The sequence below is a fragment of the Glycine soja genome, chromosome 1, assembly GCF_004193775.1.
Source record: "Glycine soja cultivar W05 chromosome 1, ASM419377v2, whole genome shotgun sequence".
NCBI lineage: Eukaryota > Viridiplantae > Streptophyta > Magnoliopsida > Fabales > Fabaceae > Glycine > Glycine soja.
Window position 1 is genome coordinate 49,742,100 of NC_041002.1, and position 144,179 is coordinate 49,886,278.

A 144,179-nucleotide genomic window follows, 5' to 3' on the forward strand; every position below is an offset into this window, starting at 1 on the left:
AAGAATGAATATGGTGGATGTCACTAGAGAGCTAAGCAAAATCAGAAGAGCCTTTCTTCCTGGTAAGATAAACGTAAAATGACTTAACTCTCCACATATTACAAAAGAACAAATGTAGATGCGTCAAACTGTTTCTTCTGCCAAATTTTAATAGCAGTTCTATTTACAATAATATTCTCTTGTACTTGTTTTTTGTTTTTATTTTTTAAATTGTTTCACACATATCAGTATTCCTTTTCAAACCTTGCAATATTATAAAATTGAGATTTCTATATTCTTAATTACACTTGCTGCTGGCTTTGGCTCTTACCAGATTAATTGTTTATATAGATACAATTTCATTTCTCTTTTTCTGCCATTTTGCTATGTATTCTAAAATTCTAAAACTACGAAGGTAACCTGCTTCTTCTCGAATTTAAGGTATTGACGCTTGAATAATCAAAGCTGAGGTAAAAGCCACAGCCATTTCAAAAATTGTTTGTTTGGAGTATTGTGTACTGTTTAATTATATTTTACCCCAGTTATCTACTCATCTTACTTAATGTATCTAACAATCCATCTAAGTAATGGACTTTATTATACTCTAGTTTTATTTCCCAAGATTTGTCATTGATTTCAGAGAATACTTTGTACCTGTAACATGATTATAGTAACAACAAAGCCTTATTCACCGTACCAAATTTTTAATTTATCATATCGGGATCCATAAACTTGTCTTTAATAATAAGAGGTTACATAGTAGAGAATTCTTTCTAGCATTTGGTATATCAGACACAAAATTCTTGGTAAAAAAACACTTCCACATATGAAATATACAAATTAATGAGTATAAACTCAAAGTGGTCAAAATAATAAGTGGACTTCAATAAGTTGACGTACGCAGTGCCAGTGACTGCATATGCTTTACAGATACTTACATTCAATCTTTCTATTTAAGGAATTTCACATTTCTGAGTAAAATCATGTTATATATAGATTCAATGTTTAAATATTAAGATAACAGCAAAAAATATACCAACCATCTATGCTGAGACTTTTCAATCTATCCAAAGGATAGTACTTGTAGCTTGTAGCACTACTACAAAATGCGATTTCGACATCGGTCGAAAACGTCATTCTACATCGGTGCTCGACCGATGTAGAATATGATATCGTTAAAAATTAAATGTTTCGACATCGGTCGTCAATCCATAGATGTAAAAAACACGTTGTTTTCTACATCGGTCCTAAGTAGACCACCGTCTTTGAAAAATCATTATTTACTACGTTGCTGACGTCATAAACGATGTAACAAATGCGTGTTTTCACATCGGTGCTGACGTAAGCACCGATGTAAAAATTACATGTTTCCACATTATTGCTGACATAAGCATCGATGTAAAAATATGTAATTTCTACATCAGAGCTTACGTCAGCACTGATGTTAAATGTTAAATAACCTGTAATTAAATTTTAGGTTAATTAATAATCAATAATTATATTTACAATATTATCAATATTGCTAATAATCAATAAATATTATTATATAATATTAAAATCAATATTTATAATTATAATATTATATATATTACTAATAATCAATAAATATAATTACATAATATGAAAAGCTGTATTTATAATTACAATATTATCTATTATAAATTATGAAAATTCTAGCAGAATTGCCAAAGTTGAAAATTCTGTAAGTTTGAAATCTTTCTAATGAATTTCAACTTTATAATTTTTCTTGCTACTCCTAATCACTCAGGCAACATATATTTCACTATCTTTGCAGCAATGTGATAGGGAACAAGCTTCCCGGTCAAATTCCTAAGGCTATCAAGGAAAAGGCAGATTTACAATTAAGAAAATTAAACAATACTTAAGCATAAGGAAATTAAATAATAATTACTAATTAACTACCAATATCAATTATAGATCTTAGAGACGAAAAAAACACACAGCTAGAACTAGCAACATTAAATGAATTCATTATCTCACAGGAACATGTCAATCAACTTTGCCAAAAAGTAAATTATTACTTTTATGAAGCCTATTATACAATACAAGTACTTGAATGTTAATCAAATCCCCACTTACAGAAAAGCGTAAGTAAATTTTACTCTAAAACTTTTGCTTCAACTTTTTCATGATGACCGGTCATAAAACAGAAACACTTGTGTACATGAAATAATTGTATCTGTTATTCTGCATAGTATTCCAACATTTTTTTACTGCTGCCAAAATTTTCAATCAAGAATCTTCTTCATCAGACTCAAACTCCACCTGTAAGTAGACTAAAGAAATTAGTGGTTATATTTAATATCACAATAAGAAGGTATCTTTAATACAAGAAAATAAAAAAGCTAAAAATGAGGTCTTAAAACTTCAATTAAGCAAATGCTGATCTTCAGTATCTCAGTTAGACTTTGAATCCAAAGAAGCACAAATAGACATCAATTGCTATTGTTGTTTAATCATCTGTGTTTATAAAAGAAATATTCACAATTTCATCCTGATACCATTTTCCCAGTATAATCATGCTTTCAACCTGCATGGATAAACTTGAGTTCTCTTTGTCTACTTTCCTGAAAATCCATATAATGCAGCTAGTGTAAGGCCAACTTGTCAGTTTCAACTTTCCACTACCAATAGTAGTATAGTAATTACTTTTTAGTATTATAGTAATTACTTTTTAGTAGTATAGTAATCTACTTTTGGTTTGATAATCCCAAAATTTTATGTCAATGAAGCAATCACTAAAATTAACATAATGTATCTAAGAAATTGCTTTCTACATATATTCTACATTTTGGCCCAAAAACACCAAGATAAATAATAGTATGTATACATATCACAGTCACACTGATTGATACTGTAGCCGGAGACTATATTTGGATTTCATCATGTCACCTATACTCAGGCAAAAATAAAGAAAGAATATTCCCTGTAATTATATTTTGAAATATCAAAGAATTTTCAGTTTACCCTTGGCCACAGAATCCTTAACAAGCTCCATATGGCATGAAGCTTTCTGCGCTCCAGTCAAACCAGAACAGGTGCCACTAGCCCCTAAAGTGACAGCAAAGTAAAGATAAATAGTGCAGAGGAGAGTTAGCAGAACAAGAGTAGATAAGAGGAAGCGATGCCTATGGAAAAGTGTGGACCAACTACCCAGTTCATCCTTTTTAAACTGCCTCCTGAAAGATGGAGAGTTGAGACGAGGAGATGTCAGAATGGAGTCAATAACCATGGCTTCAAATTTCAATGTCAACCTTTATCAAACCCCTGAAGTTGTACATCATGCAAAAACAACAGTCAAGTTGTGATTCTATATATATGATATGTAAGGCTTAAATTATGGCATATCAATATTGTAATAGCAACCTCATTCTTCCCAATTCTTCACTAAGTCTACACAATCAAGCACACATAATAGCACATATTTTTTGGCTTTCAGAAAATATAACAAGGGTTTTAATATCAATTAGCAAAATCTCCTGAAATCATGGCCAAATATCACTTCAGAATCTATAAGGGAAGTCTTCATCTTTGCCTTTGGTCTTCCCTCAAACAAAATCTAGTCTCTCACGCCTAATAATCCTTCAAAAGGAATAGGCAAATGCCACACACAGACGGTAACTCACAAAATCAGCCATGAGTGGGAATTCAGAGATGCCAAATGCAAAACCTTCAAGGTCATAAAAAATTGTTCACAACCATGATTTTGGCATGTCAAGGTCTTTGGATTCTCTACAACCAAATCACTAATTGTGGTTGCAATGGCCACATTTGTCAGCAATTTTCCACAATGTTAAGGATTGCAACAACCACGACACGATTTAACTTAAAACCTTGAAAACCCTCAACAACATATTAAACTCACAAAAAACAAGGCACGCTCAAGATTTCACTATGACTACAGAGACAATCAAAACTCTACACTAAAACAGTAAGACTCCCAAATCAACAAGATCGGCCCTTTAACATCAGGATGAACCTAAAATTTCTTATCAATCCATAACAGTTTTGTCTCCAGTATCCTAAAATTTTTTGTAAGTTCTATAGAAAGGAGTGATACTATATTCTTACCAGGAATTTGAGGAGAAGACGTTGCTCTGCTTGACCCTGGCCTTCTTTGGCTTTTTTACTCCTCCGGTACCAGGAATTTTATGTGTGTTCACTGATAAAGGTCTTCTAGAGCATAACTAGGAAGCCATAGTCACAGGCTTAGTTTGCAAATACTCCTCTGGTACCCACCGTAGGGCATAGACCTCGAGGTGCAACAGAGATAGTGAAGTTTGACAAAATGTAAGTCGAGCTCGATGACTCACAGAGAAAAAGCCGTCGTTGCCGCTGGATGACTCGCGACGACTGTTTTAGCGGCTGTGGACCGACGATGACGAGATCGAGCTCTTGCAAGGGTTCCTCGACTACACATCACAGTGAGGATCCTCGCACCACAACGACACCGCTTTGTTCTACGACCAAATCAAGTCGAAGCTCCAACTCGATTTCAACAAGAATCAGCTCGTGGAGAAGATCTGAAGGCTGAAGAAGAAGTACTGGAACGTCCTTAACAAGATTTGCTCCGGCAAGGAATTCTCCTTCAAGAGCGCTCACGATCAAGCCACCTTCGAAATCTCGCACAACCCTAAGCCCTGTAATTCTTAAGAATGAAACGATTTTCAGGAATTCCACGGAGAAGAAAACACCGAAATGCTCTCGGCCTCGATCGACGGTTAAAATCGAGCCAAATGAATTGAGTGAGATAATGTGGGCTAGGGTAGAGTGCGAGTATGAGGGAAAAAGATGAAAATTTAGGCGAGATTCAAAGACGGTGTTTATAAAACCCACCGTCTTTGTATAATGTTGTTCAACAACGGTGTTTCAAAAACGATGTTGTATCGCGCAGATGACGTCATTTTTTGCAAAAACGTTGTTAAAATAAATCTTTTATTTACTAAAATACCACCGCCACTAAAATAACATCATTTTTGGAACCACCGATGTTGAATGCGCGACGTAGAATACTATTATTTTAGTAGTGTAGAAACGGTAAATGAATCAAGTAACAACTCTTCTAGGATTCATACAAAGAGCAAACAATTTAATCAAGTGATTCTATGTCAGTGTGAGACAACAAGTCAGCATGGCAAAAAATGTACAAGTATACGAACATTGCAGAGATCAAATTTCACTTTCTACTTGTCCCTCACTTTTGAAATCTATTGCTTATTTTATTTGTTTACTTTTCTCTTTAATTTTAGCTTTTAAACTACAGACTGTGATACAACACATGCATTAATTTCACCCTAAGTCCATATAAATCAAACATTATGCTCTCATATTAGCAAGTGTTTCAATTTACTTCAAATTTAGTTGTGTTTTAGTCTAACTGTTTAAAAGAACTAAACATAAATTTAGTTAACTGTCATGTACTCATGTCAAAACGCCTTACCTTTGTAACCTTGCAAGCCCCATCATATTATGCAACATGGTCAGTTGGAACTAGGAACTGTTAAACTCAGAAAAGGTTAGGCCAAAAACTACTTGCTCCTCATGGAGATTTCTCATATAAATACACTTTAATTACAACCTGTCAAGCTGATTTTCAGCCCAACAAATAGCTAAACTTCCATATATACAATTACAGCTAATTATCCTAATTAAGAGAGTAATTGTTACAGATAATTTGTGCAATCCCATACAATTTGTTGTGGCCTTTAATTCCGTTGACATCCCCCCTCAAATTGATGCCCGAAAATCGACCAACATCAATTTGCCAAGTAGAAAATTGTGTCGCTGACGTGTCAATGTTTTAGTGAAAATGTCAGCTATTTGAATGGAAGTTGAGATGTGTGGTAGACTGATGACTCTTCAATCATAGGCATCGCGAATAGAGTGACAGTCAACCTCAATATGTTTAGTCCGTTCATGGTAAACTGGATTTGCTGCAATCTGTATGGCACTGGTGTTGTCAGCATGCAGCGGAGTTGGTTGTGCTTGAGAGAATCCAAGCTCTGTGAGGAGACCACGCAGCCATATTATTTCGGAACAAGCGGCAGACATCGCGCGATATTCTGCTTAGTGGAGGACTTTGAGACTGAATCTTGTTTCTTACATTTCCATGAAATAGGAACATTCCCTAGGAACATACACCAGCCAATAGTAGATTTTCTTGTGTCTGGACAACCAGCCCAATCAGCATCACTGTATGCTTAGAGTTGTACGGAGGAATCAGCAGGAAAAAATAGACCATGCTTTGGGGTGCCAAGGAGGTATCTAATGATCCGTTTTACTGCTGAAAGATGCAAATGCCTCGGAGATTGCATGAACTTACTCACGGTGTGGACAACAAAAGAAATATCTGAGCGAGTGATAGTTAGATAGATGAGACTTCCCACGAGCTTGTGATAGTGAGTGGGATCATCAAGAAGTTCACCTTCATCTCTCTAATATTTAACATTAACTTCCATGGAAGTGTCAACAGGGGTGGCATTTGGGAGTCCAGCTAGTTGGACCGAGTCTTGAATATACTTGTGTTGACATAGAGAAATGCCTTAGTGATGACAATGCACCTCTAAACCCAAGAAATAAGTGAGATGGCCTAAGTCTTTCATCTGAAAGGTTGAATGCAATTGATTTTTGATTCTAGAAACAGCATCTTGATCTGAACCAGTGACCACAATGTCATCCACATAAACAAGAAGCAACACGATGCCTTTAGGAGTCCTTTGTAGGAAAAGAGAGGGATCATACTGACTTTGAGTGAATTCAAAAACAAGTAGTGTCGAGCGAAACTTTTCAAACCATACTTTTGGTGCCTGTTTTAATCCATATAAAGAGCGTTTCAATTTGCAAACAGTATTAGGTGAAGGGGTAGGCATACCATTAGGAAGCTTAATGTAAAGTTCCTCCTTAAGGTCACCGTGAAGGAATGCATTTTTGACATCCATTTGATGTAGTGGCCAAGATTGTGAGGCAGCAAGAGCAAGAATAGTGCGCACAATTGTCATCTTGGTGACCGGTGCAAAAGTCTCATCATAGTCCAGTCCATATTATTGCTTATTTCCAAGCACAACTAAACGAGCTTTGTAACGATCTATGGATCCATTCGAACGCAGCTTTATAGAGAACACAAACTTGCTACTTAAAGGCTTAACAGATGTGGGACACGGGACTATATCCCATGTTTGATTTTCTTCCAATGCTAGAAGTTCAGTTTCAATAGCTTTATGCCAACAAGCATTCTTTATGGCCTGGCTATAAGAGGAAGGGATAGGAATAGAGGATAATGAGGCTGTCATGGAATGGATATACCTGTCTGGGGGCTTAATAATGCGTGAGTTGCATCTTGGAGGAGCTGGTTCTGGTTCTTCTACTGGATCAGCAGCCAAGGAATTATCTCTAGGGGGCCCTTGAGGTTCTGTCTATTGATTTTGATTTGCAGTGCTACATCTTTTGTAGGTCAAGAGAGGTTTAGGAGATGGTTCTCCTGCATGAGAGTTAGAAAACAATGACAAAACAAAAATTGAAGGAGAGGTAAGGTCAGGATGTGATGCAAAAAAGTATACATTTTCTTGGAAAATGACATTTCTAGATATTCGATTCCTACGTATGGTAGGATCATAACATAGAAAGCCCTTTTGATGAGGAAAATATCCAAGAAAGGAACATTCAACAGATTGTGCAATGAGCTTGGTGCGTTCTCTTGGAGGAAGATGGACATAACACACACAACCAAAGATACGAAGATTGGAGTAATTGGGTGGGTGACCATATAACCGATTGAAAGGGGATTCATTACCTATTGATGGAGATGGCAATCGGTTGATAAGATGAACTGTAGTGGAAAGGGCTTCACACAAAAAACATGATGGCACATGAGACTCCAGCAAAAGGGTGTGGACAACATCAAGCAAATGGCGATTTTTTCTTTCCGCTACCCCATTTTGTTGTGGAGTTGAGGGGCATGACCTTCGGGATACAATGCCATTGGATTGCAAGAAGTCCTGAAATGAGTGTGACATGTATTCTGTGGAAGCAAAGCTTCATGATGAATCAACAATGATTCAAAGGTGTTTTGATGATAACAATGATGACAACAAAAGATGATGACAAAGGTGATGAACAAAAAGCTCAAAAGATCAAAGAACAACTCAAGTGAATCAAAGAACATCTCAAGTAAATCAAGAACAAGTCAAGAGTTCAAGAATCAAGGAGAATTCAAGACTCAAGAAGAAAGCCAAGAATCAAGAATCAAGACTCAAGATTCAAGAATGAAGAAAAGACTCAATCAAGATAAGTATTAAAAAGTTTTTTCAAAACTTTGAATAGCACATGAGTTTTTAACAAAACCTTTACCAAAGAGTTTTTACTCTCTCGTAATCGATTACCATATTGTTGTAATCGATTACCAGTAGCAAAATGAGTTTGAAAAAGTTTTCAAACTGAATTTACAACGTTCCAAATATTTTCAAAAGGCTGTAATCGATTACAATATTTTGGTAATCGATTACCAGTGCCCTTGAACATTGAAATTCAAATTTAAATGTGAAGAGTCACATCCTTTCACTCAAAAGCTTTGTGTAATCGATTACACTTATTTGGTAATCGATTACTAGTGACTGTTTCTGAAAAATCAAAAGATGTAACTCTTCAAAAAGGTTTTGACTTTTTCAAATGGGTTTTAAGTTTTTCTAAAAGTTATAACTCCTCTGAATGGCCTTCTTGACCAGACATGAAGAGTCTATAAAAGCAAGGCTTTGTTTTGCATTTTCAATCAATCTTTCTAACAACAATCTTGAACACTTATTTCATACAATCCTTTACAAGCCTTGAATCTCTTTGAACTTCTTCTTCTTCTTTGTACCAAAAGCTTTCTGAAGTTTTCTGGTTTTCCAAACCTTGAAAACTTGTGCTATTCATCTTTTCATTCTCTTCTCCCTTTGCCAAAAAGAATTCGCCAAGGACTAACCGCCTGAATTCTTTTTATGTCTCTCTTCTCTCTTTTCCAAAAGAACAAGGGACTAACCGCTTGAATTCTTTTATGTCTCTCTTCTCCCTTGTCAAAGAATTCAAAACGACACAGTCTGAGAATTCTTTTGATTCTTCTCATTCCCTAATACAAAAGAGTTCAAAGGTTTAACTGCCTGAGAATTCTTTTGTATCCCCATTCACAAAGTATCAAAGGTTTAACAGCCTGAGATCTTTGTCTTAACACATTGGAGGGTACATCCTTTGTGGTACAAGTAGAGAGTATATCTAATTGGGTTTGACTGAGAACAAGAGAGGGTACATCTCTTGTGGATCAGTTCTAGTGGAGGGTACAACCACTAGGGTTTCAAAGAGAACAAGAGAAGGTACATCCCTTGTGGATCTTTGCTTGTAAAAGGATTTTTACAAGGTTGAAAGAAATCTCAAGGACCGCAGGTCGCTTGGGGACTGGAGGTAGGCACGGGTTGTTGCCGAACCAATATAAAAACTCTTGTGTGTTTGTTTCCTTCTTCCCTACTCTTTTACTTTCCGCTGTGCATTTAATTTTCGCTTTTACTTTCTGTTAAGTTTCTCTTCTACTCCATATTCTCTTAACAACAAAAGTAAAAGCCTTAAAAGAGTAATTTTTTAATTAGTAAAGGTTTAGGAATAATTAATTCAACCCCCCTTTCTTAATTATTCTTAGGCCACTCGATCCAACAATTGGTATCAGAGCAGGTTTCTTGTAGGATGGCCTCCTCAAATCCCTTGTTTCCTGAAGGAAATTCTATTCACAGACCACCCATTTTCAATGGTGAGGGTTATCATTATTGGAAAACCCGCATGCAGATATTTATTGAAGCTATAGATCTAAATATATGGGAAGCAATAGAATTAGGACCACATATACCCACTATAGTAGATGTAAGCACAAGCACTACAACTCAAAAACCGAGAGATCAATGGACAGAAGAAGATAGGAGAAAAATCCAGTATGATCTCAAAGCCAAAAATATCATCACCTCAGCCCTAGGGATAGACGAGTACTTTAGAGTGTCAAATTGTACTAATGCCAAGGATATGTGGGATACTCTCTAGTTAACCCATGAAGGAACCACAGATGTAAAAAGGTCTAGAATAAATACCCTTACCCATGAATATGAGTTATTTAGGATGAATCCAAATGAAAACATTCAGAGTTTACAAAAAAGGTTTACACATATTGTAAACCATCTTGCATCATTAGTAAAAGTTTTTCCTAATGAGGATTTAATTAATAAAGTCTTAAGATGTTTAAGTAGGGAATGGCAGCCCAAGGTAACTGTTATTTCTGAAAGCAAAGATCTCTCTTCCATGTCTCTTGCCACTTTATTTGGTAAATTGCAGGAACACGAGATGGAACTTCAACACCTCAATCAGAATGAAGAAAATGACAAAAAGAAGAGAAGCATAGCCCTTAAAGCCTCATCTTCAATACAAGAAGAAAATGAAGATGAAGATTTAGATGATGAAGATTTTTCCTTCTTTGTTAAGAAATTTCAGAAATACATCAAGAAAAGAAGAATTGATTGGCGTCAGAATTTCAATAATGGAAGAAAATCACAAGAGGATTCTCAAGTCCTTAGGTGTTACAAATGCAACCAAATTGGTCACATCAAGGCCAACTGTCCGTCAAATGAAGAATGGTCGGAGAAAAGTGAAAAGAAAAGATTTGACGAAAGAAGAACTAAGAAAGCATACATTGCATGGGATGACAATGATTCATCCGATGGTTCAGAAAATGAGATTAATCTTTTAACCAAAGATTATGAAAGTGATGAGAACATCTCTCAAGGATGAAAAACAAGGAGAAAAAGAATGATCCTCATCTTTGAAGATCTAGACACTTCAATCCTGAAAAAGGTAATATCAAAACCATTATCTTATTAAAATTTCTCTTAAAGTTGAAATTTTTATTCAAACAATTTGACTATGATGACTAACAATTCTTTATTTGTTTGTCTTTTGATTGTTTGAAATCATGAGTATATTTGCTTGATTGATTTCATTCTATTTGCATGAAATATTCATTCATTTATTTAAGTAAAATCAATATTCTTCATACTTGTGTTGTGATTGTTCTTGATAAAATTGATTATCTTCATGTTTTAAATATTTTTGCATGACATGATATGTAAATTACATGATTGAAAATTAGTCATAAAGTATTTTCAAATATAGTATTTTCAAAAATAGTTTTCAAAACTTCTTCTCTCCTAGAAAGCCTTCTATTTTTGTTTCCTGGCTAAAATAACCACTGGTAATCGATTACCATAATAGTGTAATCGATTACAAGCAGTTATTTCTGGCAAAGTTGCTCTCTAGTAATCGATTACCATATTTGTGTAATCGATTACGACGCGTCCCTGCACCTATATATTCAAATTTCAAATTCTGAAACCTGCAACCTTTCATTCTCTCGAAAACCCTCGCCCCCAATTTTTCTTCCAGCCATATCTCACTCAATTCTTTTCCAAATCACTCCCCACAAAGCCCAAACTTCATCTTTTTTCAATCTCTTTCATTTGAATCGATTGAAATCCCAAAAAAAACTCTTCAAATGGCGGAACCATCGAAAAAGCAGAAAGGAACTTCGAGTCGGAGTTAGCGACATTCCGGGTCACAGGAAGCACCAATTCCTCCCTCCATTTCCTCTGGATCATTATTCTCATCAGAGGAACAGCGTATACATTACACAAACCTCTTTTCCTCTCGTTCCATTGTAGACCCAAAATTCATAGATATGGAGTTCTTCTCAAATGAGAATTTTGAATGCTTCCAAGCATTTGAAAACTCCAATCTTATTCCATTCATGTCTCTGAAATTACCTGTCTATTCTGAATTAGTCAAAGCCTTCTATTCTAATTTAGAAATTCATGAAGGTGTTCTAATGTCTGAAATCTATGGGATTAAGATGGTCATTGACCAATCCCTATTTTTTGACTTAACCAAATTGCCTAGTGAAGGTGTGCCTTTTGAGGGTGCACTGATTGATGAATGGAAATTCAATTTCTCTGTGCATGATGCCCGCCGGTTGGTTTGCACCAACCAAGCGGATATGACCGGAAGACTTCTTGCCGGTTCATTGGCTTTTGAAAGTCGCATCCTCCATTACCTTATAGTTCGCATTTTGCTTCCTAGATCTTCAAACCATGCCCAGGTTTCTGAAGAAGATCTCATTGTCATGTGGGCCTTTCATAAAGGTTTACAAATTGATTGGGCACATCTTGTTAGATATCGCATGCATAAGGCATTGTGATTGAATGCCCCATTGCCTTATCCTCACCTTGTTACCCTCTTCCTTCAACATTTCAACATCCCTCTTGATTCTGAACCTTATGTTCCAATCAAGAGATCATTCCTTATAGGCGCTTCAGTCATAGCATCCTTTGGTTATATTAAGGAGCATGATGGATCATGGGTAAAGAAGGGTGCTAGAAATATTGGTGAAGAAGGACATGAGGGAGAAGATTCATCTCTTCTTTCGAAGATTTTGGAAAGTTTTGATGGTCTTCAAACCTTTGTTGGTGAAAGGTTTGATACTTTAGAATTGCAAGTGGATATGCGCTTCAATGAAATGGAGTCAAGGATGACAAAGGTTGAAGAAGATGTATCTTACATCCGGTCAAGCTTTGATCTTCCACCACCGCCGCCTCCATCATCTTAGAATTATATTTTAATATTATTACTACTTTGATTTTCAGCCTTGTATTTTGGCTATATTACTATGGTATTTGAACAATTTATTATTTCCTTATTTGCATGGTTTGGTTGAACAAGTATGTTATTTGACTATGTGGATTTTATAAGTTAATCTGTTTATGATTGTTACTTCATGTTGTGGTTAATATTTTTATGAATGTTGTATGAATGTTTAAGATATATTTGCATACTTTAACTTTGATACACACTTTGGCTTTTTGTTGATGCCAAAGGGGGAGAGAAATAGGGATAAATCAAGAACTCACATTTAATTTTAAGATAAGCATAAATTTAAAAACAAAGGGGGAGCATTTATAAGAGTGATCGACTAGGAAAAAGTGTGTGTATGTGTTTCTTGATTTCAAAAGTTGTAATCATCAAAAAGGGGGAGATTGTGGAAGCAAAGCTTCATGATGAATCAACAATGATTCAAAGGTGTTTTGATTATAACAATGATGACAACAAAAGATGATGACAAAGGTGATGAACAAAAAGCTCAAAAGATCAAAGAACAACTCAAGTGAATCAAAGAACATCTCAAGTAGATCAAGAACAAGTCAAGAGTTCAAGAATCAAGGAGAATTCAAGACTCAAGAAGAAAGCCTAGAATCAAGAATCAAGACTCAAGATCTCAAGAATCAAGATCAAGACTCAAGACTCAAGATTCAAGAATGAAGAAAAGACTCAATCAAGATAAGTATTAAAAAGTTTTTTCAAAACTTTGAATAGCACATGAGTTTTTGACAAAACCTTTATCAAAGAGTTTTTACTCTCTCGTAATCGATTACCATATTGTTGTAATCGATTACCAGTAGCAAAATGAGTTTGAAAAAGTTTTCAAACTGAATTTACAACGTTCCAAATATTTTCAAAAGGCTGTAATCGATTACAATGTTTTGGTAATCGATTACCAGTGTCCTTGAATGTTGAAATTCAAATTTGAATGTGAAGAGTCACATCCTTTCACTCAAAAGTTTTGTGTAATCGATTACACTTATTTGGTGATCGATTACTAGTGACTGTTTCTGAAAAATCAAAAGATGTAACTCTTCAAAAAGGTTTTGACTTTTTCAAATGGGTTTTAAGTTTTTCTAAAAGTTATAACTCTTCTGAATGGCCTTCTTGACCAGACATGAAGAGTCTATAAAAGCAAGGCTTTGTTTTGCATTTTCAATCAATCTTTCTAACAACAATCTTGAACACTTATTTCATACAATCCTATACAAGCCTTGAATCTCTTTGAACTTCTTCTTCTTCTTTGTACCAAAAGCTTTCTGAAGTTTTCTGGTTTTCCAAACCTTGAAAACTTGTGCTATTCATCTTTTCATTCTCTTCTCCCTTTGCCAAAAAGAATTCGCCAAGGACTAACCGCCTGAATTCTTTTTGTGTCTCTCTTCTCTCTTTTCCAAAAGTACAAGGGACTAACCGCCTGAATTCTTTTGTGTCTCCCTTCTCCCTTGTTAAAGAATTCAAAACGACACAGTCTGAGAATTCTTTTGATTCTTCTCATTCCCTAATACAAAAGCGTTCAAAGGTTTAACCGCCTGAGAATTCTTTTGTATCTCCATTCACAAAGTATCAAAGGTTTAACAGCCTGAGATCTTTGTCTTAACACATTGGAGGGTACATCCTTTGTGGTACAAGTAGAGAGTATATCTACTTGGGTTTGACTGAGAACAAGAGAGGGTACATCTCTTGTGGATCAGTTCTAGTGGAGGGTACATCCACTAGGGTTTCAAAGAGAACAAGGGAAGGTACATCCCTTGTGGATCTTTGCTTGTAAAAGGATTTTTACAAGGTTGAAAGAAATCTCAAGGATCGCAGGTCGCTTGGGGACTGGAGGTAGGCACGGGTTGTTACCGAACCAGTATAAAAACTATTGTGGGTTTGTTTCCTTCTTCCCTACTCTTTTACTTTCCGCTGTGCATTTAATTTTCGCTTTTACTTTCTGTTAAGTTTCTATTCTACTCCATATTCTCTTAACAACAAAAGTAAAAGCCTTAAAAGAGTAATTTTTTAATTAGTAAAGGTTTAGGAATAATTAATTCAACTCTCCCTTCTTAATTATTCTGAGGCCACTCGATCCAACATATTCTCCCCCATTATCAGAGCAAAATATTTTTATTTTTGACGAAAATTGGGTCTGAACAAAAGCATGGAAAAATTTGAAAGTGGAAAAGACTTCATCTTTTGATCGCAGAAAATAGACCCAAGTGAAGCGACTATAATCATCAATAAAAGTTACGAAATATTTATAATGAGCATGAGATATAACCGGTGCCACCCCCCAAACATCACTGTGGATGATTTCAAAAGGTTGTGTTACATTAGACTGATGTGTTGGAAAAGGCAGAATTTTACTTTTACCAAGTTTACAAGGAATACAATCAAAGTGATCAACATTAAGAGATGAATTGTGTTTATTTCCAAGATAATTAGATTTGAGCAAGTCATGAAGTACATTTGCGTATGGATGTCCAAGACGCTTATGCCACACTTGGTAATCAACAATAGCAGAATTACAAGAAACTAAAGGCAAAGAAAGATTGGAAGGCAATGAGAAATGGATTGGGAAAAGACGTCCAACTTTAGGCCCCTTCGCGATTATCTTCCCTGAGTATTGATCCTGCACAAGAAAACCAGACTGTGAGAATTGTACTTGACAATCATTGTCAACTAATTGACCAACTAAAATGAGATTACTAGTGAGACCAGGAGAAACAAAAACATTGGTTAGAGATGGAGAAATATCACCAGTGGTTGTGATAGGCAAAGGATTTCCATCAGCGGTGTGTATCTTGAGGTCTCCAAGATATTTTTTGATATTAGTAAGAAATTGAGCATTGTTGATCATGTGGTTGGAAGCCCCCGAATCAAAATACCAAGGGGAAGAGGATTTACCTGAGAATCCTAAAGCAGAGAATGCTGAAATGATCATTTGTTGAACCATTTCAGGGGTCATAGTCGGAGTAGGATCAGGAGCTTGTTGCTAAACATGTGCTGGATTGGCTGAATTATTAGGAACAAATGAATCAACTGAGGCTGTAAAAGCTGTGACATTTCGCTTGGGTGGCCTTATGGGGCATTCTTTAATAATATGTCCATCCTTTTTGCAGTAGTTGCAGAATTTGTTCGGATAGTTAGAAGCATAATGTCCAAATTGCTTGCAACAGAAACATTGAACAGTACACATGTCATGGCTTTTTGGTTTTCCTCGGGCCATATATGCCACTGGAACAATAGCGGATTTGTGATCTTCAATGATGGACTGTGTAAGGAGGCGCTGTTCTTCATGCAACAGAGCATTGAAACATGCATCCAGTGATGGTACAGGATTTCTATGCATGAGGTTGGACCGAATACCTTCAAAATCAGATCTCAATTTCATAAGAAATTGATCGCGTTTAGTAGTTTCATGAACTGTTTGGACTAAACTGAGGCCTTCAGAAGGCAAGTCTGCATAAACTATATCAGTGTATTCAGCCCAAAGATTCATGAATTGAGAGTAAAAATCAGAGATGGAGAGACTATCATGTCTAAAGGTAGCGATGTCGTGTTCAAGCTGGAACCTTCGAGCTTCATTGTTCTGACTGTAGACTTTCTTCAAGTAATTCCACATTGTGGCTGCTGTCTTGTAAGGCCGAAGATTCAGGACAATGTTGGGATCGACAGAGCCTAGGATCCAGGCCATGACTTGAGCATCTTTGACTTTCTATTTGGCGTGTTCAACCTTAGTTGTGTCTTTGTCAGGGACGAGAGAGCTGCCGTCAACATGACCCCATAAGTCTTTTCCTATGACAAAGATCTGGAATTGGAATGCCCAAGCTGAGTAGTTTTTGCCATTAAAGCGAACCAAGAGAACATCATACTTTTCGGTAGACATAGAACAAGGGATGGTAATCTGGACTAGGAAAGAAATGACCAAGAAATAGAAAAAAAACAAGGACTTGGAGAGAACTGAAACTTGGACGAGGCTGAAAGAACAACGAAAGAAGTGCAGACTAGGGTCTTGGATCGAAACCTAGGCTGATACCATGTTAAACTCAGAAAAGGTTAGGCCAAAAACTGTTTGCTCCTCATAGAGATTTCTCATATAAATACACTTTAATATTACAACCTGTCAAGCTAATTTTCAGCCCAATAAATAGTTAAACTGCCATATATACAATTACAACTAAGTATCCTAATTAAGAGAGTAATTGTTACAAATAAATGTGCAATCCCATACAATTTGTTGTGGCATTTAATTCCGTTGACAGGAACAACACTTCTTCTCTTCTAGTTCTTCTGTTAAAGTCAGTTGATGAATACTTGTCACCTACATCCATAGATTCTGTTGTAATCGTGGAATGAGATTCAAAGAATGTGAAATATGCAAGTGCAAGCCATATTAATTCAGTAGACTGTTTGAAGGCTGATCAAGTGATTTTGGTGACTAATTCAAGTGTGCTGTGTTATATTTGACACAAGTTCAGCTCTACAAGAGCAATCGTTTAGTTATCCTAGCTGTTTTCACACTCATGCATGGTTATCTGAAATCTGAATACTGAACTAAGTATAGTCTAATTTTAAAGTGATTGATGACTTGAAAAATATGAACATCACGGATTGTAACATAGAACAACCCTCACATCCTATACCTCAAATAAGTTACTGAATTGACTTCAGAGGATGCAAGCTACTCAATGACTTCAAAAAAATGACTGCTATGCTATTTCTCAGGAGTTAAAACAAATTGAACCAAACGGAACAACCTAAGCTTAAGCTTGGCTTGCATTAAAAATAGAGGAATGTTATCTTTTCATACTATCCTATGTATAAAAAAAGTAGTAAATAAAAAATAATAGAAAATTTTAGAATTATTTTAAAATTATGATATTCTCATTTATTTAAACAGGTCAAATTCAAAGTTTGGATTTGGCTTGTTAAAAAGCATAATACTTACATTTGACTTGTTTATCTTATTTATAACTTTATTTTTATATTTATCAAATACATTCTTAATTTTAAGTTTATTAATATAATATTTAATAGATGTTTTCATTTAAAAGATGATATGAAAGAAAGAGAATAACAGAATGTTTAAAAATTAAAAAAAATATATATAAGTAACTTTTTATGACAAAATTGTAATTTATTTATTAGAAGAAACCAACTTCATCAAGCATTTAATAACCCAAAATTAATACACTGACAAAGAGTTCATTTCATTTACATCCGAAATAAACTAATAATGACCATTTTAAGTAAAACGTTAATTAGTATTTGGTTTGTAGATTGGTGCAGCCGTTTCTAATTTTCCATTACGTCTGGTATTAGCTTTGAGTGCAAAGCAACTGCATTCTTCTAAGGGAACGAACGCGGAATATTGAAACTGCCTTTGGTTTGGGCAATTATATCAAGGGTTGTACTCCATACATCAATATACATTATGAGTCATTATGAGTTGAATGATAATGTGTTTTTATATTATAATCTAATTATAAATTATCATTAATATAATATGTAATATAATTTTATAAAAAATTAATAAATTTATCATGAGAAATTATAATTGGATTGTAATTTGAATGAAAGTATAAAAAAACTAAAAAATAATCTCTTGTTCACGCATTACTAGTATTATATTCATATTAATATGCATATACACAGAATAATGCAATTCAGGACAATTTTTTCTTGAGGGTGCCATTGAAAAAAATATACAATCCGATTTACAACAAATTCGATTTTTTTTTATAATGAAGAGGTGTAATAGTTTTGGAGTAAATGATACTTTAGTTGTCACTTCATGCATGTTCAAGTTGAAGATCAAATTCTAAAGTTAAACTTTAGTTAACAAACTTAAGTGTCAAACCACTTGTATCAACAAACAACTTTATTAAAAATAATATTATTCAATATAAATTGGTTAAGTCAAAATTAAAATATATTATATTAAAAATATGTTATTATTTATTTAATACTAGCCAATATATGTATAATTTTGAGATAATCACATATTGACGTTATATGTAATCTATTTTATATATAATTGTGTATACTAAATAAGTTTAATTAATAGCTAACTATCTCAGGTTAATTATGAAGTAAAAGGCTGAGTCCAAATTGACTGGCACTTGAAGAAAAAATTTAGAAATTAATCTAATTGGAATAATTGAAATTTAATAAATTAAAACCGTATAATCAAAATATTTAAAAGATTGAAAATGTAATTAAATTTAGATTTTATTGTATTTTAAGTTTTAACAAAGTATATTGTCTTTAAAATATTAGTCTTATAATTATATTGTTATTTTTAAATTTAAATACAATTAAGCATGGTGGCAACCGCCGGATCCGTGCCATTGACCACCGTACGTCCCGGTCTCATACGGTACAACTAGATTACTGTGTTAATTTGTATATAGCTCTGGGGACAAAAGAAAACAGAGAATGACTGTGTAAACTATAAACACTCACGTGTTACTAAGCAATAAAATATCAGAGAGTCAAATCTTAAGAGGTTGGTGGAGTTGAAAAAGATAGGAATTCGTATTTGGAAAATGATTATTGGATAGCTCTTAAGTGTTGAGAGAGATAGGAAGAGAAGAGAATTAAATGTTGATTAGTGATATAATACGAAAAGAAATTACAAGTCATGATGAGATATTTGTAATATGTGAACATCTAAATATCATCACCTTTCTTATTTAATTAGAGGTAGGTTTTAACTCTTTCTTTTTGAGATAAAGTATATGTAACATACATGTTTGGATACTTTGCTGAATCGATTCTAGCTCCAAAATTTATGGTGGATAATTGAAAAGTTAAAAACAATAAAGAGTTATTTCATTGTAAATGTGAAAAAAATAATTGATTTAGTATCAACGCACCGCATATTCAAACATATGTTATGAAGTATTTTTATTTATTTCTATCTTATATTATTTGTATCAAATATCTATTAATTTTATTAATAAATAATTTCTATCAAAAATTAAATTAATCACCTTTTGATATAATATTTTCTTTTAATCATATTTTTTCATTCACAATATTTAAACTCAAGATCTTATTTAAAATAATTCAACTTTAGTATTACTCAAACTAATTATATTTTTTTATGTTTCTTTTTCCTTCGCCTACAAGCTACTACCTTTGCTGTGTAGGTTAAACACTAATCATCTTTCTGATACAGTGGTTCTAAGCAGACTCCGTGAACCTACAAATTGGGTGTATAACGTGATTTTGTAAAACAAAAAAAAATGTTTAAATGTCATAGATATTTTAATTGAGTGCAAGTAATTAAAAAAACATTTTTTATATTAATTTTAAATCATATGCCAACTAAATTTAATTACTAATTTGCTTAGAATAAAATTTGAAACATAAATTTTCAAACTCATTATAAATTTATTTGAAAACATAACTGCATCAGATTCAAAGTGTACAATTTCATGCTTAAAAATACTAACCTAAACACACCTTAAATCTTATTCCCTCAAAATTCAAGAAAAAAAAGTTACTTTATATTTTATACTCATATATAAATAAATCTAATTAATTTTATCAGGGGAAAAGAGATAAAGTGTCTCTCTAAATTTTTTTAATAATAAAAAAATAAAAGTTAAATACAGTTAATAAAAATATGATAGAATAAAAAAAACTAATAATATAAAAGTAATGGAAAGTTAATGTAAGTTAAAAGAAAAATTTTAAATTTAAGAAATAGTTTAAAGATAAAATTATCTAATAAAAGTAGAGAGTGGTTAATAGGTAGTTATCTAATTTTAGTTAGTGTCAGTTTTAATATGCATAAATAAATATGATTAAATATTGTCATTACTTTGATACTATTAAGAATAAGAATAAAATGGTCTAAAAAATATTTAGACAAAAAATAGTTGCACAAATTTGTATCCTATGTTGGTGTAAATTTAATAATATCATTCCTAAAATACTTTTCATTTAATCAAAATTCTATTTTATTCATAATATCAAATTTGAATGAAAAATATTTTTGGAATAACCTTATATTTCATGTGAGATTTGTAAAGTTAAATGATTTCAACTTATTTTCTTAAACAATATAAAAATAATTATTTTTACTGAGCCACGAAAACCTTTGAGAAGTAAACTCAAAAAATAAAAAATAAAAAATAAAAACTGAGCCATAGTATATATAAATGAAAAAAAAAACTCAAAAACAAATGTACCATTTCATTTCTAATGAAATAAAAACATGTACGTATGACTTGTTACAATATTTCATTTCATTTCTAACTAACTTGAGTAGCTTAATTGTAGCAGATAAAACTCAAAAACAAATGTAACGGTAATAATGAAAAATACAAATAATTTATTCAGCTGTTCCTTCATGATTCACCCATACATGAAGGATGATTACTTTGTTTAGCTGGCATAGACTTGCATGTAATTACTAATTACACCTCATCAATTAATTCTGAGAAGCAATAATGGTGCTATACATTACATTACAGGACACATGTATAATGGACAGAAGCGTGGAAGACAAGCCCCACACACGAACCATCATGTCTCAGCTTCACGACAACGACACTTTCCTCAGCTCACTCTCCTTCACAAACAGCCCATGGAACCCGTACGGCACCCGCCGCGGAAGCCTCACCGCCGCCACAACATCTAGCTCCGGCGACTTCGCGTCCATCACCAAAAACCTCGACTCCCCCTTCCTCTCATCGTGCACGTAACTCACCAAGTACCCATCATCTTCCTCGCCCCCTTCTTCCCTCGCCACGAAGAACGGTTCTCCGCCGTAGCAACCCTCGCCGTACATCCTGCACCCCACCGTGCAGTCCCTCCGCTCCTCCCCCTTCGACACGTCGAGTTTCACCACCCCCGAGATCTTCGGCATTGGGTCCCCCACCGCCGCGTAAACGAACCTGTTCTTCTTCCCCACGAACGCAGGGTTTATAACTGCGAAATCGAGATTCCGCGCCGACACCGGTTGCCGCGTGATTATCCCCGTGTCCAGCTCGATCCGAACCTTCTCCACCATCGCGTGAACTAGCTCCATTCTCTCCAGCGCGTGCTCCATCGAAAGAATATTCGGCGCCACCAGCACCACCGTTCTTCCCTCGTCCTCCTCCCACGCGTTTATCGCGTGAATGATGTTGAACCCCGGCACCTCAAACCACTTCATCATCGACTCATCCTTAGCATCACTGAAACCAAATTTTGAAATAAATTTAGCAACCAAACAATAATTACATGTAACATTTTTAAATTATTATTATTAAAATTAACTTAGCCGAACTTTTTTTTATTTTTTGGCATGAACCAAAGTATCTCTCCACCAAAAGTCAAAAACTAATTCTCAAAATATCCAGGTTCATTTAAAATGATTGATCTTTTCTAACAAAATATTTTTTCATAGATAAGAGTCATAGATTACATATTTAAGAAACAAGATCAGCTGCTAATTATGTTATAAGTTTAGATGTAAGTTTTTAGTGCTTTAATGTTGTTTTCCAGTTTAATCTCCACAATTTGTATGCAAAGGTTTGATTAGGTGAGTTATTAAGACTTATATTAAAGTATTAAATATTGATTGTGGTCGCCTTTGTTAATATTACAGGAAATCACACACAACTGCAATTGAGACAGTTTCAACTATGATTGCATTTCATATGTGGAAAGTTAAAAAATCTGGATATTGTAGTTCAAATCAGGTCATGCTGGCCATTTTCAAAACCTTTAGACGCAACTCAAATTCTGGTTGAAAAATCACTTTACCAAATTGTTTTTGTAAGTTTTATAGGATTGTGATCTAAAATAATTTTTGTTACTAATAATTTTACTTTTTAAGAAAAAAAAAAAGTTGTGTAGTGCATACCGAGGGAGGATTCCGATCCTTGGGACCTTGGAGGCGACGGAGCCGACGGGGGAGCCACCGGAGATCATGTCAAGAGGGTTCAATCCGAGCTGAATATCACAGAAGATCGCGTATTTCTTCGTAATGGCGAAATCGTGGAGGAACGAAGGTGTTAGCATGGAGAAAATAGGAACGTCCTCGTGTTTTTTGCCGTTACCGTCGAAACGGAAGTAGGTGAGGAACGGTGGCACGGGGCCGTAACGGAAGGCGAAGCACTCCGCTGTGTCGGGGTCTATCTTAGGGTGCGCCGTCATGCTGAACGTGAGTTTTCCGTCAAAGTCGTGACGGCCGAGGGTTTCGATGTCGCCGTCAGGGGTTACGTTAACGACGTAAGGGAGGTCGGATTCGCCAAGCGCGAAGAGACGATTCCCGAAGAAGGCTAAGCTGGTGTTGGCCAGGCCAATGCCGTTAGCGGGGTTAAACTGCCCCGTTAAGAAACGTGCAGCGGAGAGGGAGCCACGTGCCGCGGAGGCCACGAGGGAGTTGAAGCCGGAGAACACGTTGGGGATGAGAGGGAAACCGGCGTCGTTTTCCATGGTGTATTTGTAGGTTTTAACGTAGCGGCTGCAGAGCGTGGGTTTTTTGCCATGGGAGATGCGAAGCGCGTGGAGCATGCCGTCGCCGTCGAAGAGGTGGTAGGGCCCACGCGGGAGGAACTGGGGGTTGGGGCCGTTTCGGATGTAGGCGCCGTCGAGGGACGGTGGGAGAGAGCCTTCAATGACTTCACACTCCGTCGGAGGAAGCTCGTGGACGGGGGCGAAGTTTTGTGACAACACGTGGCGAGGGTCTATGGAGGGTTTGAGTGGAGGGTCTATGAAGTTGTTGATGATGTCGTCGAATGCGTTTAGCATTAGTGCGGGGACCCATGAGTTTGTTTTTCTCTTTAGCTCCACGCGCTGCTGCGGCGTCGTTTTGGTGGTGGATGATGATGGGCTTGGTTTGGTTATAGCTTTTTGAGTGGTGGTGGTGGGGGTTTTTAGGGTTTGTGTTTGGGGTTTTTCTTCTGTTTTGAGGGGTGAAACTGCGTTGAGCGGTGGAGAGGGTGCAGAAGTTGCCGGCGGTGGTGTTGTGACTAAGATTGGTTTTGGGACCATTTTTGTGGTAGGACAGAGACTAGAGAAGAACCCAATGCTATTATGGCTTGTAATGAAACTGAGGGAGTAAAGAGGTCGCTTATTGAATGATACTTATCGTGTGCTGCACTTGTCATCTATCAAAGGAAAAAATAAAAAGAAAAATTAGTAAAATGCCAATCGATATTCCAAACATATTGGTTAAATAATTAAAAAGTATTAGTTAATAAAACCGAAAATAACTTGCTCTCATACGTAAATGCCACGGCACATAACTTCTTTTTTGCTACAGGCAAAAGACATTCATGATTATTTGAAACATTTTCATAATTGAAAATAAATAAATAAATAACCAGATATTGTTTAAGAGAGTGGATCTTGATGTTCTCTCCTCTCATAATCAAGTTAGCAAAATGTTAACATATACCCCCAATATACGGGTAGAAGGAAAAAGAAAGATACTGAGAAAAATAAAATAAAACAGGAAAATAGATAATTAAATGTCACAAAGAATGTAATAAAAAAATGAAAAGTAAAAAAGAATGATGAAAATAAGATGAAAAGAGGAGTTGGATGTATGAATATAATAACCTACCAAGTCAATACTTACGATATTTCAAATAAAAATTACTTGCATAAGAGTAATAGAACCCTAACCAGAATAATACATACATACATATATATATATATATATATATATATATATATATATATATATATATATATATATATAATTCAAGTATGATTTTTGAAAGTAATTATTATAAAAATTATGACACTTATCATATATAATTATTTATTATTAGATGGTTTTACTTACTCGGTATTTTAATCAAATTTTATAATATTATATAATTATTTTCTTTTTTATTATTTATACACACATCTTGAAAATATAATTTAAGTGTGAGAACATTTTTTATTTATAAAAGGACTATAAGAAATATAAATAAATATTTTTGGCGAAAAAATCAGTTAACATTAATGTAAGATAACTAAACAATATAAAAATAATTATTTTCCAATTAGAAAAGGAGCACCGAAACAACATGTGATAAAATAAAGCTGATACCCCCTTTGTCCTTTTCACTTTTCAGCGTAAGAGACTAAAAGAGGCATTTACATTGTGTAATACGACACTAATGTCTCCTTGGTCTTGGAGTAATCTTAGGCCATAAACTATTTAATTATATTCTTTAATTGGATAATAATTTAAATAACATTTCGAATGGGGTATATATAGTAATAACACAATCTAATGCCACAGAATCTAGCCAATTAACCATTCTTTCAGAGATTACATGTATATGTCTCTATCATTCTGTCCATTTTTCATGTGCGCAAATATTAGACGTCATGACGATATTTACAATCTAGCTATACACTGTCCTGTAAATTTAGCAAGTTCAGTCTAATTTCAAGTTTCACTTTCACTGGCTGTAGATTTAATCCGTTGCCTATGATAATTGATCAGCTGCTAATTAAAATAAATAGCAATCTTTACGTATGCATGAATATGACGTAATAATGGAGACATGAAATTATCACACCTTAGATCAAGACCACTGAGTAAGAGCATGTTTGAATGTCGATTCAAAATATGATGCATGAATTTTAACATAAATTTAATGATTCACAAATTCTATTTTATATATAAAAAAAAGAGTAAGCATGTTTTTATAAATCTCATTTCCACTCCTACAAAATAAATTTTTAACATCAATCATCAAAAACTTTTAACATCATTGTTATTAATCTATTTTTAAATTATTGACAATAAAAATATTAATATAAATATCGATTTTAGAAAACTAATGTTAAACTAAATTATATAATATCAGTTTCTAAAAAATTGATGTCATAGTGTGTAATGTCTTTTTTTTAATACCAATAAATTTTGGTCTCAAATCAAAACTCGTATATAATTTGTTAGCCAAGTGCCTAATCATTTAATCAACACTTAAAAGATTTTTTTTTACATTGTAATATAATCAGAAACCATTAGCTATAGTAAGTTTATTTAACTTTTATAATAACTAGTTACCTTAACATCACATACGAAACAATTTTTTATTATTTGATCACGTAAAAATTTTAAGTCCACAATATGTACTTATTAAACTTATAAATTTTAATAACCAATAATAATAAAAAGCGTATGAGAAAAAATTGTGTTATTAAACTTATAAATTTTAATAATAAATAATAATAAAAAAGTGTGTTATTAAACTTATAAATACTTATAAGAAAATAAAATTTTAAAAAAATATTCTAAAAGAGGACATCATTTACATATTAGTTAATCATTAACTAATAGAAAATTAATTTTAACTTACAAAAAAATTTATTTATTTACATATTAGTTATTCAACCAATCAATTATTTTCCATTCAAGGCTTAGAAGGCATCAAACAGGGGATAGCCCGCCACAATCCCTCACAAGGGAAGGAACCATCATCTAACCAATTGATGCAAAAATTCAAAAAAACAAAAAAAAAAAATACATTTGTAATGGTGTACAATTTTTTATTGGAAAATGCAATTAGAAAATAAGAAACACTCTCGTAGATAGTAATTCATGATGGGAAATCCTTGTGTGTATTGATTATCAAAGACACAAATATATACAAGATTATAGCTACCTAATTTATGCTGATTTGGATAATTTATAGCTAATTAAATAATTAGAATATATCTTCTACAAATCTCCTATTACTTCTATATAGTTTCCTGATTTCCTTAAATATCCTAATACACTGAAGTGAAAATGAAAAAACAGTGCCTGCAAAATTATAATACACTCAATGAATCAAAAGAGTTCAGTTCAACAAAAATAACTTAAAATAATTCATTTTTTCTACTAAAATGCCAAGAATGTTTACAGTTTCTCCATGGCTTAGGCCAGTAACATGGCAATGGACTAACAGGCTAATTCAATATAGTTACTCTTCACAAATAAATATCTGAACTTTCCCATACCCAAAATGAGAACCTTATAGTATTTAATATTTCCAATAACCCTCCTTAAAGTGTCATAAAGGAATTCCCAATGCCAAAGTTGGAAAAATGAATCAGTAGCACACTAGCACATACTCACCATTACAAATGTGTTTCATTTTGGTGTACAAATTTTGTACTATAACACTACTTAGAGTCCAACCATTGCAAATTGAATTCACCCTAGCACCAACACCATGTACAAGTTAACACAACAACAACTCAAAATAAAAATAAAAACCCTAAAAATAAAAACCCTAAAAAAGCTGAGAACCTGCAAGAGAAAACAACATTGAACACATCTACCCAATTCACAAGAGAATGGGTCAAAATATTAAGGTTCACGACAATAGGGGTGGAAATGAGTCGAGCAGCTTGTCGAGGGCCTTCGGCTCGGTCTATGTAAGGCTCGGCTCAGCTTGGCTTGGCTTGTTTACTATAAAGGTCAAGCTCAAGCTTTTTAAAAAGTCTTTTTAGATAAAAAGGCCAAACTCAAACCATAAAAAAAGCTTGTTACGCTTGACAAGCCGGCTTGTTTAACTAATAATAATAATAATAATAATAATAATAACTTTATTTTATCAAATCTTATCTTATCCAGATTTTATTCTATCTAGATTTTATTTTATTCAGATTTTATTTTATCTAGATTTTATTTTGTCCAGATTTTATTTCATCCCATCTTATCTTATCTTATCCAGATTTTATTTTATTTCGTTTATGGGCTTGGACTTAAAATAGATTTGTAAGCTTTGGGGCTGAGGACCTATATAACAGCACCAAGGTTTTAGTTTAGGGAGTTTTTTTCGGAGGAGAGAATAATTTTAGGATTTTAGAATTCCAGTTTTTATTACTGTTTATACACACTGTTCACGTAAAATAAAATTCATTTTCTGCAAATCATCTCTAATCCATACATTTTTTAATATTATGCTCTTTTTATTTTCTTTTGATATACTTTGTGTTTTAACGACTTGAATTCAATATGATTTTGTTTATCAATTATTTTTGGATTTGTACATTACTTATACGAAATTTTATAAGTTTCTTTTTTTAGTTAGTATTTCACTAGGTTTTAAAATAATTAATTAATCAAAGACGAATTTAAGCAGGCTTTTAAATAGGCTCGTGGGCCAAGTCAAACTTTTATATAAGCCGAGCCGAACCTTAAAAAAAAACCTATGACAAGTAATGAGCCAAGCTCAAGCCTTACGTATTCAACTCAGGTCGAGCTCAAGCCTAGTAAAGCTTGACTTGGCTTAGCTCATTTCCACCCCTACACGACAACCTCACGCAATGTTTTCTCCCTCACGCCGTCCACCACATGGCGATGGCGCCACGGCATCTCTACCAACTCTAAACAACACCACCCAAAGCACAGGACAAAGCATTTATGTTGCCACCCAGAGCACAATGCAAAGCAACATCACACAACAAGTTTGTTCATTTAAGTTGTCAAAGGTAAGAGAAAGACATATCTCGTCGCTGAGACCGACACCAATAGCTAGTGCGAGTAGGAGACTGAGAACAAGTGGGAGTGAGTAATATATCGAGTGCGAGCGAGAGTGAGTTTGCTGAGGGGAGGAGTTGCAACACTGTGGAGGAAGTGAGAGCATCAATGTGAGAGTGAGGAGAGTGACAATGGGCGCGAGAAAAACAATTATATACATACGAAAAATAACATTATTTTTTTATAAAAACCGATGTTAACATTATCATGTTAACATTAGTTTTCCAAAAATCGATGTTAACGAAATGAAATTAACATCGATTTTTGAAAAAATCGATCTTAACGAAGTTATGTTAATATCAATTTTTGAAAAATCGATATTAATGAACTCATTTTATTTACAATTATACCACCATTTTTTTATTAACATTAATTTTTGTCAAAATCGATGTTAACTAAGCGATGATAAATACTATTTTTGTAGTAGTGTTTATAGCAAAAATCCGTCTGCAACAATAAAATAAACATAAAACAACTTTTTATCTTACTTTTTGCTGGTAATGCTAACGTTAAAGAGGAATGTTAGTTTTACTTCAAATCTTTATAGTATTTTTTACAATAAAAAGAGAAACGCTGAAGTAAAAAGAAAAGAGTGGCAAGTGTAAGAAATAATTACTTTGATTTGGAATATGAACACAAAAATAAAAATTAAAACCAAAATCCAAAAACAGTGATTCAGATTTTTAAAGAAATGAAAATCAAACAATTTTTTATACATGAATCAAAACCAAAATTAATTTGCTCATGTAAAAAAAAATAGATATTTCAATTTGAAAGATAAACCAAAAAATAAAAATTTAAAAAACAAATTAAAATTCGCTTCATTTATAGTGATTAAAAAAATAAACAAAAAAGCTTTAAAATATTTTTATAAAAAATATCAATCTGGATTGACATGACTTGGAGGATATACTCTAAATTTATCCTCAAAATGTGATAAACTTAATTTTGAAAATCTATATCCATAAAAATTCATTTGAAAGTAAATCAACACCTGGAATCGAAGTGTGTGGTGAAAACGAAGCTTACAGTAGAATGATGAATCTATGATATTTCTATTTGGAATCCATAATAAATGCGCTAAGGGTCCACCTTTCTTTCAGCCACCGAAATAAACGGGCCTCAATCAGTTTTCCAAACCACATTTTGGTCGATATTAATTTTGATTTAGGCAGAGACCACACTTATTTTCCTTATTTTTCTTTCACAAGTTGAGTGGTTCTCAAAATGGAACAGAAATCGGATCGATTCTCTTTGGATAAATACCATGGAACTATATATACAAAAAAAATAAAAAAATATCAAGAAATTGTTTCATTTCTGCGTCTCGTGGAAAACAAAGCAGCTCCAATACGTGGATATTTTGTTTGGAGATTTCAGCCTAAAATAACTTGTAAAGCCTTTTTCAGATCGAAAAAAGGTTGTTTATAAGAGTGGAAAGGCTTTGGTTTTGCCGCGTAAGGGAAACTTCCCTTTCCTGCCTTACCCACCTTGTTGATCTTTTCTTTGCTTTATGCAATAAGATAGCTTGAATTAAGAATTGAAGTTGGGTTTTTTTTAGGTACGAGATCACATGTATGATAATATTGTGTACCATAATTTTGAGTAATAAAAATTTTCATTAAATATTTAATGTAATTATATATTCAACATATTAATTACTATTTAAGATCAAATTAGTCATGTCAATTAACCCTCATAGTTAATTGAAGTTTGATTTATTGTTAAAGTATAGCATTCTTTCTATTATTTAATTACATTAATATTACTTACTATGTTATTTAAGCTAGATAAGAATTTTAAAATAATTTGACATTTTGTAAAAAGAAAAGCTAGTAATTAAAAGCGACGTAGAACAACAAAACAGCGCCAAACACGCCTCATGCAAACCCAATCAAACTACCAGAATGACAAAACGGGACCAAATGATTAGTTGGTAGAAGCAAGCCTAAGAAGGAACATATAAAGAAATGAAAACTGATAAAATGTTATCCAATTAATAATACATGAATCACTCTTTATTTTAAAACTCCACTAACATCTTTTTTTTAATCTTTTATTTCCTCATATTATAAATCTTATTATGATAATATTTTCTTTCTTTCTTTTTTTTCTCTAGTTGTAAGATAGCATATGGAGTGCTTATCAAACATTTTTACTTACTTGCTAAGAAGTAAGTAAAACAGCAAAAGAAAGCATATGTAATTTGGCTGTTTAGTAGTTTAGTGCTTAGTCTTTAGTTGGGTGTTGCTAGGTTCTAACATTATTGCTAGTGCACCCAACACTCAACAGTAAAAGTCAAAAATGTCCTTGCGTAAAAGGTTTACGGATCAAGTTGATCAGTAAGGATTTTACAGATTAAGTTGATTCGTAAGGATTTTACAGATCAAGTTGATCCATATGTTTAAAATATCAACATATGAATCAACTTGATTTGTAAAAGACTTACGGATCAAGTTGATCCATAATTCTTTTACAAATCAAGTTGATCCGTATGCTTAAAATATCAACATATGGATCAAGTTGATCTGTATGTTTAAAATATCAACATATGAATCAATTTGATTTGTATGCTTAAAATATCAACATATGGATCAACTTGATCCGTAAGCCTTTTACAAACTACTCTAAAATGCACACCCAATACAAATGAGGGGCATTTTTGGCATTTTGAAAAAATGCTGGGTACACCTAGTAACACCCTCTTTAGTTCAGTTACTTAAACGGTGTATGTTAGCGGGTTATAAAAAAGAAATAGTGAGCGTTAGTTGTTAAAATTTCCCTATGTCTCTACACAATTTTTACATATTTTTAAAAAAGGTTCTGCTAACGCGTGTCTTTAGTGTATTAATTAATAAACTAAAATAAAAAAATATTTATTATATAAATCATAGAAGAGTGTAAAAAAAATAATACGAATAATGCAATTTTTTGTCTTTGCATAAAAATACTTCTAATTTTAAGTTTCTTAACTAATATCCTTAGGACATTTGTTAGATTTTTTTAAAATAAAAACAATTCAGTAGCACTCACTTAAGGATAACGGTTCCATGTAAACAGGACAAGCACATAATATATAAAAATAACCCCACAGATTGGGCAAGGAGATAAAAGTTGTTTGTCTCTGGTTTCAGTAGCACTCACTTTCACGCCATTTGATTTGGGTGCCTATTTCTTCAAAGATAAATAGACTATCGGTGGAGTATAAGCTACTTAATCCATTACCAGTTTATTTCATGTGGTCCCAATTGTTTCCTGCTTATGATATACGTTGAAATTTTATAATGTACTTAAATATTAGTTTTAATTTGTAAGAAACTTGTCAAACCGTATTGAACTTTTTATGGAAGATATTTGGAGTTTAATGGCTGAATGGTTTTGTCTGTAGCACCAGTTAGCCCCACCGGTCACCAACTGAAGAACGCTAATGCGACTTATTATGCAATAATGCCATGAAATGAACCATTCATTACAATCTCGAACTTTAACTTGGCCATCCCGTGCAAACATCTTTTAAATGCCCTCCTCAAATCAAGTGATTTTACAGCTACTTATTCCTTCTGATTTTTTTTATAGTAAATATTAATTGTTAATTATTAATTTTTATTAATAAAAAGATTTAAACTCACGATTTTTTTCTTCTTCTCTTTTTCATTTTCCATTCACCATTAAGTTAATATTATATCTCCACACCTTATGAATTTCACTCTTCTCAGCTATCGGCAATAATTTTTTCTCCCTTTAGATCACACTTTGCTTTCCTCAAATTTTTCTTTCTTAATTTTAGTCGAACTATAAAGTGTGATTCAATCAAGCTATTAACGGTGGTGGGCTTTACCTATCTTATAATCATACTTTATGGGAGACAGAAAAACAAAATACTCTCGATAAACTCTGTTTCAAAAACCATACACTCTGCAGTCTACATCACTTAAAATAACTTAGATTTGTATTGACAAAATAGAATTATTATTTGAACTATTGAAAATGAAATAAAATAAGAATGACAACTTTATTTTATTCTATCACGGTTAATATGATAAAATAATTTTTTTTTTAAAAAAAACAACTATAAGATCGTCAATAATTTAGGTCCTATTTAGGTGGATTTAAATTTTTTATTTTCAAATTTAAATTTGAAAATATTTCTTCTTTGGATAAAAAAAAAAGTTGAGGTGATTTTAAATGAATTTCAAAATCATTTTAATTCACTTTTGAAAACAAGAAAAGAAGGTTTTCTAATTCTAATTTAATACTTTTTTACATCATTTTTCATCTCTTATCTAGCTTTCTTTGCCTTTTATCCAATATTCACCATAGTTGACAAATGACCTATACCCATCCTATGAAATGTTGGACTTGGGCTTAAATTCCATTTTGGAAGTCCAAATTGAAATTGAGTTTTTTTTTTTGGGCTCAAGCTACTTATATCGAGTTTGTGTGACTGACCCTTTCTAAACCCTACTCAATAAAATATAGGATTAAAGTTTCAGCATGATTTAAAATTGGCCCTTTTTATCCTCACTCAATTGAACAAAACTTACAAAAAATTCTATAGGTACTATTTGTGTTATTCTCCCATTGGAGTTCACCTCAATAATATGCATTATCTTTTAATATACAACCTCTATGGACACTATATTTGTACGTTAGAAACAAAAAGAATGACCAAAATGTCAGGACATTTGAACTCTCAAGCAATTTTTTTATAGGGGGGAATCCATTCAACTTTTTTTACATGTCAATGTACAATATACTTCTTATATAGTTAATTCATGTTTGAGTAGCTAATACTTCCACAAGCCATTCTTAATTTTTTAAGCAAAGATTCCCGGGGCTGCATTCCGGCTGCCTGCATCTGATACAGAAACTTAACAGCTTCAATGTACAAACCATTCTGTATGTAACCCATAAGCATAGCATTCCAACAATCAACCTTTCTCTCCTCTTGGCTCATCTCAAACACCCGTTTTGCATCTTCCAATAACCCACATCTTCCGTACATGGCAATCAAACTACACTGCACATAGTGATCCGAGACCAGCCCAAGTTTGATAGCATCAACATGGACTTGTTCACCACATCGTTCCTGATTCAGCATCCTCCCACATGCCTTGAGAACACTAGAAAACGTGAAGCAGTCCTTCTTCACCCCTCGCATTCCCATCTCCTTGAAGTCGTCAAAAACCTCAGAGAAATGCCTTTCCCTGCAACCACTAACAATTTTAGCCGTCCAAGTCAACGTGTTATGTCGTGACACCCCATCGAAGACAACACTCGCATCTTCAAGGCATGTGAATCTCCCGTAAAAGTTGATCAAGGAGCTGCTGAGAAGCACATGATCACAGGTACCCAACTTCAACAACCATCCATGAACTTGCATTCCTAAAGGTACATTCACAGTGCAGGCACAGGCCCTGAGAAGGCAAGCCCATATCCACGGAGGAAATTCCATCATACCCAATTGGGTTAACATGTTAACAAAAACATTTGTAGCCTCCTCGTAATCGGTATTATCATAGTAAGCAACAAACAAGGTTGCCCAAGTGTTGAAGTCCCTCACACGCATTTTGTCAAACATGTGGCGCGCATTTTCCAACAAACCACACGACACGAACATGACGAGAATCCTATTGAGGAAGGGCAATGGGGGTTTGATGCCGCTCTTGGAGATGTGGGTGGCCAACTCAATGGCGGTTTCTGGGTCGCCGGAAACAGTGCACTCTTTTATGAGAGAGGTGTAGATGTCAATGGGTACGGGAAAGGGTAGAGCTTCCATCAAGTGCAATATGTCAGAGGTTGTGGCCCCTTTTCTCTTCTTCTTTTTCTTCTTCTTAGTGAAAGTAGTTGTTTGAGTAAGGGGTTGTGGGGAAGTGTGGTTAGGGAAGTTGTGAATGGGGTGGCGCAAGGGTAGTCGAAACTCGAGTTGATGGTTGGGAGAAGGCAAAGTACGTAGCTTGCTGTTCTTTAAATCAACGTTTTCGTCGAAGAATAGGTGGTGGGTTGGTACTGTTGTCACCGGTGCAGTGATGAGTACCATTTTTCACGTCCACGACAACCTGCGATTCACACTATATATGTTTTCTTCTATCATAATCCTCTTGAGCCCTAAATTCTAAACATTGAAACACCACCCTATGTGTTTTCTTCTATGGTTATCGTAGTAAACCTTAAACCCTAACCGCCAAAACACCCCGTCTAGTTTCTGCTCTTCGAGTGTTTAGTTTCTCTGCCTCTGTTATCCTTTCCTTTGCATCAAAATAAATAACACCAGAACACTCCAAAGTGAATTCTATTTTGAATTGTTTGTCGTTTTACAACTACAAAAATTTATGTATTCTTAAACTTTTTCTTATTTCAACATTTCATGAGTTTTTAATTAGAGTTATATATATATATAAACATAATTTTACATTATCAATCAATCATAAATTATTTTAAAAATTAACAAATTTAACTTATATGATGAGTTTTAATAAGATGATTCCATTGTATAATTTTTTTTCTCTATTCATTGGACAATCTTTAAAAACCAAACGTTAATTGTATTGAAATCAATTATTGTATTTTACAAAAGAAAAATATTTCTATAAATAATACTAAGAAATGAAGGTGGAAGTAAATAAAAGATTTTAAATGAATAAAATAATTAAAGATTAATATCAAATTTTAATTTTATGGAAAATAAAATCCAATTTTAAGAATTTTTCAGAAACAAAATATATTCTTATAAAGAAAACATTGTGTCATATATGTTATAAATTGTTCACATGTATGATGCAACCCCGTTAAATACATCAAATAATTAATGCATCTAATTTAATCCTAAGACCAATTCACTTGACGAAAAATAGAGGGATGGAGAATGGGTGAAATGTCTTGCAGAAACTAAAAAGCTAGATTAATACTAAAATTTGCTCAATAAGACCAATACATACAGCACCCACAGCAGAAAGAGGAAGAAAGAAAATGGTAACGGGGAAAATTGGCATCACATGGTACAAATGAATTGAAGAACAAGTAGCTGCACGTTTTGGGAACAATGCTTTCTCACATTCCTGGAAGTGTTTGATCAAGTACCCCTGTACATTTGGTATTCAGCATTCGCTTGAATTCATCAAATATGGTCGGCTGAGAGAAGAAATGAAAATTCATCAAGATTCATAATAAGCAGAATCTGAATCTATCTCCTCAGACAATTTATCATTTATCATTGTACTTGGAGTAGATCGATATCGAATAGACTGTAAGAAGTTGAAATAAGCGTACTTAATGTCAAACTGCATATGGTACCCTGCATAAAATATAACTTCCATCGAAATTCTGATTAAAACAATAATTTACTGCAATAGTTAACCCTCCATCATCCGCACCCTGTCTAACATGATGGAACCACATACTTGGCCTGCATGAATTTCATCCTGTCAACATATGCCACAGAAAGGATACTCAACAATAAGATGGTTGAGAATTTGAACTCTGGGTTAATTTCCCCTCGCAATACTCTTCTTTCAAGTTAAAAATCGGATACTATTTGATGCAACCAAATAAAGCAAAAGCCAAAAGTTCTCGAACAAGGTTGCCAAAATATTCCCATTAAGTTGAAAGTACCCGCTACATCAGGTCACTCGTGCCATGTGGATGCTCACTCATTCCTTCTTTTTCTTTCTTTTTTTAGGGGTTGGGGGAGGAGGGCAGAAACACTTGACTTAACGCAGAATATACCTCCAATTCATGCATTCACTCGTGTTGCATGGCAAAAATTGCTAGATAGCAAGCCTCAGTAAGTAAATGTTGTATGGTTGAGTAGAAATAATGTTATCAGGACATGGAAATACTTTTGCAGCATCAAATGCAGAATTTTAATGTTTGTACTCCTGTGGCCACGAACCATTAGCCCATCAGCTATAATTCACTCATTTCAGTAAGTTGAAGCAATTGATCGGCAACTGATTTTATTTAAAAAAAATGATATGCAATCATGGAATGAAGGAACTGTGTCAGAGTCAATAGCTCATCAGTTTGGTTCTCCTGATCCTCTCTCAACAACTAGAAGTTTATAACACTAAAAAAAATCAGAAAATCTATTATTGAATCATTCACTAAAGGTGATTAGTAAGCATGACAAAGATCTTTAAGTGAGTAAGATTATTCAAGTAAACTAGTAAAATGGATCACAATCACTGCATCCATTAAGTTCAGTAGGCATTAGAGACAACGGATTAACCAAAAAGCATAATGCATGAACAACGAGGACCATAACACAGTTATGTAATTTCAATTAACATCATATGCCCAGTGACCCAATCACAAGTTCAAATTTACTATCTCAGATGATAAAGAATATCCGGCAGAAGAAAGAAAGCGCACCATTAAAACACATTCATATGATGCAAATGCAAAGCAAGGGAATCTTACAAATACAGAACCTCGCCAGCCTTCACAGTACATTCAAACGGCCGAGGGCCATTGAAGTACAGGGGAAACTTGGCCATCTCATCATCCATGGTCCTCAGAGAAGGATAAGGATCCACACTGCACCAAGGCACATACCTTGTTGGCTTCTCAAGTTCCAAATCAAACTCTCCCGTATCCTACAAACCACAACACCCAAATGAAATCAACTCCAAAAGGCAACACTTTTTAGTAGCAAAACCCACGCCCCATCAACAAGAAAGAAGAAAAAAAAGGATGAACATACAATTTGGTTAAACAACAAATATTAATTGTGTTCAATAACTCCTTGAAAGTTTCAGTTTTTACACAAAGGAGAAAACTTAGAAGCAGTTTCATAGATACTGAACTCCAATCAAAATTGAAGTTTTGCCTCAGTAATCCACATGATAAATGTTTCCATTAAATGTCTACGTGGATTGCTGAGGCAAATTATAATTTTAGTTGGACAGCACCACCAAAAATACTTATGAAACTGCATCTAATTTTCTCTTTATACAAACCAAATTATTAACACGTTGGTAACTTTAATAGAATTAACTGGAGTGATGAAGTTGGAGATTATGCATATGGCTTGTTTGGAGTGATGAAGTCTCTCAGGAACTGAACTGGGGTTGGTGGAGACTCTACTCTACTCTTCCGCTGTTTCCCAAACTCAAATCCCTCACTTCCCTCCACAGTTCCTCTATCTGATTCTCCTCCTTCATCTTACTTAACAAACAAGTCTCACTTTTTTCAGGAATAGATTTCTGGAGCTTCTTATATGTAATGTGGAATTTGTGATCACGTGAAAATGAAATGATTAAGAGGGTGCTGACATGTGATTCTCAGAATTAATTTTGGATATATTTTTATATATTTGATTTTATGATAAAAAAAATTAAAATTAATTTTAAATTAAAATAACTTTTACTTCTATATTGAATCTAAAATTTTATATTGAATTTTATTCTTAACTTGATTTATTATAAAACATTCAAATATAAATCATATTATTTTAAAATCAATTTTAACTAAAATCAATTTCATTTAAAATCAATTTTATCAATGCTCATCTAAGCACACACTAAAGAGGTCTAATTTAAGTGATTGACCTTGTTCGGCTAGTGTTATAAACTCCTACATATGATCTTCAATTCACACAATTAAAAAATAAAACAATAAAAGCAGGGCCATGAGAAAGGAGACGATAGCGGTGATGGCTTTTAGTTTTTACAATTATTGTGTGTTGTATTATTACCTTTTAACAAATTGTTAAATCAAATTTTGTTTTTATTTTTGCAAAATATACAGGCAATGGCATGAAAGCATTTGGATCATTTGTGGGGGCAAAGACAATCTACAATGGATTAGAAACAACAAATTTGTGGAAGAAAATGTATTTTGTACGAGATTTTATACACAAAGTTTGGTTGCAAAACAGGCAAAAGCTTGACATTAAGATGCACATCTCAATTTATCCGTGGAGTGCAATCTCTCAAGTAAAAGCTGTGTGTGTTTCCCAGTTACTTCACCTTTTCAAGGTTAGTCCATTCATTGACAATGACAAAGGGAGGCAAACTGGGGTTTTTGTCACACCATGTCGCCATATGGCTTTAAATTCAACTAGTCGTGGTTATTTTGGTGCCATTCATTGAGTTGTATGCTTTGCAGTGTGGGATGTGCTACTCAACAATCAATGGCAAAGAACAAACCATTGCCCTCAATCTCCGAGACATCTCGAGTCCAACTAGCTTCCTCATGCAGCTATGCAATGCAAGTGATCATGAATGAGAACCACCAGTCTTTGCCCATGTCAGCTACTCACTGAGTTTGAGGGTGGTGTGTCTCCTATGCGAATCCTATTTGGCAATGGCCTTGCAATAAGCCCATCTGTGACCCACCCTACCAATTCTCCATCATTTTTGACATGGTTGAATTCCCTCTCCACATAATCCAGAGATATATGCAGCCTCCCACCAGGTTTGGAATCATTGAGGGTTCCTCTTCCTCCAATTCCTGCGTTCTTTTCTAGCCAGTAAAGGTAATTGACCTGGAACAATGCCTTGAGCATATCTTGCTGTGAACAGTTTTCTTTGAGCACAACCTGAATCAGGAAGATGAATTATTAGACCCATGAAACACAATGGCAAATATTTAATTTAAAATAACTTTTCAAATTGGGCAAAATGTAAACTTGATGCAGCAAGTTGCTAATGCCTGAAGGGGAAAACCATTTGACAAATAAACCACATTTTTCAGCCTCTATAGTTTTCGATCTTTATTTTGGAGACAGAGCAGCTCAGAAAGGAAAGGAAAAGCTACAAGATGAAAATGAATTGTGTAGCCTTCTGCCTCCAATCGATTAAAATACTTCTCTTGTTTCAGTGATTTTCACGGATCTCATTACATTTGGACCTCCCCACTATATAAGTTTGTTAATTAAAACTCCAAAATAATTGGAACCAGAAACAAGGATAGCAGTAGAAAACTTCTTGTAAAATTGCTTACTTTTTAATTCTAAAATATTGGACTTGTTTAGGATGAGAAAAACAATCCAATGAAAAGGAAAGTTGGCTGTCAACTTACACAGAATTTTCCCATGTACTCTGACAAGATGTAGCCTTCATTTTTATAAAGCCCAAAGAGGGCAAGCACATCTTCCTTGCTGTTGACAATTTCACTGAGCTTGGATCCAAGCTGCAGACGATGTTCAATTTCGGCAGCTGCATCTTTTGCTTCAGATGATAAAACAATTGATTGTGCCTATTACAAAAGTAAACAAGCCAAAACATATACAAATTAGATTGTGCAAAACATAATACCAACCGGTTCTGATACTTGTGCATCCTTCTGGGAAGCCTAATCAACTGATGTTAGAAGAGTATCTATCTGATATAATCTAGGAATTCATAGCAAGTTGAGAAGAGCAAATAACATTATCATAGATAGGTCAAGTCTCGCATGTACTATGTTTAATACTTCCTAGATTCAACCCACATTGACAAGAGTAGTGAAGATGGAATAACAGTGGCATAAGAGCAATGACCATATGAAACCCTAAAAAATTGCAAAAGTAACCTTCCAATAAGTTATCATCATAGCAAGGGACAGACGGACATGTGACCTGATACTCACCAGCCTGAACTGAGAAGTACTATTAGAAGAAGCCAGAAAGAACCTTACAATTATACAAACTATTATCAAAATAAATAAATAAATGTAATTTTAGCTAGCAGCAAATTTTGAATCAGGAAGACAGTAGCTTTGTTTCAAAGGTTTAAATTTCACAACTTAAACACAAGCAAGATTAACTCACTTTGTTTGCAAAAGTTGCATTTAATATGGGTACTGCTGGAAATAGTGGCTCCTCATCATTGACCTCTTTAACTGGAGGTGCCTGGCCACTCAGTAGATATTCACTAAAAACCAAACCTGTCAAAATAATCAATGAGACAAAAAAATTTGACCTTTTAACAAACAAATGAACCCCTAGTAGCATTTCCAGATTTCCTAGTAACCCAACAATTGATTGCAAAAACATTCCTAAGACTGTTGTATAATTGCAACCTACAAGAACTTCCAATATTTTATAACAAACTCAAATTAACACAGAAGAGACCTGTCAGAGTATTCAATGTTTCATCAACAGTATAAACTATAAACTAAACTAATTTTTCATGAGAAAAATAGGGCATGAGTTTGAGTGGATGTGAGAGAGATTCGAAATTACTTGCACGATAAGGATTTAAAGTCCGTAATTGAATGGACTGATACGACTTCAGATTGCAGTACATATGGATCCAGGTCAAGACAGTAAATGAAGCAAGAACAAGGGGTGTGGAGGAGCCTATGCAGTTACCCAATCCTATACCGAGCCCTATACCAATAAACCTGCTTGCCATTCCTTGGACCTCCCCTTTAGCAATTACCTACAATTTACAATTATTTTCAGAGAGAAAGCAGAATGTAGCTATAAGTGTCAAATGAATACTCATGAATCATTATCATGCCACTTAATACTCAATATTTAATAAAGAAGAAAGAATCGAATTTTCACCTCAGCAAAATTCCTTTGAGCAGCAAAACCAGCAAAGAAACAGCTCCTGGTTGAAGCCTGTGAAGAAAAAATAAGTTCAAACTTTCAATCATAGTTATCAACCTCATATAGTGAAACGTAGCAACCAACACTAAAAACGCTATAGTGAGATAATAGGCTGCGGGATGACCGTTATTTTAAATGGTATATAACCCAAACTAAATGGTATAAAGTATAAACAATTGTGTTCCAGGGGTACAAAAATGGGTTTTTGAAGGTTATATCATGGTAGCGCCAATATAGCTTCTGAAAAGCCACAATGGCCGCTATTTGAATCCCATAGCAGTCTAGGACTGCTCTGCTCAACCATAGCGTGCTATTGACTACTAAACACGCAGATGAATGAGAACCAAAACCACTGAAGGGTAGGTTAGAACAATCACCTTAAACATATCATTATTATGCTTAATATCAATATGGATAGTGTTCATTTAACTTTTGTATTCATACTCACCAGAAAACCAAAATCGAATCATCATGTAAGGTACAGATTCTACACAAGACTCAACTGGCTTAACCAACACAATCTAATTCTAAACAAAAGGATTTAATCTTTAAAGACATTGCAAATCATTCATACACTAAAAACTTGCATCACCTGAATCAAAGAAGCAGCAGAGCGAGAGGCCCCAGCCACAGCACCAATGAGCACAAAAAACTGAGGGAAAGCAGGAGTACACATCTCCAAACCAAAGGCAGCATTTTCAAGAAGATCAGCGAACAATCTCCACCCTTTAGGGTCAACATCAAAATGGCGTCCAAAGTTAGACAACATGATCTTACTAAGGTACCCAATTCCATCCTTGAGCACCCAATTGATAGCAGCAGCAGTGGGAATAGCCCCTTTTCCCAATCCAACAGCGTAAAGCAACGACTGCGTTGCGAGCACACCACTAACCTGACAAGCCACACCTTGCACTGCTCTCCACAGAGAATACTCCAAGTAATCACTCGTCACGCTCTCGGGGAACCCTTCTGGAAGCATCAAGCGCGTGAAGATGTCACTGCACTTGAGCCACACGAAGGTTGCGAGCTGTGAAGGTACTTTGAGGGATGATAGCTCCGACAAGAAGCCTTGTTGTGCGGAGACAAAGACATCGTTGGTGAGGTCGGGGACGAGTTTGGTCCACTTGCCACCTTTGACTTCATAAACAGGTTCGGAGAAAAGTGAGGTGTCGGCGGTGGTGGAGGGAGACAAAGTTTTGGCCTTTGCGAGTTTGGCGTGGAGGAGGTGGCAGAAGAAGCAGAGGGCGGAGGAGCATAGCAGGGAGAGGAAAAGGGTGTGGTGGGAATTTGAATTGGAATCGGAGGAGTCAAAGGGGTTGCCCCAACTACCACCGTTGTTGTTGTTGTTGTTGTTGTTGTTGTTGCCATGGGATAATAGAGGGAGGGCTAAAAGGCGAAAGGTGTGAGAAGGGGTTTGTTGTTTGGAACAAAGGGGTACAGCGGCGGCGAAATGTGGCGGCGACGGTTGAAGGCGGTGGTGAAGAGGAAGAGAGGTGAGGAAGGAGGCGGAGAAGGGCGTGCAAGTGCCGCCCATTTTGGTGGTTCCGCCGGGACGGGAACAGAAGAGGGACTGAGGGAGAAAGGTCAACTTTGAAATCGACACATTTAGCGCAATATCAAACCAACGTGATCGATTATGCTCACTGATCACTAGCACACCTTCTTTTTTTTTTTTTAAGAACAAATGAACAATTTATAAATGTAAATTAACTTAAAAATTATAATTGATAGTATTATATTTTATAAATTTAGATTATTGGATTTTTTATACGTAATTTTGACTATTAGATTGAAATACTTTTGTTTAAAATTTATAAAAAAAATAAATTACTATATATTAAAGTCATGACATCAATATCTTCGACTTAGGGTGAAAAGGAGAAAAATAACAGAAAATTTTTATATTATTTTTCATGTGTAATTCATATTTTTTTTTAGTTAAATTTTATTTCAAAAGCAATCATTTATTTCATATTCAAACTCTTTTTTTTATCTTAATACTTGAGATTTGACTTATGTTCTCGGCTAAGGTCCAACTCCACTCAATAAAAATTGGTTATCTAAAAAGAGATTTGCTATATTCACTTTCTTTCTTTTCTTATTCACTCTCCTTTTTAATTTATTTTGCAAAGATATCCTCTTTCAAAAAAAATACACTCCTTTCTTGCTATTTTTGGAAAAATACCCACCCCCAATGTTGCACCATGGCAAACAAGTGCAGGAAAAGAAGGAAGCAAGCAAAGCTGAGAATGATGTCGTTTTCGTCAGAGAAGGAGAATCCTTACCACTGAGACATCATGCTTCATACTTCATAACTAGCTCCTCCATTCTTCTCTGCATTCAATTTTCTTACACACAGTCATTTCCTTATTGACATCTCTGATTCCTTCATTCACCTATCCATTGTTGTATGCTCCTTCATCGATAATAAATGATTAATTATTTAAGGAATTAGAATTTAAATTTAAATAAATTTACAATTCCAATAGACAAAGGTAAAAATCAAATTGAATTAAATTAATAGTCACATCAAGAATTCTAAAAGAAATCAAATGAAACTTAATCCGATTACTTTTCTCATTTAATTCAATTCAATTGGTCACTGGTTGGAAAAAAAGAGAAAAAAGAAAGAAGAGATTATAAATTTGAATCTTCCACTTAACATATGTAACAAAACTAAAATTTATCGATAAAAAAATAAGAATGATATTTGATAAAAGAAAAAAGTTTAGTAATAATACACTAAGTATAAAATGATCTTATAAAGTTATCTATCATAATTTATATAGTTTTTAAAAAATTTATAAAAATCAATAAATTATCATACAAAATATTTATGATTGAATAACACTATAAAATTATTTAGCACCACGTGAATGCATAATTTTTTTTTTCAGATAAAAGAATTTAATAGTGTGAAAGGCATATCGCATTGACATAATTGTAAATCAAATAATGTACATCTAACTATAATTCGGTAACAGATTTATCAAGTGAAATATGCCAAAATTTTATAACATAGGACCTGTTCGGTTAGAAGATCCTTCCAACCCTGTATGGTGATGGGCTAACTTCTTTTATGAGAGAATGAATAAAGAATATAAAACTAAGTTGTTTTTTCAATTTAGTACGAGATGGGCTACCTTACTCTACCTCGTTACCCCTCTGACCCTCTCCCTCTCCCTGTTGTCCCTATGTTATGTTTACTTAATGTAATGTTTTGGCTGCACGTGCCTATAGCTGTCTTAGGAGGTGTTAGTTTTCTTTTCACTAAAAATAGAAAATGTCGACCATAATATGTTTGATTGAATTTTTAAAAATATTTTTAATGAAAATAAATACAGGAAACAACTAGAAAATAAAAATAATAAAATCTCATTTTTAGTATTTTCATTTAAAGATAGGAACTTCATTTTGAGTAAAATAAAAATGTGGTGACAAGGAATGTAATTTTAAGCAAATCTAAAAATGCAAAAAAGACTAAAAGTCAATATATCATAAATTTTCAGTATTTTTATTCCCTGAAAATAGAAAACAACAAGTCAAATCAAACATGTTTTCAGAATTCAAATCTTTTGAAAATAAAAACAATTTTCAGAAAATAAAAATATAAAATCAAAACAGAAAATGAAAATACAAACCAAACACACACTTATATAGTTTTGTTAGTTATGTTTGCTTGGGCCTTTAGGCAATTTTTTCCCCGCATACAACAAAATTTTTTTTACCAAAATATACCACTTTTTTCATTATTTACATCAATATACATGTTTATTATTCTCAACCCGACCAACCCAAATTCTCAATGTGTTTAATATCTTTTTAAAAAAAATTGAAAAAAAAATATTTTTTTAAAATATTTTTTTAGAAATATATATAAATAAAGGAAATTAATAAAATTAGAAAAGACTATAATATAATTTTTTTAGTTAAGATGTAGGTATTTTTTAGCTAAATTTATATGTCGTTGGCAGTTTTGTTTTATTATTTACGTTAATTAAAAAATGAAAAAATTAGTTAGTAGTATTAGAACAAATTAAAGAACATAGTGAATAAATAATTGATATATTTTTCTTATATAATACACATAAAATTAAACAGTGCAGTGACTGAGATGATAGACGAGAATAACAAAACATACTAAAAATACAATTGCAACACAAATATGACGAAACTAATGCACAATATTAAACTAACATTCAGATTTACATTTTTTTTTCAAACTACAAGATATGCCCTGACTCAACCATAGTTTTTTCGCCACTATCAGGAGTTACAAGAAGACAACCCGCATGACACTACATGGCTTGATCAAATATCAAGGGAGCAATGGACCTTGACATGGGATGAGCAAGAATGATGGGGACACATGACCACTAAGTTAGCAGAGTCACTAAACTCAATGCTAAAAAAAAATCAAAATTTTCCTATCACAGTTCAAAGCCACATATGAGAAGTTAAACAAATATTTTATTAACCATGGAACTCAGGTTGATGCAATGATTGCCTCCGGACAAGTTTACACACTTATTGCATCCAAGTTCATTACCAAAGAAGAAACTAAGTCCAACACTCATTTCGTTCAACAGTTTGACCGTTAAAGATTTCAATTTTAAGTTGAGAAAAAAGTGAAAACGAGAGAGAGGCATCGAATGGGAAAATTCACTGTCAGACTGGATCAAAGAATATGTGATTGTAAGAAACCTCAAAAGTTACACATGTCATGTGCATATGTCATTGTTGCATGTAAGCACATCAATATAAATTACTTGCAATATGTTAGTCCACCGTACACATTGAATTACGTGTCAAGTGTCTACAAAGTCTCGTTAGCAGTTATGCGTCATCATGATTATTGACCACTATACGAAGGACCACAATTATGTGTCAATCCAGTCATGAGGAGAAACAAAAAACGATCGATCAAAATCTACTAAAATATGAATTAATATGGATGAGAGAGAAAGAAGTCAACCAAAACGATATTCAATTTGCATGTTAGTTGGTCATTCAAAAAATAGATATCCCCACCATCCAGGAAGTTCAAGTCAAGCAAATTAATTTTTTTTAATATCAATGTATTTCATTTCACATCATTAATAAATTAATAAAATATTCTTCAACTATATAATTTAATACTAATGTAGATATTCAAAACAAATTTATGCTCTAATATTTTTAACTAATTTTGTTTAACTAGTAAATTCAGGTCCCCGTAAATTGTAAACACATATATTGGTGTAAATAATGAGCAGAGTTGTATGTTTTTGGTAAAAAAAAAATTGTTGTATATATGAAAAAAAATCACCTTTAGGCATCCTTGTTAAAAAAAAAAGAATGATGAGAGATAAATCTTTTAAAAAAGAGATAAAAAGAGAATAGAGAGAAATAATAAGTGTGATTCATAAATTATAAATTCTAAGGTGATAAAAAAAAGTAATAAAAAGTGTATGTGGGTATAGTAAAAAGGTGAAAAAAATAGAGTTCAAATTAAAGAGAGCCAATTAACTGTTTGATAAACACTTCACACTCTATGTGATCAGGAAGGAACATCTGTGGATAGTCAAATAATAGATTGGCAATATAGACTCTACTACATCACCTTTTAGAAATGGTGACAATGGATTGAGTTTAATTTTAACTCTGAAAGCGCTCATGGAAAAGATTTATCCAAATCAATACAAAAAATATTCTGACTATATACACAAAAGCAATTTGAATTCTCTCATACGAAAAAATGCTGATGTCTCACTTATCGACTGGGCAATACAACAAATCCAACCTTTGCAACAAATCTAACGGCACAGTATATGGAATTATGGATTGTTTTGCACCTCAACAAAACAAAGAAAAAAAGTAAGTAGATAGTTTTAAGGTAAAAGACATGCATACCCAATATTTCAAATAAATAAAACGAGTAAATTGTATGGTTGTTCACGTATAAAAGTCACGAATTAAACACACGGAAAGTCCAAAACATTTTATTATCAACAAATGAAAAGTCATACTATGCAGAAATTGTAATATCACGGTCAAACCACTTAATATTTAGCTTGGTCACTTCAATTTATTAGCTGCATGTTTGGGTTCGCAGCTCCTGCCACTTGATGCAATGCAAGTCCCTTGTGAAATCATATGTGAAATTATACATTAAGACATATATTTGATGCATAACCAAGTATACGCTAAAATTTGTATGGATTATATTAGACAAATAATTCGCATGAATCTGACAAACACCAAAACTGGTGATGGAGTTATGTACCTTTAAAGAGAGCATAATTTCATGCTACGTGCTTGAGTCACCAAAAAGCCGTGAATTACACAGCCACCTTACCAGCTAAGTACTTACTTTATTGTTTCAATTGTTTGCAACAAAACATACTGAAACTGGAAACTTCTACTTAGTAACCTTGTATGGGCCAACATTGCGCTTCGAAATTGACATATCATTGCTTCCACAACCATATAGTACGACCTTTGAAAAATAATAATCAAGATGGATCGAATAAGGGAAAACAATCCATAAAATGTTTATCACAATCTTTGCGGAGAATTTCCAACCTGAAGCAATGAAATAAAGAGTCTATATTACGCAAAGTATGGATCAATCAGACCTAACTAGAATGCTACAAAATTGAGTATCCATTTTAACTACACTTTTTTCCTCAAGGAATGCAATTTAATTGAAATTCCAACATGACTCATTGTTTGTTGACGATTAATGCTATGCATCTTGTTGTAAATTTTAATTAATTATCCTCACATGCTTCAATGGAATTTTTTAATCATTTTCGAACATTTATCTTCTAGTTGTTGCCAAAAGTTTGCCTTTATTACCAACTGCTTTCATTCATTTTGATCAAGCTTGGTTTGTTTTATGCGTTTATATCAATTTGGACCACTCAAAAGATCATTGCTCCTCAACTTTCTCATGTTTATCTTTATTGCCAGAGAGACTCTCCTAGCTTGCACTGTTCTGGGTTGTTGGGTGTAGGGTAAGTCCTTAAGGTTGGTTTCCAGTAACTTCATATTTTCTTTTCGTAGAAATGAGAACACTTTGCGGTTGCATAATGTAGCTAAAAATGGCGATGAAATATCCATTCAGTGACCAGTCTCGTGAATCTTGTAACTACAATCGAACCCATTGATTCCTTATCCCTTTGCAATCTCTAGAAACTCTTGTTTTTCATTTTTACCCCCCTATTTTATTCAGGCCTTAGCCGGCACAATTGCCATATGGCGTGCAACTTTGGCTATTAGGATCATATATACATATGTTTATTGGTTAATGATTTCGACTCTCTAACTCTGAACGGGTCCATTTTATTTTCTTATTTGTTTACATACATAAAATCGGATATCTATATGGTTCTGTGTCATTTATTGTTATTATTACAATTATTATAATATGCACATTTTGGAGACAAGTTGGCATTAAGAATTATCTACTAGGTTCTCTAATACACTCACAAGCAATGTTAAGTGTGTGCTTCTCAGAAACATTAAAAAAAAAATACAATTTTAGAACATACAACAAAAATCAGATCCAGTAAATAACTTATATTTCTAAAAAAACAGGAAAATTAAATAATGTTATTTTTAATATATTTTTATTATTTGGTAAATTATTAGTGAATCTTGCTAGATAATTTGGAGTAATTGACTTTAATGTAATAATTATACAAAGGCCATTTTAATTAAAAATTACTGTGTGTGTATACATGTGTGTGTTAGCAACCAATAGTACCTTTTTTAATTAGATATACATAAATTAAAAAAAACCATTTGTAGTTTTATTATTTTTTAAAAATGTAAATAACCCAATATTTCCTTTTCCCGTTCCCACCATCACGTCTCCAACGATACTAGGTGGCTGCTGCAAATGTTTTAAAAAATTGCCCATTTATAGCTTCAAATATGGAATAAAAAAATCTAAATCATGCTAGCTAGGTTCAGGTCCATTCAAATTCCACGAACGGGGAAACAAAACACTATCAATAGTTTGTGCCTAAAACATATCCCCACAAACATTCATATGTAACAAAAAAATTATTCCCACAAGTATTGCATTTATATGCTATTCTTTTTTTTTTTGTTTTTTTGGAGAGAACATGCTATATTTTATGCTGTAAAAGCTGGAAAAGTAAAAGTTATGGAATAGTTAGATTGGGTGTGTGATTGCCATTTAAGACATATGTGTCCAATTTCAATAAATATGAATAAACGGTCTCTATCTATACTTATAAATGAGATAATTCCCAAATAAATCTCTTATAAATTTTGGGATACTCTTTTTTATTTTATTTAAATAATCAATTTTTGAAGATTCTATGTTAAGGGAGTAGACTATTCATGAATTTTATTTTTTATTTTTTTTAATTGAGAACTGGATAAATAATTAAGAAAATAAAAAAATAAGTCAATAAAATATTATACTGTTCATAAACATCCAAACATAATTAAGAATTTTGATGACAGAGTAAACATTTCAATTATGTGATAAAAAAGTATATCTCAATTAGCATTTTTTTAGTGGATTATAAGATTACTTTTAAGTTTTATTTTATTAATATTAATCTTTATAAATTTAAATAAAATTATAAAAAAATTTAAAAATTATCATAAGTAGTAAATATTTTATTCTGTTAAATATGAATAATTAAAAATATAAGAGAACTATAAAATTACTTAAATTATTACATGTATTCTATATTGATATAATGTATTACTAGTAATATTTTAAAACTAAAGTCAAATTAAAATTAAATTTTTAATAATGTAAATTGAATTTATTTGCATAAAGAAATATAATTTGGAAGGTACTATTGTGGGTGAAGTGTTAGTAGAAGTAGGAGTCAGTACGAGTTATCTTGGAAAGATAAAATGTAGAATAATAATCAAGAAAATATGATTAAAATTTTAATATTTTGATAATTCATCTGTATATTTTATAAAAATTTAAATATGAAACTTTAGCCTATTTGTTTTGCACTCCAAAGTCCAAACACCGTTCGGAGTAAGATTTTTCTAAGGACAAATAACATCTCTCGTAGTCTTTTTTTATCCTACACGATACTACTTAGTTTTTTTATTTTTTATTTTTTTAACTTACCACCCTTAAAGGAGATTATTGTAGAGATTAAAAAAGACATACAAGATGTAAATTGTTTTTTAATTAAAAAAGATTTTTTTATGATACTACTTTATTTATTTATTTTTAGCTAATAAATTAATTAATTAAGCAAAAATGTATGAATGGTTGTAAATCAATTCTCAATACCTCTCTAGATTATTTTTTAGCTTCGGTTACAGAATGAAGTCGATAATTAGGTGAAATCAATTATTTTAATTTACTACTATTATTTCGTATGAGAATTTTCAGCCAAAATTAATTGCGTAAATATACAAGTTGGTTGGAATATCTTTATTAAATTTAAATATAAGATGGGACCAAACACCCTTTGTGCTGTAAAGTGAAATGTGAGAGAACCCAGCACGAATTTTTGGGTGGCCTCTTCCCGCCGGAGACAGACAGGGACAAATTTTGCACAAAGGCTGTGGGGCCCACTCTGACTTGTTCAAATTACGTATTCATTATTTCCACATTTTATATTGTCATACGGCTCACATATAGTATATAATACAAATCAATATTCTTTAACACGAAAAATGAAAATATTAAGGATATTTGGTTTGATTGTTTTCCATTTTAAATAGAAAAAGATGATAAAAATATGTTTAGTTAGATTTTTATTTTTATTTTCTGGAAAATATTTTTACAAACAAAAAAAACTAAAAATAATAAAATATTATTATTTTCAGTTAAAATCATAAATTTCATGTTGGGTAACGCAGTTTTTAGTGTTTTTATTTCTTTAAGGTAAAAAGCGAAATCAAATATATTTTTAGAATTCTAATATTTTAAAAATAAAAATAGTTTTCAAAAAATAAAAAATAAAAATCAAATCTAAAATAAAAATACAAACCAAACATAACTTATTTACCGTGTTATATAGTTTCACAGCGTAAAAAAAGGTTATCTTTCATATGATTAATTTTGGATTGTCATTATAAAAAAAAAAAAAAAATTCCCCAACAGTTTATATTTGATAATTTTGGATAAAAAAATATTGAGTGCTAGAACTTACCATTAACCATTACGTAGATTAACAACAACAATCAGTAACCGCATCACACGTATACTATTTGAAATTGTTACACCATTGCAATTATATGGCACGCATAATTTTTATTGTTGCCCTTTATAAATAAAAAAAGAATTTTATTGTTGACTGTCCATATGTCTAGCAATGGAAATATTTTATGGCTTTTTTTTGGGTCGAATTGATTATTGGTATGATAGCTCCCCCAAAATCTATAAATTTATAAATATATTTTAAATAAACAGTGGCCTTTGTTTAAGGAAACACAAGAGTCATAGTAAATGTTAAATTATACGAATGTGTATGTATCTCATTCATCTCCCCCATCTCATAGATTCTGTGTTGTGAAGCTTGTTTTTTTGAGTGAAGAAGAAGAAAGTAGAAAGTAGAAAGTGATTTGAGTTCCCAAAAAGCCTTGGTGATTAATAATGCTCTCGTGACTTTCTCTCACTTCTTTGTCTTTGCCCATCAGTATAATCTTCTGTCTAAAATAAAAAACTCTTCTTTTTCCTTCATTTGTAACCAAAATCCACTCTCATCCCAGATCTCTGTCTCTCTCTTTCACACACAAAAATCCCATATAGTCTCATTGCTGTTTCAAAGGTTAGATTTTCCTTCTCTCTTTTTTTTTGGTTTTCATTTTTTTGTTTTGTTTGAGTTGGTGAATATGTGGATAGTGAAACTGAGGTACTTGGAAATGCACAAGCTTCTGACTTTTGCCCATCTTGTACTTGCTAGTTTAATGTTGAAGCATTTCGGTTTCTGGGGTTGTCTGTCTTTGCCCTTCATTGTTTTCTGTATGTTTCTGAAAATTTTCAGGAATATCCATTTTTTAATGCATTTTTGTTGCTTTAATGATTTGGTCTGTTGGTGTCTGTTAATAGTTTAGAGTGGTTTTACGCTGCAATTCATAGGCTCCATACTTGATTGTGTTGCTAGACTGTGGAAGGTTCTTCACTTATCAGTTGTAACTTGTCTCACATTAACATTTCTTATCTGATTTTATTTCTGAATAAATAGAGCTCAATAGTGTATCTGTGTATGTGGTGTAATTGTTACTTATGTTTCAGTTTTTATCATGCAGTGGAGATTGGAGGAGATGAAAGAGAAGCAAACTTTGTTGCTTTGACTAGTTTCACTTTGTTTTTTGGCAAGCAAAATGACCATTGATGTGCCACCATCCGGTGCCCAAAGTGTGAGGACAAATAGACCTTCCTTTAGTTCTAGCAATGGCATTGAGGCTACCCCAGTACACAACTATGCATCTGTTAGCAATGGTGATGGTTATGATAGTGATGGCTCCAATTTTGCGCCACTGTGAGTATTATCGTTTCTTTTGGATATAGATAGGAGCTTGTTCAAACAAGTATTTACAATCTATTGTTTAATAACCCCTGGTTTGGTAGATAAGAGCATCTTATGGTTTGGGAGGCTCATGTTAGCAGATATTAAGTTCTGAATTGCAAGAGGAAGGCAGAATTTCTTAATTACAGAAGCAAATTTTACTTATGAACCCGTGCATTATTTTTACTCTATTTCCTTTTTTATCTCTGCAAAAGTCGATCTCACACTGCATTTGAAACTTTATCTTTTGTACCTCTAAGAAAGTCATTATCATGTTTTGCTATATGCAGTTGAACTTGGTTCTGTTCTCAATTGGCAATACATATTATGCTTTCCCTTGAATTGAGTGGCTAGTTAATGGCAAAGAATGAATTTTCTGTTCATCCATATGCAATTCTTCAATTTGTAACTTTGAATGTTGCAGTACACCAACAACTCTATCAATGGCTATTCCATCAGAACTTGCTGGAGCTGTTCCCTTGATTGATAAATTCCAGGTTGGACTATATATAATTTTCTCCAATAGTTTTGCTTCCCTAGTAATATGTGTCTCAATGAGTTGTCTAAGTTCCTGCATGGTAGTTTTTGGTTTATAGCAATTATGTGCATGATCATTTGTTATCACAAAGTTTTCCTTAATGTTGTATGCTATAGGTGGAAGGATTCTTAAAATTGATGCATAAACAAATTCAATCTGCTGGAAAACGTGGATTCTTTTCTAAAAGATCCGTGGGCCCTCAAGTTCGAGAGAAGTTTACATTTGAGGACATGCTTTGTTTCCAAAAGGTGATCAAATACCAATGTTTCCATAATACATGGTTAATTTTATTTTTAGATTCTAGAAAAACTAACTGGCAAATTACTGCAGGATCCAATACCTACATCAATGCTTAAGCTGAATGGTGACTTGGCAAGCCGAGCAACAAAATTATTTCAAATAATTTTGAAATATATTGGAGTTGATTTATCCGATCGTGTAACTCCAATAAGCTTAGAAGAACAAGTTGAGCTTGTTGGTAAACTATACAAGCAAAGTTTGAAGCGTTCAGAACTCCGAGATGAACTCTTTGTCCAATTATCAAAACAAACGAGAAACAGCCCTGAGAGGTATCTAAGTTTCTTCAGTAGTGTGTCACGCTTCATGTTTTCTTGGACTTTGTTCATTGAAACTGAATATTTGCTGTGGTTTGCATGCTAGTGATTAATACTGTTTTGGTCTAAAAAGCAGGGAATACTTGATTAAAGCATGGGAACTAATGTATTTATGTGCTTCATCCATGCCTCCTAGCAAAGACATTGGAGCATATCTATCAGAATATGTTCACAATGTGGCATATGGTGTGACTGCTGATCCTGAAATCCGAGCCCTTGCATTAAATACATTAAATGCTTTGAAGCACTCTGTCAAGGCTGGTCCTAGACATATAATACCTGGGCCTGTTGAGATCGAAGCTCTGTTGACAGGGAAAAAGCTTACAACTATAGTGTTCTTCCTGGATGAAACGTTTGAAGAAATTACATATGACATGTCAACAACAGTTGCTGATGCTGTCGAGGTTCTTTAAAACCTTTGTATACTCATATGATATATCTCCTATAGGCTGTAGCACATATTTCTAAGTGATGCAGATGTACTGATGTGCATAACATATATAGAAGAGTGAGGAAATTGAAATAGGTTAAGTAAATAAATTGCTGTAAAGTTTAGGCATGGCCCTGAAAATTTCATTGTCTTTTGGGAAAGTGAGGTTTTTCCAATTCGTGAGTTCCTGTGGTGGTTAAGATGTCATCTATACTTTTTGTTGAAAGAAATAATACAAATCAACTTAGTTTGAAAATGTGTCTTTTTATGTTGGACTGTATGTTTTGTAAAACTATTATGGTTGTATTTATGAATGTGTGATTCACAGAATGATTTTGACCTTAATAGATGGAAGGGTTTCACTCAGTTAACTTTGCTTCATATATCACTAATAAGAAAATTTTGTTTATAGCAGGATCAATTTAATTATGATTATGACTTAACTGCCCTTCTGCTTTTCTGTCTTGGACATAGGTTTAGTTTGGATAAACTTATCCTTAAATACTTATAGGAGAAGAAACAAAGGTAAATTGAATCAAACTTCTCCTATAAGTTGAAACCAATGTATACACTTGAACTTTTGGATAAGTTAAACAAGAGAGCTCCTAAAAAGGGTAAAGTGTATAAGTTGATTTAACCTATCACTGATGCTTTATTCGTTTTACTGCCTTATTTTCTTCTTCCATAAGTGCTTGTTGAGAAGTTTATCCTAACTTGGCCATAGTCATTTTTCTTTGTCTGAATTGATCTTGTGTTTACTCTATCAAGTTTAAATCATTTTATTCATTAATTAACTTACATTTGCTTCAGGAACTTGCAGGGATCATTAAACTGTCAACATACTCAAGCTTTAGCTTGTTTGAATGTCGTAAAGTTGTTACCGGCACCAAATCACCTGATTCTGGGAATGGCATGTCCTTTTCCACTCCTTGCTTGTTAATATCGTTAACTTGCTGAGATGAGTAGTCTAACAGCTCTTTTTTTGTTACTCAGAGGAGTACATTGGGCTAGATGACAATAAATATATTGGGGATCTCCTAGCGGAATTTAAGGCAGTGAAGGATCGAAGTAAGGGAGATATATTGCACTGCAAACTAATATTCAAGAAAAAGTTATTTCGTGAATCAGATGAAGCTGTGACAGATCCAATGTTTTTGCAGTTGTCCTATGTACAAGTATGCATTCTTATTTCTGTTCTATGAATGAATAAGAGTATATCTTGTTATTGAATAAAACTGCAATTACCTTGAAGATATTACATCATTGGTGCATGGATGTATTGTTACAGTTGCAGCATGATTATATTTTGGGTAATTACCCTATTGGAAGGGATGATGCTGCCCAGCTTTCTGCATTGCAAATCTTGGCTGAGATTGGATTTGTTAGAAGACCTGAATCATGCGCGTTAGTGATTTTTTATGTTCATCTTGTTATAAACTTTCTTCCAATAGTGTTTAGCTTCTCTTGATTGATGTTCTGGTTAGGGAACTTGTCATTTTTTTCTTAATTTTCTCTTGCGATTTTAACTATTTAAGATTTTTGTATTGATCAGTGACTGGAATTCATTTTTGGAGCGATTTCTGCCCAGACAAATAGCAATGACTCGAGCAAGACGGGAATGGGAGTTGGACATTCTTTCTTGTTATCATTCACTGGTATGGGTCTGGGTCTTGGATACTTTCCAAGAGCCCAAGCCTATCTGTTTATTTTTCTTTAACCTTTGATCAGTGATAAGTATGATTAATTTATTCTTTTTGTAGCTTATGTTATTCATTTTATTTCAAACCATTCACTGAGCATCTAACAAAGTCATTTTCCGCTCATGTATCAGAGTATCAGACTATCAGTTTTAATCATGGAAATCAATATTTGCTTCAAGTATACCTATTACATATGATGAAATATGCTGATTTTCTGCCTTATCTGATTTAAGAAGGTGTTCCTTTCACAGGCGCATGTGACAAAAGAGGATGCTAGACAGCAATTTCTGCATATATTGAGAACACTTCCCTATGGGTTTTCTGTTTTCTTCAATGTTCGCAAAATTGATGATCCTATTGGACTATTGCCTGGACGAATAATATTGGGAATCAACAAGAGAGGAGTAATACTAACATGATTAAATTTTAACACTATAAGGTTTAAAACTTCTTTTTAAAAACTAATTGTTTGAATTTTTTTTCAATAAATTATTCCCAGGTCCATTTTTTCCGTCCCATTCCAAAGGAATATATGCACTCTGCTGAGTTGAGGGACATAATGCAATTTGGAAGCAGCAATACTGCAGTATTTTTTAAAATGCGAGTTGCAGGTGTTCTTCACATATTTCAGTTTGAAACAAAGCAGGTATTAGCATGCTCAGGGACATTCTACTCTACCAATTTCTTAATTTCGGCCTTTGGACTTATTCATATCTTCATTACTTTGGAGTTATTTTATATTATTAGTATTTTATCATTCTTTGAAGGGAGAAGAAATTTGTGTAGCTCTTCAGACACACATAAATGATGTAATGCTGCGCCGCTATTCCAAAGCTCGATCTGCTGCGGGTGGTCCTTTGAATGAAGACATTTCTAATGATTTTAAGCCTTCTAATTTGGAATTATACGAAAAACGTGTTCAAGAATTATCAAAACTTGTTGAAGAGTCTCAAAGGAATGCTGATCAAGTAAGTCTAAACTTCTAACATATGTTATTGGCATGATTTAGATTTTGGATAAACCTCTCAATAAGTACTTATAGGAGAAGAAAAAGGGAGATAAAATGAATTGAACTTCTCTCATAAGTCAAAATCAAGTTATGCACTTCAACTTTTGGAGAAGTTAGATGAGGTAGCTTCTAAGAAAAGTAAAATGCAAAGTTGGTTTTAACTTTTGAGAAAATTTTGATTTATTTTATTATTTTATTTTTCTCTTGTAAGTTCTTATTGATAAGTTTATTCAAAATGGGTCATAGTATTTTATGTAGGACAAATTCCAAAGTGAACCATTAAACCTGAAGGTCATTTCTTTTATGAGTTATTGCTTAGTAAAAGAAACCAATTGGGTTTATTTGCTTCCCTGTGAAGAGTAAAGAATGCTTTTCATCCTAATTTGGCTTTATACTAGAGCGCTAGCTACAAGGCTCAAAATTGAGTTTCTTACTAGTTTTCTTGCATGAGATTATGTAAAGATATGGTATGTTAGATACACCAACTTTTGGTATGGGTGCCATGTTTGCTTCAGCTTAGACTTTGGGAAATAATCATCTTTTTCCCTTAATAAAGCCTCAGAAACATGTCAAGAAAAGTGAATGTTTCTTCACTATAAGCTGAACCAAACACACATGTGATGGGCCACCATTTTACTGTTGGACTGTAAAATGCTTATTTCTCAGTCATTAGTTGTAATATTTTTAAATCATGTTGAATTTAGTTGCTGGATAACTTGCGTGAGAAGCAAAAACAAGAAGAGGAAATGCTACAAGAATTAGAGGGCTTAAAAAGATCTTTAACAGCTGGCAAGCAGAGTCTTGCAGAAGTTACAAATGACCGTGACAAGCTTAGGTCATTATGTGATGAAAAAGACAAGGCACTTCAGGTAAAGGTCTTAACTCTTCATGGAATCATTCTTATTTTAATCTTTGCATTATTGACCTGTCTTAATGATTATGCAATCTACTAGGCTGAAATTCTAGAGAAAAGAAGCATGGAAGCAAAGATGGCCGAGTTGAGTAATCTGGTTACAAAGAACACTACCAAAAAGGACTGCACTCAAACAAATAACCAAGTAAGATGCCTTTTGAAACTGGCTATTCATTTGTTCATTCCTTCCTGAGTAAAATAGACATTTTTCACTTTTAATTTATAAATTTTGGACTTTGGTTGGTGCTAAGGTGTCACAGAAACTCGAAGATGACCTAAAACTATGTAAAGGTGAGCTGCGTGTAACTGAAGAAACTATCAAAAGCTTGAGAAGTGATAAGTTGATTTTGGAACAGAAGCTATCTGAGCTTGAGAAGAAGAGTGCTGAAGAGGTAACATAGATTATTGGAACTCTGCATTTTAATTAAAACCATATTTCTTAATCTAAAATGTCTTGGTGGTGGTTATAATGCAGATTAATTCTCTTCAATGGAAACTTGAGCAAGAACGCAAAACTCTGAACTCTAAAGTGTATGACCTTGAACGAAAACTGGATGTGTTTAGACAAGAATTAACTGTAGCTGAGTCTACACTCTCGGTCAAGGACTCTGAATTGGCTGCATTGAAGAACAATTTAGATGAACTAGAAGAATTGAGAGAAATGAAAGAGGTTTTGATACTCTTATTTTTATTATCACTTTTCGGTCAGCATGCTATGTGCATTTACCTTAGGTGTATGAATTTCAAAAATAATTTATAAATTTCTATTTGCTTCATGTAGGACATTGATAGAAAGAATGAGCAAACAGCTGCCATACTGAAGATGCAAGCAGTTCAACTAGCTGAAATGGAATTGCTTTATAAGGAAGAGCAGGTTCTCAGAAAGCGATATTTTAATACCATAGAAGGTGGTGGATAGAATATATTTATACAAGAAATATTATGTATTTGTGAATGTGTAGATTTACATATATAACTGACATAATAACTACATTGGATTATGGTTCTTAATTTCAGATATGAAAGGCAAGATAAGAGTTTATTGTCGGTTAAGACCTCTTAGTGAAAAAGAGATTGCAAGCAAAGAAAGAGATTCTCTTACTACTACTGATGAGTTTACTGTTGAGCATCCTTGGAAAGATGATAAACCAAAACAACACATTTATGACCGTGTGTTTGATGGTGATGCCACTCAAGAAGATATATTTGAGGATACAAGGGCAAGTCTTAGTATAACAAATTATAGATCATAGTTTTTTGCTTTAGATAGCATATACATTGAAATGGATTTAATATTTTTTATACTCATTACCAATGTTTTTCTTTTGGAAATTTGCAATGCAGTACTTAGTGCAATCTGCTGTGGATGGTTATAATGTTTGCATATTTGCTTATGGTCAAACTGGTTCTGGAAAGACTTTTACAATCTATGGAGTTGAAAACAATCCTGGGCTTACCCCTTGTGCTACTGCGGAACTTTTTAGAATTTTAAGGAGAGATAGTAACAAGTATTCTTTCTCGTTGAAGGTAACGATGGTGAAATGACAATTATTGAATATTTCTTTCTGCATTTTATAAATGTGATGTCATTAAATCCTCTGAATGTGCGAATAATTATTTTGGATTGGTAAATGATAAATTATTTTTTTCCTTTGTCTTTCAATGGGTCTAATGTTGAGTGACTTAACCATAACAAATCATGAGGTTTGCAGTAGCATGTGTTTGTTGTCTGATCTAGACTTTTTTTTTTTTTTTTTCATCTATGATGCAGGCATATATGTTGGAATTATATCAAGATACACTTGTAGATCTTCTGTTACCGAAGAATGCAAAGCGTTTAAAATTGGATATTAAGAAGGATTCCAAGGTGATTATTCTATGTTGTGGATGTACATTTCCATTTCTAGATATTTTGTTCAAGTAGAATTAACATAGTTTATTATGTTCATGAATTGCACTTTCTGGTTGCAATTGTTTTATTTTACTCTTATTTTAGGGAATGGTAGCAGTAGAAAACGTAACAATTGTGTCAATTTCTACTATGGAGGAATTAAATAGCATAATACAGAGGGGTTCTGAGCAGCGACATACATCAGGGACACAGATGAATGATGAAAGTTCAAGATCTCATCTCATACTATCAATTGTCATTGAAAGTACTAACCTTCAAAGCCAATCAACTGCAAGGGGAAAGGTATTGGTGTACATTACTTCAATTTTACCTTTGAATATCAGTATGAATGTTAATATACCATATTCTTCCTTTATTTTGTGGCAATTTGAAACACAAGTATTTTATGACCTCGAGGCATTGCAGTTTTTTTAACTTTTTTATGCTGGATTTGTCATTTGTCATACAGTTAAGTTTTGTGGATCTTGCTGGCTCAGAAAGAGTAAAAAAGTCGGGCTCTTCAGGTAGTCAACTTAAAGAAGCTCAAAGTATCAACAAATCATTATCAGCACTAGGAGATGTTATTAGTGCTTTGTCTTCTGGTGGTCAACACATACCTTACAGAAATCACAAGCTAACTATGTTGATGAGTGATTCACTAGGGGGTAATGCCAAAACTCTCATGTTTGTGAATGTATCTCCGGTAGAGTCAAGCTTGGATGAGACGCATAACTCTCTAATGTATGTTCTTCTCCTTGTTTTCTTTACTTGAACTCCAAAAGTTTACTTTCAAATCTTTCATAGTTTTATTTGGCTAATATATGGTATTCTCTTAGTGTTCTAATAATCTTTATATTTTATGCTAATTTAGGTATGCATCACGAGTGAGATCAATTGTGAATGATCCGAGCAAAAATGTTTCTTCCAAAGAGATAGCTCGACTGAAGAAATTGATTGGATATTGGAAGGAGCAAGCAGGAAGGAGAGGAGAGGATGAAGATTTAGAAGAAATCCAAGAAGAAAGACCAACTAAAGAGAGGACTGATGGCCGGCATTCTATGTAACAGGATTTTGATTTTGGAATGTTGTGTGATCAATTCCCACTCAAACAAGATTGCATAAGCTTGATAGAGTGTAATTTATTTGAGGGATGCAAGATGTATAGTTGAATTATGTACATATATTTTTAATATTTTAAGTCCTTCGCATATAAATATGCTGCCTAAATATGATTATATTTTAACAAATTATAATAACAGCTATTTATACTACCTTTTTATAAATACCTATAATTATAAAGCCACTAAGGCTGAAAATAAGTCAGATCATACGACAAGAATTTATGGCCTAACCTATATCAAGCTCAGTTTACAAATTAGGTCAAGTCAGCTTTTAGTAAAACCCATTTAGTTGAATAGGTTAAGCCCTGAGTTATCTAAAAAGACTTTTAGGTCTAACAGGTTGACTCATTTAAAAAATAATAAATAATTAATCATTGTTTGTATTATTATTATTACATTAAATTGTTATAATTTATTAAAAGTTAACATTTATTTGTTTTTTTAAATGCTAATCATGTCGATCTTCATAAAAATAATAAGTTAAAGTTTATAATTAAGTTTATAAAAAAATAAATGCCATATTTAAATATATCATTACAAAATATATTCTTAAATAAGATCATGAATGTTATACTAAATTTTAAAAATATACTTATATCATATAAATAAATTAGATTTAATTCTTATAAAACTTCACATATTTTACTTTTATTTTAGTGTTAAATTATCACAAATTAAATTATTAAAATAGACTTATACATCAAATCAAACTTTTATATAAATCTGAATCAAACTCTTAAACAAGTCTCTTCATAATTAAATATACAGGTTCACACTATATATCAATATCTATATACTAAAATTGAAATATGATGAATATACTAAGCCCATAGCTGAGGTGTTAACATCTGTCCATTTTTTTGGTCATTTTATAGCCCTCCAGCTTTGATTTGGTTTTGTGTCACCTATTGCTTTGTTTTGTGTCACCTGCCTGATGTGTTGTCTGTTTTCTGCCATGTTGAGATGTTTCCTATCTCTTCATCTCTTCTTTACACAAAGCCTGAACATTTTCTGTTTTTGCTTCTCTTCTCATCTTCATTCTATTTTTTATTTTTACGATTTTGGTTAGGCTTTGAGGATGCCACTCATAGATTCGAATTGAAGTGGAAGGGGGGAAGGAGAACTGGGATTCAACGCTTCATGAGGTAACTTTTTTATCCTAAAATCTCATATCTGATATTTTATCCTTCCTTTTTTTTTTCTTGCGTTTTTATCTTTTCAGGTTGTAGATCTGGTGGAATTTTTGTAGATTTGGTATGTTCTTAGATGTGATTTAATGTTGATGACTCAAATGGTTTCCCTGAATTAGGAAAGAATTAGAGCTATATAATAATTGCTCGGCTTTTGCTGTTTGAAAGAGTGAGTTTTTCTTTTCTGAAATTGGAGGCTCTGTGCCTTGGATTAGGAGGAGACATCTCTATAGCTGGGAGTTGAAGCTCATAATCATGATCTTGCAACCTCCTATTGATTTGATTGGAACAAATATCTAATTCTCTATTATCTTAGGTTTTTTGGTTTGTTATCAAGATGCATGTGTGCCCCTGATGATAAATCCTCTTTTGACATGCCTCTTTCCATTGTCTACAAGATTATTTTTAGTGCTCACTGATAACTGCTAAATAATAGTGAATTAATAGTGGAAAATCGATTTAAAATTAACTTAGAATTAATTATTTAGCAGTTATTTATGCTTTAATTTGGAAAGATTTAATTAATTTCGAATTTTGATTGCAGATGTGAAAAAGGAGGTACAACAAGCAAAAAGGAGCATAAATAAAGAAAAAAAAGAAGAAAATTAGAAGAAGCCCAAGTCCAGCCAGCGCGCAAGAAGGCAAGGCGCTAATTGCACGACACGCGCTGAGTACAAAGCTTCGCGCTCAGCGAGATTACGAAGGCCCAAGCCCAAGTTTGCACCTATAAATAAGAAGGTCAACCTAGGAAAATGAACACACTTCCTCAGAGCTCAGTTTTCAAACTTCTGACACTCAGTTCTCTCCTTTTCCTTCCCTTTTCTTATATTCTTATTACCTTTCTTTCACCCCCTTCTCATTGCAAAGCCCTCATGACTATGAGTGGCTAAACCCCTAACTAGGGTCTAACAGGCTTAAAAAGCCAATGATGTATGGAACATTTCAAGAGTTATCAATAAAAAGAGAATTTCCTTCCAGGTTCTTTTATTTATCGTTCTTTCTTATTTATCCTATATTTCGGACCTTATTTTCTGTTAGGGTTTAGTCCACTCGGGAGAGGGTAAAGCCTAATTAGGGATAATGAATGAATACTTGAATCTGTTTTAAGGGTTAGTCCACTCGGGAGAGGGTAACGCTTAATAGAACAATAAAAGGAAGAAATTATTGGGCTATCATTAGAGGGTTTTCCTTCCAGGTTCTTTTATCTGCTTTTCTTTCTTATTTATTCTGCATCTCAGTCTTTATTTTCTGTTAGTCTTTAGTCCACTCGGGAGAGAGTAAAGCCTAATTAGGGGTAAGGAATGAATGCGTGAATCTGTTTTAAGGGTTAGTCCACTCGGGAGAGGGTAACGCTTAATAGAACAATAAAAGAAAGAAATCATAGGGTTAACATTGACCCGATGCCCATGCTTTAGCAAACATCTGGAATTTAATCTTAATGCATCTTAGTTATTGAGTCTTCGCAAAGGGCATTTGGAAGATAGGTAATTAAGGTAGACTTGTCATCATGAGGCATCAGGGGAAAGTAGATGGATAGATGTGGGGCAGAATCAGTTCACTGGTATTGATAACAGACAATTCTTGAATCCATATATCTAGGCTGATTAGACTTGTTAGGTTTTAGCAATTTTATTATATAGATTTTATTCCCTATTTTATTGTTTGAAGTTTCTTATTATATTGTTGGGTTTTCTTAGAAATTATTATTCCTTATTGTTGGGTTTCTTAGAAGTAGTTATTCCTTATTTTACTGTTGGGTTTTATTAGGAGTAGTTATCCCCCATTTAGGAGTAGGTATTTAGGCTTATTAGATTTAGTAATATTTTATAGACTTTATTCTTTATTTATTGCTTTAGTTTCCTTTAGTTTAGAAATAGCTGCTTAGATTTAAATTACCTTTTTCTTTATCCTTTAATTTTATCTTTAAATCTTATTTTTTCTTTATCTTATCTATCATCTTTCTTTATCTTTTATTTTAAATTTCTTATCCCTTGCTAGATTTAAATTGCATTTAATTTTATACACTAAATTTATAATTTACAAACTGAAAAGTACTTCACATAAGTGCAACAAAATCCCTGTGGTACGACACTCGGCTTACCGAGAGATTATTACTATGATACGACACTCGGCTTACCGAGAGATTATTACTACGAGCGATTTGGTACACTTGCCAAAGAGCTAACACTCATAGTTATGCATTGTCTGATCATGTTCATTAGGACATTTATTGGTTGCAGGTTATGTGTTTGATCAAATGTCAAGATGATATTTTTGGGTATGTTTTCTTATTTCTTATTTTAATTTTAAATTTGTGGCACTTTAAAAATTATCTATTTTTCACATGGGATATATTTTCATTCTAGCATTTTAATAGATTTGTATTTAGAATTGTATATTTATATATGTATAGTTTATTTTTTAAATAACACTGATATTCGAGCACTATGAATTTATATATGAAATCCTCTTTTGATATGTCTCTTCCCATTATCTGTAGGATTATTTTTAGTGCTCACAATTATGCATTTTCTGATCATGTTCATTAGGACATTTATTGGTTGCAAGTTATGTATTTTCTGATCATGTTCATTGGGACATTTATTGGTTGCAGGTTATGTGTTTGATCAAATGCCAAGATGATATTTTTGGGTATATTTTCATATTTCTTATTTTAATTTTAAATTTGTGTCACTTTTAAAATTATTTATTTTTCACATGGGATATATTTTCATTCCAGCATTTTAATAGATTTGTAAGATTACCAAAGAAAAATAAAATCATCTTTTGACATGCCTCTTAAGACTGAGCTTACCAAAGACAAACACCACAACACACACCTAGCCTATTACAATTTGTTATAATCAAAGTGACTATGTGAGCTTCATCCAAACTCACAAAGCTACATATATTAAAAGTATTTGATTGCTAACATTTATTATTGTGGTCCCTCAGTCCATAATTGATGTTTCCTATACCAACTTTAATGCTGAGATTCACACGGAAGACAAATCACGTGGATAATGCAATGAAAATTAGAAAATTTTTCCTACTTTCTCTTTTTGTATTTAATTTATTTATTTATTTTATTATTATTATTATTATTATTATTATTATGTGTTGTTGATTTAACTTTAGCAAGTGTGTTTATTTTTTATCTTATTAACTTTCCAACTTATTATATATCCTTTTTTATGTTTTATTTTTTAAATCAGACATATACAATAATGAGTAATTATATAAAAAATTATTTATTTGGCATACACACAGTCGAATCTTTCTCTGATTCATTCAAGTTGGTATGTCAATTGTCTTAAATATTTTTGCTAATTGGTGCCTTTTTTGTTGTCTCAAATCATGGCTATTTACTTATACTTTACTCTGATTATGGTGTCTTTTGACTCATTCTATGATTTATATGTATGGCTGCTAGAAGGGACCTGGAAGTTGTTTGATGTTATGACTATTGCAGTTAAGGCATTTCTTTCTTAATTAGACAAATTGCATTTGACTTCTTTGAACAAAATGTATATTGAATATTTACTTACATGGCATTTGTAGAATGTGATTAAATGTGGCGTGTATGTAAAGTTGCTGCTCTCAAATAGGAGATTTAGAAGGTCCTACCATTCCTATAAATTATTTAAAAATAGAGAAAAGTTATTAAGATAATACCACATCTTCAAGGAAAAAATATCTAGAAGAGGGGAGGGGGAATGAAGATGTCATCGATAAGGATTATGATGAATAATTGGTGATATCTTCTGAAAGCATGTGCCTATGGCTAATTGTTGATTTACATTGGGAGATAATGAGTGTGGTTTTCTATACATCCAACTGCAGGTCCTAGAATGTTATTTTTTCCTCACAAATCACAATCTGCTCCTATGGAGTTACTTATATATATGACACAGGAGCACAAGTCCCATAATAGTTGAACTCCCATCTAAATTTGAGGTTCTTTTTTATTTAGCTTGGACTTTGGGACTGAATTGTTTATATAAGGAAATTAAAAGAAAGATGTATCTAAATTGTACTTTGTTCAGTAAAGTTGTCGTGGTGGTAACTAAGACTAAGTAATGTTTCTAACTATGCTTCATATATCTAAGAAAAGGCTAACCATTTTATTTTGACTGCTTCATGATGACATTGCAAATGTTTTTATGTCAACCTTGGTAAAATTAAAATATGGAGAAGTTTGGAGATAGATTGATACTTTTCTTTTTGGTAAAATGGAAACTAAATCTGAGTTTTATAAATTCATTCAGTTGCACACTGTTTTTCTTGAATGAGAGGTTGAAACAGAGTTCATAGAATCATAATTGTCTATCTCATCTATGGTTAGTTTATACTTATCTGCAAATATGATATTATTTAATGCTATATTTTTTGTGCTTTGTTAGGATCTGGCATTTGATTTGTCCCTTTACGCTTTTCTTGGGGATAACATCTACAGTTTCGGAGAGCTACTTGCCCATCCTATAGTGAGTAATTATATAAAAAAAATTTGGAGCACCTATCCTTTGAAATTTCTTGACTTCATTTTCTTCTTTACAATTGCATCCGTGCTATTGTCATATATCTTGCTTCTGCATTTCCAGCCATTGCATACCATTGGTTAGTTAGTATTCTCCTTTTTTACAAATTTAATTACAATCCTTCTTTGTGCAATTAAGATATTTGCATGTCCAGAGAGGGTCTTGGGTTGTGCAATTGTGAATTTCTTTGACTTTGGCTACTTATGTTATTTTTATATTTTATATGTGCAATTGTAAATCATCCCATGAGATTCATCTTAATATAGTGGTTATTTAAATGATGAAACATAGATACGTAATGTTTCTGTTCCTAAACTTACAAGACAGGTATGCACTCTACCGTGGGTTTCTTTCTGTTGTGTCTATATCGATCCCTTATTTGGTCCTGACATACATTTTTGTTGCTTTTCTTTTAACACTTTCTATTCCATTCATTCGGTTAGGTACCCGACTGATATTTCCAGGAGAGCAAGAATTCACTCATTTCCTTTAGCAAGTGGTTTTTTTATGGTATCTCCATTTTTATGGTATTTGCTTTTTGAGGTATTTTGTTTAATCATTGTCATCAAAGTTGATACTTTTCCTTCTGAATGTTAATATCTATTATATATTTCCTTTGTTCTGTTTAGATACGCTGACTAATTTGCATAAATGTAGCTATGGGGTAAGAATGTGTGGGTTACGCTACCGAGTGCTTTTTTTTGTTTAATTATTATTATTCTTCCTCCTCACATCAGCTACCCCTCCGAGACCTTCATGAGCTTTTGTTTTTACTGCAACAAAAATCTTGGGCACGATATGGACATCTACATGTACAGGTAATTGCTTTTTTCTGTATCCATCCCTATAAACACCATTGCCATTTATCAATGGTAATATTATAGGCACGAATGCATGTCAAGCTCATGAAAATTTGACCTGTTTCTGGAATACGAATTTTAATCTCTGCATGAAATTTAATAGCATACCTGTATCATATTGTTGATCGCTTGATGGACAAAGTTTCAAATTTGTTATCTTTTTCGCCTATTAACTGATGACAAAATATTATATTTTGTCTACGTGATTGTTTTAGGATAAAAAGACTGATTATATATAATAACTGTTTCACTTTTATTAGTTGCCTTGGCTTGATTCATTTTGGGGACATAAAAGTGGTCCTTTCCTTGAAGATCCTAGATCACTGTACATGGTTTTGTTCTTTCTTTTTCTCAGTGGTAGTCCTGTAGAAGGTAGAAAAGATTGAAAATGGAGAGAAGATTTTTGTGGAAACGATGAATTAGGAGCATGCTATTTGGTTTTTCATTGCTCTTAAAGCAATTCACAATGATAATATTATGATTACCCACGTAGGAACAATCACATCATGTCAACTAGATTTTTTGAGGATCTGCAATTAGTGTGGGAGCAGTTTTCTGATAGCATTTGAGGCATGATTTTGTGCAACTTTCGAAGTGGAGGAATGAAAGAGGCCAATTTGTGGTTTATCTTGACAAAAGAAGAAGACACTAACAATTAATGTCGTACCTTTATTTGGTTGATTGGTAGTTTTTGTAGTGAAGCACATCTTTGTCCTTATGGCTGCTACCAATAAACTTCTGTTAGAACAAAGGATGAAAGTTTGAAAAAAAGAAAGGAAAAAAAAGAAAAAAAAAGGTTTCAAGTCCCACATCGCTCAGGATAAACACTTGAATAGTGTTTCACTCCCTATATATAGAGAGCTCATTTCTTCATTTTTCCTTGCCCCAGTTGAGAAGCATTTCCTCAACTTTTCTTTCTCCCTCCCATATTTCAGCCGATGCATTTCCGACAAACTTCTCCCTCTTTCTTTTTGTCGCTCTAAAATTTTGGTTGGCTTTAAGAGTGACTTTTTAAGTCATATTTTTCGGTTGGCTATAAGAGTGACTTTTTAAGTCATATTATTCGGTTGGCTATAATAGTGACTTTTCAAATCATATTGTTCGGTTGGCTGTTAGAGTGATTTTTCAAGTCATATTTTCGGGTGACTTTAGAGTGACTTTTGAAGTCATACAAGAGGGTGTAATTCTAGAAAAGGCTCCCTCAGTGCAGTGGGAATCTTATACAGTGATCTGGGCTGTTTTATCCTGGGGACCTCGTGGTTGATAGTCTGCTTGCACAATTTTTTGGCAGTGCCACGAAACGTCTTAAAGAAATCGACATTGTCCGTGACTCAGCCAATAATTTTTTCGGTTTGCCATAAACTATTGTTACAACAACTTCACAACCATTGTTTTTCATGTGGTAAATTTTATATTTTATTTTATATCTTTTTCTTTTCTGTCATATTATTGATCTCATTTATAAATTTCTATCATTTTCTTTCTTATCTCTCATTCACTCCAAAAACATAAGGGTGTGACATAAATGTCATTTTTATTGTACCCATGTGATGAGAGACGGTAGCTAATCCTATTGTTGTGGTATCTGATTTTTGTGGCTAACAAGTGTGTTCTAATGGTGTACGTTCAATGGTGTTCTAATGGCTAACAACTGTGTTTATGGCTTTTCAACAGTGTTCGTTCATCCTCACTTTTCTTGAACACCATCCTTATGTTTGTTTTCATTTTTATATTTTTTTGGCAATTGTTCGATTCTTTTAGTGTTCTAGGTAGATCAATTCATATCGTCCCTTTGATTTTCCAATTCGATGAATAATGAAGAAAAATGTGGTATTTCCCCTTTCCACTATTTTTTTTCTTCTGAATTTTAATATCTATTATCTATTTCCTTTGTTCTGTTTAGATACTGTGAGAATTTGCAGAACTGCAGCTATGGGGTAAGGACGTGTGGGTAATGCTACCCAGTGCTTTTTTTTTGTTTTATTATTATTATTATCGTCTAAATTGGTATTTTTATTTGATACTTTCCAGCAAAAAGCCTTTGAATGCTGTAAATAAAATATATGGACCTAAAAGTATATACCATAAAAATGTCTACTTGGAGTCATTTTTATTGTACCCATGTGATGGAAGACTGCAGCTAATCCTATGTTTAAACACTTAAATATTTATTGAAATTCAATTAGATTTTAGTATACACTAAAATTGATAAATATTGCTTATTCCTGTGGTTAGAACTGTTTGTTATCTATTGAGCACATTCACTGGCTTTAGCTGTGCAACGAAAATCTCTGTCACAATATTTTTGTCACCATTGCATGCCCACTCAAATTGACTTATTGACATTTTTGTTTAGTATAATAACTAATAGTTGTGTTTATGGCTTTTCTTTTAGATGAAGATTCTAATGGGGCAATAGATCAAGAGGACTTGAAAAAGTGTACGTCCAACGATGTTCTAATGGCTAATAGCTGTACAACTTTCAGGTTCTATTATTATTATTATTATTATTATTATTATGTGTATATGCAGCGTATCATCATGTGTAACTCAAGACAAAAATAACAAAGACAAGTTAAATGAGGTAAGTTAAATTTTGATGTTCCAATTGTGGAATTCTTCTTTTTCTTTTTTCCAACCCGATATTGCCAAGTGCATTATGCATGGTTGATGAATATACCTGTTCTTTCTTCAAATTATGTGTTTCACATATTTAGAGTAATTTTAGTGTTTTTCTTAATTGATAAGGAATGTTATTGTCTTTGAAATATGGAATTATTAAAAAATGAATTTCCTATGTACTCCACATGTCAATTAAGAATTTATTCTTCCGTGTAATTTATTTTACAGCATTAGAATAATGCTATTTTCAATTTGGAGGTGTAGGATCATTTATCCCTTGGTATCTCTTGGTTATTATGAATTTGGACATGTCCAATTGTTAGATATCACTACCGCTCTTCTCTTTTCAGCACCTTACCTTATTCCAATCGAATAGCAAGGGGCACCAAAATAGTGTGCTTCATGGCTGCTACAAATGCGTCAATTTTTGCATCTTCAACGCAACCATACTTGCTATCCTCGTACACCTTAGTCTGAACAAGTTAATTAGTTATAGATGATAATATATAGGTAATTAACCTTTCTTTGATGCTTCATATCAATGACAAATTTGCATTACAGTCGGGATAATTCTGATCATATTATATCTTTTGATATGAATATCAAACTTTGAAATTTTATCTTAATCAAGTGATCCATGCACATAGACAGGTTGTAGACTAATTTTTAATATAGCTGAAACTCAAGCCTAATAAATAAAACTTAAATCGTCTATTTCTACCCGTAGTCACCCCAGGCAAGATTGGAATAGGAATGGACACCCACCGAATTTGATTTTTGCTTTCCTAGGCCTAGACTTGATAGCTAGTTAGGTTTGTTTATTTTTTAGTTTTTTTTTTCCTTTCCTCGTGAACAAAAAAAAGAGTCAAATTTAAAATATTATATTTTTATAATAACTAGGAAAAGGAGAGTTAAACATACACCGTTTCTCTTTCTATTTTTTTAAATAAAACTAAAATAAAAAAAGAAAAAGTTAAATAGAATACGATAATGTGCCGTGGATAGGTAAAACTTGAGTTATGATATACAGAAACTTAAATTAGTTATTACGTGCACTTGAGGAAATAAAAATATATCTAAAAGAAAGTAGAGATCAGAATATGTAACCTTTCTCTATTATATATTATATATTATATATTGTTATAAATTAGTATATGTTAATTTCATATTTAAATAATGAAAGCGATGGATAAATATACAGGAGACAGAAGGGTTTACTTTTGAATTTTCTGTCGGAGTAAAACCGGAAAAGTTTCCTCTTTGCACCTCCTAATGATCGATTGATGGGTCATGTATTGAATTTGCTTACGCATCTTCATAATTTACACGCAAACCCAACAAATAACAGTCCTGATTTTTTTATATTAAAATTACATATTCCACTAGAACCATGTAATAATTAATAGAATTTTTACTATATTGCTCACATTCTCTTGTGTAAATTATTTTCATCAAAGGACACAATACATATCAAAGTAATTAGATTAGCTAGAAACCAAAATAATTATATTATCATGTATCCAATTCAAAGATATAAAATTGTTTTGATGGTAAATAAAAAAGAAAATAAACAAAAAGAAAAGTTATCAAATCATTCAATAACAAAAATTAACAAATCAATATTAATATCCATAAAAAAAGCATGTTTTCAATTCAAAGGAGATCAAAAAATAAAAATAAAAAGGAAAGATGCTATCAGGACGATCAAAGTCATTGTCCTCCGATCTTTAATTAAGGGCAGGCAAAGCAAAGCAAATCAAAATTAGTTACAAGGAAAAAAGAAAAAACAACGGCCTCTTGTTTTTTTGCTGGAAGCTAACCAAGTATCCCGGTTAAAGTTATAGGATTAATTTTCGAGACAGAAAAATCATGGAAATGAGTTTTGTTTTTTTAATAAAAAAAATTTATACACACAATCAAAAAATCAAATCTTGTTAACATATTTAAAGAGATCAACCATCTATCAAAAATAATAACCTCTTAAATAACATATTAACATTGCTCAATATAATAAATGAAATAACAACAAAAAAAATAACTAAAATATTTAGAGAAAGGTGTGAATAGATGGCCATGTATATAATATATATGTTGTTGGAGTGCATCTTTGTTCCTTCTATCATATCCCTTTTCCCTTGATCATATCCTTGCCTATGCACAGGAAAAAAAAAAAAAAAACAAGCAATAGAGATAGAAGTAGAACTATGGAGGAGACTATTCCAGTGATTGATGTGGAGAAGATTAATTGTGAGGAAGGGGAATGCAAGAAGCTAAGAGAGGCATGTGAAAGATGGGGTTGTTTCAGGATCATTAACCACTCTATTCCTGCAACCCTCATGGCTGACATGAAAAAAGTCATTGAAGCTTTGCTTGATCTTCCTATGGAGATCAAGAAACGCAACACAGAATTCATTGCTGGCAGTGGTTACATGGCACCAAGCAAAGTCAACCCTTTCTATGAGGCCTTGGGCCTCTATGACTTGGCTTCCTCACAAGCTATGCACAATTTCTGCTCTCAACTTGATGCCTCACCTCACCAGAGGTTTGTTTCCCTCACACTTCTCCTTTTCTGCATTTATTTACTGGTTCTTGTTAGATTTAATTAACAATTATTTCCTATGATTTAAATAAAACTATAATATCAACTTGCAATTTTTATATCAAGATGTATAATATTATTTATATAAGATTTAAATATATTTTTCATCGTGTTTTTTTGTTTCAATTTTTTTTCGTTATAACCATTGCAAAATGTATTTTTTTTTGTTTTTCATCCATTAAACAATATTTTTTCCTCTTCAAAACATTATTTAAAATGTATTAAGAATAAAAAATAAAATAAATACATCTTACAAAAACTAATATTTTTTTCAGGGACAGAAACAAAAAAAAACATTAAATTACTAAAGAAAAAAAATATATTTAAACCTTTATACAATATTGATTGTAATATGACTTTTTGTACATTCTTTCCTTCTATTATGTCACTTATTTTATATCACACTTTTTCTATTTCTTATCTTATTGTAAAAAAAAACATATATTTAAAAATGTTGTATAAAGATACTTAATTTTAACTTAGTTTTTGGTATAATAAGATATGGAAAAATACATATATATGCCCCAGTATTTAATGGAAGTAACAGACCTGAATCCCTCATTCCTTTTGCCGTCCATGGTTTTGATTCCACAAACGGACAACTTGATATAGTACCTTTTATTAATATATTTTTTTAAGTGTGAACGGTTGATTTTAACAGGCAAATAATGGAGGCATATGGCCAAGCCATTCACGGTTTGGCGGTGAAAATAGGACAAAAGATGGCTGAATCTCTAGGCGTAGTAGTTGCTGATTTTGAGGACTGGCCATGCCAATTCAGAATTAACAAATATAACTTCACCCCAGAAGCGGTAGGGTCCTCTGGTGTTCAAATACACACAGATTCAGGCTTCCTAACCATTCTTCAAGATGATGAAAATGTTGGAGGTCTTCAAGTGATGAACAATTCTGGCTCTTTTGTGTCAATCCCTCCTTTCCCAGGGACCCTCCTTGTCAATCTTGGAGACATTGCTCGTGTATGTATATGGCAATCACTTAACTCTGCCCCTTAAGTCTACATGACACTTGTTAAGAAATTTAAAATTATGGTGCTTATGATATTTTTGACATTTTATTATGATTTTTATGATAAATATTTTTTAAAATTTCTTAATCAATGTCAATAGTATTGAACTCGAACCCAGTTTCTTATGAAAGACAATTATCATAGGAACCAAGACTGTGGGTTTTTAGGACACTGGTAAGCAAGATTTAAAATAAATTATAAAAATGATTGCATATGTGGTACTAATGGAATATTAATAAATGTATGCATAAGCAGGTGTGGAGCAATGGAAGGTTTTGCAATTTGACACACCGTGTACAATGCAAGGAAGCGACCAAACGGTTTTCAATTGCTACATTTATGATAGCACCCAGGAATAGGAATGTTGAAGCCCCAGCAGAATTGGTGGACCATGATCACCCCCGTTTGTATCAACCTTTTATTTATGAAGACTATAGGAAGCTCAGAATTAGCAACAAGATGCACAAGGGTGAAGCCCTGGAGTTATTACGCTTGGCCTAGTCATAGCAACTAGGATTTACTTAGTAATTAGGAAAACTAATGCCCCCACTTTTCAGAAATTTATGTCTTTGTTTGCCAATTAATGGGGGAAATAAGTGACCAACTGCCAAATAACTCAAAGGCACTTATGAGGGGGGAATGAGTAGGTAAACTTTTGAATTGAAATGAACTTATAAAGATATTCCCATTAAATAAAGTGGAAAACAAAAATCCTAATTTCATGATCATAGTAGACCAACAGAGCATGGTGTTTATTTATGGATCCTTATTCTTCACTTGTTGAATTTCTTTGATAAAAAAAAAGATGACCCTGTGCCCGCCTAACACAATAGAAGCCAGTTTGCATCAATAATACTGTGATAAATTCTAACATTTAAAATTCGATTCCATATATGTTCTGAAATGTGTATAGATTATTCATTGATTTAATAACTAGTTTTCTCGTTGACAAGGATGAACGTGTCAGGTTACCATCACTGATTCACTGTAGTGTATTTTTTGAACAAGAATAAAACTCAAGAAACGAAAGAAAGAGACATACACGAGTGTAGTGTATTTTTTGAACAAGAAAAAACAGAAGAGAATAAGGATAAAATTAAGCTCTACTAGTTACCTGGTTAAGTTTGTCTTCATTGGTGTGGGGTCAAAGGTCAAGGATGCATATCAATTAAACTTAAAATTCGTTCGAATCACTTTTGAAACATAAATTAAGAACAAGAAAAAAAAAATCAGTTTTACAGTTTTAGCATAAGTACTTCTTGTGGTTTTTTTTTCAGGCTTAAATTTAAGTTTGATTTTTTTATTTTTTAAAATTCATAATTTTAATCCTCTATTTTAAAATAAAAATATTTAATTTTTCTGCTTTTTTAAATTCACAATTTTAATCTCATATTTTAAAATAATAATATTTAGTCCCCTATCTTTGAAAAAAATTTTAATTTCATTTATTCGTTTGAGTTGACTATCAAGAAATTAACATTAATTATGACATTAATTAAACAATTTATCTCATGTCACATAATTAAATTTGGATCACATCAAATTAATTTCTTATCGATTAATACCTTTTGAATTTGAATTTGATGAAAGGACAAAATTGTAGATTTTATAAAACTGAAGGATTAAATATCTCTATTTTAAAATAGAGAAACTAAATTATGAAATTTTTAAAAAAAAAGACTAAATGTTTCTATTTTAAAATAAAGGGATAAAAGTTACATTTTTTTAAGAATAAAGAGATCAAAATTACATTTACATTTTTTCTTTAAGTGTGTAATCATTTTATTCCACACAAAAGTCATTAAAATTAAAATGGTTAAATTAATTTTTTGTCCTTTGATTTATTTTTTAAGTTTAATTTGTTCCTCTAATTTACTGAGTTTAATTTGCTCCTCTAATTTTTAAAATTGATTTGATTTAGTTTTGTAATTTTTCTTCGCCTAAATTTTTTCCTATCATCTAAATATGTATTTTGTGACCGTTTAAAATAGTCACTAAGTGATTTTAAGTCGTCACAAAATAGAACTTCTTTACACCATTGACTCAACTTAGAAGCATGATGAAATTGAATCAATTTTAAAAATTAAAAGACTAAATTAAATCAAAAAAATTAAAAAATTAAATCAAACTTTAAAAATAAATTAGAGGATCAATAAACTAATTTAACCTATTAAAATTATTTTTAACTTTTACATTAAATGTTGGATGATGACTTGCATTGCATCTCATTCTCACCCAATTAGTTTCCTTTTCACATGAAACAACTTATCTGGCTCATTTAAGTAAATTTATTTATTTTTCCTGTATTTTTTAGTTAATAGTTATTTTTTTAATATTCACGTGATAGAAAAGAGAAAAAAACGCATTGAGAGAAATAACTTTAATGATGATTGCTTATTTTACATTACGATGATATGTATGGCAGGAGTACCATGAAAATTTAAGATGCTATTATTTCTGCAAACAAGGTTATTTGTCTTAATGTTCCTTGTCTAATTTAAACATTGAGGTTGGGATTTGATTGCTACTATACTTAAACAAAGTTAAATATTGAATAATTGTACTGCAATGGATATATTTTTAAGACTGTAAGAAAGCATCCAACAACACCCATGCACATCACCTATTTGAACAAAGCCTGCTCGCATGTGAGAAGCCCAGATTTAGTATTCTTGCCGATAACACCATCGTCGTGTAAGTGTGCGATACTGACCGGAGACTCTACGGCGTGCACTATAGTTCTCATTCTATGTCCCCAAAGGTTTCGTTCTTGGCGAGAAAGTCGATGGTTAAAGATGCACTTACCAAAAAAATAAGGTGACAGTGGTGACTGCAAAACCATGATTATTAATGACGGTGATGATGAGAATGATAAAGAAGAGAATTTTTGCAAAACCATGACTTTAACGACGATGATAAGAATGTAAAAAAAAAAAACAGAACTTTTGTTGAAATATTTTGGTTTTGGTTTTGGTTTTGGAAAAAGATTAAAAAAAATGTCGTCACCCGAAATCAACTAAAAATGATGGTTGCCGACGATAATTTCAAGGGAAAAAGAAATAGGTAAAATTATTGTACAGAATACATCATGACACTATCAAAATCATATCAATGTAAAAGGTATCATTAACAGTCCATAATGGATCTTCTAATATGGCTTCCATAATTTAAAATTAATTTTGCTAAAAATGTATTTATCAACGGATGGTTTAACTGACCCCAAGCAGAAAAAGAGTTAAATAATCCCCTCCAACGTGATCCAATAAAATTAGAACAATTATATTATAAGTTGAATCCAGTTTTTAAGTTTTTTAATACACAAATCTTTTTACTAATTATATATTTTTGCAATATATATACCCTTTTTCCATCACCGTCACCATACTCAAAGACCCAAGCAAAGTAGGGTTTTAGTGTTACTACTCAAAGCAATGCAATTAATGTAGTAAAAGCATTATTATTGATAAAGAGAAACATAGCAGATGTCAGCAGGTGTGCCATCTACTATGCATGAGTGTTACTATGCCTTAAGCTACAGTCACCGAAAAGGCTTATGCATTTCTATGATTACAGATTTCCAATCACCAAACCTCCTCCACATAATAACCATTGTTCCAACTCCATTGCATACTTACGTTTTAGCCCACGACTCACAAAATTATAGTGTAATAATTTGACACTAGCAATAGTTGTTTGTGTTGGTTCGGTCATGGCTATTTGATCGTCTGGTTTGCCAATAAAAGATGGACCAAGATTCAGTACCGATATAAAATTATATTATTTCTCCATTAATGATTCAATGAGGTATGGAAGAAGAGAAAATCGTTTTTCTTATCGGCATGCTCGGTATCTGACTGCAACATACATATGATCTAGAAACAATTGTAGAAACAAAAGCTCCCAAATTTGAAAAGTGCACAAAATTTTAAATGAGTAAAAAATAATGGAAAGGATTAATATATAATTATTCAAAATTCTGTGAATAAAAAAATCTAAACAAGTGGGTCTAATTTTTAATATGTTTGTTTTAATTTTATTCAGCCACCTGGGATTGTTTAATCCAATTTTTAGTTGGACTTTAATTAGACAAATCATTTTTATCAAACTTTACGTGAGTAAATAATCACTTTTGGTTCTTGTATTTTATATTCGGTGATAATTAGATTTTGATATTTTATAATGATTAATTAATTTAATCTACAAAATTACAAATGTTGTGAGAAATTAGTTCCCAACATTAATGGAAACCAAAAGTACTTGATAGTTAAATTAATTTATCGTAATATTTAGATTTCTGTGAATTAAATTGATAATTTCTAAAATATAAGAACCAAATTATCACCAAATAAAGGTAAAAATACCAAAATGAATATTTACTCAACTTTCCACTAAGGGGACAAAAATATATCAAAGTACTTAGATTAGCCATAGATCCAAAATAATTGTACTAATATGTATCAATTATCAGGATCAAGAGTGCAGAAAAGGAAAGATGGTACCAGACTGACCCACCCTTATAGTCATTATCCCCCGATATTTACAATTAAGAACAGAATTCAAATTTGGCTCCAAAAGGAAATGCATTAATATAGGCGATCTCTAAAATAACATATTAACATTCATGAATAAAATAAATGAAATATATATAAAAAAAGACCGATAGAAAATAAAAGTTAATTCATCTCAGACTCAACTCATTAAAACTTTCTTCTTCAAAAAAAAAAAACTTTTAATTAAAAATGTTTAGATAAAGGTGTGAATTGATTGCTCGGTATATATAAATGTGTAGTAGTGAAAGTCTTTTCCCTTCATCCTTGCCACATCCACAAGAACAAAAAACAATAGAGATAGAAAAGTAGAACTATGGAGGAGACCATTCCAGTGATTGATGTGGAGAAAGATTAGTTGTGAGGAAGGGGAATGCAAGAAGCTAAGAGAAGCATGTGAAAGATGGGGTTGTTTGAGGATCATTAACCACTCTATTCCTGCAATCCTCATGGCTGACATGAAAAAGGTCGTTGAAGCTCTGCATGAACTTCCTATGGAGATAAAGAAACGCAACACAGAAGACATTGCTGGAGGTGATTACGTGGGACCAAATGCATTCAGCCCTTTATATGAGGCCTTGGGCCTCTATGGCTTGTGTTCCTCACAAGCCATGCACAATTTCTGTTCTCAACTTGATGCCTCGCCCAACCAGAGGTTTGTTTCTTCATTTCCTATTGTTAGATTTAATTAACAATTGTTTCTCATGATTCAAAACAAAAAGGTAAAAAAGTGGGAAACGATGGCTCAACTTGGTATTTTTATGTCGACATATTTTTTTTATCGATAAATATGTTAATAATTAGTAATGTTAGTTTTTGTTAGTACAGATTCAAACTTGTCATCTCTTCTTTTCTTCATTTCTCTTTTTATTATTAGTCCTACCTTATATCTCAATATTTATTTATATAATATTTTTTTATAAAATTACTTTCCCTATCTTTTTTTATATATAATTATGCACTTACTTTGTTTTCCATTTTTCTCTCTTCTTCTACTATTTAATTTCTAATTTTAAAATGATTTAAGTAAAATATGAACATGTCTCATTTTATTTTAGTTTGTACTTGTAGTCCCTAAAAAAGTTTGACTCATCTGACTCCTAAAATATTTTCTTTCAATAAGTGTTTATCATGTCATAACTATAATAGCCTGTGATAATTTAAAAATGTAAACAAAATGGATTAGATCAATCGATCTCCATTCTTCAAATTAGTTTTAACTATAGAGAAGAAATAACATGTATATATACCATTATGCATCATTGATTTAGGAGGCGTCTAAAGAACATAACTACAAAAAAACTTATTTAAATCTATGAAAACAAATAAATTTATTTAATAATTATAGCCAAATTTGTTATATATAAATATTCACCAATAAATGTTTATTAAGTAATTATTTAATTAAAGTGTTTATTCAACTCTACTCAACCGCATTCATAGTACTGCAAAAGGTGCTACGTACAGATCTACCCATCATTTTTTTTATAAAGATATATTCATCATTCTATTACTTACAGTTCGTGGTTTTGATATTTGGTATAGTTTATAAGACGAATATTTCTTACTTAGTTCCCACAAACGGACAACTTCACTTATTGGCTTTTTTGAAGTGTGAACGGTTGTTGATTTTGACCATTACTAGGCAAATAGTGGAGGCATATGGCCTATCGATTCATGATCTAGCAGTGAACATAGGACAAAAGATGGCTGAATCTCTTGACCTAGTTGTTGCTGATTTCGAGGACTGGCTATTCGAGTTTAAATTTAACAAATATAACTTCACCCCAGAAGCAATAGGGTCCACTGGAGTTCCAATACACACAGACTCAGGCTTCCTAACCATTCTCAAAGATGATGAAAACGTTGGTGGTCTTGAAGTGATTAAGAGTTCTGGCTCTTTTGTGTCAATCCCTCCTTTCCCAGGAACCTTCCTAGTCAATCTTGGAGACATTGCCCGTGTAAGTACTACATGGCAATCATCACAAAATCAGTATACTATGAGCCTTAAATTTAGATAAAATTATAAAAACAAATATTTACTAGTATGTGAGAAAATAGGGTATTTCATTAAAAAAAATTATGATAAATTTATTGACTTTTAAAATAAGAGTTTAATGATCATAAACTATTATATGAATGGATATATGAACTAGTCAGACTTGTTTAAGGCTTGACCTGTGAAGTTCACATTTTAAACGGGTTAGAAAGTCTAGTCCGCAAAATAAATAAACCTTTTTAAATTTATATTCAGCTCGCCAAACCTGCAAATAAATAAATCAATCTGCACGTCCAAATAATGATTTGAACAAATTATTTTTAAAAAACTAAAAAATGTATAAAATTAGAAAACCAAAATTTCCTTTCATTTTTTAAACTAAAATTTATCACACAAAAATATATCAACATTTATAATACTATTAAACACTAAATATCAAAGTGTTAAAACTAAAATATATCAACATTTATAATACTATTAAACACTAAATATCAAAGTGTTAAAACTAAAATATATCAACATTTATAATAGTCTCAATACTAAAAGCATCAAAGTGTCTTAACAATACTAGTTTGGGTGACCTGGGTAGTTCACGCTAAGTCTGTAGGTTTTGCAGTTCGGACTCAAAAACTCAATGCAATTATGCAGACTTTAAAAAATGAGACATGCTATCTGTAAGGTCTATGGGCTTAACAGATTAGCCTTCCAATTTTGGTCCTTATATTCATCCCTATACACTAATAATGCAAAATTGTTTTGGAGTGTAATTCAACTATAAATTTTTGTTGATATGACTTTAAAATATCTATCATAAAAGTTAATAAATTTATATTATCATCTAATTACATATCTTTGTTAATATGAATTTTAAAATAATTATTATAAAAATAAACAAATATATAAAGAGTTGTAATTGGATGACAGTATAAAATATACTATTAATACATAATTTTTTTATCTTAAAATCTTAAAACTAATACCAACCGTAATTTCTGATTAATTTAGATTATAAAATTATTTTATGCTTTATTTCTGATGATGTTTTACATGGTCATTTAACTCTACTTATATATTGTACTATTGATAAACTCTGAGCTTAATATGCAATTGGTATATAAATAAATGTATGCGTAAGCAGGTATGGAGCAATGGAAGGTTTTGCAATTTGACACACCGTGTGCAATGCAAGGAAGGGAGCAAACGTCTTTCAATTGCTACATTGATGTTAGCACCCAAGAATAGGAATGTTGAGGCACCAGCCGAATAGGAAGGGGAAATGTATGTCTCTGTTTGCCAAATAAATAAATAGTTGCATAGAAAGGGCAAATTAATGGTCATATTTTTTAAGTAACCAACCAACTATGCTGAATAACTCGACAAGACTTAGGAGGGAGGAATGAGTAGGTAAACGTTTGAACGAGTATTTAAATGTTAAATTTAACTACATGTGTGAATTTTAAGTCTCGACCTTAATTGTCTTAGTTTGTATTCGAAGATTTTTAGATTTCTTACTTCTTAATGGACATTGAATGAAGACCTTACTTTCACAAAGGATTAAATTCAACGGGATGGATTTCTTACTAATGCATGTCGAATGGAATTCTACTTCAACAAAGGATTTACAACCCTCTTCATCATTAAAAAAAAAAAGCTTTTTTTACAGAAAAAAATTAAGCTAAATTATATTTTGTTCTTTAAAATATCACAATTTTTTTTATTTGTTTTCATATTTTTATAAGGTTAAATTCATTCATTGTGAAATTGTTTCATCTTTATGTAATATTTTTGTCAACTTTATTTGTGATTAGAGATGAAAGCAATTTCGTAAAGGTGAAGTTTTGTAAGGATTGAATCTAGCTCATATATCTATTGTAAGCTCGTGTCTTAAGGATTGGCTTATCTTACTCAAAGTTTGAATGGAAAATCTTTATTTTGTAGTAGTAGTAATAAAGTAAAGACACCCTTTTCATTTTTCTTTTCACATCATATCTCGTATAAGTCTACCATTTTTCTTCTTTATTTCTTCATCACTCTAGCTGTTGACGACTATTTGAGTCCAACACCAAACGTTGTCCCTTATAAAAACCAGAGATCTTACAAGAAATTCAAAAAAAAAAATTAGTGAGAAAAGAACACGATTTAACCAAAAATTACAAGAATGTAAAAACAAATATCGAATATCTTATTCCATCAAAATTTGCAGATACCCCGATTTCATTCCTTTCCAATAAAAATTAGAGGAAAAAAAAAAAGAAATTACAAGAGAATCTGTACTTCATTACTTAAAAATCAAATCAAATTAAGATTTGTTTTAGAAAAGGAAAAGTTTGAAGAAATTTTCTTCCATTTTGTTTTCTTTGGAAGAGAAAGAATTAAAAGTGGAAGGACTTACCAACATAAACACACACACAAAAAAAAAAAGGTTGTTTTCAAAGAGGGGATCAAGTTGGAATGCATGGTGTTTTAATTTAGACCAGAGAGCTGCTATCAGAGAATTGAACATGCATAGAATGTGTGTCACTGCTCATGGGTGTGTACTCAGTTGTTGTAGTTTGTGTTGTGAGGTCACTTGCAAGGCTTGAAAGATCCATAGCTGGCCACACAAAAGCTGGCTTGAAAGGTGGAAGATGAGGCACATGCACTGAACCTGATAAGATCTGAACAATAGTTTGCATCTTTGGTCTCTCACTTGCAATGGGGTGAGAGCATGCCAGTCCCAATTTCAGGACCCTCTCTGCCTCTTCAACCACACAGTCATTCCCAAGTCTAGGATTCACTGCATCAAGTATCCTTTGCTCACGATGCAGGTGCCATACCCAATCCACCAAGCACTCATACCCCTCATTCTTTGTCCATGGTCTCTGACCACACACCACCTCAAGTAACACTGCTCCAAAACCATATACATCAGATTCCCTTGTTGCCCTCCCCGTGTGAAAGCACTCGGGCGCAATGTACCCCATTGTGCCATGCACTCCTTCCATCTCTGCATATGATGTTTTATCGTTCTCCAATGCCCGCGCCAAGCCGAAGTCGCCTAACCGGGCATTGAAGTTCGAATCCAGCATGATGTTGCTGGCCTTAAGGTCTCTGTGTACCACTTTCTGATCATACTCGTTGTGTAGGTAGTTCAATGCAGAAGCCACCCCTGTGATGATCTTGTACCTTAGAGGCCAACTTAGTGGTGTAGTGCTGCTACCTTCCTCACAGAAAATGTGGTTGTCCAAACTTCCATTAGGCATGTAATCGTACACTAAGAGCAACACCCCGTTTCTGTGACACCATCCTGCATATTTTTAGTTTTTTTAATCAAAGTCAGATGCTTAGATAAAACATTGATATATAAATTATAGGTCTAAACATGATTTTGTCCCTATAAGTTTGCGTTTTGTCATTTTTTTTATCCTGTAAGTTTTATTTTTATTTTTATTTTAGTCCATGTAAATTTAGATTTTTTTTCAATTTTGATCCCTTGAAGATATTTTGCTTATTTTTAGTCTTTATAAATTTAAGTTTTTCTAATTTTGGTCTCTATAAGTAAAAATTTATGAATATTATAAATAAAAATATTTGAATCTTAAAGGAGTTAAAATTCAAAAAATACAAATTTATAAGAACTAAAAATAAACAAAAATTTATAGAAACTAAAATTAAAAAAAAAATATAAACTTACTAGAGGTAAAATTAGAAAAATAAACTTATAATAACCAAAAATGAAAAACACTAAGAAACAAAAATACGTGTAAGCCCAAATTATTAATAAGATCACAAGGGTAGAGAAAACTATTGCAATTGACCACTTGTTTGATTTGTATTACATTAGTTCACGATGCTTGTTAGTGAAGGTAATGTATATGGGTATATATGCATGATCATTGTTAGGGGTAATAAGGCCTCAGGTTCAGAGGGCATGCGGTCCATCCGGATCATGAACCAAAATTTTAAAAATTTCATGACTATGTAGGATTTTGGATTCCTTCCATATAATCTGTGGGTTGTGCAAACTTGGATCGCAGGTTGGCCCGCAAATTTGTGTCTATCATCCAACTTCAACTCAAACTCAATTAATTTTAAAAGTTTAATCCTAAATTTCTTTGTATTTATGTTGAAAATTTATTTAATTGTATTAAGACTTTTGTAATTGAGTATTTTTTAAGAAAAAGATATTTATTTTAAAATTAGTCCCACAGATTAGTCCATTTAACCCGCAAGATTCACCAGACAGAAACCGACCAATCTATTAATTCTCTATAAAAGTGTGGGGTTAGTTGACCCGGTTGGCTGCCAACACAGACGGGCTTGACGCGGGCCAAGTCGGCCCGTTTAGCACCCGTAATAATTATGGAATTGAAGATAAGATAATGACTTCTGGATTTTATAAAAAAAGACTTAGGCCGGCCGGATGGTTAATCTACTTGTGACTTCGACCTCAACTAGAAGATAGTAAATTTCAGTTGAGCGTGTAATAAGATAAGATTATGTTAGAAATTCATCTTGTACAAGAAATGAAAATTAAGTTGGCACTTTTGGGTGGGGTGAAGGAAGCCTCTATGATTTTTCATCTTTGGCTGGGACCAAAAGGCAGAAAAAGAGAAAGATTATCTGGCAGAGCAGTTAATACTGACCAGGGGCAGAAGGCATACAATTTTAAGGTCACTTTCGAAACAAAACAAACCCACAAGAAAAAGGCCATTAATAAGGGAAGGACATTTTTTAACTAGTCTTACTCTCGGCTTTTGTGCAAGTGCAACAACGTTCAGTAGTTGAACTTGAATGCACTAGGATGGATCATCCGGTCAAGAAAAACCATAGCCAGTCAACGTTGTCAGCGAATACGTGCGTGATCGACACTAGAGAATTTAGCAATAATTGCCCCTACTAATATATTGGTTTCATAGATTCCTTAAGGATGCTGATAATGATCTGGACAGAACCACTGTCGGATCTAGATCCTAAATCTTAATAACTCGAATTTATGACGCCTTCATGAAAGTGATAACCAAATCGATCCTAAACCAAACTATTATGTTCATTACGATCGAAAATAAAAACTAAAAGAAGAATGGAAGCAATAATTGGAAATAAAAAAAAAAAGAGAGAAATTAAATGAACTCACCGAGTAAGCGAACAAGGTTTTTGTGACGGAGGCGATTGATAATGGTGAGTTCGGCCAAGAAATCATCAGTGCTTTTCATCTTATCTCTGGAGAACATCTTAACGGCCACTTGAAGATTCTCCTTGGGAAGAAGTGTCCCTCTATAAACGACGCCGTATCCACCCTGTCCAAGCTTATGCTTGTCATCGAAATTATTTGTCGCTTTCTTCAGCTCCTGATACCTAAACTCTCTGGGAGTTCCAGGTAGACTCTTTAGGGTTCCCAAAATCTGAGACTCATTTTCCCTTTTCTTCTTTCGTATCCAATAAACCCTAAACCCAACAACACCCGCCACAATAAGAACCAACAGAGTCAACCCGACACTTAAACCAATCTTATATGCTTTTCCATTTCCATTCTTTTTAGGAAACACCTCAATAGTAATGTTCCACCTCAGCACGCAGTTTAGTTCAACGTTGTCACCGGTGGAAGCTGAGAACCCAAAATAAGAAACCTTGTTCAGGACCTGTTTAAGATCTAGAGGGGAACTCAAAACCGGCTTTGCCGGTTTCGCAACAATGGGAACATCCTTATCTGGCTGCTCCGCGATGTACACGTCAATCTCCTTCCGGTCACCGTCGTAATCCACCCACAGCACGTGGAAGCGCGTGACGTTGGGCGCGATCTCGAACCCCAAGGGGGTAAGTGAGACACTAACGTTGGACCTGACGCTGTTAATGTCTAACCCGATGTGGTTGTCGTCGGGGTCGAAGTCCTGCTTCACGGTGTCAAGTTCGACGGCGATGAACTTGTTGGTGGCGTTGCCGTCGGTGGCGGCGTTGGTGAGGCCGAGGAACTGGCCATGGCTGTTGTTAGGGACGGTGGAGGAAGACGGCGCGATGAGGAACGCGATGCCTTCGCCGGGAGGGTTGTTTTGGGGACGGAAAACGTTGATGAGAAAGGAGGTGTTGAAGGAAACGAGTTTTCCGTTTAAGTTTTCATCGTCCCAGAGGGTGAAGGGGGTGCTGAAGAAGATTCTGCCGGACTGGTTGGCGAGGGACACGTTGCCGGTGCTGTCCGGAGTTACTTGGAGGGCGCCGAGGTTGATGGCGGCGCTGGGCAACACCGCGAACGTGGTGAAGTAGGACTGGTTGAAGGGACCGAAAAAGTAAGTTTCCTTTTTTAGAATCTGGGCTTGGGATGTCGCTGCCGGGAATAGGAGGAGGATGGTGGTGACGGCGGCGGAGAAAGCGCACATGGGGTGGTTGCTGCATTGGAGGGGAAACATTGTTCTAATTTGGTTGATGCTGATTTATTTACATTTTGCTAATTTTCTCCCCTGGCGAGGAAAATGAGAATGGTGTGAAGTTGCTAAGTAGTGATAATGATCGATAACTACTGTGTGTTTAGATTTGAATTAGGGGTTACTAGCTTTGTTTTCTATGAAGTTTCCGTGTTGTTTTCTACGTAAAACATTATAAAAATGAAGAATCAAACTTCTACTTCTGTAGTCTTTTTTTCTTTGGGAAAATATTGATGAATAACACTTAATGAAGAAATAAAAAAATCTTCGTACAATTATTGAACGTGTAGATAAAATGATACTACATGTTGTTTCATTTTAACCAATGAAATCACATTGAATTTGAGTCATTGGATACAATTATGTTAAATAAAAACTATTTTTTAAAAATGTTTACAAATATTTTTTGTACGTATTGTGTTGTAAGGGGAAAATATTTAATTTTTGTGGAAGACTAATTTTCATGGGATTTTTTTGTTTTTTTACAATACGTAGAGAGTATAGTTATGAACAGATATTTTCCTTAAAATCGAATTTTTGACCTCTCAGTTTATTTTTTTAATTTTAGTTTCATCTCTTAAGTTTAAAAGTTTTTTTTTAATTTAATATTTTTAAGTGTTTAATTAACTAGTAGGAATTAATAAGATAAACTAATAGAAAGATCAAATTGATGTAATAAAGACATTTTAGGATATCAAAGTAAGATTTTTAAACTTAAGAAACTAAATCAAAATTAAAATGCCGATTAAAATTATATTTTATTGAATAAATAAATATTGTAAAAAAATATTCATTATACTTAAAATATAATTATTAATTAATATTTTTAGTTAATATCTTTACAATGCTTATTAGTAAGATTGTTTGTCTAATTTATAACAATTGTGTCTTTATTTTGAGGACCTGTAATCCAATGCGGCAACGTTGATGTTATGATGTATTATTGTATTTGCATGTGGTCTTTTTAACTTTCAGCATAAGGCCAAATACAGTTGTTCGCGATTCGTAATAAGCTTTAGAATTAATTTTATTTTCTTGTAGGCTTTTGGCGCAACTTGGTCATAGTTTAATATTTAGTGGGATCATTGAAGTTTTAATATGCTTATTTTATATTTATTTAAATTTTTATTTCTGATTTTATTTTAATTTTTAATTAGATTATCAGTAAAAAGTATTTATCAACTTCAATTATTAGTACTTTGGCAGTGACTATTGTTCATTAGATATTAAAAAAAACCATTATTCATTGAAAACTTAAATGACTACTTTTAATAAAAAAATTATTTTTAAATATGTTTTATTTATATTCAAAATTCGAATTGAAAACTTTATTTAAATAGTTCAAACCCAGTTTTATTTGGACTAATTTTATTTTAGCTTTTTAAACAAAAGTAAAAATATGATTTTTAAGCAAAATCATTTTGCCTATTAACATTTATTTTTTTGTATACCACTATTTAAATTTCTGACAAAGTTAAAATTATTTAAGTTCCCTTCCTTTCTCTATGAATAATTAAAAGGTGATTAAAAAATAAATTATAAAATAAATACACTTGGTTTTATTTTCAAAGAATTTATAATTATGATGAATGGTATTTCATTCTTTTTATTTTAAAAAAGGCGATGAATGGTATTTCTAACATGTCCAAAAATTGAATATTACATTTAATGAATATATTACAAAAATTAAACTGATAAAAATATTTTATTTATTAAAATATTGAATGATACTTTGACAATAAAATTAATTATAAAATAAACATATTAAAACCTGTTTTTTAGTTAAATTATAAGAATAATAAAGTAAAAAGACAAGAAAAAGAGATAAGATCATTATTTTTGCTTTACAGCAATTAAAGAGAAAAGTTTAGACAGTAATTAATTGTTTTCTCACAACTTCTAACTTTTTGTTAGTATTTGGTAACAATGTAACTTTTTAATGGTTTAATGTCTACCTTTATAAACTTATAAAGATTTGGTAAATAGGTTTTTGACAGTTATATTTTTTGTTCGCACTTTTTTATAGTTAATTGTTAACTTTAATTAGTCAAAATATTCCTTACTAACTTATATATATATTAACTTTAACTTCTTTTCCATTATACTTGACCATTCATACACCTTATAAATATAAATTAGAACAGAGATATTTTTTAAAATAAAAAATAAATATTATAATTTCTTAGTTAGGCCACCTTCCAAATATATTTTTTCTTGGAATTTCATAACTTATATAGGTACCTATGTTAAATTTTTATTGTATTGTACTTTTTTCAAAATAATAATAATTAATATTGATAAATATATAAAATTATTTCTGAGACTTATTTAGTAAAAATAAAATTAATTATTGGAGAGAAAATTTACTTAAATTGTAAAAAGAAAGAATAAATTATGTATAATATAATTAAAATGTATAGAAACAAAAAAGAGAATCAACCAGACTAGCTTAGTTGGTTGATTGAACAATATGTGAATAATTTTATAAACTCTCTTACAATTGTTTTCTAATGTTACAGATAAAAAATAGAAAAAAAGAAAAAGAAAAATGTTGGATGGAGATGGCGTATCCTTCCTGTCTCGTCCTTATCATTCTCGTTCCCACGAGGTGTTCAATCTTGCCAGAAATAGATTCTTTTACACATTTTTTATACGACACGGTGATGGACAATTATTACAAAGTCTTGCAATTTTTTATTTGCTTTTGCCTTTTCTTGATATAGTTGAATATCATTGTAAGATGGTGTAATATAGCTACAAGATAAACTAATACAAATATTTTATATTATTATTTAATTATAAAATACTGTAAGTTCATTAATTTTAATGACAATTTTTTAAAAGTTATAAAAGTAATATTATTAATTGATTCACAATATATTTTTTATGTTCATAATCATAGGCGGTTTCAAGGCTCGGCTACCCTGGGCAATTGCCCAGGCTCTGGCATAACCCTTTTAATTTTATGTTACTAATATTTTTTTTTTTGGTACTGTACTATTATTTTTCTTTATTAATGAATTAAACGGGCAACTATCATGTTTACCACGCAGATTCAACAAAAAGTATCTTGATGTTAAATAGTTAGTTGAACTAGCTGGCATAACCCTTTTTGTGAACTGTGTATTCTTATCTTTCACTCTTTTTTTTTTTCTTGGTAGAATTTTCCTTCCCATTTATTTACCCTTTGTAAACAATAATTACGATAATTCATGCAATAGGGTAATAACAACTATAGAAACACCAATCACATGAATTCATTATTATTGGTCAGCATTTTTACAAATTTACTATGAGCTTAAAGCAAATATCATGTGATGTTGTTCTATAAATCTAAGTTGTACATTTATCAATTACTAGTATTTTAGTGAATGTTTATTTTATATAACTAAAATTTATAATTTATAATAAATAAATACTTATATATAAATTATGAAATAATTTTACACAAACATAAAAATGGAGAAAATTAAAAGAAAAATATTAAAGAAAGGGCAAGAAATTGAAAGGGCAAAACAATTGTAAGAGTTAAAAATTAAAAGGGCAAAAATATAGGTAACAGAAACAAAAGAAGTAAAGCTTCGTCACCGCAGCAACACTGTAGAAACCTTAAAGCTTCCGCCATCGACACCTACTGGTTCTTTTCCGACTACCGCCTTCCCCTTTTTTTTTCGGTTAGTAATTGTTTAATTTCAACTGATTGTGGTTTTAAATTGAAACAATTAACACAAAGGTAGCAGAGAAGAAGAAGAAGAAGAAAAATTTGGGTTTATTTGCACCGTCTAGTAGTAGCAGACACAGAGAAGAAGAAAAATTTGGGTTTGTCTTTGAAAGGTTTTTATGTTATATAGAAGTACTAACATTGTGAAAATGGGTCTCATATTTTTCAAGTTTATCTAAAATCTCATATGGTGAAATTATAATATTGTATCATACTGATAACTTCAATAAATTTCATTATAAAAAATATTTACTTTATAATATATTTTGTCATTTTGTGTGCTGCTAAGTGTCAGATTAAGCTACTACACAGCAAGATTCATTGGTTATAAAAGTTTTATTGATAAGTCAAACTAAAGTGTGTATCTAGTAATATTATAAGCATATAGTATTATTTATAATAGCAGTAAAAAGATCTTTTACAGTGGAATCATACCACTTGTAAATTTGTTTATTGATAGATAAATTATCTGCAATAAAGGTTTCTTTTGGTTATCTAATTTTATTAGTTTCTATAATGGTGTTTAATTGAATATAATATAATGCTTGTTCCTACTCTTTATAAATCATAAGAGATTACTTTTATTTTGAAAAACTATTCTTATTTAAATTTTGATTCTTATGATTTTAATTGTTAATTGAGTATTAACTTAAGATCATTTAATTTCAGAGATGAGGAGATTTTTGGTTGACAGAGCAAGTATTGAGAATGTGAATGTTGTACAACAAGAAGCCGAATTAGAACCGCCACCTAATGTGGTTAATGAGTTTAACCCAAATGAGATTGTGCGTGATCCAGGTCATAGGAAACAAACGAGCTTTCAAATATATTGCAAAGAAAAGATCTTAATATTGTGAATGCCATGGAATTAGTTGATGTTGTCAAAGCTCGGTTGGGCACAATGAGAGAGAGTGGCTGGAATAATTTTTTTGCCGATGTCCAAGGATTTTGTGTTGCTAAAAGTATTCTGGTACCAAATATGGATGACGAAATACCAGTTCGGGGTCGTTCAAGAGCAGAAGGGAGGACTATTACTAATCTTCATCATTACCGTGCAGAGATTTTTTATGTTGCTATTGATAAAATATGTGTGGAGATGGATCACCGCTTTAGTGAAGGAAGTAACATTATACTTGATTGCTTCTCATGTCTTGACCCCAAGAACTCTTTCTCCAAGTTTGATGTTGATAAGCTTGCTCGTCTTGCTGATATTTATCATGCAGACTTTTCTGATGATAACCGAGGAACAATTAGGGATCAACTTGAAACTTATGTGCTTCAAGTGAGAAGAAATGCTTCTTTTTCCACTTGTGAAGATGTTCAAAGTTTGGCTATGAAGATGGTTCAAACTGAGAAACATTTGGTATTTCCATTGGTTTATAAACTTATTGAGCTAGCTTTGATATTGCCGGTGTCGACAGCATCCGTTGAAAGAGCTTTTTCAGCAATGAAGATTATCAAGTCTAAATTGCGCAATAAGATCAACGATGTGTGGTTCAATGACTTGATGGTATGTTACACCGAGCGGGAGATATTCAAGTCACTTGATGATATTGATATTATTCGAACATTTACCGCAAAGAAGTCTCGGAAAGGACACTTGCCTCGTAATTTTATTTAACCCGCTATTGTAAGATTATGTTTATCTCTTTTATTTTAAACTATATTTTTGTTGACAAAATGACGAGTCTCTTTTATTTTGATTGATTACTATTTACATATTATATACAATGTGAATTTGCTATCTTTAATTTTTTACCCAGGCTTTATAATTTTTCTGGCTCCGCCACTGTTCATAATATATAAAAATTAAACTCTAATTAAAATCGAACCTTTTGATAGACCTGCTTAATTTTTTTATGTATGTTTCTCCTTTTATACATCTAAATTTGATATAAAAAAAATACTCACAAAAATTCTTTTCTTCCAGTCAATTAGAGTGGTCAAAACCTTTCATTATCTATATTTTTATTTTTTTAAAAAATAAAAATAGATTTTTCCATAATTTAATGGAAAAATATCATATTTTGTTGATACTTTTATGTTTGCAATATTATGAATTTTGCTGCACTAGATCATATCGTATATAGTATGTGGCAAATAAGATGTGTGGTTTTTTTTTATCATTTTAGTTTGTTTTTGGAAAATATTTACCTGAATGGGTGGATAAAAAAATAATTTAATAGAATGAGTGATTCTTGTCACATTGATACATAAGAGGTCAATCAAAGCCACTCTACCTAGAGGTGTCACCCTCATCTGTGCCATCTTTTCAGGTGAGGTGTTACAAGTGACACCACTCTATACCTCTCTACCAAGGAAGCATCACTATGAAACAGGTCTTCCGAAAGTGGTGGAGGAGGCAACGGGTTGACTACACGTTCCCAAGGAGGAGATAGTGCAAGAAGCACCAGGTCAAGCTATGCTTCCTTAGGAGGCGTCAGCTGATGGTGTGTTTCTAGTTGGTGACACTATCTCATGTTGTGCTTATAAATATAAGGTGAAGCTTTGTTCCATTATGTGTTTTGTGTTGATTTTTTGAGAAAGGGTTATTTTGTAAAAGGAGATCTTGTTATGTTGTTGTTGTGTTGGTGGTATTGTTGTTGTTGTTCTGATGGTCAGGTAAGTTCTCGTATTTTTTTTTTCGTATAAACATAATTTTTTGTTTGCAATATTATGAACTTTGTTGAACTAGATCGTATTGTATAAGCAAATAAGGGTGTGGCTTTTTTACCATTTTAGTTTATTTTTTAAAATTATTTATCTAAAGTGTGGGTAAAAAACAATTTACCAGAATGGGTGATTCTTGTCATGTTAGGTACATGAGATGCCAGTCAAAGCAACTCTACGTGGAGGCGCCACCCTGATTTTTGCCACCTTTTCTGGTGGGGTATCAAATAAGTGGTGCCACTCTATACCTCTCTATCAAGGAGGTGTCACTCTGAAAACATGTCTTTAGTTTAGCTTGTTTCCTAGGTGCTAACATGCATCTTCCCAGAGCGATGCAAGGGAAACAAGTTGATTGCACATTCCAGAGGAGGAAACAAGGCATGAAGCATTAGGTCAAGTTGTGCTTCCTTAGTAGGTGCCAACTGATGGTGTGTTTCCAGTTGGTGATGCCATCTCGTGTTGTGCTTATAAATATAAGCTAAAGCATTGTTCCATTGTGCTTTGTATGTTGATCTTTCTAGAAAGGGTTGTTTTACAAAGGGAGATCTTGTTCTATTGGTGGTTTGGTGGTGGTATTGTTCTTGTTTTGGTGTCAAGTAAGCCCTCTTATTTATTTCATATAAAAATAATTTGTTTTATTTATTTTACTGTTTTCTTTGTAAGTCTTCTTCATTTGTTTTAGTGTTTTTTGTGTTATTTATTTTTTAGTTCATATTTCATTAGGAGAATATAGTAGGAAATATAAAAATAATTTGTTTTATTTATTTTACTGTTTTCTTTGTAAGTCTTCTTCATTTGTTTTAGTGTTTTTTGTGTTATTTATTTTTTAGTTCATATTTCATTAGGAGAATATAGTAGGAAATATTTTGTTATTTTTTAGTTTGTAGAAAAAATTATATAGGATAAATTTGTCTGAATAATATAATATGATGCATTTTTTTATTTGTTTTTAGAAAATTATAGTAGAAGAGATCTGGTAACATATTTTGAGTTTGTAGAAAAAAATTTGAGAAAAAAAAAGAAATAATAGGAAAATGAATTGGGATGAAAGTTTTGATTTAATGTATAGTGTAAAAGTGTGGGTCTTACATTATTTTACTATTTATTTCTCTTCTTTTCAACTATGTTTCTCCTCAAACCAACACACTCTTGAGAAGCACAATCACAATATTAGGAAAAGCACAACTCTTGTAACACCTTTTTACCCCAAGATGCATACACTTGTAATATTTTCTAAATATGTTTGTAGCAGAATTTAATTTAAAGGATGTATCAATGATAATGACTCATTATGAGTATATTTTGGGATTAAATTATATAGGAATTTGTAATTTTTTTCTCCTAATTCTTCCTTTTTGAGCAAATAATTGTTAAATTAACATCATTTCAATTTTTGTGTAGTGAATATTAAAAGTGATGAATTTATGATGCTTAGTGAGTAAAATAAAGTCCAAAAAAGCAAGGATAACTAAGGAAATGAGACTAATTAAAGAAAGGAGACAAATTAAGGAAATTAGAACTAATTAAGGAAAACAAAACTAATTAAGAAAAGAATGTTAATTAAGGAAAAGATGACTAATTAAGGAAAAGACACACAGAAATTCTAAGAGAACACAAATTCTTATAGAAGGTAAAGGTTAGAAGAAGGAGAAGCAAGCATTGGGAGTCATTCCTTCCCTTTATTCCCTTTCTTATCTTTTTCCCTTTACTAAATATTCTCCTCTTGCAATTGTAAAGTCTCCATGACAATGAGAGGTTAAACCCCTTTTGTTAGGAACTTGGCAGCCAAACTATTCTTGATGTAATTTTTCTTCCTATCTATTTATGAATATTACATTTGCATTATCTTTTCCTGTGCTTAATATTATTACTTGTGGCTTGATCACCCATTTGCATGGTAAGTTTTATGGGTAGCGTTGGGAAACATTATTTTCTAATAGAACTGGAAAATAGTATCTAAATAAAGCCATCACTAGGGATAAGTTAATATTTGTTTAGCCTATTATACATCTCTAATCTTAATGCAATTTACTATTTTAGCTTTGCAAAGGGATTTGAGAGAGAAAATAGATAAATTAGGCTCTTTCATGTGGGGAACCAAAGTTAGAGTATACTAGTAGATGTAGGTGTAAATTGAAATAATTATAAATAGAAAAATTATTAACATTACATCAAAGAGTAACTCATAGGTTAAGTTTCCAACATTTTCATCTTTTGAATTTTCTTCTACAATAATATTGGATTTTCTCATTTTTTTTGTCTTTAATTAATCAATTTAAAATCTTGTTTAATTTCTCCTTTTGTTTGATTTGATTTTCTACCAATTTATATTATTGTTTTCTCATAGCCATTTCAAATCAATTTTCTTTAACCTCTTTTATTAATAAATTATTCATCTACCTAAGTACAAACAAAGTTCTTGTAGATTCGACACTCGGACTTCAGTTTTAATTTTACTTCTTGGGACGAATTGGTGCATTTACCAATCTATCAACAATCGACATTTAAAAAAGAAATGTTTATGTCGTGGTAAGAGTATTACATGTCAAATGTTTGTAAACTTAAAGAAAACAAATCAATAAATAACGTAACTTAATGTTAAACAAATATTGGCACTCCAAAGTCCATACAAACCATATTAAATAAAATATGATAAAAAATTACTTATTAATTTAATCATTAGATAAATGAATAAAATTTGTGTCCCAATGTTATATTATCTCAAAACATTCATAACCTTACAAAGACTCACTTGTAAGGGTGACATTCAGCCTAAACACAGACAAGACAAACAGACGAAAAGTGAGATACATCTTACAATAAATTTAAAACATTAAGGAAGTCATAAAGATATAAGATACATTTACAAATAATTGTGTTCCACAGCACAAGCATGCCTCATCCAAATCAAACATTTCATACACAAATTCTCACACGAAATGTGATGCAAATTAAATTCGTAAACCTGTATGCATGTAGTACCATTTTGGAAAACACAGTGAATGTAGCCCAGGAGTCCGTGTAGTCAACAAATAGCCACACAATGGGCAACCCGATACTATCACTCTCGTCGAGATGACACCACCGGCGTTAGAGTTTTCTGGCCTTGCAAGGATACTCCAACACATGTAATTAACATGAACTTAAAAGAGATTCCAAAGTGTTGCACCCCTAAGGTCAAAGTCATACGTCAACTCACTCATGACCTTCCCATTTAGGTTCATAAATGTCCTTCACTTTAAAAGACATATGCATAACATGATGCATGGTTCATAGACAATATGCATATGATTTATTTTCAAATTCCCTTGGAGATTCCTATCCCGCACGAATAGGTTCTCCTAACATTTTTCGTAACACAGACGTGTACCAAGACATATTACTTCCACATATACTCATGGACATATTGAATTCAGTCACAATATCAATCATGGGCACATTCACTTATTTACGCAACAATATCATCGCATCACTTCATTCATCAAATCATAAGTATAAAACATCATGCATCGTACTACCACTCATTATGATATCAATATTACATACTCATTTTTCCTCCTATGTTACAATGACCTTCATAGAGTATAATAATCATGTATAGAGTTGTACTAATCTTATTAAGTTGGTTCTTATCTCGTTAGAAAGATAGAACAATTATCTACAACTTCTGCATTGACCTCAAAATACCTCTAACCTCATAATTCTGACAGCTTAATCTTTGCTCACTAAAATTGCAATATCTTGAGAGGAAGACAATCTCCTGACCACTTCCAAGAACGCATTGACCCAATGATTTCATCCACCATGATCTCCACGACAACTCTTATTACGACAAAAACGTGGTTGTGAGTTAAAACACAATCTCAAGCAGTCTAAATTTTCCAAGTTTGAAAACTCAAAGGGGAATATAAAAATATTGACTGAGGGGCTTCTCACCTAATGCTAAGCCCACTTAATTCTTTGGTGCATATAAGCCTTGTTGGTCTCCTCTATATATAGGGGAAGAAGGGTTCATGAGATTATTTTATCTAATGTGAGACTTAGACTGTTTTTCATGATCAGTGGCCTACTTTGGAGTTGATTTTTTCTAAGATAGAAGTTGATTTTTGTTTCTAAGGTGTATGAATGAATTATAGCTTTTTCAGAAAACTTTCCAAAGACACAAAAAATACCTCAAACGGACAACTATAACTCAAGATATGACATGGTCTATCCATCATTGCCATCATAAAACTATCACTAGACTTAGACAACTTTTCAAGCATTTTAACTATAAGAAGTTAATCTAATACTCTTCTAACACCAAATATAATATTATATAATATAATAAAGACAACAACAACAACAATAATAATAATATACACAAAATACACACATGTATAGGAATACATTATCACAATACAAGTACATACTGAAGACAAAACCAATAATATACAAATAATAACAACAAATATTTACATAAAATATAACAGAAAGGTTCTAATAAGAATTCTCCTTATGGTATATTTCTAGTACTTAAAACTTGGGGTGTTACAAGTCTAAACGTAACAACATGGATAACTGATAAACACTATAAAAACTAGAGACAAACTCAACCAATAATCAACCAACGATTGTCTTGTCATATATAACGCCTTGATGGTGGTGGTTCAAAGTTATGCAAATCATGTATTATTCTTGAACGGTCTTGCGAGGATGTACAATTGACACTTTTGCATATAACTGTGTTAGTCCCTTTGATATTGGTGGTGCATTGATAGCATGTTTTGCACATGTTAGGTTGTCATTTTTTAACTTAAATGAATCATAACAAACATGACTGTGGTGGACTCCAACAAGACGTTGATAAAATATCTTAGTCACATGTTTGTCATCTTGTAGCAATAATACATCTTTAATTTTTCTCTTCAAATGTCAAATTTTGAAGAACCAAAGTGGTGGGTTGGACACATGTAAGTGTTTGTGCTCATTAGTTCATATCTCACTCATGGTAAACAAACACAAGTGATGAATTTGTGATATTTTTAGGAGGTTTTGTCTTAAAAGCCATTTATGTGTGTAACATAACGTATTTGGTTTGTTTGTAGGTGATTCAAATTCATTGACATATAGAAGGGTATTTATAGCAAACAAGTGCAGAACATATTAACGTGAAATAAATAATGTATTAATACAAATAATAATAATACTAAAAAAAATAAAAATAGAGTGTTATATTGTTGTTGTCACCAATACTATTTAAAAATGTTAAAATTCTATTTGTGATATACTATGTCACAAGATAGATTAATTGATTTTGTTTTGTTTTAAATGATTTTGTACTAATTATTAACTATTTATGTTATCATTAATAACAACTTTTAGAATAATATTAGTTATTCTTGTTATTGTTACTTTAAATAATCTACATTTTAAACGGATTATTAATGAGTTTTGCAACAAAAATATTCAAGATGGATAATATTTCAATAATTATGAATGCATAATTTTTTTGGTTTGCTCAAGACACCAAAGATCGATCTCAAAACCGAGTTAGAGAACTATCATGTTTTAGAGAAGTTTTAATTTTTATTTTTTTCTTTTATGTTCATAACTTATTCATCTTTACATTTTACAATTCAATTGAACAAAAACAATTCATCAAACTTATTGTATAAAATTTTAATACTTATATAGACTAAATAAAAAATTCGGTGCCCTTCTAAATATGAGACCCTCGGCAATTGCCCACCTTGATTGTTCAAGAGTCAAGACAAAAAAAATAAAAAGGAAAATATGCCAAAAAGAATTCGGTTGAATTAAAAAAATATTGTTAGACCTATTTTAACATAAGAAAGTCCAAGTCACACTTCTCGAAGGTTTAAAAACTCATGCAAGTTTTAGTGTATAATAAAAAAATCTAAACAAACTATTTGGTCCTTTATTTTATTTTATTTATTTTTAATTTGGTCTTTTATCTTTTAAAAAGTTTAATTTGATAAATTATCTTATTTTTTTGGTTCAATATAGTGTTTTATCTTTTTCAAAAAATTATTTAATCCTTTATCTTATTTTTCTTATTCAGTTTGATCCTTCAATCTAAGAATGATTTCGTTAATCATTTAAAAATTACATTTTTTTTGTTTAGTTTTCTCTTATTTCCCTACATTTAATTTTTTAACAAAAAAAGATAATTAAAATAAATGATTAAAATAATTTTTTAAAAAGATAAAGAATTAAAATAAACTAAAAAAAAGATAAAACACCACGTTAAACTTTTTAAAAGATAAATAACTAAATTCAACTAATAAAATAAAGTAAAGGATCATATAGTTCTTTTTATGTTTCAAAAAGGCCAGAAGAAGGTTTACTTACTTTAAAAATCATGTGAGCCCAGTTTGTCAAAGACCCGCAAGCCCAAACATCAGTCATCTCCTTCACAGGAATCGTAAATCAGAAATTACCTCGACTCTGCCCTGCCACGGCTGAGAAAATAGCAACGCTGAAACACGCTCGTCTCCACGATCCTGCGATCCAGCGCGGCGTGTCCAGTGATTCCGCTCTACGACAAGTCTGCGCAGGGTGAAGAATCGCGCGATTCGTCTGAAAATCGCGATTCATGCACGATTCATCCCCGATACAGAGATTCAACCACGGTCCAGGAACAAAAGCGAGACAACCTCCGATTGGTATCGGTAGCAGCTGGAATCGTATCCAATCGTGCGATACGTATCGTGACTCGTACGATACTAACTACCATGCTTTGGAGACTAAATTGATGGTTTACTCTTTTTATGCATTATATAATTTGCAAAAAACTAGGTCATGGAAGACCAAGTGATGAACATGTGTCTGGTGTTTGTTTCATTCCAACTAATAATTATGCTAACGCATAGAAATTTAATTGAGGCAACCATTTGAAAAGGCCAATCAAGCAGTTTTATTAGAAGTGAAAGTTTTTGCATTGATGTGGAATTGGAATTTTTAGTATTTACATTCACGGTGGATCAAATTTACTTTAAAATCTTTCTGAGGTCATACGGGTCTTGCAATGCCATTATATATTTTTTTGATGCTCGTAACATAGTTTTAACTTCACTACTTGTATATAGTTGTTCACTTGGAAGATAAGGTTGGTTGGGATCTTAAGAAAAAAAGAAAAGGGGAAAGATAAAAAGAAATGGGGAAAGATAGTGGGTTCGATCCCTATTGACAAAAATTAACAAACTAACAATTAATGTTTTCCTATAAAAAAAAATAGTTGTTCACTTCAACTGGCTTCAAGATGTATGTGTTGATATCATTTTTGTTTTCGTTCTTATTCTGCAGTTATTATTGGTTGGCAATGCAAGATCCAAGGAAGAAGAAAAACTTAACCCAAAAGGCATCTTTATTTCAGTTGCAAGCGAATGGTGTCAAGGAAGATGGACAGACATCTCTGTCTTTAAAATCAAGACAGAAGGGTTCCAAGAGACACTTGATGACTGAAGTCTCACCACCTTTTCAGAAACAAGAAGGTTCCAATTCAGATTCGTTGCCTGACTCCTCTGCAGCTGGAAATGAGTACCGTGCATTGAGGAGAAAGTATATGCTGCTGGAGGATGAGAGCTTTGCATTAGGGAAAGAGGTAAGAGAGGTTGAAGATGAGGTAAAAACCCTTGAAGATGAAAAGTTTGCACTGTTGGATCAGCTTATTGTAATGGAAGGCCTTGTTGATCCAACGGAGAAGCACTCTTAGTGTTTGCAACTATGTTGACACTCTGTATGTCATTTCATCTCCTGATTTCATACCTATATGTGTAATATAATGCCTAAAATAGAAGTGTCAGTGTTGGCTCCTTTTGTCTAGCTCTAGAAATTGGATGATAAAAATCATTTGTAGAGATTTTAAGTTGAAATTCCATCGTTGTTTAGGTCGCAGGCTAAATACTTTAATAATTATGTCTTTAATCATAGTAAACTGTTCATATTTCTTGTTCACTATGTTATAGTTTTCTATGAATTGTGATATGCATTGTACTGTTTTATACGGCAGCAAGATTCTGTCGTTGGACAATGAACTTTTGGTTCAATTATACATCCAAGTTTACTGCCGAAGGCTTGTTTTCATTTCTGATATGTACAGAATTTTACTATTTGAGTATTCTGCAGCTAAATTGAAGCATACACCAGTGATGAGGAGATAAAATATGATTTCTAACAAGTAAATAGGGATGGCTTTGCCGTGCTTATGTGTAATAGCTGAGAGTTTAGTTGCAAATTAACGGTAACAAAGTGCATGTATTTCATGCTAATGATTCCGAAACACGACTGATCATGATTAGCTTTTTAGTTTCTAGACAAAGTAGTGCAGGGTTGCCCGTTCAAATCTAACTGAATGCTTATGATGTCATTGCATGATAGATTGCTTGTGTGTATGTTGAAGAAAAATTACACTTTCCAATGTAAAAACGTAGAAGTTACAAGACACTTGCTTTGGATTCAAAGGTTGTTTGAGGCTGGTGAACTTTAAAACAAACACACTATGCAAGTCGGAAGAGATTATATAACAACGGAAATTGGGGATTGAGATTACTCTTTTACTGCCTAGTTTCCATTTTGCTTGTTGATATAGGTAACTTAACTAGGAAAATAAGGCAACTTCAATCCATAGCATACATGGGAAGTATCTAACGGATGTAAGGAAAGAAAATATCGAGACTAAAGATCTAAAAGTTTCTTGAAACTGGATGGAGAATTTGACCAAAATATAATGAACCTCACCGTAGCTTAAAGCTTCATAACTGATATTGGAGTACCCAAGCATATCTCATATACTTTTTGAGCACCCAATCCATTGACCTTGGCCATGTATTCTGATTTGATCACGATGGGTGCTTTAATATATAAAGGTATGATAAGAATACTTTGCCCTTCAATTGTCTCAGGCCGCCAAACTACTCAAAAGAGTTTTATCCTATCAATAATGAACATGTGAAGATATTTGTGTCCGTGAGCTACGTTTTTATGTCAAACTACTCAGAAGAGTGTATGTCCTTCAATCGTCTCAGGCCGACAAACCAGAAGAGTTTATGCTATCAATAATGAATATGCGAAGATATAAGGTGACTTGCAATAATTAGTATATTAAAAAAGATCAAGGAAATGAGGGATTCCTTTTCTTTTTAAATATTGTTCAAAGAATATGAGAGATGTTATCATGTTAATAATTCCACAATTAAACTAGCGCTTCAGTGAGCAAAATATGTTTTGATTTGCCTTTTAAATAAATAATACCTATTTACTTATTCATTACATTTTTTTCGAGATATTAAACCGATGACCATACTTTCTTAACATCCTTTTTGGGTGGAGGAAAAGACAGATAGAACACCAAAGTTATGCATGGCAAGTGCTGACTAACCTACATAACAAAATTCTGCAGTGATAAGTGATAATTGACAAATAGTGACAATGAATTTGAGAGTACTGTCATGGCATCAAAATATCATTTATTCAATTCTGTGTTTGATATCCCAGACTGCCCCAAGCATATAACTATAACGTAAGTTTGGAAGTGATCATTTAGGTTGCATCCGGATTTCACTGAGAATAGTTGTTCTAGTCTTAGTTACGATAGGGATCTCACGGCTCCTAAGCATATATACATAATTACAAGCATTGTTATCTCACCAACCCATGACTTGCTGGTGCAACCTTAACAACTAAAGGACTCGTGACCTGTGTTCTTCCATTCTTCCATGACAAGAACCCGAATGCATAGCCCTTTGAGGGAGCAGCCACTTTGAAATTCACAGTGAACTTGATCTTCTGTCCTATTCTTGTGAAGACTAACCGATTTGGCACAACAGTAACATTAACTCCAGTAGGAGACACCACTACAGCTTTATATATACTTCTTGCTTTTCCAACATTAGTCACAACTCGAGTTACCGAAAAGTTGTCTTCAAGATTTGGCACTGCAATAGATGGATAGTTGAGGTCAGATGGTGTTTTGAATGCCCTATCACATGTGCTGTTGTCCTTTGTGACAAGGTGGAGTGACCTCTCATCATAACCAAGTGAACAAAGGAACGCAACAAAATCTTCTGGATTCGAATCATATACAAGACCAGGATCCAGAACTCTTGAGGGGTTCACAAACCCTGATCCATAATCAAATGCATTAGCCCTTCTTCTATCAGGATCTGCTCTAATGGGTTGGTGGTGCTTATCCAAAATTGTTGCTGCACATTGAACTTACTGTTAGTTTTTGAGTGGTGGTGCTCAGTATCTATATTTAGGCATTAAGTGACAATTTAATGTAGTGAGAAGCTTTATTTTAATGTTTGTTAAGTAGAATCTTAGACAAACTGCATTGGGTAATTAATATACACCACTATATATATGTAAAACATGTTTGGAAATTCGTTGAAAAATAAGAAATCATGTTTGAATGTGGAAGTAATAACTATTAGTTTCTTAGTAAATGTGAAAAAACACATCTAAGATGTGAAACCAAACATGCATGTAATACCAGTTGTCATGATGGCAGATTTGATAGCAGAAGGAGACCATGAAGGATGCACAGCTTTGACCAAGGTTGCAATTCCAGTTACATGAGGACAAGACATAGAAGTTCCTGATACAATATTAAACTTCATTCCAGCTGAGGCTGGAGACCATGCTGCAAGGATGTTTAATCCGGGAGCTGTAACATCAGGCTACAATACAGCCAGAAATCGTTCAGGATTAAGTTAGAATAAAAAAGCATTTTATTAACTCAGTGGCGAATATACGAGAATAGTGCAGTTCGGATAAACTTTTCAACAAATACTTGAAGAAAAATGAGAAAAGAAAGTAAATTGGATAAACTTTTCAACAAATACTTAAAGAAAAAGAAAGTAAAATAAATCAAACTTCTCTCGTAAGTTAATCAACATACACCGCATAGATTTTTTAACTTTTCTAAAAGCTGAAGTACATAACTTGATTTTGACTTACAGAAAAAGTTTGATTCATTTTACCTCCCTATTTTTTCTCTTATACATGCTCGTGGAGAAGTGTATCCAAATAGGGCCAATATTACCTTCAAAATTTCTGGGGTTAATGTATTGGGGCCTTTAGAAGAAAATGCTGCTACACAGGGTGCCGGCTGAACTCCTAGTACTGTCTTGGCTCTGGAAATCCTTGTCATAGGCATACTGTTGAGTTTAGTATGATATTGAGTTAGAGAATGGCAGAATAGCAGAAGAACTTAACAAAAATGTCTATTCAATCAAATACATAACAACAAACCGTGTCCTATTGATATAGGATAGAATCCGTTCTCCTGTTTTCGTTCCAACAACAGCTGAAGGTATCACAAATGGGGTGGAAACACCTTGATTTGCTTCATCAATGAGTATCATCCCAACACCACCTGCCTCCTTCACTATCTTACTCTTTTCCAACTTTGACTCCCCTGAATACTCTGTATGTCGACACACAAGAACCTTTCCTTTGGCCTTGGTCTTATCCAGGGAACTATCCACACAGTAACTGCAGAAATGTTGAAAAGAGGACAACATTTAACTTAAAAAAACCATCCCTCTACATTGACTTTTAGGCTGTTCTCACTTTTAAGTACCTTGTGCTTCACCTGGATTGATAAGGAGTGAAATATCCAGTAAAGGCTTCAGATGCATCAATCAATCTTCTGGAGGCACTCATTCCCAAGAGACTGAGACTCTCACCCTGTATCATTATAGAGAACTAAATTGAGTCCACCAAGTGTACAAAAGGTTTACCAACACAAAGTGGTCAAGCTTTACCGTGATGTTAACACCATTTCCTAGTGTGATATCAGAGGTGAAATCCCTATCTGTTGAGCTAGCAGCAACTGTGATAATCCATGGTGCAACGTTTGTTGCAGAACCAGGATTTCCTTGATTCCCAACTGATGCTACCACCAGCACTCCATGTTTAGCAGCATGGAATGAAGCCACAGATACAGCATCATCGAAATAGTCACCTTGGGGAGATTCAGGACCCAGGGACAAAGACATAATGTGAACACCATCCCTTATGGCATCATCAAATGCTGCTAACAAGTCCACATCATAGCAACCTGAGTCCCAACATACTTTGTACACCGCAATCCTGGCCTTAGGGGCACCTCCCCTTGCTCCTCCAGCTCCTAGACCCTTGTAATTCATGTTTGCCACGTAGCGTCCCACGGCTGTGGAAGCTGTGTGGCTACCATGACCTGAGCTATCTCTGGCAGATCTGAAAGAGACTTTTCTGTCTGACCCTTCTTCTGCTTCATGTCCACTCATGTAGTATCTAGCTCCTATCACTTTCCTATTCCATAAATGATTAACCAATGAATATGACAACGCTAGAAGCCAATGCCCAAAAAGTCAAACTTAAAAATTATGAGGAAATGATTCAACCAGAAACCTGTTGCATGATGAAGCATTGAATGCTTCTCCTAATTGACAATGGCCCTTCCATCCCCGGGGCACTGGGGGCATGTCGGTGTCACTAAAACTTGGGGATTCAGGCCAAATTCCTGTATGAATCGTTGCAATGATTATGAATAAAATAAAACCGACCATGGTTCTCACTATTAACAAAATTCCAATATTATCAAGTACCTAAACTAAACCCTTTTTTCAATATTTTCATTCTTAAATTTGATCTCTTGGAGAGTAGTTGTATATTGTAATTTGTATCAGTTGTGAAACATGAAATGAATAAAAGCATATTCAGGTCTAATTTTAACCCTATAGTGATGGTTTATTTAATTAAAGGAGTTTTCCTAAGCAAGAATGTGACTACCACAATGATGTCATGTGAAATCCAGTGTTTAGAGGAATAAAGATACACAGTTTCTGCTACTAGAGAAATAAAATAAAGTGGAAATCCTTTTGAACCGACTAATAAATATCTTCACGCGACTTTGAAGAAAAGGTGCATATTGTACGTATGGGTGAAGAAATTGCTACAAGAAAGTTATGGTAAAGGCTTCAGCTTAGTGTAAGAGTAAGACTACTCACCCGTATCAATGAAACCAATGATTATATTTTCTTGGTTTTTGGTGGAATGCCCATGAATCTCCATGCTTTCGTTGTCCAAAAGTCCTATGAAGTCCCATGAATGAGTGGTGTGCAGCTTTCTTTTAGAATTGGGGAAAACAGATACCACTCCTGGCATTTCTGATCAAATTTGAACATGAAAATAAAATAAAATTACAATAGCCTATAAATGTTAAAGTTTAAGGAGTGAGTGAATGAATGAACATTGACCTTATTTATTTGCAAAGAAAAAGAGTAAAGAAATGGGGAGAATTTCACTGACTTGAAATTTGGTAAGCCTGTTCATTAGTCAACTTGGCTGCAAAACCTCTGAAAGCATGTTTATAGCTATAAACATGGGAAGCTTGGGCTTGCTCAATACTGTTTAAAATGTTCCCAACAAGGAAAAAGGAAAATCACATAAGAAATAATACGAAAAAAATAAAAAGCAACTGAAAAAACAATTGCTGAATTTTTCCAAAAAGAAAGATGGCATCAACTCTGAGTTCTGACCTTCCACTATGAACAGCTGCAAGCATTTGATGATTGTGCTTCAGAATATCATCTGGGTTTTCCCCAGTTTTGCTTCCCATGTACACTACATAAACCTGGCATTGCCACCAAATCTAGATTCCATAATTTGCTCTCATGACACTCAAAAGGAAAATCCTTGAAATAAACCATACCTTGGCAGAGAAGCAAAAGCTAGTATTTGCAACAAGCACTGCAAGAAACAGATAAAAGAAGGTACTAGTGCTTCTAGCATAATTGGAACAAGACATTGTTAATTCCCAACCTTTGGCTAAAAGTACTATATTATTACCATATAGTGATAAGCAAAAAGATGAAATGAGAACCGGGTTCTATAAAGGCAAAGGGACACAGAAAAATGTATATATCAGAGAAGAAAACACAGATGGAGTTAGAGGAGAGGTAGAATTAGAATCATGGTTGCAATGGTAACATTGGTGTTTGTTACGTAATGTAGGTGTTTATGATGTCATGTAAATTCAATGAGGGTATTTATATAACAGCAAAATGAAACAAGGTAGCAAATGAGAACGTGGAGTAGTAGTGGATACAAAGGTTAATAGTAGTGGGCAAAGGTTGAGACTTGAGATGATGACAGATAGAGAAAAAGGGACAGTTGCTTCTGTAGCATGCCAAAGCAACCGCAAAATCTCCCATATTTCTGTGAGACCATTAAAAGCAATGTATTGTATATGGCTCACTCAATCAACCTTAGTTGATGGGTATTCATTATTCACCCGTAACAAAAAATTATTAAAAAAGAAAGTAAATACACTTATCATTCCTCCTGAAGTTTGGTATAATTACACAAACATCCTTTGTTTTTTTTTTTAATCATTATAGACACTTCCTTTATAGGGAGTGTTAGTAAAACATATTAGGGGTCTGACTGTGTTTGTGTAATGTTTTCAAATATATAAGATGTTTGTAATTTGAGAGAAAAAAAAGTAATGTTATGTGTAATTTGAAAAAAAGCTCACTGATACAAGAGTAGTTTGCTCTAAAAAAAGAACAAAAAAAACCCTTAGTTAATGAATGCAATGTGCATAGTCTAATTGGCTCATCACCAAGCCTTTTTTTTTTTTTTTCTGGATTGGCTCATCACCAAGCTTGTTGTAACTGCCCTTATGTTTTCACAATTCATTCATTATTTTCAGCAGAAAAGGAGATAATATCTAATAAATGGTTGGCTGTTCTGAATTTGTGGGTTGCTGATTGCTGTGACTTCAATCAATGGGTTGGCTATGTCCACATCCCAAAGGTTAGTGCAAGATTACTCAAAGACTTGTATCTGAATTGTTGACTTTTCCATTGGGTTTGATGAAGATTTAGATGCTGTGCATGTGAAGAACAAATAAACAAACTGTTCAAAGGTGAATACACCATACCTTGATAGCCAACAATAGTCAATATATAAATATACTGTATACATATCGCTTCCGATATTTGGCGATGAATTTGAAAAAAGAATGTTACTTCGATTAATATTTGTGAATGTAATAGTTTATAACCACTATATATTAAAAAAAAAATTACGTAAAAAGAAAGGCTACATTTTATCCATAAAGAATGACAGTTTTTTGTTTAAAAATCAGAGGTCTCTACAATTTATCAAACCAATATTGCAAATGAATTCATCGATTTTGTAACCAAAAAATGAAATCATCATTTACGACATTCTCGGAGGTCTTCATGAAGTCTTTTTTTTCCTTCAATATAACACAGATGTATAAATATATTGTTTTAGCATTTATGTATTCAATTTTTTAATTAAATATAGAGCGTATATTATTCAGTTATCTCTAAAGTTTAAAGTGGTTATAATTGTCATAAATATTCGGATGGAGAGGTTTATTATTAATAATGATCCTAATCGGTACAAGTAGGATTGTTCTTTTAAAGGATACCCGTAATTTCTAGGACAACAAAAAAATTAAAAGTGATTGTGGCAATTCCAATAATGTTGTATGGCCAGCAAATAATTACTTTTAAGCATGTCTTTAGTGGTTTAATCCAAAAGAATATTGGTTGAGATTTATCAACCTCTTAAATCAATCTTAATAAAAAAATTTAATTAATCTTTAATTTTTAGCTAGGAGATATTTGGAGTTCCAAAAACAAAAATAATTGTACTAATTTCTTTTTCTTTTTGAGAAGAAGAAGATTTATCTACCTATATGACAATATCTCAATTCATCATTCAATGAATGTTATTAATAAATTAAAAGAATTATAAAGTACCAATAAAATCTAACATGATTGATATTTAGTTTGGTTACTTAAGCATATTGTTGGGATATTTATTTGGAATATGTGTATAGTATAAAAAAGATAAGGGATGACAAAATGGATTTGGATTCTATGTGTACCTCCAAAAATATTTAAAGATGAGACGGGTAATTACCTATAATATTGGAATTGGGTGTGAGGTGGATATATACTCACAAATTTAGGCAGATATGAGTGTGGGTAGGAGTACTATCAGGTATGAGTGTGGGTACGAACACTATATATATATATATATATATATATATATATATATATATATGTGTGTGTGTGTGTCCGTTATATTTTTTATGATTAATACTTTAAATCTCTAATATTTAATAGTATTACTATTACAGAGTGAAAAACACTAGACCTTCGATTAGAGTTTTTGTTAAGTAATTAGAACATTAACTTTAACAATCGCTATATTGAATGATTATCTTTGTAATTTTGTTTATTTATGACTTAAGTTTGGACGAATCAATATTATGTTTATTTGTTTTTAATATTATGTGTATATGTTTTTAATGTTATGTTTGATTTATTTAAGAATAAATTTTTACTATAATTGTAGTAATTATTTTGATTTTTTTTTATTAATTTATTTTTACTATTTACGGCCTTGCGGGCATGGGGACCAGGATTAAAATTGTTACTTGTGTGAGCATGAGACCGAATATGAGTATGTGCTATAAAATCCTATTCAAACTATCCATTGCCATCCCTAGAAGAAACTTTGTCATGATAAAAACAATACACACTGTCCAATTGAGGGATATTTCTAGTGTAGACAAAAAAAATATAATTTTTAGCGAAATTTAGATGAATTGGATATTAGTGATTTATTAAAGTCAAAATAAGTCTTAAAACTCAAAAGATGCTTATAAAAATATTTATAAATTATCCATTAATAAAGTTTTCATCAACAAAACTTACATTTCCAAAAGAATGTAAAACCATGTGAAATTACAATTGCTTTGCATTCTCTCATAGTATATTTGAAGACCCGAAGGGCAGAGAGTTGTTACCATCTATTCCGTGGCCGTAACATTCTTAGGGAATCCCAAGGCTCGGGCCCAACTTTCTCTCATAGATAGTATAGATAGTTCTCTCGAGAATACTAACTCATATATATATATATATATATATATATATATATATATATATATATATATATATATATATATATATATATATATATATATATATATATATATATATATATATATAAATTTTAACTAATTCTATTTATTTAATATTATCATTAACATATTTTTCATTTAATTTTAATTTTATTTTAATTACTTTTTTATTCATGATAATAAATTTTAATAAACAATATTTTAAAAATAATCTTAATTTTTTACATGAAATTAGAAAGATTAAATAATATTAAATAATTTTTTTAATTAGTGTGAAATTAGTTATTAACAACTAATAATGTCCTGCTGACATTGGTTAAAGATTTAAAGTGAAGTATTTTTAGTTGGAGACAAAAAATTACTTTATTTAAGATCTTTTTTTCCTTTATTTTATAATTTATACAATAAATATTATCTTATTTTAATTTTTTAAAGACTCTTAATTATTTTGGTTTATATATGATTTTAAAGAGAATGATTTTTATTGTGAGAAAAATGTGAATAAAATTCAAATTAATATGACCAGTTTACAGAAAGACATATAATCAATTACCATCATATTCCGAATTTAGGATCAAGTTCTTTTATGTCAGGAAACAAAATAGTTACATTCATTAGGAGCGGGAAATTAGCATAATGATGGATGTTATTAAATACCACAATTCTACTGTAATAGTACCATATAATTAATTTACAGAATCTTAAATCACATCTTTGCATAAATGCACGGCAACGGTCCTACTACCCCAAAGCTACAGTTTTATCTAAACTTCTCAAATAAATCATCAGAAAATAGACTTTTCAAATAAATTACGATAAAAAAATTCATATATAAGACCTGTTTGAGTAAGATTCTTTAGAAATATTTCTAAAAGAATAAAATAAAAAAATAAAAGATGAGATGAGTTTTTTTATAAACAAAAATAAACTTTCCATCGAATAATTTTTAGATACTCACTAATATAATTTCTCTAAAAGATAAGATAACATTTATAAATTAACTAATAAAAAATTTATTTTAGCTAATAAAAAAACTCATTTCATTTTTTTTTATTTTTTTTTTCTAGACGTGTTTCTAATTTGAGTTCATGCTTGAAAAAGAAAAGCATTGCATGTTTGTATTTTTTTTTATTTTCCTCACGCAAAAAACTCTTGGAAGGCATTCCATCCAACTAATAATTAATAATTAGAAAGTGCAAATAATGTTAGAATAGGTTGTCATTACGGAAAGCAAATTAGGCATATACTACATTCAAATTAATCCAACCTTTATAATTAAAGGAGTGTAACTCACTTGATTGGATAAGATACACACTTATTGTAATTAAATTTTTTGGTATTACTTTTCATTCTTACGGATTAAAAATAAATTAAACCTTTAATACAATATTGATTGTGTTTTTTCTTTTTCTTCTACTTAATTTAATCATTACTTTCTCATCTTCTTTTTCACAGTTTTTATCCATCGTCGCACGTAATCGTAGATTCATCCTTATCAGCTCATTAATTAGTCCTAAGTCTTAAATGTGTTTAACAGGAGAAAACATGCATGTATATATCTTATGTTGCGATGAGAAAGTGACTGATTAAAAATGATGGAATTGATTAATTAGCTCGATCGATTCATGCATATATGATATTAGGTAACGTTTATCTACTAACTTCACTTGATTCTTGGCTTTCAGTCTTAGGATGCACATATATAAATCAATTAATATCATCAAACGCATAAATTAATGTGAAATTATTTCAATTTAATTAAAGGTATTGAGTTTGAATACTAAGAATGTAATTATGTTAAATATTTAGAAAAAAATTTTATTGTTCATAATGATCATATTTAACTGCTGGAAAAGAATTATCTTCAATAAATAATATATGTGATATATATATATATATATATATATATATATATATATATATATATATATATATATATATATATATATATAAAATTCGTCATTGAACAGGTCAATTTAGACATAAATTTAAAATTCAATAATTTAATTGTAATTGAATAATAATAATAATATATAAATTAAAAATATAATTTTATAATACCTAAGATAAAACATCTTTTTTATATTTTTAGCGTTCAAAGTATATAAAAAATTTCAAATCAAATATATCATAATATTTAAGTTTAGGTTTCAATAACACACAATAACATTTATTAACAACAAATTCACATGTTGAATAAATAAGAAAACTACAAATTAATACTTTTCATTTGTTTAAGAAAGAAATTTAAACTAACATTGTATTAAATATTCATCATTAACGGTTGATGTGAATCAATTTTTTTGCTGATTTTTACCCTTTTTTAATTAGTTTTCTAATTATTTAACCGAATTTTTCCTCTATATCAATTTTCATAGCTTATTTGAATAGATAATCACTTGCTGGTCTAACAGATTATTCAATCCGATTTTCAAAAAACACTAATATAAAAACTCTGCACATGTGTGTGTACAACATTATAACATATGAAAAAAGAAATTATTGTTGGAATACAAATATGAGGTAAAATCTCACATTCAATAGAAAAAGGAACACTAGAAATGAGGAGAAGATTCATAAGCCTGAACTTTAAGGTTTTAAATTAAAATTTATTTCTATGATTGTTCATTTACGTAAATCTCTCTGATATTTATCACCTTAGTTCCCAACAATCGATATCAAAGTTAGGTTCGACTTAATAGTTGACTTAAACAAGTAAGATGACGACGATGAATCCATGGACATGAAGATCTTTTGTATCAAAAGTCTTCTTGACTGATCCATGCATGAAGATCAAGTGACGGGTCCCATAAGTGTTGCCGCAGTACAAGGTACTAGAGCATATTGGTAGCAATGACTAGACAAGTTGGGATAACCACAGTTAAGCTCTAAGGACTACCATTGGATACTTGTGGTTGAAAATGACTTCCACTTGAGGGGTAACTACTATGTGAAAGAAACTCATATTTGAGGAAAATATTGTTAAAGTACAAGTGTGAAGTGAAATCTCACATCAAGTAAGAATGAGAAGATTAATCACCGTATAAGTGAAGAAAATACCTATAAACTAAAGTCTTGAAGTTTTAAGTTAAATTATGATATCAAATTCACTTATGTGTTTACTTGTAATCCATTAAATCTCTCAAATATTTATTCTTATTTGTCCTTGAACACCAAGAAAAAACACATAAATCAAAATCTTAAAATTTTGATTTAAAATATAATGTCAAATTTATTTATCTAGTATATTCATGATTCCATTGATTAAAATTTCTCTGACCCTCTTCTTCCAACAACTGTGAAGTAAAAAGGCAACGTTATAGCATCAAAACGAAATTATGGAAGTTTAGATTGCAGAGATTGATATGTATACGTCGCGTTATGCATCAGCATGACGTTAATAAAAAGTTACATTGTGACATAGAGATGATTACGAATTAACTTCCTTTGAAGAGTGTACCCCAAACCATGAGTTTGTAAGTCTTCAAAATTGATTTGGATGGAAAACAAATCAGCATATAATCCTTGAACAAAATCAGCATATAATCCTTGAATAAACAAATACACAGCGGCGGGGTAATCTAACTAGTTAAATGGAAAGTCATCAATCCAATGAATATATGATAAGCTATATAATTGATATAATATGTTTTGTTTATTCCCATCATATTAATAATTTATCATTCAATTTTTTTTCTTTTTGATTTTTTTGCTGTAAAATATTGAATAAAAATTTAAGCAAATGTCGTCACCAAAAAAATGCAAATATAATTTCTCATGTTTTATTAACTGATAAAGGAAGATTCTTTCTAAGAAGCTTTTTTAAATGTGTATTATAGAGACAAGCTAGGAGCTGTGCTTTTAAGCAAAAAAATAAAAACAGTTATTGCGTATAAATTTGATTCTGTGATGGTCTGGATATACAAAGCAACTAGAAAACGACTTGCCTTTGTTGCCAACAAAGCTCCATTATATCTGTGTCTTGTGCTGTAAGTTAATTTGTCATCAAAACCTTATTAAACCATGGGAATTGTTTGACCTAAGTACACAACTTTTAGTATTTTCAATTCCGGCTAGTTATGCGTCCAATTTGTTATTGCCTTTTTTTCTGAAAAAAAAAAGAAGTTTAGAAATATACTTTTAAACGTATTTTTATTACAATAACTAATATGTACACTCACAATGTAAGTCTCTTTTATTTATCCGTTATCCAATCACGCAAAAAATGATTTTTGATTGTTGTTAATATAAAAAAAAATACTTGTATATCGATTAAATTCTTTTTATTGTTTTTAAAAATTTATTAAAGTCGCATTTATAAATTTATAGGTAAAATTCGTTAAATAAAAATAAATTTGTGCTATATATTTCATAAATCTTAATCAATTTTAGTAATTAATAATAAAGGGTGGTTGAAAAAAATATTTAAAAAATTTCTTTTTAGCATTTTTTTCATTAAAAGTTGTTAACAAGTGTCTTTAAGACACTAATTAAGAAATCAAAAGCAAAATATTTTTAAGTAAATATATTCCCGAAAGTGACACATTGTTGCTTTTGATCTATGTGGAAGTGTTGTCGTGTACAATTCGCTCCCCAAATGTCTAAACATTACAATATTTTTACAAAATAGTGTTGGCCATTTAGTGTTGGCCTCAAAACTAGTCGACGTTAACATAACACTAATTTGATTTTTACTAATATTTTATACTGTTTATCTTTTCTAAAGCTGTTTAATTTTTTTTAAAATAAAACTGAACATTAGCTTAGCCGACACTACTTCTTACAAAAAAAATAAAAACTCTCTTGCATTCCTTAGTTGAATGTGCTTGAAGCTTAAATTTTAAATCTCAAATGCTTTGATACAATACACCAAATGAATATTCAATTCCATTCAAACTTTTCTCTAAAACTGAAGATCAAGGAATAGCTTTCTCAAGGGTCCAAAGAAAAACAAGTGGTGCATGTGGATTTTTCTCAAGCCCTCGTTTCTTAGGGGTCCAAAGAAAAATAAGTCTTATATATATAACAAAAAATATTTCCACAGAGTTTGTAGCACTATTAAGGATAACTTTCCTTCGAGGAATCCTACAACACTCAAAAAGTGGTCTAATAACAAAGTCAATTGATATAGACTATAAATACTTTCTGTTAGCTAGAGACAATCTTACCCGAACTAGGACCACTATTTTCTCTTGATATCTATATCTTAAGAATTATCCACAAATTATTTTCCTAAATCAAAAGATGCATGGGTGTCACAAAAACTAATAAATTAAGCTTGAAAAGGAGCAAGCGAACAAAGAAGGCACAAACGCACGAGCGTGTTGTTTGATTGTTGCACGAAAAAACGCAAGAAAAAGGACCGAATGCTATTTATACCCTGCATATATAGGTGCATAATTTTGCGAACTTGCACTTCACATCAGAAATCTTGTCCTGTTTTTGAATTCAAAGGTGCCGAGAAGAAGCATATACTCATCCTTAATGTTTTGCTTTTGGTTCTTTAGTTCTACATTTCTACAAAATAATCTTTAGAAACGAATCTTTCGCGTGACTCTCTTTTTCTACCTAAGTATCTAATAAATCTGAATATATTCAAACAGGAGTTTCCATACATGGAGGATTGGATAATGATCATACAGAGAATTGAAGATGCATTTTTTTTTTCATTTTTATCCGGTGTTTTGCTACTACTTCAATCAATTTAAAAATATTGTATCATTATAAGTCCTTTCTTTTTCTTATTTTTTATGTATCAAATTTTTGTTTCCGGTTTTGAACTCTTATATATATATATATATATATATATATATATATATATATATATATATATATATATATATATATATATATAAATTAAAATTATATTTGTGTGTTAAAATATTTATTTTATATAATTAAAATTTACAATAAATAAGTATTTTTAAAAATATAAATTATATGAAGACATATCATATGTGAGAAATATAACTTATATAAGAATTGAGATGAATAAATCTAAATTGTATAAATAAACATGGATAGTCAAGATTTAATTTTAAAATTAAAAGTCATGTGAGTTTTTTGAATTTCTTCAGTTAACTTGTAAAAAAAGAATGAAATGGAGTTTTTTAAAAAAATCATGTGACTTTTTAAGTGATTACATCACATTTAATCTTAACCCTTCATATATGATTATACGATACAAATTTAATTCTCTCACTCTCATTTAAAGTGTTTTCTTTCAGAAGATATGTCCTTTAAATTATATTATGTTAAAATTTGTGATAAATAAATAGTTTTAAACATATAAACTATATTTTAGATTTATACTAAATAATATATTAGTTTATTCATTTGAATAATAGTATTTCTCATCCTTTATATAAGAAAAAAAAATTCTCATATACATATGACCATTTTTAAGTGTATTAATTAATAAACTTTTTTACTCTTAATTAATTGTGAGATCTATTAATGATATATAATCATTGTTCATTAGAGTTGATATACATTTATTCAACTATTAACAAAAAAAAAAATACTTATTTGTTGGAAAAGTTATCTTTTGAAATATAATCATATCTTAAACCATTTAATGATATGAACAGTTTTAAAATAAAATTAAAATTTATAATATTATTAATTAAAAATAATCAATTTAATCACTTTTATGAATCTTGATGAAGTTAGATATTTTTATATATAAGATAGGGTAAATAATTATTTTTGTCCCTGAATGTGTAATTAACTGGCAAATGCGTCCTTGAAAGATGAAAATATAAAATTTAATCGTTGAAAGTGTAAAAAGTACGACAAATATATTGAACGGTTAACTTTTGTCTAAGACAAATTTGTTATTGAAATGATTGTCAACGTGGTCATACTGATTAGATTGGACGAAAATGTCAGTAAGCTTTTTTTTAGACTTAAATGTGAGTGCATTCTATTATACCAAAGTGTGAATTATTGGAGAGATTTGAGGGGTACACCTGTGAACTACGAGCCACCACACTCTAACCCAAAACTTTAAGGCTCAGGTTTATGGGTCTTCTCCTCACTTATATGGTGTTCAACCTTTTCACTTCTACCTGATGTGGGACTTCACCTCACACTTGTGACCCAACACATCTCCCCCTCAAGTGTGAGTCTCTTCCACATCGTAGCCTCCCCCTCGAGCGGAAGTCTTTATCATCCATGAGTATAGTCATGGCCACTTGCGGTACTTGCCTTACCCGCTAGCCATTCTGGCCACCCCGCTCCACCTGCGAGGCACGCTGTGCCGCTAGCCATTCTGGTCACCTGCGGTACTTGCATACTCGTCTGAGCCGGTTACCAATTTGAACTATCATCTCTGATACCAATTATTGGGGAGATTTAAGGGGTACACCTGTGGACCACGAGCCACCACATAAAAAAGCCTGACACCACACTCTAACCTAAAACCTTAAGGCTCAAGTTTATGGGTCTTCTCCTCACTTATATGGTGCTCAACCTTTCCACTTCTACCATTATTGGACGAAAATGTCAATAATTTTTTATTGGACCTAAATATCAGTATATTTCTATTAGATTAATTTGTTAGACTCGAAATTTCATTTCATTTAAGGGTAAAATATAATTTTAGGCTAAATTTTTACCATTTTTTATTGTTGCAAGCATAACATTACAACAATCACTTAAGAAAATATATTGACAAACACAATTTAAAACAAACATAATAAATGATAATATTGATTATCAACCATAATTTATCTGTCAAAATAAAAATTATTCGAAATAAACATTGTATCAGTTTACCAAAATAAACATTTTAACAAGGTATCAATCATTATAATTTTTTCAAAATTATAATAATTAGTCACAATCTACTAAAAATAAAAGATAAATATATCTCATATTTCACTTCTTCGAATCTTTACTATTTTATTAACGGTGACGGACAAAAGTTAACGCTCTAATATATTTGTCGCATTTTTTACACTTTTGAGGACTAAATTTTATATTTTCATCTTTGAGGGATGTATTTTTTAGCGAATTACACATTAAAGGACAAAAATGACTATTTATCCTATTTCTATTCCCAAAGAGTGAGAAGACGAAAAGTCAATAAAATATTATATGACAAATATGTCTCTCCTCTTTGTTTTCATCCTTTCCTTCTCTTCACCTACAACGCACAAGTGGATTTCAGGGTCAAGTGTGAGAGAGAGACTTGGAGAGAAGTGAGGTTTGAGAGTTGGAGGAAGATGGTGGTGACGACTAACAATGGCGCGAGTGGTGACTGATGGCATCGCGACTGGCGGTGCCAACGGTGGTCGGTGGCTGGGTTTGTGGTGATCCTTGAGAATGGAGAACAAGAGGAGACAATCATGGAAGTAAGGGTTTGTGGAAAGAGCTCGCGACAAATATATCTCTATGTTGACAATTAGAGATGATCACGTTGACAATTAGAGATGGTCACGTTTACAATCATTTCAGTGACAAATTCGTCCCTCTATGCTATGTAGGCTATTTTTATTAATGATGACAAACAAAAATTAACGCCCAGATATATTTGTCGTATTTTTTACACTTTCGAGAACTAAATTTTATATTTTCATCTTTTAGGGATACATTTATTAACGAATTATATATTTAAAGATAAAAATAATTATTTATCCTATAAGATAAGAGATAACATATATGAATAAAGTTTTTAAGGTCGATGGTATGATGACTGCGCATAAAAAAAAGTCCCACTCACTAAATTCATGGTTACTACACATTTAATGATCATTAATTATATATTTAAACTTAGTCTCGTCTGAGTCGATGGTACTCTGAATTCTTCTTTAGTGTTTGTTTTGACTAACATTTTTTTATTTTACTATTACAAAGGTCAAATAAATAATGAAGGATTATTTCTAATTTATGTTGGCTAGGTTGACGTACTTAGCTTCGGTGTTCAAACCAACTCTAAATATTGTTAGACTCTATTTCACACATTTTCAATATAGTACCTTAATGCCGTGTTGAAATTTCATCTCTTTTATTTGGGTTAGAACACTCTTTGTATTCTTACTAATATAGTATTTTTTTTCTAGGAATCATGAATAATTTCAAGAATCATAATTTGCAGGCATGAAAAAAATTCAGTCCCTAAATTTTAAGATAATTGATTCATCACATGATATACATTTAATTCTTAGTGATTATCTTTATCGTTCTAAATAAAAAGTAAGCTTCAATGAAAGGATATATCCTTTCCTTGGGAATAAAAGCTACTAAATTCAAACAATGCTACTCTCTCTTAAGCTCATCCATCCGCTATTGATGTTTCTTTGCATTACCAAAAAAAAAAAATTGATGTTTTTTTCTTTTTTATAGAAGCAATTGTGATTCTTACTTTCTTAAATAATTTTTTTCAGAAAATATAAAAAATATATTTTAGACATTTTTAAGGTATTCTGTATTTTAAATGTTTTAAAATCATTACAATGGAAAAATTCTATATTAAAAATATTCTTAAACGAACAACAATAATTACTAAAGTATATATTTTTAATTTAAATAAGTAAGCAGTAATTAAATAAAAATTAATAATAAAGAAAAAAAGACCTACTTAATACAATTTATAAAGGAGAGTTTATTAGTATAACATCAATTTAGATGCGACTAATGCATTTTATTTTATTATTTAAAAAACTTAAATAAATAATGAAGGATTATTTTTGTGTCCTCCCAATCGGATTCCTAGTCAATTGATCTAGTATCTGACCATTTTAATTAAGTCTCTTTTGCTATTTGATTTAAGGTCGGAGGATGTGTCATATTCTTAGTCATATATATATATATATATATCATATCTAATACTTATTTTAACTTATCATCTTCTTTTTTTATAACTCCGAGACTGAAAAATTGTGTATCATTTAAATCATATATATATATATATATATATATATATATATATAGATTTAAATTGATTATGTCAACTCGATATCCATATAAATTCGTGGTAAAATCCAATCCTACATAACAACATCCGAAAAGGCTTGGGGGTCGAATAGAGATTCTGCCCAAGTTTGCGAAAACTAATTCCAATCCCAAATATTGGGGAACAATGACAAATAAGGACCTAATGAGATTAGAGATATAGGCAAAACAAACACTTGAATGCTCTGGCTAAGTCATCTTAAACACTAGAAGAAACTTAAACCGAAATGATTATGATTTTCAATTTGTATTAGTTAGGTTGACGTTAGTAGTATCGGTGTTCGAACCAACACTAAATATTGTTAGACAATCTATTTCACACTTTTTTTTCGTAGTATTAGTTTGAGTTAATACTGTCATGATCATTTATTTGGGTTTGAGTACTCTTTGTATTCTTAATAATATATCTCTTTCCTTTTGATATATATATATATACCAAAAAAATGCCATAAAATCGAGAAACGACGGAAATGGGAGAGATAGAGAAGGAAATATATAAACACATTATTATTAATTATAATTATTTATTTGGAACTACCTCCACTGCATATATATAAGATAATTACTTATTACAAACGCAGAAAACTAGCAATAACGCAAAGACACAGAAGTGACAGTTATTATTATACATCGAAACCTAAGATTTCAACCCTTACACACGTTGATGATATATGACATGCATGGTCGATCCACGAACATGTTTACTGGAGATAAAATTGATGAAGCTATTCATCATTTTTTGGTGGTGCTTTTGGGCATAATATCTTGTATATTGGGTGGGCCTGCTTTTGCAGAGCTTGAAGCACTCTTTTTGCTTTGTGGTGGTGGTGGTGGTGGTTTTGAAGGGTCCGGGCAAAGGCCTTTTGCAGAGCTTGAAGCACTCTCTTTGCTTTGTGGTGGTGGTGGTGGTGGTTTTGAAGGGTCCGGGCAAAGAGCTCTTTGGATAGTAAATTTATTGGGTGCTTCCATGAACACTACACTTAAACCTAAAGCTCTTGTGTCGTCGTGTAGTTGTAAGTTATGTTTTGAAAAACCCAGGCTTCGATAAGCCACAATTTATAGAGATTTTTTCCATGAGTGAAAGTAGCTAGCAAGCCAAAGCATGTGATCCTGTTTCTCCACCTTATATTCTAATATTCTCATGCATGCACATAGGAAATATAACAGCTTAATTATCACTACGTCTTTTCCTATTCTTTTCACTCAAACTTACAATTTGTTAGATGTTTCAAACATATTTTCACCATGTTTCTTTGTCTTCTTGTATTTATTTATGTTTTATTTTAAGAAAAGGAATCCTATATGAGTATATATGTTTTTCCTCATTGCTAAAACAAATTAATTTAGTTATTAAGTTTTATTAATTAAAGTGTACTTTAATATAATTTTTTCTAAGTATTAATTAATGTTGAATATTTTACTGCAAATCAGTCGAAGTTTTAATAAAAGAATTAAATAATTAAATTAAAAATATCCTTTTCGACTTTAATTATATAATTTTTTTTAAAAAAAGATAATAAACTCAACCATCCTCAATTTCTTTAAGTTTATATAGAATTTATTTTTTACATAAAAATTATGTACTTTCTCAGAGAAAAGATTCTTCTTACTTTCTCTTAATTCATTTCTTTTGCTTAAGTACATTTTTAGTTTCATCATTTATTTATTTTATTTCAGTTTCATTCCACTATTAATTCAATTATGCCTCATTATTTTAAAAAAAACATTTTGTGTAGTCCTTTTAGTGACAGTTTAAAACTTTCGCTAAGTATAAACATTGGTGACGAAATTGTGTGCAAAAGACTACATTGAGGATTTTTTTTTTCAAAAAAAAAAAATAGTTGGAACTGATTGAACATTTAATTATTAGTGTGACAAAGTTGAAAAAAAACAAATAAATAACAGAACCAAAAATGTAGTTAAGTCTTTTTTTTTATTTTTTAAGTATTTTATATTTTATTATTTTATTTTCTCAAATACTATTTATTAATTAAATTTAGTCATATTTTTTAATAATTTTTTGGGTGTATATCTTTTTTTGTTAAATTTAGTCAATATGTTAGAAACTTTATAAGTTTGATTTAATAAATTATTAGTATAAATATTTTTGCAATTTCAACGAATTAAAAATAGCTTTTAATATGATTTTTAACATAATTTTTATAGAATTAATAATTTATAATTTGTGATTAAATGATAATGAAAAAACTCTACATTATCAATATGCTCCAATTAAATTCATTTATATTCCTTATTAAGAGACGCGATGTCATCATTTTTTAGATGTTAATATTTTTATTTTAGTTTGAATTTTTAGATTTTATAAAAATTAAAAGTATTGATGCCATACATAGAACTTTTTTCTAGTGTAATTTCAAATTTCAATTTTTTTATGTTTAATTCAAGTACTAAATGAGCTCTGAGTAAATAGTTATAAAGAGATTATTCTCTTGTATATTTATTTAAGGTTTAATATGTTTATCAGTTTCTATTAGTTCTTGATAAAAAAATTATTAGTTTTAATTAGTTTTCATAAAAAAATAGTACGATAATTAACCTAATTAAAAAAAAAAGAGGTAATACGGTAAAATACTAACCTTTAGATATAGTATGAAAATACCAGCACATTCAAATACTAAACAATAATAGCATGAACTGGAAGTATATATGCTAATAAAGTAACAGACAACTTTTAACAGGAAGAAAACAGGAAATTCTAATATATATCAAAATTCTATTATTCTATCGTAATCTTGCTTTTAGTGGGAACCTTGGCTTTATTTGACTAAAAAAAGTGTATTAATGCTGGGTTTATCACGATCCAAATTCTTCAGACAAGGCTAAAGGGGAGCAGCACTGACCAATATATAGGTGGATGTGGAACAACATAGATCGTGCTGTCTAAAAGTGTAGCAGTACGTCATTAATTAATCGTTGATAAGCGATTAATTATTTGAATTTTAGGAAAAATTTTCTAGCACTATTGCACTAATGGCTTTACTTTTAATAAAAAACAATTGTTGTATATTTTAAAACCCGAAAATTAATTGAATTAAGTAATTAAGATAAAATGTTACATCATTTAGGTTAAGTTAGGATGAGTTAGGTTAAGATAAAGGCTCATGTCTAGTACATAGGTTAAATTCAAGTCTTGTAGATTTAAAAATTATCTCAAGTTTTACGAAACCTAACTTAATTTAGTTCATTTTAACCTATTGTGACGTAATAAAATCTAGAAAATTTAAAATGTTAATATACGATCTTTGATGTATGTTTTTAAATTCATTCTTTACTATTGACTAAAACTTATTCTAAATAATTAAATAACAAGACTCAATTGTAAATTGCAAAATAATGAGTGATATTAAATGATAATTTGTGTATGGAAGAATGTTAGATTATCATTTTTTTTATTTAAATATGTTTTTTTTTTGTAAAATTACTGAGTTTAATTCTAATTCTTATGAAGAAAAGAAAATGTTTAGTTGGCATCCTTCGAAAGCTGAAATCTTTAATTAGTTCTATATTTTATATCCCTAAGTTTCTAGAAAACGACACTCATGTAAATTTTTGTTCGCTCTATAGTTTGTTTGATGGAATATTAATTAATTGGCTAATTACAGCTAGACAGTAGACATTCCCCAGCTTGCACTATCTCGTTCTATAATTTGACTTCTTTTTTATTATTCATACATAAACCTAGTTGACATTTGATTCCAAAACGTTTTTTCTGTTTTAAAAATAAAAGAATAAAGGTAATTGTTTGAAAAAAGTGTTTTTCAAATAATATTTTTTTTATACAAAAAGAGAGAGAATAAAATGCAAGTTTTAAGAGTAAAGCCATCTGTGTTCATTATCTCCATCTTTCTTAGCTAGCGGGTATTTAAATTTACAGTTTTACACTACAAGAACACAATAAGGTACGTAGTAATAAGTATTTCGTGCATGATATAACTATATTTTTAACTTAAGTGAAATTCTAAAATGCAAACTTAGAAATATTTAAAATTGAAAAATTGATATCTATTTTTTTTAAGTAATTCAGATTTAAACTCAACGTGATGTCAAACCAATGTAGGAGTTTGCTGCTTCAAGAGGTGGTTCGCACTTTGTTGGCTTTTTTTTTTTTTATCGACAAATATCACATATTGTTGTTTGAACCCATCAGCATCCAACGAAGGGTTGGCATGTTGAGACAAACGAGGGGGTGGGCATGGCGGCTAGAAGCTCTTCGAAAATGGAGTAGGGATGCACAAAAGACAATTGGGAAAAAGAGAAAAAGAAAATTTATTTGTATTTATTTTACAGAATAAAGAAAAATAAAATTACATATAATCTTTTAATTTATTTAGATCTAAATAAAAGTGGATTGATTTTTTGTCCAACTGTAAAAGTGTTAAGAGTGTTAATATACACCTTCTAATTTTTAAATAAGTCTATGTTAGCGGAATAGTTTAAATCTTAATTTTTCATTTGTAAGCTTTGGATTAATGATCAATTTCTAAATAAGGGTCAATTAATGAAATATAGGGTTTAAGTTTTAAATATTTAGTACGAAGTAAATCTATGCCTTTTACCCTGATCATCCAATCATATCATGGTCTTATTTGTTGACTTGAGAGTTGAGATTCTCCCCTTATGTTAACATCATGTAAAGAGCTTTACGCGTTTTTAGTGAATTTTTTAGAGAAAAATTATAGCATTGACAACAAATTTTTAAAACTAAAAATAGAAAAAATTGAAACTACAAACTAAAAATTCAAAACTAAAATCCACCTAACAAGACATAATTTTTAAAAATTTAATTTACCATATTTAAAACACTATATGTTAATGATCTAAACATAAGAGCCCAATTAGTAAATTTTAAATTATAACAAAAAAAATAAATTAAAAAATTAACTACTATTTTTAAAAACCTCCAAGAACTGAGTCACAAAAGTTTTAAAATATAAGGACCTACTTAATTTCCCTAAAAAAAAGACGCTATAAATTAATTTTTGAAGAAGGTATCTAAGTATTATATATTATTATATAAGCATAGCAAACTAAGCAATCACAAATTAAACTAAGGTGATTGCTATATTACACATAGGGTGAGAATAGGTCAGGTCAGGCTTTGAAAGGCCTAAGCCTAGCCTACAATGAATCTTTGAAGTCTGAGCCTGACTTATAGCCTATCAAAGACTTTTATTTTGACTCGACCGGGCCTTTTTAAAAGTCTGGCCTAACCTGATAGCCTTTTTAAAAACTTTCTTCGCAATAAATATTTAATATTTTATGAAGTAGGAACGTAACAGAAAAGTTAAAGAAAAAGGGAAGTCAATCAAAATAATGAGGAATATAAAATGACACATAACTCACATTTAAATTGTAATTAAAGTCCTTGATTATAGGAATAAAAGTTATGGAGAATCAAAGTCTGATAGTTTCAAAAAAAAAAAATTAATTGTATCCAAAAAATAATATAAGTATATATATATATAGGCCGGCTTATCAGGCTTATAAGGTTTTTTAATAAGCCCAAGCCTAATTTATTTAATTTAATAGGCTTTTAAAAAAGTCTGAGCCTAACCTTTTTATTTAATAGGCTTTTAATTAAATAGGTCAGTTCAAGTCAGACTTTATGTAGGTTAGGTCGTAGGTCCCTTTAGGCCGGTCTGTCCTATTCTCACCCCTAATTACACATCGAAAGCAATTATTTTAGCGTACCGTACACATCATATCAGTTTGCAATATATATAACTTGTCGATCCTCATGGACGTGACGACCATTTTCAGATAACATTGATGAAGCTACACAACAAGTTCGGCGAAGGTAGTGCATGCTGATGTATTTGTATTTTGTAGTTGATGACTAATTAATGAGTTATTCATTTCTTGGTGGTGTTTTAGGGAAAGATTTGTTGTATAGTGGGTGGTGGTTTAGCATGCCCAAAGCTTGAAGCATTTCCATCACTTGGAGGTGGAGGGTTTGTAGGACAAAGAGCATTTTGGAGTGTAACCTTTTTTGCTGGTTCCATGGATGGAACACTTACAACTAGCTAGCTCTTATATCTGTTAATTAAGCTTTGAGAAACCTTACCTTTGTCAAAGAACAATTTATAGAGATATCATCCATATATAGTTTATGCATCTAATTAAATAGTCCAAAGGCATGTAGGTGTTTTACCCACCATATATTCTTATGCAAACATAAAGTATAACAGGCCCTAGATCGACCACAGCGAGCTTTTCTTTTTTGTGTATATCCTCAACTACAAGAGGGTGAAACAATTGTAATTTTGTTACACGAAATAATCTTATCTAATTTGAATAAGATTATTTAGTAAAGAACATGTGACATAAAAAAAATGTTATAACATATGTTGGTTGGTATCTAATGTTGCTGAATGACAAATATGACATCGATCTTTATCGTCTATTTTTTTTTATTGCATAAAATATATTTGGATTTTATTGTGAAAGAGAAATTATTAACAACTTTTTCGTATAAGAATATTTATAAATTGGGATACATATTTATTTTATATAATCAAATAGTTTAAATATATAATTTTTTATAATTAAAATTCATAATACATTAATATTTTTGACATAAAAATTATATTTTAAACTATGATAAATAATTTATATTAAATTATAAAATTATATTTTTAACTAGATGATGTTTTTAGAAAAATATTCAAATTCAATTTATGAATAAAGATAAAAAGGATAAATTGAAAGAGATAAGATGTTATGAAAAATTCATAAAAATACTTTTATTGAAGAAAATTTTCTAGAAATTGTTAAATAATACTACCTCAGTTTCTAATCAAAATACATGCTTAATTAAAATAGGTTAATCTTTGGAATGCTTGCTCATTGTCTCAATCTTATTTAATTTCATTTTCAAACTTATTTTTGTTCACTCTCGGTCTCTTTTATAATTACGAGAATATATACTAATCATGGTCAAAATAATGTTATTCATTTTATCTCTCCCCTGTTAGATAATGGTGCAGGAATTTAGGAGTAAAAAAAAGAGAAAGATATGGTCCTGGTACCTAGAAGTGAATTTTGAAAGCATCGACTTTTTGAATGTTGAATGGCTTAATTAGAACTCAAGTGGATCCTGGAATTCATTTATATGAAGTTTGGCAGTCTTCTGCACTAAATTTCTTAAAAAGTAAAGCTGCTATGGTTTCCATCCACCAGTTTTCTTAGAAAGGTGGAGGTCAATCCTTTATTTAAGAGGACAGGGATGCTTACTTAAACTTGTATCTAAGGCTCTCAAATTGACTAGTACATGTGTGAGAGAATTTATAGTTTTCTCCCCTCTTAAACGTGCATAATGGGTCTTATTGTAGGAATTTTACATTTAAAAATGGTTGGGTTTCTGTTTCTAACATTCATTGAAGTAATGCATTGGAATTAAAAACGTTGTTTCACAATTGCAACAACAGCAAATGCTACTTTCAATTAAACGCAACACACCACCCATGCATTTGTTTACAAATTATAACAAAACTGAAACTGCAACGAAAATCAATTTATTGACATATTTTTCAGAATTTTTTATTCTTTCAATCCAAACCCAGGTTGAATGTATTGCTTGTGTTACAACACAACATAATTAAAATAAAATTAGGGTGAGTTTATGGCATAATACTCCTAAAATTAGAGCTTTCAAATATTTATTTGTTGACATGCGTGTGGCAATGTTTTCAATTCTCAAGCCATTATAAAAAGTGAATGAAAAAAAATAGAATAAGTGGAATTGTGAAAGGGGGAGAGGAACTTGAAGTTGTGATAAGTGGAAGAGAGTGAGAAGGGAGAGAGAACAGGTACGTGAAACGGAATTGGGGTTGGGAGAATCATGGATAAAGAATCTATTTTTTTTCCACTACTCCGGGTGAAACAAAATGGGTTGGGAGAATTAGATAACGTAAAAGGGTGAGACAGAAAAAAAAAGACACATGTACCAAAGAATTGAGATTTCAATCTTAATCATCATTTATATATATATATATATATATATATATATATATATATATATATATATATATATATATATATATATCATGATCAATTGACACTAGATGCAATTCATTAGATTTATACCAAAATTTCAGTCCTTTAATTCAATTAGATTCACGTTGTATAGTATTTCACATTAAAATGTAAAAAACAAAAAACTAACATATAACGTGACATGAAATCCCTAATCTTGGCTTTGACAATTCAGCTCTCCCGTTCTGGGCAATTACGTGAGCAATTACGAAGGACTTCAGTTCAAGAAATTCAATTACGTGAGTGAGCAGAGATTGGAAACTTCAACTAAAAAATAGAATTGCAAACAATAGTCTCTTGGTGTTGTTGGTGCATGCGATTCTGTATAAACCTATTTTTTCACATGATATCAGAGTTTATCCTAATGAATTTTTATGATTTTCACGTTCTAAGCATATAATCTTGAACCTGAGAGGAAGTGTAATTACACATAAAGGGATGTGTTGAGAGTCCACATGAAAGAAGAATTATAAACAAAATGAAACATCTTAAAATTTCGAATGAAGATAATATCAAGATAAATCATATAAATAGGAGTAATTTTCGCCTAACAAATCAGTTTTGCAGGGGTTGAATTAAGCTTATGAAAATTTTGAATCAACTTTAAATTTGAACCGCTAGCAAAATTAATGTACGACCCAATTGATAATTAATCTCTAAACCGATGAAAAAAAAATTTACGTCCATAAAAAAAAACTTTGTTATTTACGTTTATAACGAGTGTCCTTTGGGGAACCTACTCCCCACCGCACTGGATCACAGCGCCAACATAACTGAACCTTTCCCAGCCTTTTCTGCAACTTTTCTCATTCTTTTACCACGGATCACTCTATTCGATTAAGCGAAGCACGTGACGAGCCTAATTTACGCTTTACACCCCTACACTTCCCACAATTTGTTCCTGGAGACGACGCCGTTCCATCACACCCTCAGCGGTCAGAGCATGGCGGCGGAACCGGTGAGTGACGGCGGAGCCGCGGCGGAGAAATTGATCAGCGGGAGAGAAGAATTTGGTGATTCGTCCAACTTGTTCAGCGCGATTCTAGCAATGGTGCTGTGGCTGGGAGCTATTCATTTCAACATCGCCCTGATCCTCCTCGCCGTGTTCTTCCTTCCTCTCTCCAAATCGCTCTTGTTCGTTATCCACCTCTCTCGTGCTCTTCATTTCTCGGTTCAATTTAATTGAGTTTCGGCTTTTTGCGTTGCAGGGTTTTCGGTTTTCTCTTTGGGTTTATGGTGCTTCCTATCAACGAGAAGAGCAGATTTGGCCGAAGATTGTCGAGGTAGTTTTTTTTTTTTCACTTCGTTACCCTTTTGCTCACAGTTTTTGCTTTTTCTACCGTGTCTCATAAATCTCACTTTTGGTATTTTGGTACATTTCAGGTTCATATGCAAGCACGCTTGCAATTACTTTCCGATCACGCTTCACGTAGAGGATATGAAAGCCTTTGATCCTAACCGTGCTTATGGTTTGTTTGAGCTCCCTTTTCCCTGCCTAAGATGAACTCTCTTGAAATGGAAACATAAATTAGAAGAAACATAAAATCTGTTTCCTATTTTGAATGGAGTCTTGAAGTTAATTTGTCTGCATAATTTTGCCTAATAAGTCATTGGAATACTGTTTACTTGTATCTTTTGTTCGTGGCTCTTTCATTGTAACAACAGTGTGCCCAACATGCAGTTTTTGGGTATGAACCACATTCAGTTTTGCCAATTGGCATTGTTGCATTGGCTGACCACACAGGTTTCATGCCTCTTCCAAAAGTTAAAGTTCTTGCTAGCAGCACGGTAAAGCTTGTACTTGGGACTCTGTAAAGATGAATTATGGTAATTGAGGATTTCATTTCAAGTTTTTCTTCACATTAATGGATAGGTGTTCTACACACCATTTTTGAGACACTTATGGACATGGTTGGGTCTTACACCAGCAACAAAGAAAAATTTTATCTCCCTGTTAGCATCTGGCCATAGTTGCATTTTAATACCTGGTGGAGTGCAAGAAGCATTTCACATGCAGCATGGCACTGAGGTGTATTGCTTTTCATTCCTCTTACTCAATGCTTATGTGATATATTTATTCTTTTGACTAAATGAATTTATTTTTATTTTCCTCTACATATAGGATTGTTATTGATGCCAAGTTTAATAATACAACAGCTGGTGCAGAGAATTTTCCCAGCTATTGTATCAATGGGGCTCAACTAAGAACTGTGTGTGTTTCAATTTTTCAATAGTATATTAGTTATTGTTTCCTATTATCTTCCATATCTAATTTCAATATAGTCTTGATGGAGGAAAGAGAAATGAAGTTCATTTACTTCATTTGTGATCTGATTTTTAGGATCAATAACCAGAAATAGTGTATTTCCTGCACGCTGACATGTCAATCACCCTTGAGTTGTGTCCAGTTGTGATAAGTAAAATCTTGTTGAATTGGTGTGAAAAACTGGTGGCTAATGCACAAATATGAATACAGAAAGTATATGTATAAATTTGTCTTCTATCCTCCTCCAATCATGTTTCTTCTACTAAATGGATACTGTCCAAGAAGCTTTGTTTATGGGTCATGTTGAATTTTTTTTAGTTTGTAAATATAGGTAGAAATGATCTATACATAAAATGGGTCTTTTAAGAATGACTTTGCTCTATTCAATGTATATTTATTTCATAGATGTAACAACACAACTTGAACTCTTTACTTTGTAGATTGCTTTCCTTAAGGCAAGAAGAGGATTTGTCCGCGTAGCAATGGTGAAAGGCAAACCTTTGGTTCCAGTCTTCTGCTTTGGTCAGGTATTTATTTCCGATGGAATCAGATTTCAGTTTACAATTCAACAATCATTTGTAATTTGTTTCTCTCTCTCTACATTTCTTCCTCTCATACTCTGATATCAGGAAAGATAGTTTCTAATATGGCATCATAGAGCTCCTTTTTTTAATTCATGGACTCATTCATGATGGCTTCCTCTGTGATTCCTGTGATGTTTTCCTCTTCAATTCCAATCAAACTTTGATTATAACAATTTCCTTCTATGGCAATAGCAAGTTGAAGCTGTGATGTGTGGCCTTAGCGCTTCATGGTGAATTCTTTCATTTCATCCCACTTTAACACAAAAGATGATTGTGAAACTGGTAGAGTGAGTCCAGCTTGTTTGGAGTGGGATCCACAAGACTCTGTCCCTCTACATTGCTTCTCTCTTCTCTATCTGATTCTCTGAGCTTGTGTAGTTGGATTCTGTCATTCTCGGCAAGTGTGGGACTGTGGGAGGAGGGGCACATTCACTTCCATGTTCTCATTCATGCAAAATCACATTAGTTTTGTCTAGAATTTTGTCACATAAAAAAGGCAAATCAATCTGACTTTCTACTTTGGATGAAATTCATTTCTGATGCACTAGCGCCTATTGGAGACCCTACCCTGTCTCTCCTCTTGATCACCTAGATGCTGTTTTGGGTGGATTACCCAATGAGTATGACTCATTTGTCACCTCTCTGCTAAGTTGTTTTGATCCGATTTCAATCACAGAGATTGAATCCCTTTTACTAGCTCACAAAGCTCAAATGGCAAAGCACAAGCATCTCTCTATCATTAAGTTGATCTAGGCAAATGTTACACCAGCTCCAACTTCAGCTCAACCACCTCTGTTGTAGGTGGCACAGAAAGCTCAAACATATGCTAGCTATTGGTTTCCTACTGGTGACTGACTGTGGTGGCAGATTTGGCTAATCACATGGATGAAGTGAAGGACACTCTGGCCTCAGTCTTCATTCCATTGACAAATGTCACAAGACAGGACACGAGGCCTCCATCTGTTATCACTTATCATCAACGACTGGGACCTCTAATATCCCACTTTTCCTTTTTGCTATGTTTCTTCCTTTGCTAGTCAATGGTCCTTCGATACTCTATCTTAATGCTTTCATTCCATGTCCGATGCCCCTTTCCATAGTTTGAAGCTGTTCCTTCACACCAGTATTGTAGAAATGCTGACCAAAGTCACAAGCAATCAATTGCTGCATCTCCACAATCGTTACAGGCCTTACTAACTGGCTTTGAGGCTCACACTTGGTATCTGGATTCTTGACTTTTGCACCACCCATCATGTCATATCTGTCCCATGCAACCCAATTCAAAGCACTCCCTTGTGTAGATCTGATCAAGTTGTCATGGGGAATGGGCAAGTTCTGTTCATAAATCAATTGATTCTTCATATTTTTCTTCCCCTGTTTATTTACACACTTCTTTGGTCCTCGACAATTTACTCCTTGTTCCTGACATGATCACTAAGAACTTGTGTTTATAAATTTTCTCAAGATAATAATTCCGTTGAATTTCTTCCCTTCCATTGTTTTTTAAATCATAGGACTCCTGTAAAGTGCTGCTGGAGGGCACTCTGGGACATGATGAATTGTACAGGTTCACAAATCTTGTCATTCCAAGAGATGGTTCTGCTAGTGCTAGTGTGCAGAATTCCTCAATTTTATCCTCTACCTTTTTTGCAGAATACTACTGTCTGTATCTCCTATGTTTAGATCCTGTAATTCCCGCCACACGTTAATTCACCCACTGCACTTAGTTCATATGTGAATTGGCATTGTAACTTGGGCATCCTCATCATGACACATTGCACAAAGTTATGCAAATTTGTAATATATCTGGGCTTAATAAAAGTGCCAATGGTTTTGCACCTCTAGTTGTTTGGGACTTCTGTGGCTATCAGTGACATTTGGAGACCTATAGCAGTAGATTCTTATTGTGGCTGTGGGTGTTTTCTCACCACTATAGATACTTTATTTGTTGTGATATTTTCTTTGCACATACATTACAATTTGAAGATAATTATCCTTTTTGGTATTATTTTTTGCAGTCAAATGTCTATAAGTGGTGGAAACCAGGTGGGAAGTTATTTCTGAAATTTGCAAGGGCTATCAAGTTCACCCCAATATGTTTTTGGGGAATTTTTGGGTGTGTTTCTTTTGTCAACCTGCAGCTTTTTCTCATTACTGCTGTTTTCACCAGCAAAGTTGCTAAGGGTCCTTCAAAAAGGAATGAATCTAACTAATACTTTGTGCTGGAAGTTGAGGCTGTGAAATTGATTAAATTGGAGAGGATGAAACAAACAATATAATGATATTCAATTTTAAAATGTGAAACCATACCTTCCACATTCAAAATGTTATGTAGGGATTGTCTAACAAAGGTATTAGGTGCGAGAAGTTAATTTTGGCTATACAACTACAGAAAGATGGCTGAAAATTTTTACTTAAATTTAATCTGAACCATTAATTTTGGTTGCATAATCAAGATTAATTTATTTCATGCTCTCACCTAATAGGTTTCCTATATATTTAATAACAAAAGGAATTGGCACCTAATATGTATAGGAGCAGTAGAAAAGTGAATAGTTCAAGTTTCGTAGGGAATAAGCTCAAAATATTTGCTAAATGTGATCAGTTTTTTAATAACTTGCAAGCTTTTTGTGTGTGGGTGTGAAAACATTTATTCTATATTGAAGGCACTTATGCAGCATTGAGTAATTAATCTAGGAGAATAGCCATTTATTGGTATAGAAGGATAGAGTCTAAACTAGTGAGCATGGAATTCGCTGTTCTCTGAAATCACTAGTAGCTTCTTCTTTTTTAAATACATTTTGTTATATCCTTTTCAGGTCTCCATTACCGTTCAGACATCCAATGCATGTGGTTGTGGGTAGACCAATTGAGGTTGACAAAAACCGAGAACCAACCACCGAGGAGGTATGTGCTATTGGACAGCCTTTATATTAAATAGGATTCACAAGGATCCAGTAATTTAGAACCTCTCCTAAGTTAAAATGCCTCATAAAATTTTATTACTTGTTAACTTGTTGCTAAGATGGCAGTGGAGAGAATTCGGAGTAATTACATAAGAAACTTACATCTGGTTTGATCGTTATCCTGTCTTTTCCTTCGCTGAAGTGTTTGAGTAACATGCAATCACCCCTATATGACAAACTATAATCTTCCTTCTTGAGAGTAGGATAACCCTCATTACAAGTTTTCTGGGTTTATATATCAAACACAACCAATATTATTTTCTTGTCAGTTAATTATTCATTCAAAGGAGACTTTTATTTTCCTTGTTTTATTTAATCAATGATTAAATTTATTCAATTAACATTAGGCATAAGGGAATTTTCAAATCACTAGTTAAATAGTCTTCTATTAACTAAACTATATCTTTGTATTTTAAAAAAAAAAAACTAAAAAATTTAAATGTTTGAATTTTATATTTTAATCAGTAAAACTAACATTCTCTTGATGTTTTTTTAATGTATATTTTTTGTATATATCTCTAATACTTAAAAGTTAAAACTTAAAATTATCCGTTCAATTCATGAAATACCTGTTTGTATACTTTCATAATTGAAGACTTAATTATCAATACTACCAATACGTAAAAATGATGACTTGAGATTAGCATAATATGATAAATTGTTTCTAGATGGGAATTCTTGTTTACTGTATGATGATATCTGCAGATGTGGGGTTCAGCTGGCTGAATTTCTGACCTCTTTCATTATTTAAACCTGCTTTTAGGTTGCCAAGATACATGGTCTGTTTGTGGAAGCACTTCAAGATCTCTTTGAAAGGCACAAAGCTCGGGCTGGCTATCCAAACCTTGAGTTAAGAATAGTTTGACAAGGCCTTAATATTGTACCATATTTTCATTGGTTTATTTTATTTATTTATTTTATTCCTTTTGGGGATGGAGTTGGTGAATGAAAATGACCAACTATCATCTTGGGAATGAAATAGAATAATAATGAGAAATAGGGCAGTAGCTACCTTTCGTTAGGGTATCTATTTCAGTTCATGGACACATTTATATGCCTAGCCTTTATATGCTGGATGTTGTCAAAGTATTTCAGTCTGGGAACCTTTGCCACGGCTAGCAGAATAATAAGAAATGATAATACAAAGTAGTGGTGATCAAGGTATATATTACCGAAGCAACTCCCTGATTCAAGGGAAAAAACAAAGGTTTGATTGGGTTGAATTTGTATATATCTGATTGAGTCGGCTCGTGAACTAGGTTTAACAATCTTGTATCTGACCTGATTCAATCTAATTACAGAAAGAATATGTAGGATTCACTATATATATATATATATATGTATGTATGTATGTATATGTGTGTGTATGTAATGTGATTTAATGAATGTTTTGGGGAATAATATTGACAAGATGTTAATATTCTTTCAATTTTTGATAATTTCTGATTCCCCCCACCCCCTCTTATAACCCATTGATCCAACACTATTCAATATGCACGTGATTGGATTCTTGATATATAGAAGTAGAAAGTAAAGATAAAATTATCAAGGCTCGGGGAGCGTATGTTTCACGCATAAATTTTTTTAATATTGGAAATACAGGAGGAAAAAAAAGATATCCCACATGTTACAAAATAATATAATAGTTACAAAATAAAAAAATAATTAATCTCATATTTTATTCCTAGATAAGTTACAATCCTACCTTTAAGCAATATTTAATTCTGACAGGAAATAAAAAATATATATTTTCATGTGTAAAAAAAATTTAACAATAAAATAATTATATTTCTTATAATTAGAATAAAAAAAATGTTACATTTTATTACTTGTATTATGACAAGAGGTATTATTATTATTATTTGCACCAAGAATATTATCAGTTAGGTAGTCAAAAACTAATTTCTTTGGCGTATATCAACGAAGTAAATTTGCCTCTCTTAACAAAAACTAATTTCTCATAAATCTGAATATTTGAAAACCAGTGAACCCATCCCTCACTAAAACTGGTCAGACATTGTTATCCAAAAAAAAAACTGGTTAGAAATTCCCTCTTGGCAGCTTCTTAACTTTTCACTACACAGGCACCCTACTAAAATGCTTCGCAAGAGGGTCAACCTACATGAAAGAATTACATGCATCAACTCCATTAATGGCAATCACAATTCAATCTTTCATTTCTAACTTAATATTTTGGACTTTAACTGATAATTGTAGCTTCTGCTCTTCAATATCTTTTAAAATCGACAGCAAGTTGGACCTATAGACTTCACACTTCCTTCGACCTCTGTCAAGTTGCCGTGTCAACTTCTCAATTGTTCTATCTTGGTCATCCTACGACAAAATTGTATTGTTCTTTAGAAACAGAACAAAAGAAAATAAGTTGGGAGAGGAATAACAGAAGCTAAATAAACAGTTCATAAATGACTTCACTGCATGAATTAAAGCAATTCTGTTGGTTCCATTTAGTTTGAATAATCCCAAAGTACGGGGCTCCCACCCCTAGCCTAAACTCAAATTTGATATGAGAATAATTTAATAAAAGATGTAAGAAAGGAGAATCAGGAATCCTCCTAGAAACAAAGGGAACAAAAGCTTTTTTTTCAAAGATCCAAATGCATGTGTAATGCCTCTGAATATCACATAGCAAATTAAATAAGATTCACTGTGATAAGGGACCAAGATTTTCTTGATAGTTTTTAATCTTTTCTATTTTTTTAGAACTATTATCAACAACACAGACTTATCTGCATGATACAGTGATGGTGGCAGAGGTGGATAAAGAGAGAGTGTTAGGAAGAAAGTGTCGCTAGCATTTTTCATTGAACAATAAATTGGCTGAATAGCTCTAGCAATTCTAACTAGCAGAAAGTAGCACAAGACATCAAATGTTGAAACAATAAAATTCAGAAACAAGATCATAGAGACTATTGTTAAAAAAAACAAAAAAAAAACCCAAATTGACATGGAGGAATTAACTAAATGCACCGAACAACTTGAGGGCTTTTGAAGTCAATCACATAATAGGTTTGTTCTCCAATTTACTCAAGGATAGTTTTGAGATAGAAGTTCTCCAAAATTTACAGGGAGAAAACTCTATAAAACCAAATATAGAGTGAAAGCCTAAATCAAAATGCAGTTAACAATTAAACTGTAAAACATTTTTAAATACATTTACTTTATTAGCATCAAATCTCTCCACCCACTACTAAGCACTCCAACACAATCTTGCTTGCTTTTCTCTTTTTCACTTTCATTCAACTTCAACAATATCTACTTCCTTTCTTTTCCTTTCCAAGATCCGGGTTTGTCCTTTTCCATTTTTTATTTTCAATAATTCTTATCCGGCATGCTCATGTTGATTTGACACCGGCACTCTTCTTTCCGCTATTCTAATCACGCATTCATCTCCATTTGTGTTGGTTTCATGGAGCTCAAACTGTACCATGCACGCACATAAATATTGATGAAGGATTGGTATGTTTTTTGTTGTTTATCGTTTCAGTTGTGTTTAATCATTTCAGCCCTTTAACCCCTTTTGTATTATGCACCTTTACTCTCTAATTTTTTTCAACAAAGATAGTGGCTTGATGAGAGATTGATGCTATTTTGATTATTGGGTTTTCTGTAAAATGGAGTTTGAGCCTTTGAGTCTCAGCAACAAGGTTTGTTGAAAAAATGAGTGTGTATGATAGAGCAGGAATCAATCAGTTTACAAATGGAAATAAGATTAAAATTAAATTGTGGTGTTGGAATTTTCTATTCCAATAATTAATAAAACCCTTTTATATTAGTTGTTTAATGAACTCTCTTAATTTGATCATATAAAATAAAATCAATTAATGATAAATAACTAATATAATTATCTTATAATATTAGTACACATTAATTATTGAAATAGAAAATTCTAACAATCTCCCACTTGAGTTATATATTGTAACAAAAAAAATTATAACTAATTATTTTTAAGTTCAGCTTACCTTCATGCAGCCTATAAGACATTGCTTCAGTTGGATATCTCTAAATGTAGATATGCTTAATGTTGGGATTTCCTTGACTCACACCTATAGGGGTTCTTAGTAACTACTTTAATTGGTACCCTAAAAAAATATAAATTGTATTCTTTAGAGCAACTTTGGTAGAGAAGAATCAAACTTCTTACTATATCTATACAAGCCTAATTTCATCATTCTGCAACTTTGTCCATGGTATGTTTACCTAACATTATATATTGTAGAACAATTTCACAATTATTGAAGAAAACACATGAAGGACTCCAAAGGTTGTACCTTATGTCATATCTACCATAGTATCCCACACGATCATATAAAGGACATCATGAATGACAAAGTTTGGTGAGGATTGGATTGTGCCTGAAAATTGTGAAATAACGGAGGCAATATCTCATTCATCCTTTGAGGCTAAATATTGAGCTCTTGCTTCCACCACTTGTGAGCTACAATGACTCACTTATTTACTAAAAGACCTACACATCACATGTTCTCGACCTGTAGTGTTCTATTGTGACAACCAAAGTGCTATACATATCGCTGCTAATTCTATCTTTCATGAACTTAATAAGAACTCAGACATTGATTGTCATATTGTCAGAGAAAAAGCTCAACAAGGTCTAATGCAATTGCTTCATGTTTCTTTTTCCAATCAAATAGCAAACATCTTCACTAAGGCTCTTCCTCCAAGTCTATTCACTATCAATCTCTCCAAGCTAGAGCTAATTGACATTATTAGAAAAATAACAGCAACCCATAACACAACATCAGTCCTCATTAGGCCAGGCCCAAGACCACAATTCTGTTATCTCACCATGTTCTAGAAGTATCTAGAACCATATTGTGCTCTTGCAGAGCTGTTATTCCTTGTATACATTACTATCACACACAATTTTGTTTTTCTATTTTGTCTTAATAGATTTGATTAAGAGATTTTTTATCACTGCTTTCTAAGCATCAATTAAGAGATTTGATTAAGAGATTTTTCATCAAATCTCTTAATTGATGCTAAGAAAGTAAATGTATTTATTAGTATCAATTAAGATATTTGATTAAACAATTTTAGCATCAATGATGCTATAAAATAAATATATTTATTAGCATTAATTATCTTATAATTATAAACGATTTTTAATCTTTCCAAATTTGTTATCATAATTGATTTTTTTTTGTTGCTAATGATTTTTAATACATTTATTAGCATCAATTATCTTATAATTATAAACAATTTTTAATCTTTCCAAATTTGTTATCATAATTGAATTTTTTTTGTTGCTAATGATTTTTATTAGCATGGCCCTTGTTTCGCCAGTGGTAATGGCGAAACCTGCTACATTGCACATGCAAGCACGCGTTTCGCCAATGGTGATGGTGAAATCCATGGTGGATAGTGGAATGTCGACATGTCATGCATGGGCATGGTGTAAGGATGCATAGTGTGTTTCGCCAATGGTGATGGCGAAACCCATGGTACTCACATGAACCTGCTGTGAACCTACTGGATTGACATGGATGCATGATGATACGCTAATAGGAATGGCGAAATAAGTGTTTCGCCAACCAGAATGGCGAAACCCTAACAAACCAGACCCCCCAAAGAAAATATTTTAAAAGAGACCCTTTTTTGGAATAAGTTTGTAGAACAAACCCTATCAGGTCATTTTGTCGTCACTTGCGGGGGTTTCACTATGTAGCTAACATGCGTCTGCGAGTGATCGATTGGATAAGCAACATTTCTAACTGGTTTGGGTTTCTCAGAGCATTTAATTTTGTGTTTAAGTATGAGAGATTGGTTTTTAATTTAATGGATAAAAAAATATCTTGCGAAATTAAAAAGTTGCAAACGGGTAAATTAAAAATATGTTTTAATAATATACTAATATTTATAGTTTTTAAAATATTTTTAAATTTTTATAAAAATATTATATTTTTAGATTTTAGCTGTTATAAATATTATTTAGTTATCTTAAAACTTTTATATATATTTTAATTAAAAAAACACAAATAAACAACTTTTGCTGTTAAGGCAAATATAATATCTTCCATGGATCATTGTGTAATGTATAGGACAAACAAATTAAATCAAACCTAGCTTGTTAAATACTTATTTTATATAATTAAAATTTATAATAAATAAATTCAAAAAATTGTATTAAATAAATGTTTTTAACATAAAAATATATATATTTATGACAAATAATTTTAATTTTGATATAATATTATTTTTAATTATGGAAATTTTCTTTCCAAAGATATTAAAATTTAATCTTTTATATATAAATTAAAATAATTATCGTGAATGAGAAAATTTTCAAATGCCATTTTTTCATGAGAGCGTTTTTTTGGGAGTTTTATTTTATGAGAGCATTTTAAAGAATTTTTTTTAACTTTTTATCTCTTTTAATCTATTATTCTCGATATTTTTAGTTTTGCTAAGTTAAGTCAAGCTAAACAACCCATTTTGATCACTTTAGTTAAACTTAATTATTCTAGATTGTCATTTGCAAAGTTTAACATTGATAACAACTTGTAAATAATATATATATATATATATATATATATATATATATATATATATATATATATATATATATATATATATATATATATATGTGTGTGTGTGTGTGTGTGAGAGAGAGAGAGATAATTGTAATTTTATATTTTTATTTATTATATTTACTTTAAAAATCATGATTTTAATTTGTTTATTATCATCTTATATATACTACTTACCTAATATCAATTTCAAGTGTCATATTTTAAATATATAACTATAAACTTTCTTCAAGGAAAATCAACATTGTTAATTATCATCAAAGATTTCATCTTCAATTTAGACCATCTTATAAAATATAATATGTTGTGATTTTAATTTATGTTAAATAATAAATTAATAAACAAAGTTTTATTTAAAGAGAATTTCAATAAAAAAAATGACAAATAAGTTAATGAGTGAAATTTAAGTTTCAAAACTTTAATCAAGTTTTGTTATAAAAAAATCAAGTTAAAGCTCATGATTTGATTTGTTTATATAAATGAGTCTAAGTTTAAACATTTTTTTTTTCACAAGTTAAATTTCAATTGTCTTGTTCAACTCGATTTATTTACATATCTGGTAAGGGCGAAGTTGCAAAGTATCTTCTATTCATACACATAGTAAACCATTTATATCATTTATTGAAAAAGTAATTAATGTTTGAGTAACCACATATATTCTATTTCATCCATTTGAGGAAGTTTGTATAAAACTACAGATAGTGTAGGCAGTTCCTACCCCTGGCTGAAAAGAGATACTTATAAGGCAAAATTTAAAAATAAATAAATAATAACCATAGATAGCAATGAATACAAAATTAAGCCACAAGCCACATGAAGTAAGTTGTCCAAAAAGTGACTGCAACTGAGGCCAAAGCATATGTCCATAGCATGATAACAGAACATTCACCTTCACCAGCTCCAAACAATTGCGCGATTGTGCCTGCAGAAAGCGAATGTTTGAATATATAGTTATATCAAAATAAGTTTATTATCTACTACTACTAACAAATTGCAAAGGTGAAAAAGAAAACAGTAGATACAAAAAAGAAATTAATCGTTCCCCAAAGTCTACGTTATATGTAAAACTATCGGGAAAGTCATGCATGAAATATAATGATATATACATATCGATATGAAGAGCATGCATATTGATCATCAATTGGACATGTATATTCTGACACACCCCTTTTTATTTCACTTTCTGCCGTTGATTATTACAATTTATTTTATTAGGACTACGTACAAAATCATAAATAAAAATATTCATTAGTCATTAAATAAAAATTAAGATCTATCGAATTTTATGATTTTAAATAAATTTCAGCTAACAAAAATATATACCTCGTTCAACCCACCAAAACTAATAAAAGTATAGAACTTTGATATTATACCTATAGCCATTGCTGGTGGAAGTGCATATTGAAGGAGAAGCACAAACTGATATAAGGGATCTGGTTGCACCAAACCCAACTGTGTTGCTCCTTTAATAACTAGAATACCCAAAATTGGCAGGAAAATATATCGAACTACTATAATTCCAAGAATTGTCCAAAACGAAGTATTTGCTCCCTTCAAACCTGTGGTCCATTAATCCAAGAAAGAAAAATTATTCATAAGCTGCCAAAGAGGAGTATAAAATTTTTTTTAAAAAAAAAGCATGGCTATATAAGAATTAATTATTGCCTTTAAGGAGGTTTGCTCCCATTATAAGGGTTATAACTGGGACGGCTGCTTCACTGCATGTAATTAATAAGATAGTGTAAGGAAATACAATCTCTCAGGACAAGGTTCAAAGTGAATTTCATGATCAGCAATGAAAAGCAAGAAATCATAGTCATATGTTAGAATTTTCTAAAGTATAAGTTTTTTAATGATTGGTGTATTCAAATTTATAAAATTAGTTGAATGTAGTATTTTTTTTTTGCTTCAAAAAGTTTATATAATCATGTGATCTATGATCAGGTAACCATCACTTTTAACACATGAAATATCAGATTAGTAATGTTATTATGAAGTTAAGATGCCCTCACCGCTTCTAGCATTATTACTGGATTGTGTCTATACAAGACTTTCTCTATCTTTTGTGATTCTTGAAGTTAACTATTTCTTATGTCTTATTACTTTATTAGATTGCTTATGATCCTTTGATATGTTTTAATTTGTAATATTACATATATAGATTAAAATATATGGTACTAAAATTAGAATTGAAATTAAAAAATGGAAACACATAACTACTCCCGACGGCCTTGTGTAATTTCAAATCAAAAACAAGTTTTGGGATGCATACATACCCAACCATGGTAACTGAGTCCTGAATCACATGAAGTGAAGCATCGCCGCCAATCATCAATTTACGTATCTGGGGAACTACTCCAACAATAAAGCCAACAATCTGCATAGCCAAAAATAAATGTTCATTTGATAGGTGAATATTTTTAAAATAACATAAGAAACTATTGCGGCCATTTTAATCAATAAATGGGCTTATACTTAAAAAGTTATCACGGTGGCTATAGTATGAGCATTTTACATTACTATATCTGCATGGCGGTATTTCACTAACGTAAGTTCAGTTCATTGTATCATACCGCTCCAAGAGTTGCTGGTGAAAATATGGCTCTGAAATTGGAGTTGACTAAAAGCTTTCCAATTTGGTGTTTGATTTTAGCTGAGACTGGTAACTGCAATGAAACACCCGAAACTCAGATGCATATGTAATTTGATTTATTCAACATTAGATATGTAATGATCTCCTGCATAAGATAGAAGCTCCGATGATTTTTAGAATCACGAGTTCTACAAAAACAGATAAATTTAGGATTAATCAATGTAAATATGCTAGGTGATGCTTATAAGGATTTTGCAATTTGTAGACAACTTATTGAGGGATAGGGATTCAATTTACAATTTTATGTGTTACTACATTCAATTTGAATTCATTTTATGTCAACTGTCACACTGGCTAAAGAGAAAGAGAAAAATTAGGAAACAAGAACTTGGGTGTCTCCCTTTATTGCTTACTCTCTTTAAGTATAGATTGTGATAGTAAATGAGATTTCTGAGATAAGCACTATATAAAAGTTGGCCCTTTGTAGTTGAATTTTCTAATTATAATGCTAGTATATGAAACTATACTAATTTCTAAAATCATGATTTCCCTTTGATTAGTACAAGATATCTTTTGAAAGGGGTTATTGGGTTATCGGTAGCAACCTTCACATTCTCCTCAGATTCAATTGAAGAAAGCAGAAGTGTGTAATCATCCATGTTGTCCTTTGATGGATTTTCAGGTTCTGAGGATTCTTCCTCTGGTAAGAATTCTAGGAACTCTCCTGAAGCCTCCAGTCTGAAGGAGCTAGTTCTATAAGCATCTTTTGGTACTACACTTGCGGAAACTCTCATTATGTTATAGACATAAGTCCATATATAAACAGCTCCAACCTACAGTTTACAAATGAATACCACTTCAGAAAACAAAAATATATAGCCAAATAAACGTTTTCATTATTTTCAGTTTTTGGTTGGAAAACTTCACATTTATACCCATTATTGTAAGTTAAGAATTAATCTAAAAGAAGCTGATGAAGTTACAAACCGCCATAGAAAGTGAAGCATAAGCCATTCCATATTGATAGCAGACATTGGAGTCTCCAAAAGGACTACCTTTGTCTTTACATATAGCCGGGATAATGATTATAGGCAAGTTTCCTAAATTTCCTGTTCATGTAAGTCTGAAAATAAGCTTAACCGCAAGATGTATCCGGCAAGAACCGATGCTACAGCTTGAGCTTTAGAGAAAATATAAAACATTTCAAAAATAATAGCATGCAGCAACAGGACAACAAGAAGCTAGAAGTTTTTGTGCAACTTTCATGTCTACAGTTAATTAAAGGCCTTTCATTTCATTCAGAAACTGGAGAATATTTGGAATCCCAATTATTGCTTAGTTACTTTGTTTGCAAAATTAGTAAATGTACACACCATATAAGATTGGAGTGCTTATTTGTGAACGCCTAAACAATCCAAATACCTGATTTTGACACTCGCAAATTCTTTTTATCTCTCTTCTATCACATTATATCATTAATTATATCAATCACTATATCTCCTCTCTTCCTCTCTCTCTCTCTTGGTGTCCATGAATTTTTTTTCCTTAAGAAGTTCTGATTTTTAAACACCTATACAGTCTAAACGCCTGATTGATACTCCCAATTTCTCTATCTCTCTTCTA

At 31.8% G+C, this 144,179-nt stretch overlaps 14 protein-coding genes, 1 long non-coding RNA gene and 2 pseudogenes across 19 annotated transcripts in view; 8 read left to right on the forward strand and 9 right to left on the reverse strand.

Moving 5' to 3' along the window:
• Window positions 1-162, forward strand: part of LOC114405518 — a 1,752-nt pseudogene extending 1,590 nt beyond the window's left edge.
• A 2,642-nt stretch (window positions 163-2,804) lies between these two features.
• On the reverse strand, window positions 2,805-3,247 carry LOC114405541. Its single transcript, XM_028368023.1, has one exon. It carries the CDS (start codon window positions 3,230-3,232, stop codon window positions 2,948-2,950), a length of 285 nt encoding a protein of 94 aa, XP_028223824.1. The 5' UTR covers window positions 3,233-3,247; the 3' UTR covers window positions 2,805-2,947.
• Window positions 3,248-15,688: 12,441 nt separating this feature from the next.
• LOC114392314 lies at window positions 15,689-16,390 on the reverse strand. The gene has a single exon (XM_028353432.1). It carries the CDS (start codon window positions 16,388-16,390, stop codon window positions 15,689-15,691), a length of 702 nt encoding a protein of 233 aa, XP_028209233.1.
• A 4,604-nt stretch (window positions 16,391-20,994) lies between these two features.
• On the reverse strand, window positions 20,995-23,768 carry LOC114418806 (probable carotenoid cleavage dioxygenase 4, chloroplastic). The gene is made up of 2 exons (XM_028384325.1): window positions 22,559-23,768; window positions 20,995-21,887 (listed from the first exon to the last, which is right to left on the reverse strand). Exons 1-2 carry the CDS (start codon window positions 23,689-23,691, stop codon window positions 21,248-21,250), a joined length of 1,773 nt encoding a protein of 590 aa, XP_028240126.1. The 5' UTR covers window positions 23,692-23,768; the 3' UTR covers window positions 20,995-21,247.
• A 9,085-nt stretch (window positions 23,769-32,853) lies between these two features.
• On the reverse strand, window positions 32,854-34,457 carry LOC114418814 (pentatricopeptide repeat-containing protein At1g31790). The gene has a single exon (XM_028384334.1). The coding sequence runs from the start codon at window positions 34,215-34,217 to the stop codon at window positions 32,946-32,948; it is 1,272 nt and encodes a 423-aa protein (XP_028240135.1). The 5' UTR covers window positions 34,218-34,457; the 3' UTR covers window positions 32,854-32,945.
• Window positions 34,458-35,047: 590 nt separating this feature from the next.
• LOC114392389 (bifunctional peptidase and (3S)-lysyl hydroxylase JMJD7-like) lies at window positions 35,048-38,220 on the reverse strand. The gene is made up of 5 exons (XM_028353550.1): window positions 38,146-38,220; window positions 37,923-37,970; window positions 36,596-36,771; window positions 35,512-35,582; window positions 35,048-35,471 (listed from the first exon to the last, which is right to left on the reverse strand). Exons 1-5 carry the CDS (start codon window positions 38,218-38,220, stop codon window positions 35,332-35,334), a joined length of 510 nt encoding a protein of 169 aa, XP_028209351.1. The 3' UTR covers window positions 35,048-35,331.
• Window positions 37,929-42,379, reverse strand: LOC114418821 (protein root UVB sensitive 1, chloroplastic-like). Its single transcript, XM_028384346.1, has 6 exons — window positions 41,308-42,379; window positions 40,671-40,727; window positions 40,344-40,542; window positions 39,930-40,045; window positions 39,200-39,376; window positions 37,929-38,717 (listed from the first exon to the last, which is right to left on the reverse strand). The coding sequence occupies exons 1-6, from the start codon at window positions 42,247-42,249 to the stop codon at window positions 38,427-38,429; spliced, it is 1,782 nt and encodes a 593-aa protein (XP_028240147.1). The 5' UTR covers window positions 42,250-42,379; the 3' UTR covers window positions 37,929-38,426.
• An 8,778-nt stretch (window positions 42,380-51,157) lies between these two features.
• Window positions 51,158-60,534, forward strand: LOC114418830 (kinesin-like protein KIN-14I). 2 transcript variants are annotated; one of them, XM_028384355.1, is made up of 24 exons: window positions 51,158-51,484; window positions 51,966-52,198; window positions 52,650-52,722; window positions 52,880-53,011; window positions 53,094-53,332; window positions 53,451-53,781; window positions 54,618-54,717; window positions 54,801-54,982; window positions 55,096-55,211; window positions 55,360-55,462; window positions 55,759-55,911; window positions 56,007-56,153; window positions 56,275-56,475; window positions 57,221-57,385; window positions 57,470-57,574; window positions 57,681-57,821; window positions 57,905-58,099; window positions 58,211-58,337; window positions 58,447-58,649; window positions 58,774-58,956; window positions 59,201-59,296; window positions 59,426-59,623; window positions 59,790-60,061; window positions 60,192-60,534. In XM_028384355.1, the coding sequence occupies exons 2-24, from the start codon at window positions 52,041-52,043 to the stop codon at window positions 60,382-60,384; spliced, it is 3,813 nt and encodes a 1,270-aa protein (XP_028240156.1). In that variant the 5' UTR covers window positions 51,158-51,484; window positions 51,966-52,040; the 3' UTR covers window positions 60,385-60,534. The 2 variants fall into 2 exon arrangements, with proteins under 2 accessions (XP_028240156.1, XP_028240166.1); XM_028384365.1 differs by having other exon boundaries at window positions 53,454-53,781.
• A 7,509-nt stretch (window positions 60,535-68,043) lies between these two features.
• Window positions 68,044-69,771, forward strand: LOC114405552. The gene is made up of 3 exons (XR_003665266.1): window positions 68,044-68,431; window positions 68,933-68,966; window positions 69,425-69,771. It is a non-coding gene; the product is annotated as an uncharacterized LOC114405552 (long non-coding RNA).
• Window positions 69,772-71,713: 1,942 nt separating this feature from the next.
• On the forward strand, window positions 71,714-74,007 carry LOC114418843 (2-oxoglutarate-dependent dioxygenase DAO-like). The gene is made up of 3 exons (XM_028384374.1): window positions 71,714-72,193; window positions 72,912-73,227; window positions 73,533-74,007. Exons 1-3 carry the CDS (start codon window positions 71,805-71,807, stop codon window positions 73,776-73,778), a joined length of 951 nt encoding a protein of 316 aa, XP_028240175.1. The 5' UTR covers window positions 71,714-71,804; the 3' UTR covers window positions 73,779-74,007.
• Window positions 74,008-78,140: 4,133 nt separating this feature from the next.
• On the forward strand, window positions 78,141-81,366 carry LOC114405561 (annotated as a pseudogene).
• Window positions 81,367-82,008: 642 nt separating this feature from the next.
• On the reverse strand, window positions 82,009-86,465 carry LOC114418849 (probable L-type lectin-domain containing receptor kinase S.5). Its single transcript, XM_028384387.1, has 2 exons — window positions 84,940-86,465; window positions 82,009-83,109 (listed from the first exon to the last, which is right to left on the reverse strand). The coding sequence occupies exons 1-2, from the start codon at window positions 86,204-86,206 to the stop codon at window positions 82,292-82,294; spliced, it is 2,085 nt and encodes a 694-aa protein (XP_028240188.1). The 5' UTR covers window positions 86,207-86,465; the 3' UTR covers window positions 82,009-82,291.
• Window positions 86,466-90,613: 4,148 nt separating this feature from the next.
• On the forward strand, window positions 90,614-91,563 carry LOC114392468. Its single transcript, XM_028353651.1, has 2 exons — window positions 90,614-90,740; window positions 90,815-91,563. The coding sequence occupies exons 1-2, from the start codon at window positions 90,614-90,616 to the stop codon at window positions 91,561-91,563; spliced, it is 876 nt and encodes a 291-aa protein (XP_028209452.1).
• Window positions 91,564-98,979: 7,416 nt separating this feature from the next.
• On the forward strand, window positions 98,980-100,668 carry LOC114418858. Its single transcript, XM_028384398.1, has 2 exons — window positions 98,980-99,332; window positions 99,921-100,668. The coding sequence occupies exons 1-2, from the start codon at window positions 99,211-99,213 to the stop codon at window positions 100,327-100,329; spliced, it is 531 nt and encodes a 176-aa protein (XP_028240199.1). The 5' UTR covers window positions 98,980-99,210; the 3' UTR covers window positions 100,330-100,668.
• Window positions 100,669-102,018: 1,350 nt separating this feature from the next.
• On the reverse strand, window positions 102,019-106,796 carry LOC114418866 (subtilisin-like protease SBT5.3). The gene is made up of 11 exons (XM_028384408.1): window positions 106,315-106,796; window positions 106,142-106,236; window positions 105,912-106,009; window positions 105,611-105,769; window positions 105,012-105,123; window positions 104,384-104,912; window positions 104,212-104,306; window positions 103,869-104,111; window positions 103,660-103,774; window positions 103,108-103,294; window positions 102,019-102,817 (listed from the first exon to the last, which is right to left on the reverse strand). The coding sequence occupies exons 1-11, from the start codon at window positions 106,408-106,410 to the stop codon at window positions 102,255-102,257; spliced, it is 2,292 nt and encodes a 763-aa protein (XP_028240209.1). The 5' UTR covers window positions 106,411-106,796; the 3' UTR covers window positions 102,019-102,254.
• A 21,529-nt stretch (window positions 106,797-128,325) lies between these two features.
• Window positions 128,326-134,728, forward strand: LOC114418876 (diacylglycerol O-acyltransferase 2D). The gene is made up of 9 exons (XM_028384419.1): window positions 128,326-128,715; window positions 128,790-128,864; window positions 128,965-129,050; window positions 129,263-129,369; window positions 129,455-129,610; window positions 130,288-130,374; window positions 132,450-132,547; window positions 133,251-133,338; window positions 134,161-134,728. Exons 1-9 carry the CDS (start codon window positions 128,525-128,527, stop codon window positions 134,260-134,262), a joined length of 990 nt encoding a protein of 329 aa, XP_028240220.1. The 5' UTR covers window positions 128,326-128,524; the 3' UTR covers window positions 134,263-134,728.
• Window positions 134,729-140,596: 5,868 nt separating this feature from the next.
• The window catches only part of LOC114418885 (protein PIN-LIKES 3-like), a 5,041-nt gene continuing 1,458 nt past the window's right edge, over window positions 140,597-144,179 (reverse strand). For all 4 annotated transcript variants that reach the window (XM_028384452.1, XM_028384431.1, XM_028384444.1 and 1 more), the window contains 7 exons: window positions 143,544-143,665; window positions 143,162-143,389; window positions 142,537-142,629; window positions 142,240-142,340; window positions 141,629-141,681; window positions 141,337-141,522; window positions 140,597-140,885 (listed from right to left, as the gene is read on the reverse strand). In XM_028384452.1, the coding sequence (XP_028240253.1) occupies window positions 140,761-140,885; window positions 141,337-141,522; window positions 141,629-141,681; window positions 142,240-142,340; window positions 142,537-142,629; window positions 143,162-143,389; window positions 143,544-143,665 (908 nt within the window). In that variant the 3' untranslated portion in view covers window positions 140,597-140,760. The remainder of the gene's footprint in view (window positions 140,886-141,336; window positions 141,523-141,628; window positions 141,682-142,239; window positions 142,341-142,536; window positions 142,630-143,161; window positions 143,390-143,543; window positions 143,666-144,179) is intronic.

Excerpts from the sequence above, each read along its gene's own strand:
- LOC114405541 (XM_028368023.1), bottom strand. The coding sequence starts at position 3,232 with ATGGTTATTGACTCCATTCTGACATCTCCTCGTCTCAACTCTCCATCT.
- LOC114392314 (XM_028353432.1), bottom strand. The coding sequence starts at position 16,390 with ATGGCCTGGATCCTAGGCTCTGTCGATCCCAACATTGTCCTGAATCTT.
- LOC114418806 (XM_028384325.1), bottom strand. The coding sequence starts at position 23,691 with ATGGTCCCAAAACCAATCTTAGTCACAACACCACCGCCGGCAACTTCT. Across the intron at positions 21,888-22,558 it reads AGGATCGGAATCCTCCCTCG|TGATGCTAAGGATGAGTCGA; the intron begins GTATGCACTACA and ends ATTTGGTTTCAG.
- LOC114418814 (XM_028384334.1), bottom strand. The coding sequence starts at position 34,217 with ATGGTACTCATCACTGCACCGGTGACAACAGTACCAACCCACCACCTA.
- LOC114392389 (XM_028353550.1), bottom strand. The coding sequence starts at position 38,220 with ATGGCGACATGGTGTGACAAAAACCCCAGTTTGCCTCCCTTTGTCATT. Across the intron at positions 37,971-38,145 it reads AATGGACTAACCTTGAAAAG|ATTGTCTTTGCCCCCACAAA; the intron begins GTGAAGTAACTG and ends AATCCATTGTAG. Across the intron at positions 35,472-35,511 it reads AACTATTGCAGTAAATTATT|GGTACCATATGCAGTTTGAC; the intron begins GTTTTAATCAGA and ends TATTTTATGCAG.
- LOC114418821 (XM_028384346.1), bottom strand. The coding sequence starts at position 42,249 with ATGGGCGGCACTTGCACGCCCTTCTCCGCCTCCTTCCTCACCTCTCTT. Across the intron at positions 40,543-40,670 it reads CTCAAAGGAATTTTGCTGAG|GTAATTGCTAAAGGGGAGGT; the intron begins GTGAAAATTCGA and ends TGTAAATTGTAG. Across the intron at positions 38,718-39,199 it reads AGTACATGGGAAAATTCTGT|GTTGTGCTCAAAGAAAACTG; the intron begins GTAAGTTGACAG and ends TTCCTGATTCAG.
- LOC114418830 (XM_028384355.1), top strand. The coding sequence starts at position 52,041 with ATGACCATTGATGTGCCACCATCCGGTGCCCAAAGTGTGAGGACAAAT. Across the intron at positions 56,154-56,274 it reads TTCAGTTTGAAACAAAGCAG|GGAGAAGAAATTTGTGTAGC; the intron begins GTATTAGCATGC and ends CATTCTTTGAAG. Across the intron at positions 57,386-57,469 it reads AAAAAGACAAGGCACTTCAG|GCTGAAATTCTAGAGAAAAG; the intron begins GTAAAGGTCTTA and ends GCAATCTACTAG.
- LOC114418843 (XM_028384374.1), top strand. The coding sequence starts at position 71,805 with ATGCACAGGAAAAAAAAAAAAAAAACAAGCAATAGAGATAGAAGTAGA. Across the intron at positions 72,194-72,911 it reads GATGCCTCACCTCACCAGAG|GCAAATAATGGAGGCATATG; the intron begins GTTTGTTTCCCT and ends TGATTTTAACAG. Across the intron at positions 73,228-73,532 it reads ATCTTGGAGACATTGCTCGT|GTGTGGAGCAATGGAAGGTT; the intron begins GTATGTATATGG and ends ATGCATAAGCAG.
- LOC114418849 (XM_028384387.1), bottom strand. The coding sequence starts at position 86,206 with ATGTTTCCCCTCCAATGCAGCAACCACCCCATGTGCGCTTTCTCCGCC. Across the intron at positions 83,110-84,939 it reads AAACCTTGTTCGCTTACTCG|GATGGTGTCACAGAAACGGG; the intron begins GTGAGTTCATTT and ends AAAAATATGCAG.
- LOC114392468 (XM_028353651.1), top strand. The coding sequence starts at position 90,614 with ATGAGGAGATTTTTGGTTGACAGAGCAAGTATTGAGAATGTGAATGTT. Across the intron at positions 90,741-90,814 it reads TGAGATTGTGCGTGATCCAG|TTGATGTTGTCAAAGCTCGG; the intron begins GTCATAGGAAAC and ends CCATGGAATTAG.
- LOC114418858 (XM_028384398.1), top strand. The coding sequence starts at position 99,211 with ATGCACGATTCATCCCCGATACAGAGATTCAACCACGGTCCAGGAACA. Across the intron at positions 99,333-99,920 it reads TGCGATACGTATCGTGACTC|TTATTATTGGTTGGCAATGC; the intron begins GTACGATACTAA and ends CTTATTCTGCAG.
- LOC114418866 (XM_028384408.1), bottom strand. The coding sequence starts at position 106,410 with ATGTCTTGTTCCAATTATGCTAGAAGCACTAGTACCTTCTTTTATCTG. Across the intron at positions 106,237-106,314 it reads GCTTTTGCTTCTCTGCCAAG|GTTTATGTAGTGTACATGGG; the intron begins GTATGGTTTATT and ends TGGCAATGCCAG. Across the intron at positions 102,818-103,107 it reads ATCTGCCATCATGACAACTG|CAACAATTTTGGATAAGCAC; the intron begins GTATTACATGCA and ends TTCAATGTGCAG.
- LOC114418876 (XM_028384419.1), top strand. The coding sequence starts at position 128,525 with ATGGCGGCGGAACCGGTGAGTGACGGCGGAGCCGCGGCGGAGAAATTG. Across the intron at positions 128,865-128,964 it reads TTTGGCCGAAGATTGTCGAG|GTTCATATGCAAGCACGCTT; the intron begins GTAGTTTTTTTT and ends GGTACATTTCAG. Across the intron at positions 132,548-133,250 it reads TGTTTTTGGGGAATTTTTGG|GTCTCCATTACCGTTCAGAC; the intron begins GTGTGTTTCTTT and ends TATCCTTTTCAG.